Here is a 122,283-nt window from a genome sequence, read left to right on the forward strand (position 1 = left end):
TGGCAATTTTTGCTTAAACTGTAGTCAGTGACATAGTTTGCCTAGGTGGGCAATGATGTTATGGTTATTGTAAGTTAAAGGTCTGCATATCATGATTTTGCCTGATCTACTTAATACCTGGGGTTTTAAACCTGCATTCTTTGCTCTGGCACATTGGCATAGGCTTTTTAGTGCACTGGATTAGGTTGCATGTTGTAGCAAAAGAGAAATTTATTTTATAAATATAAAATATTCTAAACTAACATAATGTAACATCATTAAAAACAGAACATAATTAGTGAAAATGCTACTTCTCCGCATAGCACAGAGGTTATCTGTCATTTGATGGACATTATCTTGAGGTTCATCTCAAATGTGCAGGAGCCAATATGGGGTCATTTTCAGGGAAATTGGGACTGCAGAGGGTTTGTCCTCTTCCAAAATGTAGTCACTGTCTATTCTGTAAGGGTGCTGTGCCCAGCAATCCTGGTTTGACTGGCAAGGTTGGAAGTAGTTCAGTGCACATGAAATCAATAAGTGGAATTGGGGTGAAATGGTCAAGGAACTGCAGTTGATCAAATGGCAATTGATAGAGTTTATTACCTGACTGTACAATTTGTCCATAAACAGATAAATACAAGGCAAAATCTAGCCTTTGTTTAATAGTCCTTTGCCATGATTCCTACAAAGCCTGCTTTTCTTCTTTCATGGCCTCCCTGTCTCTGTGGGTTATCTGAAATTATGGGGTATCTAAGGATTTATTTCCATGTGCCTATGTTTTTGAGGGGCTGCAGATTATCTGAGCTTTGTCCAAACACAGAAAAAATACAGTAATTCTGTTTCACTGAAGTCAAAGGGCATAACTTACCCAGAAGTAGACCACTTTTTCTGTGGCCAATGCCATAGTCTTTCTGTCCATAAAAAATATAAAGGATGCATTTTTCTTTCATTTATAAGTGTAAATTTAAAATATTTTCTTTAGTTTAAAGTGGAAAGAGAACAATTAAAAACCTCTTGCTGATTTTCTGGGGAGTTAAATGGTCAAATTTCATGTCAAATTTTATATAGCAGAACAGTGAAATGCAGCCATCCCACAAATAACAAAATCTTTTTCTCATAGAATTGTCATCCTTTCTATGGGGTTTTTCTTTTGCCTCATGTCCTAAAGAAATGAGACTTCTCTTACTGCCCCTATTTGCATTTGTGCCTGTTTGTCAGGACCCTTTGGTATCTTTGGACTCACTGAGTTTACACCAGTTTGGAGAGAAGGGTGGAGGACACAGATACGCTGAGCTCCCAGCCAGGGAGCCGGTGGGAAGAAGAGATGAGGGGCAGGCAAGGAGCATCCAGCAGCCCCCTCCTTCTGCCCAGCCTTGGCAGTTCCAGCACTTGGCAGCACCTGAGCACTGCCAGCCAGAGCTGCTGCCAGTGTCTTGCCCACCTGACAGGCACAGGGATGGGGCACAGTTGGCAGGAGGATAACCCTTGTGAGAGGTCACTGAAAGTGGCATGGTGAGGAAGAGCAGGTCCTGAGTGGAGGAGGATGTAGGGAGGGAAGGTGCATGGGAATGTGGGTACACAGCCTTAGCTCACACTCCATTAATTTTGCTCTTCAAGAAACAATTTGTGACTCCATTGGTCTCTCAGGGATTCACAAGTGAAGAAAAAAGGAAGGTGTGTGGGTTGTTATGGTTATTAAGTTTTTATTCATTTTATTCCTATGGTGCTAATATATTATTAATACTTCATTCAAAATCTCTCATTACAGGGTAGGGCTGTAGGTGAGGCTATGTGTGAAAATCTCTGGGGCACCCCCACTTGTTCTGCCTGTTCCTCTTTCTACAGCAATTCCTTTCCAGATCTGGGGGTTTGGAGCCACTGTGAATCTCAGCTTAGGGACCTTTTAAAAAACATGAAAACAAGGGCAGCACATGTGAGCAAGTCTTCTTTTTCTGGTGTGATGTGAATAAACACCTTCACCATACAGGGTCTGCAGCATGCTGCTGGTGTAAGAGACTGGGGCTGGGGAGCACAGTGCCAGTGCAGAGAACATGCTAGCTCTCCAAAAGTAGAATCTGGGAACCTTTATTTTTTTTATTTCTGAGAATATTTTTAAAAATGGTTTTCATAAAAGCCTATCCTGTAGTGCTACATTTCAACAAAGTAAATTGATTCTGTGCTTCTTTAAAGGAAAACTGCAGTAACATACCAGGTGTGCAATCTGGACCAGAAATCTTCAGCAAAGGACATTTAATCCTGACCAAGCAGACTAAACATTTGGTCTGAGAGCTGGAGAAAATTCAAGGTAATAATAACGTGCTCTGCATGTTGCAGTACATCTCCTCTAGCAGTTGGAGTCCAAAAAGGTCACATCAACCATGAGTGAAGAAAGAAAGGAAAACACTCAGCAAGGTGAATATTGCTCAGAGCATTAATTTTTCCATACCTTCTCCACAGCAGGGTCACAAGCAATTAAGGGTCCTCAGAGTGGGAACACTCCCACTGACATACTTTACTCTCATCCACAATTTTTTTTCAAATTTCTTACTTTGGAGAGGTGGTGTGTTGTGATCCAACAAAACTAATTTTTATTTTCAAACTACCCTAGAAATGAATTTTTTTCAGTCAAAATGTTGATGTGTTTTTCCCTTCCATGCTCTCATTTCCTATGGGGTGACCTGATCAGCCACCTTCTATCTATAACTGTCCACTTCTGTCAAGTTACAGAAAAGAATACAGTCAAAGCCTCTATGTTAATACTTACTCAATAAAGCTGGGGTTTATGAGAAAGGGACTGAAAAGTGAAAATGAGAACATGTGAGAAATGCCTTCCTGATCCTGAAGAAACAAAGCTGACAACTTTCACATCAAAATATTTATTTTAATATTTATGTGCTCCTAAATGCTCTTCTGATATATTTTCTCTTTGCAATTCAAGATAAATATCCAAAATTTTGGAAAAGAAAAAGAGCTGCTGTGCTAGAAGAAATGACAGTGATAATGTCATACATCAAAGTGTTGAGACATCTCAGTTATACTCATCTGGGAATCAGAGTATTTTCCACTTAGCATGCAGTTAGAAGATCCCATGCCCCATGGTACAGATCTGCCTTGGGGTACACGCTCAGTCCTGGAGCATCCCCATGTTCCCCTGCACTTTGGGTTACAGAGACTCTTTTAAAGGCATGGCACAGCCTTTGCACCTCTTCTGTCTGTTCAGTTTTTATGTCATGCCTGCTGACATGCTGTCTGAGTTCTCCTTTGCCCATCTGAAATACCATTTTATCTATGGGTATTGAATAGCACAATCTTTCATATGCAGTTGACTGCATTTATTTGTGGCATGACTTAAATGGATGCTCCTGCAAGTCTACATAAAAATCACCTGTGTCTGTGAGCTGGAATTTGAAGGAAAGCAATAACATGCACATTTCAGTATTATTTCTCATTCTTTGATGTTCTACTTCAACATCAAATTCAATTTTCAATTTTCCTCTCAATGAAGAGAGAAGATTTCATTTTTATACTACTGTGTTTTTAGACTACTGCATGGATTAAATAAGCATCACTTTTTAAACCACAATTTTTAAATATTCTTTTAAGGAAATTTATATGTGCTTATCTATATGTATACTTGTAGTTTTAACTCCATCAAATACCTGTTTTCTGTCATGTGAATTTTCCAAAACAATCACTCATTTTTAATTTCAGCAGGACAGGACCATCTGCTGTGTCCTGCTGGTGCTCCAGGCTCTCTCCTCAGCCTCTGATAAAGCCCACACTCTTCACAGTGGTGCCTTCCTTTGCAGCACCCTGGCCCTGCTGCACCTGCCTCTCATTCCACCTCATCCTCCTCTGACTCATGAGGAACCCCCCTGACACTTTCAAGACCACCAGCAAGGGTGGTCTGTGCCTGGCAGCCCCTCACTGAGGGCAGCAGGGATGCTGCAGATGAGGCTGCACAGAGCACCCCAGATGGGGAGAGCAGGAGAAAATCCTTCTTCCTCTTCCATGGGGAGATGGAGAGGATCACCAAATAAATTGCATTTAAATCAGTTAAATCAGAAGACACCCTGTCCGCAAAATTAATTGTGGACAGTGCTAGCAGGTAAATAGTTTTCTATTTTAAAGTGTCCTGAGATTTTTAGATGTCTGCAGGAAACAGCTTAGCATGAATGAAAGTTGAAGAACTGAGTTGTAGAATTGGGTTCCTAGCTTTGTGTCTTTTAGAAAAGGTGCTTTACATACCAATATGGCATTTGTAGACATTTAAAACCCTGTAGCAATACTGAACCCTGAAGCCATGTTTGCTGACTGAATGCCATTTGGAAAGGGTGAATGCATCAAAGGCTTCCCAAAGTGGCATCCCTGGATGGCCACAGCAGTCACAGTTCATGAAGAAATGTCTTGTCTGGTTCATGGGAACATCATTACTTTGTTGCTATTTTGGGAAGTTATTGTTGCGTCTTTTTCATGGAATCATAGAATAACTCAAGTTGGAAGGAACCAATAAGGATCACCAAGACCAACTCCCTGTTTCTCATAGGATTACCTAAACCAAACCCATACAACTAAGTGGCATCCAGATCCATCTTCCCTGAGCTCTGTCAGGCTTGGAAGCATGACCACTTCCTCGGGAGAAGCGACTGACCAGCCTCTCAGTTAACACCTTTTTCTAATGACCAACCTGAACTTCCCTTGGTGCAGCTTCCTTCCATTTCTTTGTGTCCTGTCACTGATCACCAGAGAGAGTTCAGCATCTGCCCCTTTGCTGACACTTGGAGGAAGTTGTAGTTCCACTCAGGTCACCCCTCAGCCTTCTCTTCTGCAAGCCAAACAAACCCAGCAAGCACAGCCACTCCTCATTAAGCCTCAGCCTCAAGATCTTTCACCATCCTGGTTGCCCTCCTCTGGACACAGCCTCATAGCTTTACATCCTTTCTTACACTGTGGTGCCCAGAACTGCCCCCAGCACTCGAGGTGAGGCCACCCCAGCCCAGAGCAGAGCAGGACAATCCCCTCCCTTGCCCAGCTGGCCATGCTGTGCCTGATGCCCCCCAGGACAGGGCTGGCCCTCCTGGCTGCCAGGGCACTGCTGACTTATATCCAACTTTCACTGACCTGGATCCTCAGATCTGTTCCCACAGGCTGTTCTCCAGGCTCTCATCCTCTGATTTTTATGTATAAGCAGGATCACCCGTCCCAGGTAAAGAATTTGTCACTCTGGTGAAATTTCATATTCTTGGTGAGTGCCCAGCCCTCTAGTCTTACCCACATCTCTCTGCAGGGCCTCTTTATCCTGGAGGGAGACCACAGCTCCTCCTAGTTTAGTATCATTATCCAACTTACTAAATGTAAATTAATTTCCTGTGTTCAGATAATTTATAAAAGCCTTACAGAGCTCTGGCCCTAAAATGGAGCCCTGTGACCCCCCACAGGTGACTGGCTGTCAGTCTGAGGTAACCCCATTTACTGCAACACTTCAAGCCCAACCTGTCAGTCAGCTGCTCACGCAGTCTATCATGGACTTTTCTAGCTGCATGCAGGATATTTTATCCAGAAGGACACTATGAGAGACAGTAAAACACCTTTTGATTTCTGATAGCATTCTTATAATTTTTATTATTCTTTTTTTCTGGCACTTTCAATGACATCAGGATAAAGCACCAGTGGCCCAGCTGAAAGAGAATGACAGGAAATCCAGCAGCTTTAACGATTCACAACAATTTCTGTCTGCTTGCCAATGAAATAAACCTCCTTAGATTATTGTGGCTGTAGAATTAAAATGCAGATGTGGTGCATAACAGCTCCTGCAAAGAGATGCATTACACAAATCATTAAAATCACTGAAAAGATTAAACGAGGCAAAGAAAACTGGGACTAACACTGACCTCAAACAATTTCTCTTCTTGTTTCTGCCTAATCAGATGATAAATTAATTAAATTGCTAGCTCAGGTGTTGCTCACGCTTTCTGAATTTTTGCCTGCTGCAGGGATGGTGTATGGGTGGAGATGGAGACCTGGCTCTGCTCAGCACAAAGAAGAGGAGTCTCACTGCTGAATTCGAGCACCTAACTCGAGGTGCTGCTGGAGGCTCTGCTGGACTGTGTGGGCAATAGGGAGGAGCAGCAGGCACAAGCTGCAGCAGAGGAAATGGACACGGAGATTTTGCACCTGGCCCATGCAAACCAAGAAGGGAGGCTTGGACACAAAGGATAGTGAAGGTTACAAGAGTTACAAAAAGTAATTATTTGATGTTACAAGACAAGTAACTTGTAACATAAAGTTACAAGAGTAATTCTTTTGTTGATGTGCATGACGTTTCCCATTCAAATTAGGGCACCACAAATGTGGTTTTACGTGAAGTTTTGAAACCTTTCAAGCCTTCAGATACAACGTGATTCAATTAATGCATACCTAACACACACATACTACTGGAAAGCAACTGGAATTGTGTGGTGTCATCATCCATTTGCTTCTTTCATGATCTAGACATCCCTCCAGCTGGTCTTAGAACCACAGAATCATTATGGTTTGACAAGACTTCTAAGATCATCGAGTACAATCACTGACCCAGTACTGCCAGGTGCACCGCTAAGCCATGTCTTTAAGCACCACAGCTACACATTAGGCTGCCCAGAGAAGTTCTGGGTGCCCCATCCCTGGAAGTGTCTCTGGTCAGGCTGGGTAGGCCTCTGAGGAACCCAGTCTGGTGAAAGCTGTCCATGGTAGGGGGTTTGGCACTAGAAGATGTTTAAGATCTCTTCCAACCCACACCATTCCATGATTCCGTGATTTCTTTAATGCATCCAGGGATGGTGATTCCACCTCTTCCCCAGACAGCCTCTTACAATGCCTGAAAACCCTTCCAGTGAAGAAACTTTGCCTAATACCAATTTAAACCTCCTCTGGTGCAACTTGAGGCCGTTTCCTCCTGTCCTATCACTTATTACCTGGGGGAAGAGACTACATCCATCCCACTACAATCTCCTTTCTGTTAAATGTAAAGAGCAATAAATCCCACCCTGAGCCTCCTTTTCTCCAGACTAAATACCCCCAGCTCCCTCAGCCTCTCCTCGTAGGACTTGTGCTCCAAACCCTTCAGCAGCTTCTTTGTCCTTCTCTGGACACACTCCAGCAGCTCTGATGCTACCCCAGGAAATCGGGGGGAGCATCACTCTGGAGCTACCAGCGGGGGCCTCCCGCGGGCCCTTTGCCTTTATTCCTGCGGGGTGCGGAGGGCTCGGTGCCCCGGCCGCGCTCGCCTCGCCCCGCCCGCGGGTCCCCCCGTCCCTCCCTCCCTCCCTCCGCGTCCCGGCGCCGCAGCGGAGGCGGCGCCGCGCTGATGTCAGGGCGCGGCGGGAGCGGCCGGCGGGCAGCGGCGGTGCCGGCAGGGAGGGATGGCGGTGCCGCTGCGGCTCCTGCCCGCGCTCTGCGCCGCCGCCGCCGCCGCCCTGCTGGCGCTGCCGCCGCCCGCCGCCCCGCGCCGGCCGCCGCGCTGCGGGCCGCCCTGCAGCTGCTGGCGGGAGTCGGCGCTGTGCGTGGGCGCGGCGGGGGCGCCGCGCAGCCTGCCCGCCGGCCTGGGCTCCCTGTGAGTGCGGGGCCCGAACGGGCGGCACGGGCGGCCAGGGCTGCGGGGCCGTCCCGCCTGATGGGGGCATCTCTTTTTCCAGGAGCCTGGTCAACGGGACCTTCTCCGAAGTCAAGGACAGGATGTTTTCCCACCTGCCCTCCCTGCAGCTGCTGTAAGTATGGCACTGGGAAGGAGCACGGCCAAGTAGCACTTCACCCCTTCCTCCTAAATAGAGTCCCTTTAAGGATAGAGCCTCTCCGTTTCTCCTGATAGAGTTACCTCTCTCTTGTAGAAAGGGAGAAAACGGGAGAAGACAGCGTGCACAGTCCCCCAGTGTAGCTGCTGTTTCATAACATTTTGCTCAGGGATGCATTTTCTGCTCAGAAACCACTTCAGAAAATGTGTATTTAGTTACTAAAGGAGGGTAAAATGTTTTATGATGCCCTAAGTTCCTCTTTTTTTTTTTTTTTTTTTTAACTTCAGCTTTAGTAAGTTTAAGGCTGAGTTTTGTCCCCCAGAGTTATGTGGTGGTGGCTCTCACTCCTGCTCACTTTGTGCCCAGGAGTCTTGCACTGGCTTTGTGACACAGTGGGCACAAAGGGGTGAGCAGAGGCTGCCAGGACACACCTCAGAGGGAATCCTCTCTGTGTCAAGTGCTGGTGCTGTCTGCAGCACGACTCAGCGTGCCACTTGGAGGGTGGCCCCTCAGATGCCTTCTGACCCAGCGCTCCTCTGCCCAGGAGACAGTGCTCTGGCTCCCAGCACTTAGCAGCCATCCATCCCTCCCTCCTTCCTGACATCTGCTTGTCGTGCCCATGTTGCAGTTAGGCGTGTGCCTCCTGCTCCAGGAGCTTGAGCAAACTTGCTTAATTTAGCTGTCCTGGGAGGCAGCAGGGAAGATACAGAGACTGCAGTACAGCCCCCTGGGGAGCCTGGGTACTCCGTTCTCTGGCAGTCTGCAGCAAGGCTGAGCAGCAGCCTGCGTCCTGTCCAGCCCAGTGCAGCCTGTCCGGAATGCCTGACACCAGGCAGGCCCTCCACACCTCCACCCCATAAGGACTGACTGACCCCACAGGCAAAGATACACTGCAAAGAATACTTCAGCAAAAAGATCCAAAGCCTGCCAGAAACCCAGGCTGAGTGCTCACCACATAACTAGATGTTAAAACTGGTGTTAGCAAGAGACAGTCTCTAAAGGTGTCTGGTAGCTGATGGTGAGGCTCCCCCATCTCCTTTGGCTCAAAGGCCTGTGTTCCTACTGGGAGGAGCAGCACTCCATGCAAAATGCTGGGGGGAAGTGGGCAAAGCAAGGGGTGGATGCCTTCACCTCCTTCAGTGTGAAACTGTTCCCAAAACCAAGTTTCTGTGGGAGCTGGGGGTCAGCACTGAGCCCCCAGCAGAGGGCACGAGGACCTTCCCACCAATAAATGGTGGCAAACAGTGACCTGTGCCAGCTGGGAAGGAAAGGGAGAAATCCATGGGTGAGAAACTGTGGGGGGAAAATTAGAGATGGGAGGAATCTGGCTTTGTTTGGATGGTGGTACTAGGAAGAGGGAGGAAGAGCAGATGAAGATTGTCCCTTTTCCTTAGCTGCAGCAGATTTTCTGGAGATGTTGGGGTGTGTAGGGTGGTGGGGCAGAGGTGGGTTGTTGAGGAAGGCAGAAGTTGCTCATGTCACTTTATGTGGTAAGTCAGATGTAGGAGAAAGAGGTGGTAACCACCACCTTGGGCACTCAAAAATTCTGTTGTTTAGTGTAATTTGTAACTTTTTCCTTAAAACATGAGAAAAAATAACAAATAACAAAGAGCTGCATGCATAATTGAGCACATGGGGACCTCAGGACAATGTTTTCTGCGCAGTAATCGTGGTAAAATAGTAATGCAAGGATTTACTTTTGATGGTGGTCTTCATCTTTGTCAGATTTCTTTGGGATAATTTAAGGAGCATTTGTCTAGTATTAGCATAATATCCAGGGATCACAGGGGAAGTTTGCATTTCATGTTCATTAGTCTTCTAAATTAATTTTAGTAAAATGCCTAAAACCATACAAAAGGAAGATTAATCAGTTGCTCTAATAAAGCAATTAGTGCAGACATATTCATTCATAGGGAAAACTCTGAGATTTTCCAAAAATTATTTCTTCTGAGTAGTGTTAATATTTTAGACCAAACTAGAAGTTTTACTGCTTTCTTGAAAGACAATTGCCCTCTCTGCCTTTGAACATCAATGTTTGGACTGTCCACCGTTGTGCTTTAATACAATGAGGAATGAAGTTTGCTGGCAAAGCCTCCATCACCTCCTTCTCCCTGACTCTCTTGTGCTGGCTCAGGTGACAGCCTCTCTGGTGCAGCTCTGGCATATTTGTCCCTGAAGTTCACACAGGAGTAGGGCAAGGCAGCGCCTGGAGGAGGCAGCGCTGCAGCTGGATTCTCTGACTCGATGGTTTGGACATGTCTGTGGTTCCAGCTGGCAGACTGGCTGCTGTCCTCCCAGGCTGCAGGCTGCACCCTGTCTGCAGGTCAGGCTCAGAGCATCCCCCTGGGAGCATGGAGTGAGTGAGGGCTGGCCCAGTGAGGCTGCATAAAGCTGGTGCTTGGGAGCTGAGGATGCTGCTCAGGTGGACTCTTAGAGGTTGTCAGTGGGGCTGGAGGGGTGATGACCACACTCAGCAAACCTGCCATCTAATGATGCCTTGTTCTGCTCAGCGGACCATTGAGTTGAGGACCAGGTTACATTTAGCCAAGGTCAATGGCACATTTTTCCTGGGGAGTAGTGGACATTAACTACCATCATGTAATGCCTTTAATTTTTTTTCAATAGACCATTCCACAGTATTTTATGTGTACTGCATTGGGGGGGTGATATGAGCTCAGGTCAGTAAGATTAGTTTGGTCATGGGCAATAAACACAACAGGCATAATCCAATGTGTCAAGTTTTAATGTGCTTTCCTAATGCCTGCTCTCCATTTTCAGCTTGCTGAACTCCAACTCCTTCACTGTTATACGAGATGATGCCTTTGCTGGTCTCTTCCATCTAGAATACCTGTAAGTTTGGTATTTTATGCCCTTTATAAATAAAGATGTTTTGATAAGTTGCCAAGACTCCTGCTGCAGAGTCTTGGTCTTTACTGTTATTCCCAAGAGCAGGGGAGCTGAAGGATTTATGTTCCACTCCTGTGCACATATTCTTTATGGTGGCTGACGATTTTTCAGATGTTACAGTGCATTTTTAAAAGATGCCTTGAATACCAGGTATCTCTGTGCAATTACAGCACACCAAAAAGGCATTGCTTAGCAAGAGCTTGCCTGGGCTTTCCAGAACAGTGCCACTCCTGTTAAGGGGATTTGAATCTCAGGCAAGAGGTGGAGCAGCCTGTTCTCACCTATGGGCAGCCTGAGCAGGAATTGCAGAATATTGGTGTACTGCCCTGAACAACCATGATTCTGCTTCTCTTCTCCCATCTTTTGTCTCCTACTTTGCCTTTTTTCTGATACCCTATTTAATGCCCATAGAATTTATCTTTATGTAATTAATTATAAATACATAAATATATAAACATACAATTCATATAATATAAATTATTGTAATTATTTATATTATTATTTTAAATTATTTAACTCTCCTTTTGCTTATATCATTCACTTAGTTGATTTTTACATTCCTTTCTTTTTCTGGTTCTTATTTTTTTTTATTTTCAGTTCACCCTTTTTTTCTTTTTAAAAAAGGTATTAGCCCTGGTACAAGGCTGTCCTCCCTTCACACTCCAAAGGACAGAATTTCTCTGTGTTACTCAGTATGAGCTGGTGTGTTTGAAACTATGAGTACGACCTGAAAAAAATGCTCATTCCACCCACCTTTCCAAGCTGAAATGTAGCTGTGGAAAACATTTGTCCTTTTTACAGAAAGACCAATGCTCATAAAACTGACTCTTGTAAAATCTTGAAGGCAAATAGATATCATGATGGAGTGTATTCAGGGTTAATAGTCTGGTGCATGTGGAGTAGCCAACAATGGAATTTGCAGATAATGGTAAATGGTATATGCTAAAATCCATTATTCAGCTACATCTGGATTTTTCAGAGATAGCAAGTTATCTAGGCATTCCTTTTTCCTTGTGTCTACAGTGAAAAAATTATTTGCAGTAGTTTGTAAAAAGGAGGAAAACCATTTTCTGTTGTACCATTAGCAGCCTGCTTTCCAGTGCTGATGGGTTTGTCCCAGCAGCATAGCACTGCATAGCACACATCGTGGTGGTTGTACTGGTCACTGCAACCAGATCCCTTCTGAATGAAACACCCTGCCCTCCTCAGAGGGCCAAAGGACAAAACTCTGTCCCTGACCACCAGCTGCAAGCCAGGGAGCAGGATGAAGACTGGTAGAGCCTTAGAGTTTCAAATTCTTTTAGCAGCTGAACAAGTGGTCTCAGTTAATGGTTGTGGTTGCCTTTTCTGCCAATTCCATAGAGCTTTTCCTCTTCCCAGCAAATCACCCCTCAACCTTTTGGGAGCTGGCTGTGAGTGGCCTTTCTCTGTGATTTGTTTCTTTGGCCATGCAGCCAGTAAAACCAGTACAGCTTCCATAACTCGTGTCTCTTAGTTACCAGGGACCAGACTTTGTAGAGAAGAAGGAAACCTCACTGACAAATAGGAATGGCAAGTGTCTGTGTGTACAAAGCCAAAGTCTCTGGCCGAAGTGCAGCTGGGGAGCACCCACAGCTGGTACCTATATATAGATAATAGATTTCCAGCTGTGTCCTGCTGCTCTTGCAGCTCTCATAATGGCATTCAGTGCACCCTAAAACTGACTCTGTGTACAGTCTGGGTAAGGCAGGTCTGATAAAGATGGGAGCTTTGCTGGTGAGCAGACTGGAGTTCCCACAGCAGCATCTCTTGGAGACCAGGCTTGGTGATTCAAGAATCTGGCAAATTCCTGACTCCCAGCTTGCAGCAGTGTAGCCTTGTTTATTTGCATCACTGGATCACTGAGCTGGTGCTGTGCAGAGGTGCCAGCTGCCAGTGAGGGTGTCAGGAGGCAGTGTGGCTCTCTGCTCTTGTGGATTGAATTTGTGGCTCCACACAGCCCTGAAGGGCTGACCTGCCTCTGACATCTCCCATGCAGACACAACACTTTCTCATCTGCACCCTTTGCCTGCAGTCAGGGTCCCAGTCACTTCATGAAGGATATTTCCTAGAACTAAACTGCAGAACCAGGAGCACTTGTCATCTCCTGCATTCCCATTATCACTTTCTTGAGAAGAGACCTTGTATCATAGCATTTTCCCTCTAACTTCTCTGCAGGGCAAACAGAGCTTAGGAATAAGGGAGGCACTTTCATCTCATAAGCCTTTCATAAAGTCAGCATACAGTTCTCTTCATCCAGGTATAGCTGTACCATGCAATATCTTGATGGCCACCTGGCTGCAATCACTTTGCAGGGATCATGGTGTATTTGGGGATGTGTCCTCAAGTGCTCAGGGGTCAAGATGCTCAAATATCAGCTCTTTCTTGAAATGCTGACGTGCAGTCAGGAGGAGCAGGGTGCTGCTGGAATCGATATGTGCCTGGCATTATTCCCCCAGTGCACAGGGCCATGACTTGTGTGCAGCTGGCAGCCTGCAGGGGAGATGGCCCAGCTGGACAGAGCTGAACTGTGGCAGCCAGAACGGAGCCAAGGCAGTGGTCTTGCTTGTTTGTGTGGGTGTCAAAGGTGTGCAGTTCAAGCCAGGACTGTGTGGGCACGGAGGTGGCCCTGTGTGTGCATATAGAGCCATGGGAGCAGGACCCATCAGAGCAGCTCTGCAGCCTGGGCAGCCCTGGCACCTCTGTGCTGCCTGCTGCTTTGAAAATGCTGCTGATTTGGGAGAGGGGAAGGTAGGACTTCAGCTTCTAAAGTCTGCCTCAGGAGGCTCTCCTACATAGGACTCTTGCCTCACACAACACATCCTGAGAGGATTACCAAGAGAGGAATTTTTTTTTTGCCTTGTTCACTTTATTCCATTTCTGCTGGGCATTTGGGTCATGTACCATCCCTTGTGATGCCAGGTACTTGCATTGTTCCTTGCAGCCTGCCCAAGGAAAGGAGAAAAGGGAACATGAGCAGCTCCACTGAGACTTCCCACCTTTCAGTCTGAAGGAGCTGCCCAGAAATATGCTGCATCTGGCAACCATAGCTTAAATCACAGTGATGCTAATAATAATGTTACTTAAAGTATTTTAAAATACTTTTTTTTGGGCCTAGATTTATTGAAGGAAACAAAATTGAAACCATTTCAAGAAATGCATTTCGTGGCCTTCGTGACCTGACTCATCTGTAAGTTATTAAACATTTGATAAAGTAATTTCTAATTGAACAAAACTCTCCTGGGAGACCACTGGTTTTCCTGCTACACAGAAAACTTCTCTTCCCTCTGTGTCAGCTTTCTCCTGCTGTCAAAAACATGCTTTCCATAAATTAAGAACCAGCCTTAGAGCAATTCTTGCCTGGGCAGCACTGCCACATATTGGGCTGCCTGTGAGCAGGCACAGCTGGGTCTGGGATGCCCCTGGTACCCGCAGTGCTGGGCTGGTACCACCACACTGCCTTCTCATGATTAACATTCCTGCTTCCTTCCAGTGTGCTCAGTGATTGCTCTGTGGGTTACATTTGCACCTGGGAAAAAAAATAGCTTGAAATATTTTACTTTCATGTGAACTTCAAGCAATCACCATTCTTGAATGAGAATAATTAATGCCTGTTCCTGGTAACTTCTAACAGTGCCAGTGGCTGGACAGTACTGGATAATTAACAACCTGTAAGAATTGCAAGGTAAGAGATAGCAATGGTACAAACTCTCATTTTCTTTTCTAGTTCATTGGCAAATAACCATCTCAAAGCTTTGCCAAGGGATGTCTTCAGCGATTTAGATTCTTTAATTGAACTGTAAGTAATGAGAATCTTTCTACTGCTTCTGTCACTCTTGCTCTCAGTTTTAGGTTCTGGGTGTGTGGTGCTGTATCTGGTATCTACACAGAAAAAGAAGTGTATTTTTTTGTTCTAGCTGTTTTTCATTGTATAGTTGTTTGCTTGATAGACTCTCCTAAAGTAACTGCTATTTCTTAAATCACTGTTGCTTCTTGTGATGCTGTACATAGTTTGTGTTATTGTACTTCTTTCTGATGTCTTGTAAATTGTGTTTTAGAGACAGAGAGACAATGAATTTTAAAATGACAGTTTCTCTGAACATATTTTCCTATTATTGTTACATATTCCCTGAGATTATTTTAGTACAAGGGATTAATTAAAAACAAAAAAGCTTCTTTTCCTTGTTCTGTGCAGTTGTAGCACCTTGCTGACATTCTATCAGCATTTCCCTGTGTAACCAGGATTCCCCTATTTTTGGCCTGGCTCTTTCAAACAGCAAAGTAAAATCTTTTGCCAAAGGATCAAAGAACAAGTACAGTGCTGAAATTGCACATACATGAGCAGGAAGAAGCTAAATTGACTCTACCTCAGCAGCGACTCAAAAAATGCAAGTCTTCCATCTGTATTTTATGTCTGCAAGGCTGCTCTGTCAACCAGCAGCACTGGACAGTTCAGTGAAGGAAGGGGAATTCTGTGTGTCAGTGGTGAATGGTGCAAAGGAGGCCTGCAGCAGACAGCCTGAACGTCAGGATGTATTACATTACAGTCCTCATCCTATGAAAGCTTACCAAAAAACTAACTTTACACATGAATCACACAGTGCTCCATTATTATGATTATAGATGACCATAAAATGCAATGGTTTTTCAAAAACCCCGGTGAAAAAGAGCTCATGATAAAGGAGTCCAGATAAAACTTAAAATTCCCTGTTTTCAGTTCAGAACAATTCATGGATATTCAGATATTTTGAAATTCAGCATGTCAAGGTGATGACAGTTCTGTAGTACTCATATTGCTATCAACCTTTTCAAACATGTTTATTTCTGTGTGTTTTTTTAGAGATTTAAGGGGAAATAAATTTGAGTGTGACTGCAAAGCCAAGTGGTTGTTTTTGTGGTTAAAGATGACAAATTCCACTGTTTCTGATGTCCTGTGTATTGGTCCAGCAGAATATCAGGATAAGAAGTTAAATGATGTGACAAGTTTTGATTATGAATGCACCACTACAGGTATTCAGAATGTATATTTCTAAGCACACTACAAATGGTTAAATATCAGAAGTTTAGATGATACCCTTTCACTTCTATGAGCATGACCTGGGGGGAGGAAAGGGTTACATGCAAAGCACTTCCAAGTACTAGAACAAGTTACAAAATGGGAAAATTACATTTAGATGCCAAAGTACGTACTGAGTTTTTATTTGGATTAAGTGATAATGGGAGAAGAGCTCTGCCTATTCATATTCCAAAAGACTTGATTATGACTCAATTTGTGGCTTAATTTTCATCACAGAATGCTTTCTATTATCTGGAATAAAGCCATATAGTTATGGCAGATGAGCTTCCCAAAATCTCTGTATTTCACAGAAAGCAATGAAAATAAGTTAAAAAATGTGGCTATAGCTGTTATCTTTATTTGATAAATCATTATTTATTAGCATCAAAGATGGTGGCAATAGTGCCAGAAGTTCATCACAGAACTCCATTAAGTTGAAGAGAAAAATCCAATAATATTCTGACTACTGTCTTGCCTAGGATCTTGATTTTTTATTTTTTAAGGTAATGTAAAGCATGCTGAAGGGAGCAAAGAGAAATTTGCATGTGATTATGCTTATATTTTATGCCAAAACTGCTGCAGTTACCTATCTTTAAATGTAGTCACATCATATAACTGGAAATATCAGCCGCGGGTATTGTTTTTCATCTTCTTTGAATAGGATGTCAGCGCTCTGCCTTTTTTCTCAACAGTCATATCAAAGGTGTGCAAGTTCTCATCTATCATCAAGTCAGTCATTATTATTAAAAGACAAGAGAAAAGGTGATTACTAGTAATGTAAAATGAAATTTCAGGAAAAGGTATGAAAGGTGCTTTGATGGCAATATGTGAAGGAAAAGAGAATGAACTCAGAATTCAAAATTATGTCAGAAGAGCAGTAGAGGTAAAGTGCAATAACCTGCTGCATAAAAGGATGTCAAACACAGGAGAGCAATGAAGTTTAGAACAGCACCAAAGTTACATTCCTACGTCTCTGAATCACTGAGACACAACAATGCAAAGTAAAAGGAGCTTTGTTTCATTTCAGTCTGGTTTAAGCCATTGGGTAGCACTAACAGTGCACAAGAGAGAGCCTTACCTGGTCCTCAAACCTATCCTGACCTACCAGCCCTCTGTCACTTTTTTGTACCTAGACACTGCAAAGTTGCTCCAGGAAAAAAATGTTGCTCCATTGTCCCTTTTTCTGCTGTAAGTGAAATTACACCAAGCATAAATCTAACTCCACATGCTGCAGAGTTTTTGGGAACTGAAGGCATTCCATGGGGCAAGGATTGCCCAGCTGAATATTTGCTCAAATGCCCACAGCACAGCATGTAGCTGTCCCACTCTGTTCTATATGACCTTGGTGGTGTGTGATGTCAGGCCACTGCTGTTTTCTCCCTCTCTGCTATTGCCTCCCCCAGATCCAAAGGGAGTGTAAATATGCCCATATTCTTTCCTTGAGGATAGATTAGTCACAGGCTTAGAATACACACTGTAGGTGTATTCTCCTTTCCCAGGCAGTGGTGGGCAGGACTCTGCAAAACTCTTTCATTCATGTTAGTCTTTAGTATAGTATTTCCCTCCTTTGCCAGCTGGGATCAGACTTTCCATCTTTTCTGGTCTCCAGTACTCTGTGTCGAGCATGGCTGGGTGCAGGATGTAGTAATAAAGCAGTTTGCTTTAGTACCATTGCAGTTTGCAATGGTAACAGGAGAGATGGAAAGAGGTGCTGCCAAAGTTAAAATAAAAGGGCAAAGAACAAAATGGTCCTGTTGCTTCTTCACAGAGAAAGTGATCGACAGTATTGGTGACCTGAATTTTAACTCTTTTTGTGATAGCATCTGTCTTTTCCATTTCTCAGTGCTTGCATCATGGAAGCAGGTTAAGCCATTTCGCTTCACTTCTTGTCTTTCTTCCTCAACAGTGTGTGAGGGGGCTGTCCTATGGCTGTGAGCACCACAGGGGAACAGGTAGCTCACTTCCAGGAGACTGGAAAACAGGCCTTGGGCTCCCACAGCCACTGGAAACACAGGAAACTGGCCATGTGCATGCCTGGGACCTGCTTTGCCCCAACCTGCAGGCAGGGATCATCTCACTGAGCTTTGGAAGCTTGTTTCCCCCTTTCTTTACCAAGCTGGGATTGTCTTCTGGAGGTGGTCTTCTCTTTCCCTGCTGTCTGGAAGGGAAGTAGTTTGCATATTAATAGGTACTGGTCCATTCTTGCTCCTGTGCTGGAGATCTCCTGTGGTGGGAGAAGGGAAGGGATGGGTAACACTCCCTGCTGGCACACCCAGGTTCTGGGTAGCCTCACCTGGAGCAGAAGTGCAGGGAAGAAGGGATGTGAGGAGAGTGGGACTGAATGGCAGGATATAGTTTTGGGGCAGCTGCCCAAACAGACCATCACTTTCATTTTTCCTTGGTGTCCTGTAATGTTCCCTGCACTCTCCTCCTCTCCTGTGCTGGCATCAGTGCTCCTGTGTGCTGGCATCAGCCCGAGCAAGGGCTGCCAGAAGGAAAATCATCCCAATAAAAGTGTTGGGCCCCTCACCTGTGACACCATGATGCCAGTTCAACCACAGAGGGAGCAGAGGTGCAATAAGTGACCAGAGGACAGGGAGACACCCCCACTCTCAGCCAGCAGAAAACAACATGAAAACCACGTGTGTTGAGACAGGGAGAGCAGAACTGTGCATTGGGTGGGAGGCAGAGAGGGACAGCTCATGCAGCCAGCAGCACAGGGGGAACACAGGGGCTGTGTCCTCTGCCCTCTCCCATCCAGGGGATCTGGCTTAAAAAAGAAAGATATTGGAAAAGGGCTCCTCTCCCAGTCCTGTATTTACTGTATTAGAATTTTTTTCAACCCTGATGTGGCAGCAACTTTCACTGTGTAACCCTCTTCTACATTACAGCCTGGTATTCCCAGCTTGTGCTAAAACCAGCATTTATCGCTTTTTACTGATTACAAATGATTTCCCTACCCATTTTCACATACAGACTGGTTTGTTTCAATTCACAGATTCCCCCAAAGAGTTTCACAACTGTTCAGATTTCAAGAGCTGTCTTTTCAGGATTAGTTTTCTGTTTTTTTTCATTCTTCAAGATTTAAAAAAATATTTTTATTTTGTGTGACTGTATCTGCTCCTGCTCCATCTTTTTATAGCTGGTCAGTTACTTTTACTTTTTGCATACTTCAGTGTCAGTTTTCCCCAGCCCTTTTAGTTTCCCAGTGAGAATGAAGATAACTTTCTTGTTTGCCTACCAGCATTTATGAACCAAGCCCAAGCTCTATTTATAATAGTCCCTCGAAGAATGAAGACTGTCATTTCTTTCACAGCTGTGGAATCTGCTCTGTTTGTTTAATGGTAGTCATCTATCTTTATTCTCCACAAGTGTAACTCCTCAAGGGCAAGGCTTTCAAGCATGCAGAAACAGAGGGTTCTTCATTCAGAAGCAATTATTTCATAATGCACCAAAATAAGGGACTCGAGTGAGGACTTAATTACCATTTCACCAAAATCCCTGGATGCTCAGGCCCTTCCAACATTGGAGTGCATGATGAAGGCGTGTAGCAAATGGAGCTAAAAACAGAGCAGTGTGTGGTTCTGCACAGAAATGCCATCATAGGGAAGATGCCTTTCCTTTTCTACATATCTATATCCACACATTACTTCACTGCAAGCTTCTGACCACATTTTAGACCTGAGTGCTTTGTCAGCTCTGCTACACCATCTTTTTTTCCCTGATAATAGAGATCTTGCACAGCTGACTGGTCAAATGTCAAATTCCAACCCAAGTCTCCTCACTTTGCCCCACACTGGTTCTGTGGTGACTCCTGACACACCGCAGGGTGAATTTTCAGGTTGAGTCTACAAAGGCACTAAATTTTTGAGAAAAAAAGTCTTTAATTCTGGAGTTACACTCCTAATCTTTACAGGTTGCTCCAATTTCTCAGTCTTATTGTCTAGTATAAGTTTTCCACTGGATAGTAATTTTCAGGTTGGTTGTATTTTATGCCTAAACTACATTATAATGCCCCATAAAACATTATGTTAACTGAGTTTTTGATTACACCATTTTGTCTATGGTCTAGGCAAAATGGGGTTATCCCCAGGCAAACTTCAGATATCATTTCACTTTCTGCCTGGTTTAGCATAACACAAATTGCTGGTGATTAAATTTGCATGACTTAAGAAGTTATTGGACTTCAGCTGGTAGTTGCTGTCTCTCAGCTTGAATGTGATTCTAGCAAGGCCATTTCACTTGACGGGAGAGCAACTTCCAGCTGTGGGGAAAGAGACTTCTCTATTTCACTGATAGTAGCCTGCCTGGCAGGAAAATCTGAATTATTTCACTATTTACATATTTGATTTCCTTGACAAATACATTTTCAGAGGACAGTTCATGATACCTAAAGCAGGAGACACTTTCCCTGTTGGTGTGTGCCTAGCATGAGTACTGCTACTTCCATGATAGTGTTATACAAAATCCAGAGTATTTCACTCATTTTTCAGTGTACATCATTCTAATCAGTGACCACTTTGTGTTTCCAGCAAGGATGCATCCTAACTGTTGTAAATGTATGTTTCTAGATTTTGTTGTCCACCAGATTTTGCCCTACCAGTCTGTTTCAGTGGATACATTCAACTCAAAGAATGATGTGTTTGTAGCTATTGCACAGCCCAGCATGGAGAACTGCATGGTGCTGGAGTGGGATCACATTGAAATGAATTTCAGGAGTTACGACAATATCACAGGTATATGAACACTGGGATTCCACTCACTGATGAACTGGATAAGATTTGTAGATAGGATCAGGTTATTGGGTTTTGTCCTGAATCTCTATTGAATTTGGCTGATTGAAGCGAGTGATGTTTGGACATGAGTGACTCCATGGAGTAATGCATCTTGTTAATATGTGCATATTTAACCTTACTGTGGTACACAAACTAGGCTTTTTTTCTGAAGGCACAAACACTTGCCATGAATGTCACACCACGGCCCAGCTCAGCATTCACTGCCTCAGTCACACAGCAAGTTAAAGCAGAAGCTGAAGGAGCACTTGCTCTTGCCAAAGTGCCTGCAAAACAAAATATAAAAAGAATCTATTTCATGCAGGAGGAAAACAGGTCTGAAGGATGCTAGTAGGGTGAGCTAACCAGGAAGATAGCTGCAAATGACAGAAATACTTAAACTGTGATTGTTACCTAAAGAGATGTGTTGTAAAGCTTCAGCATTTACTCTCAATTTACAAATATGCTCAATTAACATCTTGGCCAGATTACTGATCAAACAAAAAGCCTGTGTGGATGCCAGGTGATGTTCTAATGCTGATTTTCTAACAACTGTTCTGTCCCTTACCAACACTTGTGGTGCTCAGTCACACCATGACAGCAGAGACTGTCTTCAAAGCTGTTAGCTGCTGCCTGATTTGTCAGATGCTCCAAGCCAGAGGTTTTGAATACTCAGGAGCTAAATTATCAAAGGAACACCTTTCCCTCCTGTCCTTGTTGTGTGTGATTGATTACTTTTTACCTTATATTTTGGGAGACATAGAGTATGTTGTGTCCTCCTCTGGTGTGGAATTCTACAAAGGCAGCAAGCACTTACCTCCTAAGATCAGCTCTGTGTGTCACTAACAAAATCTTACAAGAAGCTACCCCTCTGTCAGGAAATTTTGGAAATGAAAAATGTTGCTTTTTAAAGTTTCATTGTGTTTTGGTAGATTAGGGTAAAATACCAGGGATGTAAACTGAGAAGTCAACAGTCCAGAGAGAGCTAGCTGAGCCCTAGGAAAACTCTGGAAATGAAATTGAGAGTTTGACTCATTTGCAAAGATAGCAAACCCTAGATATACACTTCCAGGTGTGTTTCACCTTCCTCTGAATGATTTGGTTAGGAGACATTTCTGCAAGGGACTTGTGTCCTAGCTCCACACCCAGAGTTTGCTCCTGGAAGGTCTGAGCTTGAGCTCTGGACTCTGAAATGTACATGAGCCTGGTTTTTGCCAGGGGACACAGGCACATAAAGAGCCTCCTGCAGAGCCTGAAGAGTGTTTTGTAGAGCTCTGGAGCCAGGTCCACAGAGAATTTCACTACTTGCCATATGCTTGGCATTTGGATATCTAAATTTAGCTCTTTACAACATGGGCTTATGGAGCTGAGCTAGTTGTCAAGGTTGCCTTTACAGTGAGCATGAAGAGAAAAGCATTGCTGTCCTCTGCAGAAGGAGACAGGTGAAAGCTCTTCTAGAGTTTTTGTTTTGAGTGAGTTAGATCAGAAGGGGCCTGGATGATCAGCTCGACCATTCATGCCTGTGCTGCAGATCCCTTGCTGTACTTGAGCTGAAGGTACTCCCAGCTCTCCTGCACTGTGAGGATGGCAGATCATCCCAGGCCAGCTCTGAAAGCCACAGGTAGGGGACCAGCACAGGAGCCTGGGTAAATCTCCTGTAGTGACTGACCAAGGATGCACTGGGGAGCTTGTGCAGCCATAGTTCTACTTGAACTGTGTGCTTCACAGAGGAGTCCCTCTGTGAATTCCTCTCTGCTTCCAACTACAACTATCGTAATTGTCTCGCTGTTACTTTTTGATGTGGTACTTATTTAGTGTAACTCAACATTCTTGAGACAGTCCATAACCTGATCTGATCTATCTGGCAACTGCAATACTGCTAAATATTTCTGGTTTAACAAAATTTCAAGAATACCTAACACAAACAACAGAGTTAGATTTATCTTTTTCATCCTGCTGTCAGGTGATATATCCACAAGATGCATCAGTATTTCTATGTACAGTAGCAAAAAGCTGACTCTAACCCTTCTGGAGCAAGAAAAATATACTATATTTCATTCTTCTAGTTAAGATGGAAACATAGACATTACAAGAATAAAGAGAATTTCAGATATCTGATGAACAGCAAGATAAAAACTCTTGTCATTTTTAAATAATTAAATTTAGCTTAAATAATTGTTTTGGATACTAGGGACCATGTGTTTGAACAAACAGGGAAATAAAAAAATATTTTGCATAAAAAGGAATCAGCATATTATGGTGCATCATACTTGCATACACTACAGGGTGGGACAAGTAATCTCTCCAGTTACTGGGAAGCAAAAAGCTTGAAAAGATGCTCTGATGGAATGTAGCAGAAGACAAAATTATGAGATGGTACAGGTTTAAAAAAAGGGGAGGGGTGCTTTGGTAGTAATGTCTGTGGTGTAAAATGTGGTTTGTGCTGTGCTGATACATGTGTTGTTCTGTTTTCTTTCTTTGGGCAATAGGTCAGTCTATAGTGGGATGTAAAGCCGTTCTTGTTGGTGACCAAGTCTTTGTGGTGGTGGCACAGCTCTTTGGTGGCTCACACATTTACAAGTTTGATGAAAGCTGGACGAAGTTTGTCAAATTCCAGGATATTGAAGTATCTCGCATTTCCAAGCCAAATGATATAGAGCTTTTTGAGATAGACAGTGAAATGTTTTTTGTCATAGCAGATAGCTCTAAAGCAGGTTTGTCAACAGTGTATAAGTGGAATAACAAAGGATTTTATTCGTATCAGTCTCTTCATGAGTGGTTCAGGGACACTGATGCTGAGTTTCTTGATATAGATGGGAAATCATATCTAATCCTCTCCAGCCGTTCCCAGGTGCCCATTATACTCCAGTGGAACAAAGCCTCCAAAAAGTTTGTCCCACACAGTGAAATCCCCAACATGGAAGATGTCTTGGCTGTGAAGAGTTTCAGGATACAAGATGACCTTTACATCACACTCACGAGATTCATTGGTGACTCCAGAGTTATGAAATGGAATAGCAAACAGTTTGTGGAGATACAGGCTCTTCCATCCCGAGGAGCCATGACCCTGCAGCCTTTCTCCTTCAAGGACAATTATTACCTAGCCTTGGGAAGTGACTATACCTTCTCCCAGATTTACCAGTGGGATGGTGAAAAGAAGATATTTAGATTATTTAAAGAAATCTACGTGCAAGCACCACGGTCTTTCACAGCTGTGTCAACAGATCGAAGAGATTTTTTCTTTGCCTCTAGTTTTAAAGGAAACACTCAAATATTTGAACATATCATCATTGACTTGAGTTTATGAAAAGCTGCTAGAGTGAAATTTATGTAGAATGACATTTATACACAAACAAAACAAAAAGAGACCTTTCCAAAAACCGGGTGCACCTATGGAGTATGATGACATTTTCTGAACTTTTTAAACTTGCATATTAATCAGGGACTGCATTTACTTGGTTACTGCATGACATGTCCATTTTATCCTTTTTCAAAGACACTTTACAATCTGCAGTCATTCAAAGAGGAGTGCAGTGCATTAAAATTAATGTTGACATCTAAGAAAATGATCTAAATTTAATCCAGAAAACTCCCTTGAGTTGAACATCTCATAAAGAAAATGAAGAGTGAGCCATACAAAGCATAAATATGATCTTGACTCCTAAAGTAACATTTTAGTACTGTAAGTTTTAATTTTAGAGCCTGTTCTTCATGGTTGCTGATGAATTGTAAAAGCAAAGAGGAACATTCCAGAATACACTGAGTTCTCTCTTCAAAATCTTTCTTTCTGGTTCACAGTAAATCCAAGACATCATTAGAATACATTGCAGACTGAAGGGAGAGTCAAAATCTATTGCCATTTTTCTACCATTATTCACTTTTTTCAGCAATCAATTGTGCCTAACAAGTAGCCCAGCCCACAGTAAATGGGTAGCTAGGAAGAGTGTGTCTCTCCAGGACTATGAGATCTTAACAAGTTAATACAGACAGAAAATACCAGAGGTCTGCATAATGCCATGAAGAAATCAAGTACAAGCAGCACCCACCCCCTGTTTTATAATAGGTATTTCAGGTATCCATTCCATCTTGCCCTAATTCATACTTTTCCTGATGATTCCCAGTAGATTCTGGGTGTTTATCATGTTATTCTGTTGTGAACTCTTATTCCAGAAGGCAAGGCTCAAGCTTTGCCTGAAACACATACTGATGTTGATGCACTCCATATTGTAGCTCCTCTGTACTCAGTGAGGTGATTTATTGTCAAGTGTTTTCCCCCCACAGCACAGCTCATTAGCAATAAATTCAGGTTTGGGGCATCTAAGTTGTTGGGAAGTCCTCCTTCTGGCTAAAGTCTAACTGTGACTTCAGTATCACCAAGTCATCTGAAACCAAGCTGTTGCAGCTGTTTCAGACTAGAGCTGCTCCTGCCTCCAAGAAGGACTTCCACTGGGTGAGTCCAGGCTGTTGCCAGGTTGCCAATCCATTGAAGGTTAAAGAGGAGCATGTGGACAGACTGTGCTTCACTGCTGTTTTGGGTGGTTACAGACCAAGCCATTCAATTATACTAAATAGGGCAATCCTGGCACACAGAGCCTCTCTCAAGATAACAGCAAGGGACTGTTTTCCAGGAAAGGGTCTTTGCCCCCCTTACCCAACAGAATTGGGTATCAGAGCTCTTGCTTGTTAAATTACACAAGATATTTCTTTAAGTTTCCATACCACTTAGTCTACTAGGTTGTTTATCATGTTTTGTTGCTGCCTTGGATAATAGAGAGGTTTTGCATAAAGCAGGAGGAGCAAAGCAAACTGTCCTTTATTCCATCATACTTAGGCCTATCTCTCCATCCTTCTGCTGAGTGAGTTTGACATTTTTCCCCTGGACATGTGAGACATGGCCTATGATCACAAACAGAGATGTTCTCATAGGCTTTCCAATATCCAGGGTGTGAAGTGAGTGTGCTGCAGAAGAGGATTATGTATAAGAACTCCCATGAGGAGCCATAACCTACCGGTGACCTGGAATGTCACAGTCTTCCCCAACTTTTGCCTCTCTGCTATGAAATGAAGTTATTACTGGCCTGTCAGAGACATACCTCATCCTGATTTTCAATTATGTGTTAAGGCCTTTTTTCCTACAGAGTTGCTCAGCCTGGTTTTGTTTTTAGCTACACTGGCCACCTGGCCCATCCCACCCTCTGAGATACTGAGTGCTGCCTGCCAAATCCCAATGTGGTGTCAGTCCCAGTGGTTCAGTAGATGCAAACCAATGCTCTGCAGTAGGGTTTAGCAATACCTCTCCTAGGATTAAGCTAACAAATCTGACAAAACAAAGACACTCATGTCTGTCAGTGAATGCAACTTCTTACTATGTTACCAGTTTACTTTTTGAAGTGGATATGGCTGGCAAGCAACGTTTATTTAGCCTGTGTTGTGGGAAAGCATTTTGTATTGCTTTTCTGTCAAGCATGCAAGTTTCACTAGAGTTAGATATTCTGATGAGGGTGGTATTTCACAGTGCACCAGCACTTTCTTTTAAGGCTCAACTGTGAGTTCTAGTCACTCAAGAAGGGGCATCAGGCAGAGTGAAAAGCTAGTTTAGAGAAATTGGATCCTTGAAGGGAAGCAAGAGGATGCTGGAAAAAGGCTTGTGTATTAAACACCAGGAGACTGTACTGTTTCAAGAGCCAAGGGGATTTTGAGACTTGGCTATCAAGTTGGATTAAATTAAAATGGTATCTGCAGAGACAGGCTCAATAAAGAGGATAAAGTGATCCACAGGAGTCTAGCTCATTCACATGGGACCAGAAGAAGAGAGTGAGGGAAATTAATTCTGCGGGCAAGCAGCTGCTTCTGTTGAGTAGCTGTGTTGGTTGGTCAGAAAGCCCAGCTCAGCATCCCTCCCAGTCTCAGGAAGAGCCTGGAGCCAGACACTGGCCTGCCTGCTCTGCTGAGCTCGTGCACAGACACCAAAGCAGCTAAGAGCGAGGACAGAAACCACCAGTTGAATTAAGAAAAGGTTACGGTACTTTTCATAGGAATAAACAAAGGCAAGACCTCAAGAAAAGCCTTATTCTGCTCTTCCTGCTCCCAAGGAAAAGCTGCAGGATACAGGCATAAAAACAGAAATTGCTAATCATTGAAAATCCTTTCTGCCTTTCCAAATGCAACCACAGGCTTGTCTCCATTGCCTATATTCTGTAATAGAAACTGTTTTGAATAGTAAATAAAATATGCATTTCCATAATTCATTGAAATGTTAGACCATCGGGACAGTGAAAAAGGATAACAGAACATGCCACTGATAATTTTTAATGTATTCTAAAATACATAAATCTATGTAAAGTTCATTAGTTTATATAAGCATTGATTTAATATGCACTAGCTAGAGCAGCATTTTAAGGTTGTATATACATTGAGCTTTTTTTAGTAAAGAGGAGCTGATGCAATCTATGCTACTGATATGTGTATGTACTCTTTCAATATATGAATAAAATGTAGTTAATGTGACTAATAGTGGTGTGTCACACATGTTAAAATATCCAAGTTGTGAGGTTCCACACTGCCAGAGGAATGGACAGGGTGGGCAAACGGGTCCCTGTCTATTTATGATCGGGTTTGGCTTTTGACTAGGTGGAGAAAGCCATGCTCAGGTTAGTTAAATCTTCTGTGCCTGAGATAGTTTGGACTTCGAAGGTTTTGCTGTTCCCTGATTTTCCCCTTCACTCTTTCCTTACACCCCATCTAGTGTTAGCAAGTAAGTAATGCAGCTAGCGCTGCGAGTTTCGTTCATGAGCTGTTCTTTCCTACCACAAAGTAAAGAGATCTTAATTTTCAAGATAATTAAAAAAAAATAGTTAAGATACTTAAGTGGATTTCTTACATGCTGAGTAAATAGGAACCAAGCCCTAAAATTACTTCCAAGACTTTCAGATATTTGCTCTGGGCAAAACAAAATCTTAAGATTTGTTAAATTTTACTGAATCATTGACATTTACTCTGAAATGGAAAAAAAAGTAAATCTGTCAGCAGTGAATACACTTTATTTAAAGCAATCCTTGAGTGTTGCCCATTGATCCTGCTAGTCACTAAGACAGAGGGTAATTCTTTTGTTTCCTCTTTGTTCTTCAGAAACAGCACAACTCTCTGTAACTAATTATAGCCTTGAGCAATCAAAGACATGTCTGACATACCATAATGGGATGCAATTGCTGGGATCATTGCTTTCCTTTTGGGTATTCCACCTTTTTATGAGTCAGCAGCCCTTGTGGTGTGGTTCACTGAAACTCCATCATAGCACAAACATCAGCTGCAAATCAGCACTGTTTCCCTGTCTACCTTCCCCTGCCTTCTTTGCCCTTGCTAGGTGAACATTTTTTTTCCACCCATTACCACATTCTTCAAATCTTCCTTGGAAAGTATCTATTACTCCTTGAAAGTCATAGCAAGATACCAAGAGAAAAGCATTCCTAAAGAGCAATGCAGGATGGTCACTCCTCTGCAAATTTCTAGGGGAAGACAAGGCAGGGTGTTTCTGAAAGGTCAAGCTGAAGGCAGATGTGCAAGAACAGCTGTAAGAGTCCCACTCATCCCTTCAGTCCCACTCTCTCTTGGCCCACAGAGATGAGCTGCTACTACTGCTCCCTCTTGGCAGCACTGCTCACAGCCAGGAATTACTGAGATTTCTTGTTCACTCCCTATTTCAGTAGCAATGGAGCTGAACTGTCAACACTGGTTGGGTTTCTTTTTTTACTTCCTAGCAAGCCAGGCACTTGATAACTCTTGCATTCCCCATATAGTCAGCCTCCTTTATGAGAAACTGCAGGCTGGATGATATAATGGGCTTCAAACCTGACCTTTGGAATCAACAAAACCAGCTGGCCGCATGATGTTAGATCCCCCACAAAAAGAGACTGATACTGTGAAAGAAGTTCAAACAGCAACCACAAACCCCTAATCTATCCCACAGTACCTATTCCCCCATAAGCCATTGCTATTCTTGCCCCAGAATTGTGTGATGAGGAGTCCAACATGCCCATCGTTAGCAGGGACATCTTCAACTACATCAAGTTGCTCAGAGCCCTGTCCAGCCTGACCTTGAATGTTTCCAAGGACGGGGCATCCATCACATCTCTGGGCAGCCTGTTCCAGTGTTACACCACCCTTATCTTAAAAAAATTTCTTCCATCTACTCTGAATTTATGCTCTTTTAGTTTAAGACCATTACCCCGTGTCCTGTTGCCACAGGCCCTACCAAAACCTGTCCCCATCTTTCTTATAGGCCTCCTTTAAGTCCTGAAAGGACACAATGAGGTCTCCCCAGAGCCTTCTCTTCTCCAGGCTGAGCAATACCAACTCTCTCATTGTCTTCATAGGAGACATGCTCCAACCCTCTGACCATTTTGTAGCCCCCCTTTGGATTTGCTCCAATAGTCCCTCCCATACTGGGAAGCACATAGCTGGAAGGGTCTCACTGGAGCAGAGTGGAGATGGAGAATGCCCTCGCTCAGCCTGCTGGCCACATTACTTTGGCAGCCCAGGATGTAGTTTGCTTTCTAGGCTTCAAGAACACACTATTGGTTCTTGTCCAGCTTTTCAACCTCCAGTGACCCCATGTCCTTCTCTGTAGGGCTGGTCTCAATCCCTTCATCCCCCAGCCTGTATTGATTCTGGGGATTGCAATGACCCAGGTACAGCACCTTGCACTTGATCTTGAACCTCATGGGGTTTCCTTTAGCCTGCATCTTGAGCTTGTCCAGGTCCCTCTGCATAACATTCTGTCCTTCAGTTGTGTCAACAGCACCACTCAGCTTGGTGTCCTTGGCAAATCTGCAGAGGGTGCACTCGATTGCTTTGCCTATGTCATTAATGAAGATATTAAACTGTACTTGTCCCACTTGTCCTGAGGGACACCACTTCTCACTGATCTCCATCCAGACATTGACCCCATTGTCCACAACACTCTGGATGTGATCATATAACCAATTTCTCATCCACCAAACAGTCTTCTCATCAAATCCATCTCCCTCCAATTCAGAGAGAAGGTTGTAGTGGGGAACCATGTCAAAGCCTTTACAGAAATCCAGAGAGATGGCATCTATAGTTCTTCCTTTGTCCATTGACACAGTCACTCCATCGGAGAAGGCCACTAGGTTGGTCTTGGAAAGATTGGATGAGAAATTTCTATAGGCATCTCCTTATTCCACTTTTGCCATGTCAGTGAAGTAGACTAGGTAGAATTTGGTGGAAAGCAAGGAAAGCAGGTGCCAGAAGTTTAATATAAGTAATATTGAAGTAGAGATTAGAAAACTAGAGATGGTGAGGCTGTAGACAAATGTTTAGTTACCTTGAGGGAAACAAATCACATTTTCTAAGCACAGAGATAAATCAATGTGAGATCAGGGAATCTGAGAGAATAAAAAATATCTTTCTAAATAAAGGATAGGAGTGATAACATATGAAGTGTGAGTTTACTTAATTGCAGTGTAGAGAAAGTTATAAATGCCTTCCAAGGTCACTCAGAGAATGCAATCCACATCATTTTCCTTTCAAGAGTCACCCTAGTTTATGCTTAATTAAACTATGCAAGCTCTGCACACTCTAGAAAATGCCCTTTTTATTACATTGTAGGCAATTTGCATTTCTGAAGGGCATTTGGGAACCATGACATCACCAGAATGAAGGGCTTCTGGTAGCATTCCTCCCATTTTTATTCATTGGTAATTGTTGACTTCTATTCTAAAGTTCATTTCTATTTCCTGCTTGGACATTAGCACTGGATTGTACAAGAATGCTCATTTTCCAACTTCAGTGGCAGTTTCAGTTCTTCTGACTCAGCAGCCCCTTGGGGCTGACTCATCCTCCAGTTGCAGGTGTGCCCTGAGAGTTAATTCTTTATTTTAGTTCCATGAATGAAAGGCCAAGGGGTCAAGAAAGTACTCACCACCCCTAAAGCTGGCAGGGTCAACGTGGATGGAGCCTGGGCTGGCCCATGGACAGAGAGAGCTGCATGTGGATTAATCGCTCTCTTCTGTTTCTTTCTTTTTGGTCTTGCCAGTATGGAAAAAAGTTTTTCCAGAGTTTTACAGAAAACAATGAGAACAGGATGGTGTAGGTTTACTTGGGATGTTTCTGAGAGCAAGCTAGAAATAGGCAGAGGAAACAGAAGTTAAATCAGCAACCCTGGTTAATAGCATCTGCCTACTATTTGTTTGCAAACTCTGAAGCCCAGGGGTCTCCTTGGATCCCCACATTCTCCTGTTCCTGCTGACGGCATTTTCTGACTCTGCTTTGTGCCATTAGCATCTGGGGAGAAAACTGCAGGCCTTTCATTTCAGAGGAAGGCTTATTACAATTATCTGTGCCTCTGTCACCTCAGGATCTGATTATGGTGCTTGGGTTGCACCTTGCAATCGTTACAATTAAGACTTAATGAAGTGAGTAACTACAGAGTTCTGCAGTTACTCCCCACAAACTTACAGCAGCCACCTCTATCAGACGAATATCTACCACCCAGTTTTTATGATTTGTACTATTTGGAGCTTGTCCTATAAACCCCCACACAGCTGGAACTGTGAAAGCCCAGCCAGCTCTCCTTCTCTGTCACAAAAACAGACTGGATGAGCTTGGAGGATATTGCTGGCTGAATATGGGTGCAGGTAGAATTAAAAAAACCCCAACAAACAATAACATTCACTGCTTTTTGAGCTGGAAAATGATAAAGAAATCCTGGCTGACAACTATGTGAAGAGGGCTGTGCTCACACCCGTGCTGAATTCCAGTCCACATGATGGAGCAGTTACAGAGGTGCAGGCAGCTGTTGTGTCTGAGCCAGCATTGCAGGGGACACATGGCTCTCACATGGCTTGTTTCAATGTGCATTAAGGATGTACCTGACCTAAGCCAAGAGAATAAAGTGAAATACAGAACAAACTGGCACTTTAATACCTTTCTGGCACCCTTGGCTTAAAACAGAATGCACATATGTGCAGGCACACTTGCCAATCCTGTGCTGCCTTGCTAGTAACAAACAGTGATTGGTCCCTTTGCTTTTCTCAGACATGGTTGAAGACAGATTTGGGGGTAAAATGAAAGGTAAATAGACAGTTTATCTTCTTTCAATTTTCTTTCTTTGCCTCTATCTTCATAATTGCTGGGAGATCATTATGTCTGAATCATCAGACTTGAAGAACCATATGCCATTTCCCTTTAAATGACAGCTGAGATATTTATCTTTATTGTTGTTGGGTGTCTGGTAGCAACATCTGCAGGTCAGCTGAGGATAATTTGTCTTTTGATATTTTTGATAGACTATCAATGAGGGCCAGCTGGAGCCAATCATGACCCTTTGGTGTGGTGGGCAGAGGAGAACAAAGAGTTTCTTGTGCCTTGGCACCAGTTACTTGCTGATGTGCTAACAGCTGTAGGGGTAGGGGGGGTGAGAATTACCTTTTGAATTTGGGAGTTTATGAAGAGGCTGAAGCCTCAAGGCTGCCAAGTGGAGCTGTACATGTCTGTCATCTGGCCATAGGCACTGGGCCTTTTCAGGGAGATCCAGTTCAGTGAGCACTGAGAGGGAAGGATCCATTTGCAATATGTGAACTGTAGAGAGAGCTGTGCTAATCAAGAAGAGCTCTCTGCAGTGAGAAATGCTGCACATTTACTGCAGTCATCAGTAGAGGCACACTAGATTCCTTAGGAAAAAATGCAGGAATGTTCACATTTTCAACTGCTATTCAAATCCTTATGGGTGTTGTCTTTAGTGTTTGCTTTACTGAGATGCTTCTCTGTTAGTTTTTAGTTAGTGAGCTGAATATTAATTTTGTCTTCTACCTTTGCTGTCCATGTTGGTCAGACCTGTGATTGGAAGGATCATCAGAGACAAGGCACTGTATAGATTAAATCAATTCCATGTCATTTGCAGCACCAAAGTGTTCCTAAGTATAGACCGAGCTTAGTGACCTTAGTGAATGTCAGCAGTCAGTGAAGTCACACTCAGCACTGACACTGGAGCTATTTAGGAAGTAATGAGTTGGCACAGCACACTAACTTCTGGAATAACGAGGAGCTTGCTGAAGTCTGATGCATGCCCCACATAGTGGTATAATTTAGAGAAGAGGGTGAGTCACTTCTGCTCCCAAGTGCAGCCCAAGGCATGAAGTTTGTCTTCATAAAAACATCTCAGGCTCATCTATGGGTACCCTGCTGTATTTCACCTTCACCTGTCCACACTGACAGCTAGCTCAGGATTTACCCTGTAAGCTGAAGAACACCAACTCTCTGTAGTTATCCATGAACACTGACGCTGAGGTAAACACTGTAGAAATTATCTAGAGTCATAACAACTGTAAAAAAAAATTCACAAGCCCTTTTATCTGAGGTAACTCATGAGTTGTTGACAGTTGTTGACATCCCCATGCATGGGCTAAGGAGAATGCTTATCAGGCCCTCTATTATTTGTAACAGCTTGGGTGATAGGAAAGCTCAACCCTCCACACCCCCAAGGGGAGGCAGGGTCTGGATCCCAGTCCTGGTGCTCTCCAGAGCCCACACTTGGAATAGAGAATAGATAATTTGACACAGGCAGCATCTGAGGGTGCCCAGGTCTTTAGGGAAAAGACAGAATGTTATAAGCAGTGGATTAAAATTCTTCCAAGCAACAGAAAATTGAAAAGGGAGCTCCTTGGGAGCAGCTCCTCCCACCTGGAGGGGGCACCAGCAGGTGGCAACTGTTCCTCTAGCTTATTATGTACAAAGCAAATTTCTGTCAGAAACACCTGATTTACTTGAACAATTCAGCAAGATTAACTGGGAGGAAGATTGTTCCAGTTGATGCAAATCCTGAGGGATGGGATTTGGGCCTTCTCTTCCTTGGTAAAACCTGGCTATTGTCACCAAGAAACCAAGGCACAGTAAAGGCACAGTACAGCCACAAACCGTTTTGTGTGGGAAAGCAGATGCTCAGATGACCACAGTGCTTTTCCACACTCCCTGCTTTTTGCAGCATGATCTTGAGTAGGTACTGAAATGTGCCACCCCAGTGTGACAGGCAACCCTCCAGTTACAGGCTTGACCTCCATGAGCAATCAATCCTGCATAATTCTGTATTTCTGTTCGTGCTCTCAAATCAAAATACAGCTTCAGTCTGAGGTAGCTTCTGAGCAAGACAGACTACTTCTTTCAGCGAGTTTGTTCTCTAGTGTCAACAAATCAAATCTGAACTTGCTCAGTTTAAATATATTTTCAGAAAAATTCACTGTTGGATACATCCTATTACACAAGTGTCTGAAAATCAAAGGAAAAACTATTAGGAAAGGATTCCATCTTCTGGTTTTTTACTGTTCCTTCTCTCTCTGAAATCTTTCACATGCAGATGTTGATGGTTTGTCAAGCACACAAAAAACAGCTCAGTTTCTGCAGATGCAAGGAAATAGAATATCTGAAGAAATTGCAAAGAGTAGAAGCAAATGAAAGATCTTTTTCAATAATGTGCAAGGTTACAGAAAACAAAGATATTCATGAACCCTCTAAAAGTGAATGCAAAGCAGTGAGATTGTATTTACTCTAACAAGAGAGCTTTCTTTTGTCTCTTTGTATTTAACCCCAAATTATTAACATTGTCTCTCATGGTAGCAAATTCAATCATTTGGAAACATATTTGCCTTTTGCAAGTAATATCCATTACAATAAAACATATGACATTTGTTGTCAAGACCTGTATGGGTGTTAGAGATGGAAACTGAAGGTAAAAAAGAGCTGGTTTATTATACCATGAGTTCAGCACACCAAACTACTTAACCTCTTGTCTCTAGTCCTTCACTCTTCAGGTCAACACACATTTGAAATGTGGCCAAGATTACATATTCCTTTTGCATGGACTAGAGACTGCCCAGAAGTGACCTCTGTGCCCAGGTAAAGTCTGGACTCCCTGTTGCTAGGGATTTCTGCCTCATCCTGCTTGGCTGCCTACTGAGCAACACCATGCAGGTATTGATTACTAACAGGTTGCTAAATATCTTTCAAGAAACAAAATGAAAGAACAACTTCAGCTGGTGCACACTGTGGTGGGTTTTCTTCCAGGCCAATGGTGAGGTAGGTGAGACAAACACCAAGAGCAACATGCTTGATCTGTGTGACTGCAACACTGCTGGGGACCAAGAGGAATGGGAGACCAGGGAAATTTGCCCACTGGACAGGGGTTCATGGCTGAGGCAAAGTATTGAACCAACACAGCACTTCTGGACTGTTAGATCCTCAGGTCTCCATGCTGCACATGGTTTTTTGGGGCTGGGCATCTTCATTGCACTGCACACCGATGCAGGTGTGCCACTGTGCTTCAGTGACTGTAAATTTGGTGTCTTTGGCAGAAATTTCAGAAGCAAAGAGGTCCTCCTCTTTGCTTTCTGGCTCTTTGAAATGATATTATTTCAAAGATCTTTCCTTCCCTATTTCTCAATTCCTCTGTTGACACCTGGGATTTATGACAAGCAAGATAGGGTCATGAGCAGCTCAGGTAGTGGAGGGAGCCCTGTTTTGGAGACAGAGGTGGTTTCTGACCAGGCAGATCACACATTGTGCTAAGCCATCTCTGCTCCTCTCTTGATGCAGCCCAGGCCTAGAGATAGGGTGGAGAAACCATGCAGATGTGTACCACTGGGGAGTACAGCAGAGCTGGACTTCAGGGAGGTCTCAGCTGTTCAACTTCCAAATAAATTGCATAATTATGGTAGGTCAAGAAGTGACTTGGGGCTCTTCAGGTGGGAAACAGCCCTGCAAATACCAAAGGACTGCTGCAAATTGACTATTGCTCCTCCTGTGAGGAGGGAAGAGTGGGTGGGAAGGAAGAGTGGCCAAAGAGCTGTTGTCTACATGGAGGGGAAGGAATCTAAACCACCTATCAAAGAGGGGGAATGGATGTTTTGCTCTTTATTTGTTCATGCTTTCCTGCTGTGTTCTGAGCTTCTGACTGCATTCCCTTCTGCCAGGCAAGATATTCCTCTTTGTAAACAGCTTCAGGGAATACAGTCAGATGTTTTGGACAAATGGGTGCATTCAGTCTTCTGGGATTTCAGGATGCAGGTTTAGCCCATTCTATTACTCATTTGGTTGCTCTATGTACCCTGAACCATAACAATCTGACAGCATGGCAATGTAGTCAAATATTCCACAGTAGTGGAATTCACACACAGTGGAATTCATATGGAAACCTTTGCAGAGTTCAGGCACTGCATATTTCCACCTAAGACTTACATCTCACCACATGTATGATTGAGGATAATGAAAATTTAAGACAATGTTTTCTAGCAGTTCCTCTTCTAGTACTGCTGTGCAGTTGTGAAAGGGCTTTTCACTCTGAACCCTGCATAATATATGCCCCCAGAACTGCAGGAAAAATATGCTGTAGAAAACAAAAAATACCTTGGACATTCCCCCCTGTGATTTTCCTCACTATTGGCCTAGTTTATGCTTCCAAAGACCACCCATTTATTTCCTCCTGACTGTTAAAGCTCCTTTTCTCTGTTCCCTCTTCCTACAGATCTTTCATCCTCTTTTTTCAACTGGACAGCTAAGATGAAAGAAAGAAAAAATGAATGGAAAAAGATGAAAGACCTCTACCAAGAACCCCTTGCAAAAGGAAATTTGAGGTATATCTGTGGTATGAGGGTAAGAAGATGTTTTGAGAAGTCTTCCTATTGTCTGCCAGACAGAAAATAGTGAACTTCAAAATTAAAGTGTTAGTCTAAAATTGTTTCTGGGACTACATTCCTCAAGCCTTTATGGGGTGGTAGCATTCAAATAGGGCTGACTTTTCCCAGTCTCTGCCAACCCCATTTGAATGGGAACCTCTCATCCCATTCCCAACAGCAGGCTGAGCATTTTTTCAGCAAAGTAACCCCCACAGGCACTTCTTGCCCCCTCTGTGTTTTGATTAATATGCTGGACTGAGCAACATCATCTTCTCAGAGCAACCTGATGTCCCTGGGAGGGTGCAATGGCTGCTTTCCAAACCCTGCAGCAGGGAGCACTAGGGCATAAGAGCTGACTCACAGAACTGTCCTCATACACAGTGACAAAGGAAGCAGGGACATCAGTCACAAAGAGACCAGGGCTTTGACAGTGGCTGTTGATGATCTACAGCAGCTGCATTTAGTTTGCAGTCAGTTCATGCTGGCTGGGGAGCAGAACTTCAGATGTTTATGTGCCTTTTTGGGATTTTTTCTCTTTTATCATATCCACAGAATTATGCACATTGTTCCAGTTGCTGTGTATATTCCAGCCTGAAAAATTGTTCTCTTTCAAATCCCTGGTGGCCTGCTAAAGCCCCAAAACAAGCTGCAAGGATTAATTCCTCCCCAGATAAGATTTTCCTAAACCCTAACAGATAATTTGTTTGAAGTTTAATTTTAGTCTGTTATTACACACACGGGCCTTATCTTCATTCAGAGTCGTTAGCAAAATTAAACAAGCCTCTGCAAACAGGAAAGGGAAGCATGAAAGAGCCCTAGCACATAAATGACACTCAGAGTTAAAGGCACTAATGGTATGCTTATGCAGTGCTGGCAAGCCTGAGTCCTCAAGGGACTGGTGATTTGTCATGGTCTTCATGACCCATGAAGCAGGGGTACATCCTCCCCTCTGGGACCTCGTGATGCTCAAGCTGCCTCTGCCATGGTCCATGACCATGCCAAGGTCCATGACCTAAGCGCTGCCCCTCCTTCTAGCTAACAGGATGCCTCACTCCATGGTTTCCCAACTCCTGCCCTCCTCCCTGCATTGCAGCAGCTCTGGGTTTGCTCCCATAGATGCTGAAGAAATTACAGCACATGTGCTCAATGGAACAAAGAGAAGAAAAGCAAGGCCACATCACATCTTGTGTAATGCTCACTGAAGTGGTCACTGGATCAGAGGTACCACTGATTGAAGTCTATCCTCGCTGCTTTGCAGGGTGGGTTCATATCCCCACCAGTGGGCTGAACTCTTCCCTTCTATTCCTCATGACACAGGAGCCAGGGGAGAAGATTGTCTCCCTATTGCACCACTCTATTAATAGGATTTGGGCCCTCAGTTTCAGCAGGGTGTCTGAACACGTCAGCACTGCAGTGTACTCCCAATCAGGGTGATGTTTAAGTGAATATCTACACAGCTGCCACATTTGTGCTCTTTCACCTCAGTCAACAATGTCTGAATTAGAGCTCAGTTGAGAATGTTGCACTTCATATGTAGTCTTGTCATTATGGAAAGCAAGACTCTGAAAGCAAGTGCTCTGAAAGTCTCCCTTCTCCAGCTGTAGTTGTATAAAAATTCCAGATCTAGAAAAAAGGACTACTATTACTAGTGACTTCAATCAACCTGGAAAAGGAGCAATGCTTCTGGTCTCTGCCTTTAAATATTTTTTTTTCTTTAGCACTGCTATGACCCCCTCAGTCTCTCTAGAGAGTGAATGAGTATTTCTGGTGCACTGGAGCTGAAAAAGATGCTTGGAGCTCTTCAACTTTGGCATATGATTAGGCCTCAGGACAGGATGCTGAATACCTGAGTTGCATTTTCTACTCTTCCCCAAGTCCATAGGTCCATGATCAAGTCACTTAGGGCTAGACTGAGAGGAATATCAGCAGGATGCCAATATGTCCCTTGAGCATCCAGCCAAGCAGTCTGTGGGCTGCCCTGACCTCTTCCATTGCTCTTAGGTAGAAGCAGACACCTCAGAAGAGATAAGAAATTGGGGCAGCCTTTGTCATATTTCCTAATCATCCAGTATTATCAGTGTATTAATCTAATTTATTATTTTCCTATGGGTATGAAAAATAATTATGATTAATGAAATTGTTAATTTTTAAAGAAAATATTATAATTCAGACTCTCTTTGTAACTCAGTAGTACAAAAATTAAGCAAGCCAGTCTAGACTAAGGTTGTACAGTAATCTCCTGTCCACACACTCTACCTATATGTAATAATATAAATGCATTTATAACAGTTAACCAGCTATTTCAGTGGTTACACGTTTGCCACATATCTTTTAAGGAAAAAGTAAAAGAGAGTGAATATCACTAGTTCCTCATATTTCTCATAAATGTGAAAAATCCAGTGTGTTTCTACCACAGAGATGAAGACTTGTTAATCCTCATAAAGGCAGCCTTGTGGCATGGGAAATCCTGTATCTGAACACCAGTGTGATGCATCAATAACAACCACTGAATTCAGCCATTATTTTTGTTGATGGAGAATTGACAGTGTAATTTAATTTAAGGCAGCCTGCAAAAAGAAGCTCTAATGGCCAGAAAATATCTTCATTCTCCCTGTCTTGTAATATGGGTAGGTCTGTGTAGAGTTAGATGGAACAGAGTACAATTTTTCTTCTGGTTAAGTATTACACAACAAAAGAACAAGTGGCAATAGGCACAAATTGCTGTAATGGACATTCTGGTTAGATAGAATCACAGAACAGGTAAGTTTGGGAGGGACCCCATTGGGTCATCACTTTCTTCTATCATCAGAGAGAAGGAAATAAATTCATTCACTGTGGTGAAACACTGTGTTGCCCAAGGAGGTTGTAGGATCTCTGTCGTCCTTGGGGACACTCACAACTAGACTTCACAAAGTCTTGTTAACCTGACCTAACTTTGACATTCTCCATGCTTTGAGTAAGGTGTTGGACCAAATGAGCTCCTGAGTTTGTTTTTATAGTTCTATGATTTTATGATAGACACAAAAGTGCTTTTGATGCATGAGTTGACAAGGTTTTTTGTATTACCAAGAGGGAGCAACATGTTTTAGCTTATGTACATGAATGCACACACTATGCTGGAGGACTAAAGGCAGGACAGAAAATACCATATAGGCTTCAAATACCTGGAAGCAATTTCACAACTTCAGAGAGCAGCCTCCTGCTCTGGGTCATAAGTGTGGCAGCTCCCTAGAGGTTAGACCACGTTTTTTGTAGGGAATCTGATAGACCGAGTTCTACAGGTAAAAGTGAAATTGGAAGTAATTTAATCAGAATTATATTTTCTCCTTGCACTAATTTTTAGTGCTTTTTCCTTTCTTTTTTTTCTTTTTTTTCCTGGAAAGTATATACTACCTCCAAACAGACTAGGTAGTATTATGTTCCTCTGAGAGCTCACTAAAATTGGGCCAGTTCTTAAGAAATTATTGGCAGCAGGTAACATTTCCAAATTATTTATTTCCATAGCATTTTCCACAAATAATTTTGAGGTTTTTTTCTTTTCCTTAACAAAATGAGCTATTTTGATAGCAAAACTATTAAAAATTAGTACATATTCAAGTTTCTGTGAAAGCATTACAGCAAATATACCACTGCATGTGTGTTCCTCCTCAGCTTGCAGAGTCATGCCAGCCTATTTGCTGTAAACAGTAACAGCATGTTGTAACTTCATACTGGGAAAAACAGAAAAAGCACTTTCAACAGCAGTCTGAGTAAGATTGTAAACAACATAACAAGCTGTGGAAAGACTAAAGTGATGCTCTCTTGCTGAAAAAAGACCTCTAAACACAGATAAGCAAGGTAAGGTACCTGGGTACCAATATGGCTAGAGCAGATAGGGGCTGAATCTGCATTTCCCTGCTATGGAACTACACATACCTGTGAGATGCAAAGCATGCTTTTCATGGATATTCTGATTCAAACTAAACATTGTAACCCATTCTTATTAGAAGCAAGTAAGGTAGTTTAGACTAGTCTCGGGTAATTAAGGTCTCTTGTTCAAGTGTTTCACTTGAACGCTTGAAATCCAAGGTTCAAGTGACCAAGGAAAAGTCTTCCTCTGTTTCAACATCTTGCTTTCATCTGCCTCGAAACACTTGGAAGATGTGAGCTAGTAGAAACTCAGGATTCAGAGACAAAGAGGCAGAAAACCCCTCAATGCTGTGACTCTCGTGAGCAGATGACAGGGCAGCAGGGAAATATGAGATATTTGGATTGCCAATGGTGTAAAGAGAAATTAAGTAAAGAGAAATCAAGACTGATTTCTCTTTACTGCAATCACTTCTTATAGAATTTTAAAAAAAATTCTGTACTAGTTATTTAGAGTCATAGCAAAGCTGTTAGTTTTTGTGGGGAATCTGGTGCTCGTGGTGATAGCACTGGACAGTCAACTGTGTTTTCCTGAAAGCACACTTCGATAAAGCTTTATGCCAACAGAGCTCTGGGATCAATCAAACCTTCACATGCTGTCCAAATAAACCATATTTTCAGACCTTCTGGGCTTGATCCGGAAGATAAACAGTGCTTCAAACACCTCAGATGTTTTGGGAGGTAAATTCAAAACTCTCACTGTAACGTGGGGTCACCTTTAACAACTTTATTTATGGAAGAAAAATTCTCTCTGATCAAGAGAATAGTCCTGAAATCTATAATGGGATCTGATTTGTGTGGTTTGTTTTCTTCTGGGATTTTAAGACTGTTGGTTCTTATTTTTTCATGTGCTATTGATTTGTGTTCCCTGACAGAATAAGCACAAGATTCGTTTACATGAATAACCCCTGAGGCTTGAAATGCCCCAATACTCTAACAGAACACCTCATTTTTATTTATTTATTGTGGCAGTGTATTTTTCCCCACTGGTTACTAACTGCTCTCACCCTAACATTATGCCAGTATAAAACCTGGGAACTGATTTAAATCACTACCTTAAAAAGAAAAGACAAATGGTAGCTGTACTGGCAGGCATGAACCCAACAGGAGATGCAATAGGGGAGTTCACTCCCAAATGGCCTCTTGCTGGTGTGGTACTCATGGTCCAGGCCACACACACCAACACAGCCCTGCTGCCCACAAGATGTCTGTGGGAGAACATCTCAGGTGCAGCCTGCATGGGACAGGGCAGCTCTTTACCTTTATGTAGATAAGCCATAGGGTAAATGCTGTCCTGTGGACTGCTCAACTTCATGAAGTTTTTCCATCTTTTTATCATAATTTTCATAATTTGCTTTCTCCTGTATCTTTTTCTACCATGCTTAGTTTTTGTAAAATCCAGAAAAAGTAAGATATATGTAGAATGGATCCTTGAGCAGGGAATGTTTAACAGAACTGGTAATACTACTGCTGCTCACTTGGAGCCCAAAAATTATGAATCAGACCCTTGAAAATTCACAAAACCCTACCCTTGATTCTGTGTGTAGTTTGCACAGTGTGCAGCTTGCTCTTCCATGCCAGGACTACTCCACATGGGCTGGGAGCTGAGTACCTTTGTGCCCAGCATTCCCCTGAGAATCTGCCTCTCCTCAGCTTTCCTGTACTGCTTTCTCCTGGGAGGTGCTCAGTGCCTGCACTCAGACTTGCTTGCTGGCAGCTAATGCCCTAGTGCTTTGACTCTGCCACAGGAATGTGCTTTCAGGTCAATTGGTGTTGTCCAGATTGTTTCTGCATCCTTTGCAAGTTAAGAGGCTGATTCTTTTACCTGTCAGCCTCTGCTTGGCTGTGTTTTAGTCTCTAAAGGATTAAAACCACCATTATTCTCCCTGTTCCTCTGCATCATGCCTGTCCTTCATGCCTTGTGCTGCTTGGAGAGCAGGCATTCCCCACTGAGCCATTCTGCAGCTGCACATCAGCACCTCTGCCTGACCTGCTCCATGTGCTTGGACTGGCCACACTTTGCATCACGTGCCTGAACACACCTCTTGCTGCTGTGAAAAGAGGGCAGTCCAGCTCCCACAGCCAGAGCATAACACACCACCAATATGTTCATCCTGGTGTATGAAGGCAAGAACCACCCCCTGGCTTTCCCCCAAGTAATAGCTTCCTTTTCTTTTTAGCCTTTTAATTTTCCTTTATTTCCTTGCTGGTGTTTTGGTTATTTTTTTTTTCTGTTTAGGTGGAGCCAGTATTTGTCTTTAAATACTGGTTCCCATTGTATTCTCAGATGGATGTTGAATGCACTTGGCTTAACTCAAGTCTATACCTTTTACATCCCTGGCTTTCTGTGGTGGATATTCATCCTCTTTGGTCAATTCTTGTGCTGGCATTTGTTGACATTTTTTGAAGTCCTGCCTCATACGCCCGACCCACACTCACAGGGAGCAGAGTGAATTCTCTTTGAGAGCCATGGATTGAATTGCTAGACCCAGTTGTTGTGCATCTCTCCTGGGAAGGTGATGGTCCAACAGCACCCTGACAGACCCATGTCTGTCACACACACCCTGGTGAGCATGGGGCTCAGTCTGCTGCCAGTAGACTCCTGTGGTCTGACTACATCCTTGGCTTGTGTTACTGGAGGCTCATGTAGGATGTGCTGTAGTGCCTCACAAGTGCTCTGCAATGGCCTCTGATCCAGCTCCACATGTAGCTCATGCCCAAAAATAACTGTCAGACTTAAACAAGAGACAGTGGTGCTCACTGTCCTTGTTTGAGAGTGAGATTGGAAGCATGGGCTGGCCAGTGGTGAATCTGGGGATTCAGGGAAAGCCTGTTCAGTCTGGAGTTTTATAGTTATGAACTAGTTCCTCAGTCGGGCCCTGCTCAAAGGCAGGCAGACACATAAAGTCAGATACAAAAAGGGCCCATCTAGAGTCAAAGAGCAGAAAGAAAAATAAATACAAAGATGGGGAGAAAATACAATGCAACAAAAACCAGGGAGATTTAGAGTAGATTCATTGTATAGAGGGAGAGGATGGGAAAGGGAAGCTGAAATCTAGAAAATTACTCAGTAGGCTAATAAAAAGCATGTTCTCTGATTTTAATTGTTCTTCAGTTAAACTCTTATGCTTTTATTTAAAGTTAAGATAAGGAAGGTGGACTTGCCAGCACATAACAAGTCATATTTTTTGTCTTTTCTCTTAGATCTTGCAGATCTAGGGATAATATTTTCTGTATTACTTGTGGACTATCTCTATAGCGCTCAATTCTATGTAACCATGCCACAGAATGCAAAAACTTTAAAAACTCCTGTCTCAAAAAGAAGAATTGAAACCTTGGCTTTTCTAAGGTCAACAAAAAGCTCTATTTCACTTCAGTGAGAATTCAGGATTTCATCTCAGTCATGAAGGTTGTTCAATATTGAGAGTTCTGTGAACTTCAGGTTATCAACAAAGCCAAACCTTGGGATTCAGGTGTTTTTTTGCCTCCAATCTAATGTAAATTGGCAGGAGTTTCTCCCACTGCTCATAAAGCAGAGAGGCTGTTCCAGGGTTAGTAAAAAATAAGCTGCAATTCTTCTTACTTTGAAGAAGAATTTCTCAGTATAGTGTAGCAGGGTTAGGTTTCAAAAAGGTGATTAGAAAACAAGCATTTGTACACAGGACTTTCAATGAGGACGTTATCTCCTCTAATCCGAGAATTGTCTTTTTTCCTGGCTTGGGGGAGCAGCGCTTTACAGACAAACACAAAGGCAAAACAGCCATGTGCTCTGAATAACTTACATTCAAATTAGATTGACAACATAATGAGAGCTGAATAATGTTATATTTGGAAGTCATTGATAGAAATCATCCTCAGCTCGTATCTGGAGAGGATAGTAGGATGAGTGGTTATCTATGCCTCTGCTACTCTGCTTCTTTCACAGTCATTTTCTTTTCTCATCTTGCCTGGCACTCTTCAAAAATAGCCTCTTTAAGATATGAAATTTATCTTTATTCTTAAAAAAAACACAAACTTCCTAACTTTCTGGATGGACCCTTATAATGCCCTGATAATGTTTTAGAGTTGGTGTATTCAAATCCTTACTGATTTCCAGGATGGGTCTTAAATCACACATTATATACTCTTATCCACCAATACTCTGCTGAATTTACAGTTCCAGTTAAAGTTAGATCTGTGAAGGAAGATGACATCTCCTGCTCTCTATCTTTTTAAAATACCAAATCGATTTAAGGGTTTAACTTATTGTTATAGTTTATCCTGAACCTTCTGAATCAGTTCATTGAATTTTAGCTGTAGCTATATAAAATTCTATACACTGAAATTGTTTGGCCATACTGAGAATGTCTATGCCATGATCCATCACTGCCACTAACTGCCAGCAATAAAGAAATCCTCTTTTATTCTCCATTCATTTAAGTGAATCTCTAAAACTACTATTGAACACCAGGAGTACATCTTACTAGGTTTTAATTCTTTTCTTCTTCTTTTAAGGAGCACTTAATATTTACCTGAAAGGCATTTCATAGTTTAGTGTCTTCAGTAGCTGTCAAAAAGAGACACTGGGAAGACCCAATGAAATACAGACTTGTAAGACTGACTGTAGTAGTGAGCAAGATAATGGAAACATTTATAAGGCAGATTACAATTCATTTAGGAATGTGATTTAGTAAAGGGAAAGCTGCCTGGTTCTGCTAAAAGAAGATCATGTATGACAAATGTATTAGGGTCATTTCAAAGCACTGCTGAATTGATAAAGATGAAATTGTTGGCATAATTCATCCAGATTTCAGGAAAGTATTTGTTACAGACTGTACAGGAGATCAATTTACAAGGTCAGAAAGCAGAGCATAGGGGACAACTTTTGAAATGGAATACAAATTGGTTGAGGCTCAAGAAACAGATGGTGTCAGTAAAATGAAACAATTCAGGGTGCGATGAGGTCTGGATTTGCCTGAACACGAATGCTGAGTACCACACAATTCATGTCCCAAATCATTTGTTGTGCTACAAACGTGGGCATGGGCAGCTCTTCACTGCCTTGGAATGAAGAGACTTGCAAACCACTCTGGGGTGATTGATTGAAAACAGCCATGAAAATGCAAATCATGGTGGAGAAATCCATGCAGTAAACACACTTCTCAAGTCCTCTATGGACAGCAGAAAAATGCCTAAAATTCACAGGTGATTAACCACTTCTACCTGCTTTTTAACACCATCTGTGCACCTTGTTAAATACCAAATTGAAACAGATACATTTTCCTAGTGTGTCAGAATCTACCCAACCACTAAAGCTGAAAAAAATGACATTGTGCTGTTAGTGAAACCCATGCACAATGCAGAATTGAAAGTACAGAGCTCACTCTCCATAAGCAAAATATCCAAGCAGGTACCTTAACAACAGTCTTTGATTTCTTCTTACTGAGTGGATTTTTTTCTCCTTGTTTTAGGAATAGACTGAGGAACAGCCTAGAATTGAGTACAAATATGATTGAGAACAGCAAGCTCAAAGGTGGATCCTAAAATAGCAATATTCCAATAAAGACTCATTCTCTGTGTACACAGATTGGCTCAAACATGAAATGAGGGACCATATAACTCAATACACTCTGTTAGATGCTATGTTATTGCTTCTTTTAAAGGAGAAAGGCTACACATCTTAAAGTTTTGATGGGAATTAGGCCCCTCATAGCATTTAAATTTCCACCATGGAACTTAGTTTCTAGCTTTGAAGTTGCTTGAACAGTTTGATGCTTTTGGACCACACCTCCAACAATCAAAGTGTTAATTAATTTTATTTATTCCACCCTTTAAATGTATTTCTAAAAACAAAGATACTTCTACTTAATGTGAATATTGATTTAAACCTTGAGGTCTGTGCCAAAACTTCACGCAGGAAACTCTTCATGCAGGAAATATTTTTGGCAAAAGCATGTAGAGTTTGACCTATTCAGCTGAGATCTCAGTGTCTTTTGTCTCATTTTTGGATACCACACCAAATTACTAGTACACACCCACAAAACAACTTCTTGTGCTCTGCTGGCAGGTTTCAGGAATCTCACTTTTAAAAGACAGTAGATGTAAACCAGTTGGCTAAAGAAAGTACCAGAGATATGCATGACATGTACAAATTGATTGAAATCCATTTTTTTCATTTACTTCAGTATGTTTGGCTTAAATTGTGATTCAGAAGATGTTTCATAATTTTTATTTTTCTCTACAAGTTGCCTCTGGAGAACAAGGCAAGGGCCAGGAGGAGACATTTCAGCCTGTGATTTCTGCCCACTGCTGAATACAACTCAGAGCCACTACCTTATCCAGTTTATGGAGTTCCTCTTGGTACCAACTGTTTGATGCCTCCACGATTTGTCAGAGTGAATAAGTAAACATAGCATCCACATAGGACCTCTCACTAGGAGCAGGAGATTATATTCTAAATTGATTCAGTTACCAACAAGCATGAGGAAAAAAAACTATTCTCAGTGAAAGTTAAAATAAACAGTAACAAACCAAGAACAAAAAGGAAAAAAAAAGGTGTGGAGGAATAGAATGTAAGAAAATAAAGATAATGCAGAAGGTAATCTTACACCTGAGGAGTTGCAGCTGTACTAATCACCAAAGATTAGGAACAGGCCTGCCCTTAATAGGCCACAGCTGTGTCCAATAAGAAGAAGAGTGCTACAAAAGAGTGGGTTAGCTAGATGAAAAGAGAGTTGGCGTTTGTTGGCTGTACTGTGAAGAAGGAGTCAATGCTGTGAGGAGATGCCCATGAGAAATCATCAAGAAGGTATGGAACTTTGACAATAAGATGTCAACAAAAAGCTGTGAAATTCCAAGGTAGATCAAGCAGTAATAAACAAATTAAATTTATAGATCTATTTTCACTGGAATAATAACTTAGTAAGGTCATAATCTAATCAGTTAAATGGATAAGTCAAGTGAAATTCTGGAGTAATGTTACAACTTTTATATATCTACATCTTGTCCAGAGCAGCTAAAGGGGAAGTATATACTTGTAAAATGCTCCTAAGCCACCTGGTAGTACTAGGTAGAAGAGCACTTATCTGACATTGAATAATTAGAATTCGTAAAGGAAAAGATGCAGAAAAGAGACTCTTTTTTCCCCATCCAGCAGAGCAGCAGGGGCAAAGAAAAGAAGCAGTCACTCTAGAACAGTATCTACTCCAATGGTTCTTGTGGTAGTTAGAAGGTTCTCTTTCTTTCTATTTGATTCAAAACTGGAGTATATAAACAGACCCCTTAATTACTTGTTAAATCTGTTGTACTTTTAGAACCAAGTATTTATGTGAAGAGAGAGAAGTTATATCCTTTCTACTACAGTGTTTTCTGGGATGAGAAATAAGGCTTCAGCTTCTGGATTCAACTGCTTTTACTAACTGGGTGAGTTTCTAGGGAGGTAAGAGAATGCTCACCAAACTTCACTTAAGAAAGGTTGAGGCTGAAGTCCCAAAAGTCTGTGTGATTTGAACATAAACCAGGTGAACTTAGCTCAGTGCTCTTGTCACTTGAAAGCATCAAGTCAGGGTTTGATGGGAAATTTCCTCAGGAACCCAGAAAAATTTCACACTAAAGCTGAGAAATTTTGGTTTTTTTCAGACAGACATTTTCAGATGAAAAATTATTTTGCTATGATATTCTTAGTAAGTTCTGTTTCAATTCCATTTTTTGCTCTTTGCCAGTGGGCCTTCTTTCTTTATTTTCTCTAAATTGACTAGAAAGAACAGGATCAAGCTGGCTGTACTTTATGTATCCCATCTTGTTCTTTGCTTACTGTCTGCTGAGTATTTACCACATATGTAAAGTGATGGTCTTTGTGCTGAAGAGTCTGGTATGGTCACAGCAATGAACATCACTACAATGGTCTGACAGCTTTCAGGGATTTGTCATACCCCACCAGTTGACAATTTAACCTACACGTCTGAAAAATCACTCATATGTCAGATTTGATGGCAGTACTGGGTCACTCTCTAATTTCGTAGTAGCAGAAAGTAGTGTGAATTTACCACCTGGTTTTATAGTAAAGTGAACTATTTTTTATATTTTTGTAGTGCATTGAGAGGAAAATAAAATGCAGTACATGTTTGCTTAATATACATCAGTTGTGCCTGTCTGAGTCGCTTGACAAAATATCTTCTCTGATCTTTATATGCAATTTTTAGTTACATCGATAGCAAAAAAATTTTAAGGAAAATAATAATAATGCAGGAGGGCAGTGAGAGACTTTCAAGTCTCTCTTGAGAGACTGTCTTGACAGGAGGAATTTGATGCCTCTGGGAAAACAGAATTCATTTACACTAACTCTATTCAACTGTAGGACAAGCCTTAAAACAGGCTCTGAGATGTTGTATTTGTTTTCTTTACCACTATCTTTCAGTTCCTACTGAGTTTTCCTTATTCTTACGGTGTGGCAAGAGCCACAAATTCTGCTGGTGAACATAACATGTTATTAAACCCTGTATTGGTTATTTGCTATTATTAGGACAGACAACAGTGCCAAACTTTTCCAATACAGCCTGGATCAAACCTATTAATTGTATAGATGCTTTTAGAGAACTTAGAGCCTTCTTGTCCAAGTTGGGTTTGATGCAGAGCAGAGCCTCATCCACAGCCTGGTGCTCCTGGGGGACTCCACTGAAGACTTGGTGTCAGGCTAAGTATGTCCACAAAAAGAGTGTTTGAACTGAACAGTTCCATGTAATGAGTGTTTGCTAGCAATTTTTAGGGGCTGGTTACCTGCTTTAACACCTGTGCCCACCATCCAACCCATTTTTTGAGCATTTCCACCCTAGGTAAGCAAGGAAGAACCTAATCAGCTGTTTTCCAACGAAGACTTTGGTATTTGGAGGCCAGAGGTTTCTCTAGACAGAAGTGTGCCTAAGAGTTAGACACTGCAACATCACCGAGCTTTGGAGAAATCAGGCTTTAAAACAAAATTATTCAAAGCACTTGCATATGAACTTACATATAAAATATTACTACTGGAAACATCTCTACAACAGAACACTCTTGACTTTAGATTTTCAATCATTCAGAAAATCTAAAAGTTAGGACAGTTCTTTTGTGTTTGTTCATTTCCAAAATAATTTTGTTTCCAGATTTGCAGTCTCTCCTCTTCCCCACCCTTACAACTTCCTGTCAATTGTTTCCATGAGCATCCTGCCCACTACCTGCACTCCCTGCTCTTACCTGCTGCTTTGCCTTGGTTTTCCCCACTTCTTTGGCCAGACCTCAACACCAAGTTTCATCCTAGAGTTGGTTTGTGCAGATCATTGTCTGTTCCTGTCTCTTCCCCAAAATTCTCTTTTCTCCACTCTCTCTCTAGAAGAGATACTCTACTCTGAATTCCTGTATTCAGTTGCACCAACAGTCATAAGATAGCTTAAAATAATAAAATAAAGACTGCCTCCAATTTTAATGTACAGGAAGCGTTTAATTCACAAAAGAAAGCAATATATTGAAGGTCTGAAACCATTGAAAAGGAAAAGAGAAACACCATCATTTTAGTGATCTTTGTTGTTTGCCGAAGCTGTGTCCTTCACGGACTTGACTGGTCACAAAAGGATTCAAATTCAACACAAATTAATAACTGCTAAACTGCTTCTGATCTGCAGATCATATTGTCCTGCTGACAGATCATGCATGGTGAAATAGAAGAGCTGATGCAGGATAGTGAAACCAGCAATGAACCCAAGAAAACTGAGAGGATGCAGCTGGAATATAAATGGACAAAAAGCAGCCTATAAAAAAAGGAAAGGCAAAAGTAAAGGAAAAAAAACAAATATGGGAACAGACAAAAGCTAAACTATAGTTTATATAAACTATAATGGTAACCCAAACAAACACATATTTCCTCCAAAATGTGTGCATGAAGTTTTGAGCGTGTGGTTATCATGAGATTAGCAAGAACATAAAAAAAATGCCAATATAAATTAGCAAGAGTACTAAAATGAATGTTTTATCTTTGATAGGTTATATTCTCATTTAGAGGTATTTAAACCCTGATTAAATGCAACCCTGAAACATCCATGGACAGTCAGATTGAATCATCCTTCAGGAGACAAGCACTACATGTTTTCATTGCATTTCAATTATGTAGCCTGTCCAGATCAAAAGGATTTACACTGTTTTTTTACTCGTATTTCCTTACAGTTGGACGTAGATATAATGATGGTGTTAGTGCAGCAGACAAACGTTGATAAAAAGAGGCTGCAAAATCTGAAGCAATCCCTTCATTTGCTTACCCATGGATACAAACCCAGGCTATTTTCTTTCTTAATTTATAACAAAGATGCTGATTTCTGAAAGCTGTGTTTTAGAAATGTTGATTAAATCTCCTACAAATGAAAACTGTTGTTTAAATCTCCTACATATGTTTACCTGGGTATTTGTATCAATGAGATGTAGTAGCTTAGATCTGATTTTTGAATGTGTAATTTGTCCAGGCCAAAAAAAGTTTTTCAGAAAGTTTGGAGCTTTCTTAATGAAATGTAGAAGAAAATGCTTTGAGAAGTGGAGGGTAATCTGGTGAAAAGACAGATGAAATCAAGATACTAAGGGAAAGATTGATCACAAAGCAGAATTGCAGAGAAGGAAGATGAAACACTAGAAGCAGATAAGTTTATCTAGAGAGTGTATAGAGGAAGAAAGCAGAGAAGATAACAGATCTAGAGACAAAGACAATGGGATGGTAGCTGAAGAGGAAGGTTGAGAGATGATTTTTTTTGTCTCGGGCATTAGCTGTGTTCTTCTAATACCAGCAAGGCAATGGTGCAAAAGCAGTTACTGCAGCAGGCAGGAAAAAAACCAAGAGACCCTGTTAGTTTTGCAATTAAAGCAGCAGACTGGTACTCATGAAACCTGCAGTTTTGCTTGTGGGTTTTGTTTGAAACTTCAGTTTTCTTGCGCAAGGCAATCACTACTCTCTTCAGTTTCCTATTTATAAAATAGGGTGATAGTATTTCTTTTCTGTCATCTTCTTAACTTGTTTGCCTGAATTGCAACAGGACCCATATCTCAATCTGTTCCTGCCTAGAGGCTGCAGAAATAGCCTGCTTCCAACTGGAACCTACACTGGGGTTTTGCAGTAACCACGGCTAAGTAAGGCAGAGAAGAAAGAAAATGACAAAAGTTTTGATATCAGGAGCTGAAAGGGACTACTAAAAAAATACATATTTGGGTTCTTTCTGATCCTATCAAATGTACTCAAGGCACATTTCAGCTTATTTTTAATTTATTCCCTTGAATCTTGCTTTTACTTCAAAAGAAAGTGGTTATTCTCATACAAGAGCTTGGGCTCTTGTATGAGAATAACCACTCAAAACACCAGCTCTCATCAGCCTTTTGATAAAATCATAAGAGCTGAAAACATTGAGAGTTCCTTTTGTTTTAATAACCTTTCTTGAATATATACTTCTCATTTGAATACTTATCAATAAAAATTAAAACCTTATGTTTGTGAGGAGTGCGAGCATATTTGGGATTAAAATGAGTGACATACCTCAAAAATGAGGGCTTTTGAAGGGTTATCTTTCTTAAAGCAGAGCTCTTTCTGCAAGAGTATTGAGTCCAGCATGTTACACAACTGAGAAAACAAAGGAGAGAAATTCTGTAAATGAGAAGCAGAACTGGGAAAACGATTCTGTTTGGTTCATCTGCACTAGCAGTTGTATAACTTTAACTATTAACAGCACTAAGAAAATGTTTGCGTTTCTAATATAATTAACAATTCTTTTAAGCAGTGGTTTAAATTATAGTTCTTGTTAATTTAATTTTCATTATTTGCCTGTGCAAATAAGGTGCTGTTTTCAGAAACAGTTTGCTGAGAAGCCTGCAAGGAGATCCAGGATTGGAATATATCACACACATGACAACGTAAACTGAAGAAAAATATGGACAAATAGCAAAGACAAATGTACCCTCTACAGCATTAAAGTTACAGGATAAGGAACAGCTAATAGAGGAACAAAATGGTTCATAATTTGAAGAAAATGACTAAGTTAACAATTTGCAGGTGAAATGTATGAACTTTGCAACTATCCAACTAAAGTTCCATACTAAAGCTAGCTGCTCTCCTGGATTTTTTTTCCTTTTTAAAATGGAGATAACCACAGGCATTTATTAAAATTGATAATCTTCCATTCAAAGTGATTTCCTATTGAGTTTCAATATGGCCTATATTTCTTGCTATATAAGCACCTGGAACAGAAATGTTCTCAGAGGCATCAAAGGGAGGGGAAGGGATGTGAAGTTGTCAAAGGGGTCTCTCCAAACCATTTTAGAGAACAGAAGGACATTGTGCTTAGACACCAAACCCCAAACAAATCTTAACAATGGGTAAATTTTCGTAAGGAACAAGGCATCCATATTTTATTATGTTGTCTTGTGCTGTTTGTGGTGTTATTTAAAACAGAGTATTTGTGGGTTAAACTGCTCGAATGCTCCATGCAATTAGGCTTGGATTCTGCCTGGAAAATGTAAGTCCTGGGAGAACTCGCCGTGTTAGGAGCACAATGAACATCGCCCATGGTGTGGCTCACGGTAGCCCCGCTCTGTGGGGATGTTGTACCCGTGGAAGCTGCGGAGGGCACGGCTGGAGCAGAGGCACCGGGAAGGGTGAGCAGCGCTTTGTGTGTTGGGTTCCAGCGCTGATGGAGGAGCGTCTGTGCTAACCGGGAAATAAAGGAGCCAGATCAGCCTGGGTCATGAGGTTATTTACACTCCGTGAACTGAGCAACAACGGCGATCTGTGCCCAAAGTGGGCAGTGTTCCACTATCATGCTTTGAGAAAGTGGTTGCCTTGTCCTCCTGCTGTGGTTTACAATACACACCCAACACAGGTGCGTACATAATTCTGTTACACACATATATAATACTAAAGCCTCCCTGATGCCGCTTCCCTCGTGGACCAGTTCTCACGGAAGTCTGGCTGTCCAGGGCCTGGCGTGGCAGCAGCGCCGAGCTGTCATGCAGGAGGCGCACGTAAGGAGAGGAGGACCCTTCTCTGGGACACGCACCCCAGACGCTCCCGCAGAGCCCTCGGCAGGTGCCGCTCGGGCCCCGCCGCTCTGCCCCGCGGCCCGGCCCCGCCAGCAGCTCGGCCGCGGTCCCGGCGGCGCTGGGGGGGCAGGGCGGGCCGGCAGAGGTGGCCGCAGTCCCCGCCTCTCCCGCGGGTTGCTCGGTGAAGGCCGGGCCGGGAGGAGCCGCTCACCGGCGCGGCCCGCCGGAACCATGGGCTCCCACCGCAGCGAGAGCGACTGGCAGGGGCTGCTGAGCGAGGTGAGGCGGCGGGGGGGCCGCGGACCGGGGCGCCGGGCAGCGAGGAGGAGCGGCGGGCGGGCCCGGCTGCTCCCCGCGCCTCCAGGAAATGCCGGGGACAGGGGCACAGCCGCCGGCAGGGGACCCGGCTGAGCGGGCGGGGGGCGCCGAGCTGTGCCGGGCACGGCTGCGCCCTGTGGCCACGTCTGGAGTCGGCCCTGCCCTGCTCGGGCTGCCGCCGCGGCCCGGCGCTGCTGCGGAGCGCCGCAGGAAGGGCCTGTGAGCCGCTCCGTGTGTTAACTGCGCTGGGGCTGCTGAGAGCGGCTTCAGGGCACCGCTGCTGCTGTGGCTGGTTTGGAACCGCCGAGGATTCCCTGAACTGCGGGCACAGCCGAGGCCTCGGGCCCGGAGGAGCAGCGCAGCCCAGCCCAGCTGCGGCACCGGCCTGGGTGACCGGGCTGTTTCTGTGCCTTGTGTGCTTACTTCACTTCAATCACATATGAAAGGGTTTTGAGATCCATGGTGACGTTTATACTATGGGAGACAAGAATGTAATAGCACCGTGACCATGAGCCTCAACAGGTGGAGGATTTTCCAGTTACACGAATAGAAACTTGATTGTCCACTGCATCCCCATTAAAACATCCACAGCTTTTACAGGTACATATTTTCACCCAGGGTAAGTTAGCAAAGTCAAAGCAACTTGAGGTCAGTATAATTTAAAGGAGTATTATTGAAGACAAATCTGTTTATTAGCCAAACTCATGAAGCAGGCTGACATGTTGATTTCTACATTGCATTACTGTAAAACCAGTAATTTTATGCTTGCAGCTAGCAGATAAAACTTCTGTGCAAATAGCATTGGCCTGGATAAACCTGACTGAGTCTATTGTCCTACAGTATGATCCACACAGGTGAATTCCCTTGTTTTCAGGAGGGCTTTGCCTCCATTATGTTAACTGAGTGTAAGGCCTAAAGCCCTGACCTGTCAAAAAGATAAATATTTGAGTTTAGGGTGTTGAACCTGTCACTGCTCTTAGTACTTTCAGTGGGAGTTTGTATGGGCCCAGATCTGTGTAAGCACAGTACATCCATTGGAGACTGTGAATGCAGGACTTCCAAGAACACAAAATGATCCAGGAGAAAGTGAAAAGTGCACTTTTTGGTAGTATTCTAGTTGTGCAGTGTTGAATCTGACATCTCATTTATCAAATGGAGTTTTATTTGGGATGGGGGTCATTTCAGATGGGAGGCAGATTACAAGGTGTGTTCAGAGGAAATGTTGCTGTTCCCTGCTTTAAAATGTCATTTAGAATTACTTTGGAACTTTTTTTACTTTTTATATAGTTAAACCTAAAAACTCTATCCTAAAATTGAACACCTACTTCAGTTTAGGGGCTTTTTGATTGTAATAAATTTTAATGACTGTGCTAAGCTGCATTCTTGTAGATACTTGAACATACATTAATTTATTTTTTTTTTCAGGAAAAATTAGAGGCATAGTGACTTATATTTCACCTTTCCTTACTTTCTCTCTGTTTCCACAGCAGGCTTACAGCCTGTTGTTCTGGGGTGCTGTCAAGATACAGGTTTTCTTCATTTGCCTTCTTCTTCCTTTGGCTGTTGTAATTTACTCCATGTGTTTTACCCATTAACTCCAAATCCTAATGGGTCTGTGAGAAAGTGGCTCAGACTTCTGAAGTAACTTGTAATAAGTTTTTTGAATTCACCATGTCCCTCAGTGGTATGGATTTTCTCAAGGCTTCCTAGCCTCAGTGTCTGCTGGGTAATTTTTTTTCCCCTGGGCATTTCATAAAAATCTTGAAATGCTTTCAAAATACAAGGTAACACAGTCAAGAGAAGACATGGTAGCTCTAAACAAGCACTCTCCCATTGCAGGTGGTAGACAGTTAAAACATAAGATGGGGTTAAAAATCTTGGTGTAAAAGACCAGAAGCTGGTGGGTTCAGGCCTGTGGTCGCATATGTTTTCATTTGCATAAGCCAAATCTTCTGGCTTTGAAAGGTAGGAATAATTGAAATACTTGTCAAAGCAACTGTAACTTTTAAAACTGTGGTGCTACAGGTGTTAAGAAAAGTGGTAAGGATGCATATTTGGTCCTTATGCACCAACACTTGTACACACAGCATTTATTTTTGTAGGTTGCCTTTTAATTTTTTATTAGAAAAGAAGAAAAATTTCTGTCTGTTACAGTCTTTTTCTATATTTGCTCTTCTTTTTCCTTTTGACTGTGGTTCTATTTCAGTGCCTTTTGCTCTCTACCTTTTCACATATATTTCTCTGTTTTTATTGTGCTCACCACTAACTTCTTGCTTGTTCTTTTGCCCCAATATTTATGTATTTTTCCACTTACTTTACAGCCACATGTATTTTAGGCCTAGTGTGCACCTGGTACTCTGAACAATCTTTGCACCACATGTACCTTGAGCATTCTTTAAACTAACTGAATAGGGTGACGTGGGTAGGAATACTGGGACAAAGCCAAGTTAGCAAACACTGAAGGAACATAAAAGAGTTATTCTTTCCACTGGTAATCTCACAAACTGGATGCAGAAGAACTCACTTCAGGAGCAAGAATCCACATTTTACCTGTTCTCTAGCTTATTTCTGGTATTGGTGATGGATGTATGGAGATAGATATACAAAAATATATACATATATGAAAGATTAATTACTCTGTTGAGTTACCATGTGATTTTTCTGCTTGGACTCTTGGTTTTCATCTAACGTTTATGTCACTCAGTGACCCGCATTTAGAGTATTTAAAAGTTGGTGTAAAGTTGTAGGGTGAAGACCTGATCAATAACTGCTGGTTTGACACAAGAGACTGAGCTGCAGCAAGAACTTTCTTGCTGGTGGCCCAAGTCCTGCACAAACCAGATCTTCATAAATATCCAAATACTATCCCAAGAGTACATTCCATTCCTCATCCCCATCCCTGGAGTTGTTCAAGGCCAGTTTGGATGGGAGTCTGAGCAACCTGGACTAGCTGGAGGTATCCCTGCCCATGACAGCAGACTTGGAACTAGATGATCATCAAGGTGCCTCAGATTTGCCAGCCTCTGGAATTAATCCAGTGTCAAAATGCTTCTCTTTCGTTTGTTACCTCCCACACATTAGAGTGTTTGGTGTATGCTGTTTACAGCTACTCATATGTGACTGTGCCTCCTGCAGCTAGTTTGAAGAGATGTAATTTCTGTTTAATTTTTCATTCACAAGAGGCTATTTCTTGGTTATTGACTGTGTATGGTCTTCAGCAGCACAGAGGGAGGCGATATGCTTGTCTCTTGAGCTCCCTTGCCTAGTAGTTTTAGATTTACCAAACTGTTGAGCAGTAGTTCTAGTTGAAATACCTAGAGTTCAACATGATTTCCAGACATGAGTTCTGAAGAGATACCTAGCCTGCTTGTAACTGGCAGAGCACACCTTTCCCATTGATTCCACAATTTTTTATGTGGGCAAGAGAGAAGAGGAAGGAAAACTGACGAGATTTTCATGTGTGCATTCTCTCTGTAACATTCTGACATGTTTCCTTCTCAAACAAAGCATGAAATGTAATTTGCCAAACCTCTATGAGGGGACCAACAGGCTTTGGAGCCACTAGTTTAACAGCTTTACTTAATGTGCACAAACACAGGGGCTGTAGGGAAGAACAAAGTGGAGCAGATGATACTCTAAGGTCTCTGCTTGGTTGGGTTGGCATTGTAATGCCTTTGACATTTGGAAAATGAAATGAAAATGCTAAAAGAGCTGGCATTGTAATTTACTGTGCTCCAAAATTCTCTGGAGCTGTGGGAGGTGCTGCGAAGACCTGCATGCTGGACTTTTGGGTAACAAAACAGGTGTTTGCTTTTCATGTGTCCATGTTTCAGGTTGGACTAAGAGACCCACAGGGGTGTTGTGAAACAAACAGAGAAATTAATAATGTTGTCTGATGCACAGCATACAAAACTTCTGAGGGCTGGGCCACCTAGCACAGTAGTGTTATCTACTAAATTGTGGTATTCCTAAATGGCTGGTGAAGATGGTGTGGGGTAGCATTGTCATCAAGACAAGACATGGTGTTCTGAGGAGCTGCTTGTATCACTTGTATCATCAGGGAATGAAACCAGCCTGCTTTGTGTTTCAGCAGCCGGGAGGCAGCCAGTCAAACAGGAGCTGGGCAGCAGGAACAGCAGAGTTGATACGGTGGGATAAAACCAAGGTCACTGCATTATTTCAGGTTTTATCAGAGATAAATTACATCAGGAAGTGAATGGCAAGCAAATAGCCAGTAATTTCTCTAGGTCTGAGTGCTTGACTCTTTCAGATAAGTTAACAGTTTAATCTGAAGTCAAAGGGAGCAACATTATAGAAACACAGTCACCAAACATCCCAAACAGTGAGATTGCAGTGCATTTTGGGACCCTTTGGTTTCTACAACAGAATTGTCTCCAAGACTGCAGTCAGGAGAAACTTGATAAAACTTAAGGCAGTTTGGTAGCAGTTGGATCTCTTGTTAAAGATGGTGAGTAGACTTCATGGTTTCTCAGAGAGCATGGTAGATTATAGGTTTCAAGGCCCAGTGTAATGTAGTAGCCCTTCAGTATTTGAGGACACAAGGCCCTCCAAGTCTCAAGAGAAGACAGAATATGATCCACGGTGATTCCAAAGAACAGACTGGAGATAGTATCTCTGCTTCTACTCTCAGAAAATTAGATGTTTTCCATGACATTAATTGTCATTAAATACCAAAATATAGGCCAGTAATTTGTACAATTTTTTAAAACAAACCTGATAGGAATTCAGTGTGTTTGTTGGTTTAAAAAAAGAAAGTCTAAAACCTTGACTGTGTTCCAGCTTCATCAGATTATTAGACCATGTCTACAGCGTCATTAATGAGATCTACCCAGATTTGTGACTAAAAATAGCGATGAACAAATAGTAAGTGTTCGATGTAGAGGGTCACCTTGGAGCAGTTACACTCTCCTGTAATGTCAATCTCTTTTTACTCAATTTCACTAAAGTAGTCATCTGGCTGTAAAGCAGTTCAGGCAGTAATGTAGGATGTCATATATATTCCTTTAATTATTATGTTCTTCCTTGTAGCAATTATAATTTACTTTATTGCAGATAACAGCACATTGGTAGATAAAAGCCACTAGACAGATATAAAAAGTTGTACATTGTAACTTTTAGATTGAATGTATAGCAGCTGGTTCTCATTTAACTTTGTTTTTTGAATTCATAGATTATTTTGTACCAATAATTAAAAAGAAACAAAAGACAGTAAGAATATTTCATAGTAACTATAGCGCATAACAGAATTCACTTGTTTGTCTCACTGATAAACAACACCTGAGATGTGGGCTTCCCTTCAGTTGCAGGGGAAGAAGTCTGTGCATGAGTGAATGCCAGAAGCATCTACTGAATATTTTTTTTTTCAGACTGTTTGAGAAAATTTACCTTATTGCTTTCATTGCTCCAAAACAACTTGTCACACTCCTGTGTTCTTTTTGACAGCATACCAATTTTGTTGCACTTATTTGTCTATATAAGGGAAATCGCTGATGGGACTCAGTTATTTCCCTGACTAGAACCCATTTCTGGTACACAGCTGTTAGGTCATTTTATGGCCATTATTGCTACACTGTTTTTTAACATTCAGAAATAAACATATTGAATAACCTCTTTGAGGTCCGTCTTTGTGAAATTTGGTTTTCCTTCAGTAATGGTAATGGCAGCTGCAAACATAGCCCTGTTGAATAATCAGATTCTACAGAAATGCTCTGGCTTTGTTTCTTGTACCATAAGCCCATGGAAATAAATTATTATGTTATAACTGATTTTATTCTATTTATTTGGGAAAGTCAATATGTGTAAAAGGCAAAAATTACTTCAAAAAGTCTTTTATGTGGTCATTTTTGTAGTAAAATCCAAACAGTACATTGAGGAGAGATGCCAATATCATCAGTATATAGTTCTTCTAGTTAAAACAGATTTTAAACAAGGAGGCCATCTTTATTCTTTTTCATTCAGACTTGAACATTACTGTCCCCACAATCTGTTTATGGTCCATTATCCTCAGGCTAATAGGTAGTGGAGAATTCCCCAGCTCCTGCCAGTGCTGCTGCAAAGGTGAAGCCTTTTCATATGCTCTGAGTGTGTCCTTGGTAGAGGGCTGTGACTCATGGCAGAAGCAAGATTTGTTTGCTGCTAGGTCTGTATTTCCTGCTGGGTAAGCACTGGGTTTTACAGTGTAATCCACCTGCTCTGGTTCACTCCTGGCTCTCAGACACAGTTTCATCCAGCAGCACTTGAGGCAAAGCTTGCAGGCACCTGCAGGACTGGGGGTGTGTAAGGCATGTTTGGCTTCTTTCCGGTCACACTGTGTGCATGGTGTAGGGTGCTCCATTCCACACAGGTGTTGGCTGGATGGGCCAGCTTCATTCTTCATGGGATTCTTCCTGGCAAAGGAACAGGACAGGCTTGGTTTGGGGATTTGGCTGTCGGGTTGGGTTTTTTTAAGTGATTGTGATGTTTGCTTTTACTCATCTTTTACTCATTTTTATTTGTAACTACTCTATCAGATTGTTAATATTTAAAAACAATTTAGCAAAGGCTTGCTTTAGAATTACTTAGGGGATGAAACAGGGGAAAAAAAGAAGAGAGATTGACAAATATTTCTCTGTAAGGCAAGGAATTATTTTATCAAGTTTGAAGCAGTTTACTATAATCACTTACTGACAATATTAAAGTTTAGCTTCTCATACCTTTCAGTCCTTTATCAGGGGATTTGACATTTGTGTAAGGTATCAGTAAGGACATAAGTACATAGGTACACTTGCCTTTGTTGATGCCAAGGCATCATAATCCAGCAAATTTATGGCAGGTTTTCAACTTCAGTATTGCCAGAAATAAAATTAATCCAAGGTGGAAGTGTCCTTTTTGAGAGTTCAAATCCTTCTTGGAACTGCTTTTCTCATTTCCTTCCCACTTTTTTGCAACTAAGCATTTACCATTTTTGGAAAAGGTTGTCTGAACTAGTATACCAAACTCACTTTTTCCTTTCTCGTTGACGTGAAATTGAGGTTAACAAAGTTAATTCCAAGCAAGGAATACATACAATACATACAAAGAATGATTTTTGTCCCAAAGAACAGCACTGACTTGAACAGTATGGAAGTGCTGATGTTGTTGCTTTATGCAAGAGCCCATACTGATAAAGTATTCTTGTTGGAGGATATAATGAAACTGTAAATTGTTTTCATGACTGCTATGGTATTTGGTCTCTTGCAGATCACATTCAGAAAGTAGAGCCAGGTCGTGTGTCAGTATCATCAGAAATGGAAGTACATACTTTAGCATGGGCAGTGACAAGTGATGGGTAATAAGAATCTGCTGATCAAACATCATGCTAAGTGAAAAAAGTTACCTGAAAGTTCTGACAGGTAACATTGAGGATAACATCCATGTTACTCTTCTTTTCAATGTGGAAAGGCAATGAGGCAGATCAGACTAAAGCAGAACAGCTAAGATTTGTATGTTCTGCTTTGCTTAGTGCATGACCCCTTCACATGAGTGATGGCTGCAGGGGAAGGCTCATCTCTGCCTTCCCTCCCCTTTTAGGTATTTTTGCATTCCTGCATTATTTCTCTTATTTTTTTGCCTCAAATGAGCATATGACTGTAGTATCACAGCATAATTAAGTTTCTTTTATTTGTGGTGTTAGGGAATCTCACTGTAATTGTTTCATAGTCAAGGCAAATTTTGGTTATCATTCCTGCTCCCCTTCTGCTATAACATAGCTCCATTTCAGTGTCCAGCTGGGAGGCTGAGTACACTGCTGGTAGTGGGGAGAAGGACAGCAGTGGAAAGAAAAGCAGGAATGAGTGGTTGCTGCCTGGGAGCTGGATATTGTGAACACATGTAGAAAAGGGATTTTTGCAAATGCTTCTTCCTTCTAGCAGCCTTGTCAGGGCTGCTGGGCAAATGGCAAGGTTCCTCATGCTATTGCATATACTGAAAAAGAATGAGAAACTCAAATTGGTAAATATTTCTAAGTCACAGTGGTAAGGTGAACATGTAGCCTTACAGATGGATTTCAAGCTTTCTATACAAGATATCTTCCCCATGATTGTCATTAATAAGTGAACACAACTTGTGGCAGGCTTTGATCTTGTGCAATCTTCCAGCTTTTCACAGAAGAACTTGAGCTTCTTGTATTCAGTACTGGCTTGGTTAGAAATGGCTTGTTACATGTATGGGTTTTTTCTCTTCTGCAGTATCTGGTGTGCAAAAGGAAACTCGAAAGTAAAAAGGAGGCATTGCTCATCCTTTCCAAAGAGCTGGACACCTGTCAGCAAGAAAGAGACCAGTACAAACTTATGGCCAACCAGCTGCGGGAGCGACACCAGTCTCTGAAAAAGAAGTATCGGGAGCTGATTGTAGGTTGTTCTTTATGAGGACTGTATAACTGGGGGACAAAGGTGAACCTCAAAAAAAATTGGAAAGAAGTCCATAATGGCTGCTGTAAAAATGTTTAGGTACTTGTTTGCAGTAGTCCTGCAGTTGCACAGCCCTGATCGTATTATTACTCATTTGTTCTGCAGTGATGAGGCAGTGCTTGTTATATAGGACACAGAAACACAGTGCATGCTCTGAGGAAATTCGTTTCAGTGATAATTCCATTTAAAAATTGACTGTGGTATTATTATTCCACGGCAACTTAATGTGCCAGTATGAAAATTAATGCAACACAAATTTGTAATGAACTGCTGTTCTAGAAATGTAAACAAATCTTCAACTTTAGAAATATTTTTATGTTGAAGTTAGTATTGCTGGTATTAATCAGCAGTATTTTAAAAAAATGATAACATTTTAGTTAAAATACATGTTCTACAATTAGATTTGCAGAATTAATAGAGTTTCTGATTTCAGAAATAACCTGGCAATAAAATATATCTGTTTATTTGTAGGATGGGGATCCATCGCTTCCACCTGAAAAGAGGAAACAGGTAGGAATTTTTTTTCAACTGATGTTATTTATCTGCTACAAAAATATATTTGCAAAAGAATAAAGATATTAATTCAGAGATCTGGTTAAAAAGCAAGCATTTCTGAATATTGAAAAGCTCAGTCTTTAAATTGTGAAATTCTGCTTTTGTCTACACATTTCACTGTGAAATACCTGAACTATAGAATATATGGCTATTGCTTTCATGTTCACCTGAGACTGAAATTGGTCAGTGTACAGAGACTTGAGGTTGTTCTCCTTTTTGTTTATTCCTCCATATTGAGTCCTAAAATGGATTTGTGACAGGACTTCTCATACTTAAAAGTAAGCTGGAAATGCATTGTCTGCTTTCCATAATTGTTAATTTATTGTTGTGGGGGCTGTTTTCCATTAAGTATTCTCCCAGGCCACTTGGCTCTATGAGTTGAAGTGGTAAAACAATGGTAATTGCATTTTATGATTCCCCTGAAAACTTTTTGCCTGCTCGCATGCATTTTTTTTCCTGGATATCTACATAGTGTGTCCCTGTTGCAGAATGTTGGTTGTCATATCTTAAAATTATCTTAATTTTTAGAGAAAAATGGCACCCAAAACTCAATGTCTGGAGCAGGGAGATGAGGACAACCTAAAAGAACAAAATTGTTGCTGTAATTGCTAGTTTTGGAAGTCTTTTAACTATGTTTAAAACATGGTTATTACATCCTGTTAATAACCAGAAGTTTTACTCATAACCCTTTCCCTGAGAGTTTGCATATAGTTCTTGCTATTTGCTTAAAATTTTACGGCTTAGGGTTTTGGTTGCTTTAAACTAAACTTCCAGAGGCAATATAATTACTCCTTCAGGCACTTAAACAAATAGCTGCCAAGAAGTCAGTGGCTCAGTGTAGAATCATTTAACTTCCTCATTATTTAGCATAATTTATTTGCAATTCTGTTATTTCAACAGAATTCTAATAAAACTTTATGACCAGATACAAGTTTGTGTATTCTGAGTGTTGCTGAGAAATATCCAGTTAAAAGAAAAAAACCAAAGCAGTGTATGGATCATTACAGAAAGATAAGTAGGAAGGGAGATTTGCTGTCCCATAGCTCTTCTAATTCATCTTTCATCTTTCAAAACAAATAAAACTGACACTTGTTTCTAAAATACTAGCCAAATTCAGTGTAAATTCAGAAGCTGTGATTGTATTAAGTTTTGGCAATTTGTCTTACCAGGGTAAATGCCTTTAAAACCTTTAATAATCTACCTAGGAGTCTTTTTTTTCGTGGGGAAGTTAGGTATTCATGCTAGGTAGCAGTGAAAGAAAGAAAATGGGGTCATTGATAGATTCCCCCCAGAACAATATCTATGTTAGGTTGTGCAGTAGTAGACTGTTAGTGTATTTCTTGAGTTTTTATTTTCCTGAGAAATGTGTCTGTAGCATACAAGGTGGATAACCTAGAGTAGTTAGTGTAACCTTTCTGAAGAAGAGTATAGTTTTGCTTTGAGAAATGCATCAGAGAATAATAAAAGAAAGTTATGAATATTTTTCCATTATCACCATACATACATTTCTTAGCATTTTCTCATCTAAGAGGGAAGTTCTTTCTTGCTTTTGTGCTTCTTCCATTCCCTTTTTTCCTGGAACCCTAGATGCCCGCTGGAAGAAGTTTGTGACTCAGTCACTTTATGAAAGGAGACACTGATCCTCCAATGAATTCTACACAACACAAAAGTGCATACTGTTTTCATGGTCAGAAATAAGATGAAAACACTATATGCTTAACAGTTTGCTATCTGTTGCATTGGTTTGCCACAACTGAGAAATTACTGCTTAGTATTGAAATTCCAGTCTAGAGCCTTAAATGTAATAGGTGGGTTGGAATTGCTACTGTCTTCTCCTTCTTGTCTTCATTTTTCCCCTTTATTATCAATTATGTTTGGTGACTGTTTAAAATGTTTTGTTTTCCACCATGCCTTCTCATCCTGTTTTCCAGCACAGAATTTTCATGGTTTTTGTGGTAATATCATGTAACCAGGCATTTTCTGTCAGCAAGCAGCTAACTCAAAATCTGGTTTTGTAAAATTGTTATTTAAAGGTATCTTAACATGCAGAGCTCTGTAGTGTTTTCCTGCTCAAAGCTGTGTTTGCATCTCAGATCTATTCCAAACAAAACAATTCTATGATACTATGATGATTCTATCCAAAGATGGCTCTGTGTGTATCACATTATGCCAACCAGCAGAAGCAGAAAATGAGAAACAGTGCTAGGGAAATCTCTATTTCTACTGTAGATGTTTCACCATTAGTGTTGTTCACAGCTTGTGAGCTGTCAGTATTTTCCTGGCCCCTCATGCCTATGTGGTTGAAGGTAGTTTTATAATGTCTTATGGTGTCAGGTGTAGAGTAATTTTTGGATAAGTAACAGAGGGGTGAAATGTTTCAGGACAATAGTAATTAGGAAGAGTGTGTTTTATGTTAAAATTAGTTTAGACATGTTTGTAATGGTTTCATGCCCACCAGCAGCCAAGGCCCACGCAGCCCCTCACTCACTGCCTCACCAGGGTGATCAAAAAGAGAATCAGAAGGGTAAAAGGTACAGAACTTGTGGGTCAAGATAAAGATAGTTTTATAGGAAAAGCTAAAAGCTGCTAACACAAGCAAAGCAAAACAAAACAAGGAATTCTTTCATGACTTCCATGGGCAGGCCTGGTATTCACCCATCCCTGGGAGAGCACGGCCCTTTCAAGCATAATGGTGACTTGGGAAGACAAATGCCATCACTCCAAACACCCCCCCCCCCCCCCCCAAAATCCCCTTTCCTCTTTCTTCCCCCCACTTTATATACTGAGCATGATGTTACATGGTCTGGTCATGGTCCCTTTGGTCAGCTTGGGTCACCTGTCCTGGCTGTGTCTCCTCCCAACCTCCCATGTACCCCCAAATTCCTTGCCAGCACAGCAGTACAAAAAGCAGAAAAGGCCTTGGCTCTGTGTAAATCCTGCTCAGCAAGAACAAAAGCATCTCCATCTTATCAGCCCTATGTTGAGCTCAAATCTAAAGCATAGCCCCATATCAGCCACTGTGAAGAAAATTAACTCTACTCCAGCTGAAGCCAGCACAATGGTAAACATTCCCCATTTTGAAAGACATGTTAAAATATTTCTCTGTATACATAGTGTCTGCTGGGCATCCTATATAAATAGAAATTCTCTTCATTCTGCAGTTCTGCAGTGGTATGTATTTATATGCATTAACTGTGATACAGGACATTTTAATGGAAGTTTACTAGGTATCTGTTGGCCAGTGTTGCTGCACTCTTTTTACAACTTAAAGAAAAAAACGTAGATTGGATTTATAGCTTAATATATACTGCTTGTTATTTTCAACTACATTGCTTAAATTTTCAGAATAGCTTCAGCTTGGGAGAAGCTTTGCCATTAAAATAACAAATCAGTGAATCCTTCAGCCTTCTATATGAAATGGAAGTTCTTTTAATACAAATGATATCCTTTGAATAAACAAAGATAAAGTAAAAGGCATGGTTAGGAAAACAACTGTGTGGGGCCACAGTCCTAAATATGCTTTCCTTAATTTGGTCTCAGTGAGATCACTCCATTGGATATAGTGGGTTTGCACTGGAGCTGTGTGTCAAGAGTAAAGTTGCAATGCGTATGTCACTGGGGAGGTCTTAGATTTGTATTTTAAGTGTATAAGGAATCAAATTCAATGGAACTGAATACCACAAGAGCACAGAAGAGTTAAGGTGGGAAGACAGCTCTTGGGGGTCTACTAATCCAATCTTCTTGCTCAAACACAACCACCTAGAGCAGGTTGTCCGTTTTCAGTGTGGTTTTGATTCTCTGTGACTCCACAGACTCTCTGGGCAACCTGTTCCAATGTTTGAGCCCTCTCACAGAAAAAAGGGTGAGGGCGCAAGACCCTTCCTCACCTTCTTGCTGTCCTTTCTAAGGAGCCTGTATCCCTTCATCACAGCACTCCAGTTGTGTGAGCTATCCCACCGATTCTCCATGATCCCAGAGTTTGTAAGCCTGTAACTGCACACAGTCTTCAAACTCCTCTTCTTTATTCCCCCAGCTGCATGTGTTAGAGACCTTGGAGGGGCATCAGAGTATGCTGGCTCTGTGGTACAGGCTTAGAGCTTTCCTACAAGGCTGTTCTATGGTAGTCTCCTTCTGTACATGCCTATGGTCAAAGGAATTACTCTTCAGCTCAGTTGCTTTGTGAATTGCTAAGTCCTTTCTCTTCCCATTATCCCAGTCTCTTGGCTTGCCCACCCTATCCTAAGTTTCCTTATTCCCTCCCACATAATTTCAAGAGTAAAGCTCTCCTTTTGAAGCTCTCCAGCCTACTGGCAAAGGTACTTTTGCCTCATGTGGATCAGGTGGATCCTGTGTCTCCCAAGCAGCTGCTGTGCCTTAGAGAGGATCCCATGGTCACAGAACCATATTTGAGGCTCCTAATACTGAGTCCCATAATGTAATGATGATGTATTCCTTGTACAGAACACAGCTTGATGGTTTATCTTCCTACCAGCCAAAAAGGCCCATCAGAGAACCTGAAGGTCATGGCCCTTAATGCTATTCCAGTTATCCATGGATATCCCAAGGTGATTCATTCAAATCAGCATTCTGACTGCTTCAAGTGCTGTTGGTATCACAGCAGCATGGTACCCACTCACTGAGATGTTGGCCAGACAGCTTGTCTCCTGCTAATGAATGTCTGTGGGCATGACTTTTTTGGGCAGGCATAGCATCAGAAAGACCAGAGGTTCTAGACAGGATTATCTGTGACATACCACAAATGGACCCATTTTAATCCATTTCATTTCCAGCTTCTAGCTCTATGTACTTGGCTATCACAATTCACTTCTGAAACAAACTTAAGGGATTACCTTATGACTGTTCCTGACATGATCATGAATAATGACTAATGTAGCTATTTCTTGTAAATTAATGAATTCACTAAGTTTTGCTAGCCTTGTGTTAAGGTGCAAACGCTGCATTCAGAGTTCTATGAGATAAAATCTGTGGATAAAATACACTACAGGGTAAGGAATAATTTTGCATTTATCTCACAGTGGTGCTGTGAAGATTAATGTGATTTCTTCCTCTCTACAAGGTGTTTGAAGATGAAAAACATTATGCATGTGCCGAATGCGGACCGGTGCACCTTGCTTTGGTTTGTAGGTGCATGTGTTTGACTCCCATAGCATGAGGTAGCAGTTGGAAAATAATGACATTGTTTGTCTTTGCAACACATAGAAAACAATATTCCCATGGATTTCAAAATGTGCCAGCTCCAAGAGCATAGCCAGTTGAGAGATTTTTGTTTCTGGACTCTGAGATCTTTATTCCATTGGTCAGAGCAGGTGGCAGTATGTAAAACCTAGAACTTGTTAGCTACACTAGGAGTCATGCTTTGTGGAGTGACACTGTTGTTTCTTCAACAAATAGGTTTTGCACTAACACAGAATCATAGAATCATTTAGATTGCAAAAGATCTCTAAGATCATTGAGTCCAACCATTAACCCAATGCACTGCCAAGGCCACCAGTGAAGTCTAGGAGAGAAGAAATGCTCATTCTAATAGATGTGGTAGTCCCTCAGGCCTGATGTGTACAACAACTTCTTCTCTGGTTGCTGTGTCTTACCTTAATGGAATAGAGAGACACTTCTGCACACCTCTGCACCTGAGTACTCTCAACAAATACTCTGTCAATTAATTACAGCACCCAAATGTTTAAGGGATTTTGATTATTTTTGTGCATTATCTCAAAGCTTAAGATATCTTCAGAAGTTCAAAATATTTAGGAGAGGATTTTCTTCTCTTGTTCTGCTTGACAAAGCTTTGATTTTTGATGTTGTTTTTCAGTGTGAAAATATGACCCATATTAAGTGTATTCTGGTTTGTATACCCAGGATCTGTAATTTTAAAAGTCTTCTCTAGTTTTTCATCTTTAACAGAAAAATACGATAATTTTGGGATTTTATTGCAAGGATGCCAGTGCTAAAGGCAGTCATCAGTTCCCATATCTTGGAGTGAACAGTGGTAGTTGTTAAGTAAAACAGGTTTTTCTGTATTAATTCAGCTATTGCAATCAGATTAATTCATTTGAGGAGAAACTGTGCTTAAATTTGTGATCAGTCACACCCATCAAGTGTGCTGAATGTTTCATCAAACCTTTTTCTGTCAGACCTATAATTCAGTGTTCTTGTTTGTTTGAGGGTGTGGCTGGAACAAACATAAAAGACTGTAAATTGCAGTATAGGAATGCTTGTATTTAAATACTTCTAAACTGTAAAGGTATGTTGGAAGTTTCCCCCTCTTCCCCCTTCCCATATTACTTTTTCAGGGAGTACCCTAAAGGCAAAAAGTCATTTTTTTAATTCCCTTTTTTAAGTGTTGGATAAGATTTATGTGCAAAAGAATTGAGAGCTGTATTAAAGACTGTTACTATCCATCATTTCTAAAGCGCAGTGAAGAAAACTAACTCTGTGTGTACGTGTAGCTAGATTTGCCAAATGATTAAAGGAGCCAAACTCCAGTGCAGTGCATAATGTCAGGGATGACTATTTGGAGTTACTGTTTTTTTTTTCATCAGGCCATTGGTCACTAGTGAGCAGAGATCAGTTGCTGCCTGACAGGTATTTACTGGCTCATGTTAATAAGTGTTTGTAGATATTTTTGTCAGTATTTTTTGATGCTCATCTGTAGCTAAAGTTCTTTTCCACCTTGTGTCCCCAAAAAATGTTCTGGCAAATTTTAACAAAGCCTAAGTGGAAAATGAGGAGGTCTGTAATCCCATCCCACTGAAGCTTTGACTTTCTGGTCGTTTTGATCTATCATGCTTTTTTTTTCCTTTATGTAATAAAGGTACACACTTCTCACTTGGCACTCAGAGCCATCTTATTCTCCTTTTTTTCTTAGCTTCTGATGGGATTGTTGACTGTGGTTGCATATGCATTGGTCAGAGGGGTAAGGAATATGGGGACAGTGTATTATGTCTAGTACTGCAGTGGGGTTTAGACAGTGCTCACATCATGCTCCACTGAGAAGGTGGTTGGGCACTTGAACAGGCTTCCCTGGGAACTGGCCACAGCACCAGCCTGTCAGAGTTCAGGCAGCATCTGGCTAACATTCAAAGGATGTGCCTTCCTTCTGGGGCAGTCCTGTGAGGTACAGGCAGTTGGACTTGGTGATCTTTATGAATATGAATCCCTTCCAGCTATTCTTTGAGTCTATGATACATGCAAGCTTGCCATAACAGATGCATATGAAACAAATAGCTTGTTGTGCTGCAGAGGCTCCAGAGAACCTGCCAGAAATGGAATGTGGCTGGAGCCCTGGAAGCTTGTCTGATACTGGCCAGCTACAGAGAGGGGGCTGAAGCAATACTTGTTATTTTCTATTAGAAACAGCTGCATTGAGAATAGGGTAGGAGAAACAGTTTCCACTCCTGCAGAGGGAAGACAAGATGAGGCAGCAGAAAGGTACCTCTGCATCTTTCCCTTCTTTATTCATGCCTCAGAAACCTCTCTTCATCAGTACTTTAGAGTTAGTTTTGTGTAGTGTGAGTGAAAGAAGTAAAGTCTTTCACAGTTTCAGGAGTCTTTTAAAGGTTTCACCTGAAATCAAAAGAAACTCTTGAAGAAATTGACTTTAGAGAACCTGAATTTGGCTAATTTACAGGGAGTTGTTCTCTGTTACATGAGTAAATGATAAGAACTTTATTGTCTGTTGAAGTAACGAACCTGGGATTTCTGAGCGAATTCTGTGTGTGTTCTATGAATATTGAAAAGAAGTTGCCAAATGGAAAAATGAATTGCCATTGCCTTTGCATAAATTGCTCCACTTTCCTCAAAAAATACGTGCTTGCAGGTACACTAAGGCAGTCCTCCATTGTTAGTTTTATCATCTCTCAAGCACATGGTATGTTTTTCTATTTAAGCCAAAGAAATGGTACCAAGTCCAGGTATCCATCAATATATCCTCTTGGTTGTCCTTAAGCCTAATAGAGCACTTTGAAAAGTCAAATATTTCTCCATCTATCCATATTTAACCAAGAGCTTTAATGAGGTCTTGCCAAAACCTTTGAAATTCGTAACAGTCTAAATTATGCATTATATGGAACCTCTAAGCCAGGGAAATGAGTAATTGCTGGAGACTACTTCTGTGACATAGCTTGGTTGTTTCAGTTTAATAGAAGTACAATACAAGGCTTGCAGGAAGGAGCAAATCTATAGTTAGCTCATTGTAATGCTCTTGGCATGGTCAAAAAAAGCTGGTTTATTTTGGTGTCTAAAAGTCTTTGTTTCAAGTTTCTTCCAAAACCTCTGTCGTGAGTATAAAGGTTTTTGTCACGTTAAGTCATTTATATGACTGACAAATAAAATTCAGCATAGAATTGCAACCCCAGAGAAATGGTTTTAAAGGAAATAAATCTGAGCAGGAAGATTTAGTATAGGCATGGTAATGCCTTTCCTGCCGTTACTGTGAGCCAGGTTTTAACTACAGACTGCTGAAATCCTGGTGTTACGGTTGTAAACACTGATTAGTGAGATTGAGTTCTTTCCAGGTGTTGAAATTACATGTGCTATTGCGGTGTTAAGAGTTGTGCCAATTCATCATAAAAAGGAGCTTTATAAATAGAGGCGTTTAGAGAGGTTTGTGCAATTCATATTCCTTTTAACTAACACAGGCTTTATTGAAAGTCAACTTTGTTTAAAAAAAATAAAAAATTGCATCTAAGCAGTAGCCATAGATACTTCAGTTTAAATACAATTTCCTGCAAACATGGGTTCTTTGTTTTCTTTCTTTTACACGGCCATTAAGAAGTACTTTTCAAAACCATTGATTGAATGTGTTCTGAAGCTCCTTGATTCATTCATCCTGTGAATGACTATTACACTATTTGTTTAAGAGGTAGGAAAAAGATCAGTCCACCAAAGCTGATTCGTGAGGAATCTTTTGTATTGCTTGAATGGTTGTTGTCTTGAAAATAAAATTAGAAGCAGCTTAATTTTAGTCCTGTATTGGCAGTAAATTGGCTATTTATAGGGGTTCTTTTGCTATTACACTCTTTCCCCAAATTATTTATTGCAGTCCCGAGGTTTGTTAGTAGTTTAAAAATGCTTTCATCTCTTCCAAAATGGTGTGAAATTTTACTTTCTTCTGAACTTTCTTCTGAACTTTTGGTCTCAAAGCATCAGAAGTACAGAAGCTGTAGCAGTGACTTAGGCTTCTTGTTCATCAGGTAGGATGTTGTCAGTTTCTTGAGTTATTTTTTCTGTTTAAAAGTTTGAAGCTATTACTAATTTAGACCACTTGGAATTTGGAGTTATCTTCTTCAATAGTAATGTACAAAAGTTCTACTTGATGGTAGCTTAATAGTCTAATCCTGCAAATGGTCGTATGCATGCACAGCTATGTTCATGTTACTATTCACATTCCTACGTTCCTCTTAATATTTCTCTTAAATGTAAAGCAGGACATGTAGAAATAGCAGTTGTTAGTGAACAAGGAGCAAGGTTGCAGTAATGGCTATCAGATACTTTGTTGATTTGACAGTGTATGAGTTGTAAAGATAAAATTCATTAAAACATCCTATGAGACTCAAGTGGTAGTAGAATCACTGGGTAAAAGAGTCAGATTGAAAAAGAGAGATGTCAGAATAGAGAAATGGGGGAGTTGAAAGAAAAGCACAGCAGGTAGGGAATCTAAAACTAAACCTAAAATACCAAAAGAGAACTAGGAACAGTTGCTTGATGAATTACAGTCAGTTAATGCATTGTCCTCAAATGCAGGGAGTGTGTAAGGGTGGCTCAGAGATACTGACTGATACATGAGGCTTTACTAAGTTGTACTTAGAAGATCCAAAAATTCTGTTTAAATTTCTTTTCATATTCTTGAGCTATATGGCAATGGATGACAAACCTAGCTGTCCATAGTCAATGTCTTGAAATGTTGCACCTTAGCCACTATGATTCTAACTCTCTTAGAAAAGCTGTCATTGGTAGGCTTTTCCTGTGTTGAGTCAATGTTTGTGTATTTATCAGACGTTTTTAGGGTAAAAATGGAATAAATTTACCTGTACTATTTGCTCATTTTAAGGTAGCATATATAGGAAAAGAGCAGATTGCATTTATTTTTTGATTAGTGATCAAACTAATGTTAATTAAATTGTAAGATCATAAACCAGACAGCTTGCCCTGCTAACTTAGTAGGTTAATGTGAATGACTGCTTTTAACTTGGATTATTGGGTGGGGAGCAGTGGTAGGGTTTTAAACTCCAGCTTTCACTTCTCTTTTTCCAGAATCTAGGTGATACCTAACAACAAAAATCAATCAGGTCATATTTGAAGTTTTGCAGTAGTAGTTATCCATGGTATAGCTCCATACAGGGTCAGGGACTTTGGCTGACAGCCTCTTTCCTGGCTGGAAATCTGCTCTAGATGCTATTAAGGACTTTCATTGTATCATAATTCTTTCTCAGCTGTGCCTTTTGTCTAATTATATGCAAGTTTAAAACTATTATTTTGGCAGCTTTGTATAAATATTGTCAAAGTATTCTGAATTTAATTCTTCCCACCAGCCACGATACTGGAACCAGCATAGAGGTTTTCACTTTGTCTCATTTGGGGTTTGTGTGCTGTTCTGGGAGTCTGTATGCACTCATGTTGTATGTGTTTTCTGCTATATAGAAAGATAAAGGAACCCAGGTGACTTTTCTTGTTATCTCTCTAATGAAGCATGAAGTCTGGGTACCACCAACAATAAAAGTAAAGATTGTTGGCGGATAAGGAGTAATTCAAGGGTTTATTTTCAAGCCCTACTTACACTTCTCTCCACAGACACTGACTTCTGACTGATGTTTATTCCTTTTCTAGGCAAATCTTGCTCAGCTACTGAGTGAGGCTCAAGATCGAAATAAACATCTTGGAGAAGAGATTGGAGAGCTTCAGCAGAGACTGGGGGAAGTACAAGGGGACAATAAGGTACTACAAACTGCCAGTAAATGGCATGGAATGTGTTAACTGGGCTAGAGTTTTGCATTTACTTCTTAGGAAAACAAATAAAATAATGGGTTGCAGAACTTCTCATGGAATGTGTAAATTGGGCTAGAGTTTTGCATTTACTTCTTAGGAAAACAAATAAAATAATGGGTTACAGAACTTCTAGAATACTTTTATAATACAAGAGTGCTTAGATCAGTGTAACTACAGAAGCTGTAAAGGATACCAGTAAGTGCATCTTATTATGTATTTTTGTATGCTGCTTTTGCTCTGTTGTCCTTAACACAATGTATTTTGTATTCAGCCTTGCTTTAATGCTTTCTATGTCTCTTTCTTTTTTGAAAAAAAAAAAACAAACAAAAACTGTGTTTTATTATTGGCCTTTCCTCTTACAAATAAGTACAGATAAGCATGTGTTCTACATGTGATGATTTCCAGGTTTTTGTACTGAACTGCAAAATTTTAGTAGATGCCGGAGAAGCATAATTTTTCCCTTAAAAAAATCTGGAGTAGTTGATCAGAAACACGTATAGTGAGCTTTCTACTAAGCCCTCATCCCATTACCCTTACATAACCAATTTATTTTGTTGCTAAATTTAGCAAGTTATATGGAACATTGCTCAAAATCTGCCATTTGGTATTAATCAAACTCCTGTTGTCTCCATTAATTGAAATATTTAAAGTCAAGCCAAATGCATGTAACATTCACAGCTGGAGCTTTATGCAAAAGTACATTCAGGGATCAAACTAGTGAGAGGTTGAATTGGAGAGTCGAGGTGGTTAACAAAGTAAAAAATTGAAACAAATAATCATAACTTCCCTCCCTCAACTACAGTTTTAAAATTATGGCATTTTAAAATTTGAATAAAAATGACATGGCTTTTAATTATTCAGGTGGGATTTGTCTTTTTCCATTCAAGTTTATTTTATTTATTTTCTTTTAAACTTAAGTATATTTTCATAATGCAAGTTTTTTTACTGTTTGTCACAAAGACCTCCCTTCAAGGTGTTCATAGAGCTGGGAAAGGTTCAAGTGAAACCTGAATTTGTAGTATGCATAGCATTCAGCATAACTTGCTCAACTCTTCAAAGACCAGATTTCTGACTGTTTATTTTCATTTGCATGTTACTGTTTGAACTGTATTACAGTGTAGAAGTTAGTGCCTTTCAGTTCTCCAGTACCAATATTATGCCACACAGCCTTTCCCAAGCTTCTCCTGAACAGATAGCAAGGGCTTGTAAGTACAAACAGAAAACAAAGGTAGGAAAACTGCAACACGTTTAAATATCAAGGTTATGTACCTATTGCAGTTCCTTATGACAAGATATGATCTTGGTAACACAGAGCCTCCTTCTTTGTGCCTGAACTGGCACTGTTTAGATTCACCTTTGTGGGTTAACATGGTATTAGCTAGTTATCTTCGTGACATCTGTATTCTCAGCTTGAATTTAAATTCATGATCCTCAAAATGAATGGAAAAGTACAAAAGGGGTTATTCTGCCCAGTGTGCCTTTCTCTGAAAGGTACAAAATAGTGCATCACTAAATACAGAGTGGGAGGAAAGAGCTGCATCAGACACAGATTAATTTAGACTAGGATTTTCATTTTTGGAACACATTCTTCACTCTCCGAGTAAATGAGAAATAGAGCTTATTTTAGTGTCAGGTTGCTGGTTTTCAAAGTGCCTAAAAAAGCATTGCCATCTCTCTGAGGGATTTAACACTCTCCTCCTGTGTCAGATTTCTCTCCCTACAAGCTTCAGTGATAAAATTCTAGGCTTGTTCACAAAGCCATTCTCTTCTGCTCATCAGTTCTTCTGTACTGGCAGCTGGGCTACCTCAGGCACTGGAGTCCAGATAATGCATGGTATATACAAAACCAAAAAAAACCATAATAATTTGCTTGTTCTTACATTTTTCCCCCTGCATTCTTCTCACTGCTTTTTCCAAAGTGAGGGAGGGCATCCTGCCCAGCTGGTCTACGTCAGCCTTACTTCTGGCAAGAGATGAACAAACAGCTGCTTTTGCAGCAAGTGAAGCTGCTTATGGATGAACAATTCTGCCTGTGTCTGAGCAGGGGTGACTCATGCAGGCTTTGTCACTGAGTGGCAAGAGCTTTGCAGGACCAAAAGAGAAAAAAAAACCTCTTTAAATATCACACATTAGTTCTATTGATAAAGAAATGTTTTGATGGCTTGGCTTTTTTTTCACCACTTTAATGTTTGCTACAAGTAGGATACAGTCACTTGGATTAGCAAGAAAACCTTGAACCGGAGATATTTTACTTGTTGAAATCATGTTAAACACGTAATCAGGCAATAACAAATTACTTGCATTTGGTTTAACTGGAATAATTTTTTCCTCTCATTTCAAGTAGAATTTTGTTGGCACAAATAATAAAACTTATCCAGACAGTCTCTGGAAGGATTTGTTGCTGCAGTTTGAAAAATACAGCAATAGTTAGACTGCAGCATTCCAGTGAGAGTTATCTAAGGCTATTTATTTTTATGATTGATCACAATCTTGCAAGTTCTGACACATGAAAACTCTTCTATCTTTATGATAGTTATTTGTAAATATTTTTCCTTCCTAATGTTTTGGCAGCAATGCTTGGAAACAATTACTAAAACGTAGAAGGAGATAGTTTAAAAATCTTACTCTCTCATGTGAAAGGTAAAAATGGAAAGCTAAGAGAAACTGGAGACTTCTGCAAGACAAGATGACTCAGTTGCCTTTACCTGAACGCCTACCCACACAAAGAATTGCTTTTGTGAGCTGCCAGGAGCAGTGCTGAGCGAGAGGAAGGTGCATGGGAACAATGGCTGCGGTGTCAGTTCCTTATTGCCAGGCAGACAATCCTTCATGCAGCAACTGGGAGAAGTGTTAAATGGGGTGTGTGTGTTTGGGCACAACTGGGACTTCAGGTAGCATGTTTGCAAGTTCTGGTCCACATTTTAAGATTTTGCAAGATAAGGTGGTGAAGACAATTGCTGTGACTGTGGCTAAACACGATGGTTGCTGCCTTCCATGAAGAATTGGTTGTGCTTGTTTCCCTTTTCTTTCTGCATGTTCTAGTGATAATCAGGAGTGTCCAGCTTTGGTGCAGGCATTGTCTATGGACTCCTACCCTGCACAGCACCTATCCCAGTGATGCTATTTTTAGGCATTGTGGGGCTGATACAGTGTTGCTACTTTGTAAATAATTATCGTAGCTGAAAGTGATGTAAAAAGAAGCTGTGATATTAAAATAAAAAGACAGTGCTTGCAGCAGTGGATTGTTTTGGTTAACAATTTATAGGTTCTTGACAAACAGGAGTTTTTTCTGGGAAGGTGCCATTAATTTAAATCTGTTCAGCTGTGAATGCTTTTTGCTGAATCCTGAGGGTTAGTGTTAACCTAAATGAAGTTGAGTGGTCTTTTCCTCAGTGATTTCTGAATGACAGAAACAAAAATACTAGCAGCTAGAGGGCAGGTGTATAAAGTTTATAACAAAGCATTAATATATAAAATAAACCCTTAAACCTCTGGCATAACAGTGTCTCTTTGGGTCACAGCATTTTCAGGGAAGAATTTTATAGCAGGTGGTGCTGCCTCATGAGACATTCGCAATGCAGAATTAAACGACTTGGCCTGTTCTGCCCTGTCAACTCTCTGATTGGCCAACTGTCTGGAAGAAGCACTCTGTTGTTCTATGGATTTATATTTTACTGTATTTTGTGTATGTTAATAATGCTGCTTTTAGAATTTTGGATCAGTTTGGAATTTTGAAGCATTCTTTTTATAAGACTTCATGGTTTTGGGTTTTTTTGCCTCAAAATTGCTAGTAAATAAAGAGTTCTCCTTTTATTGACAGAGTGTTTGACCTTGCAGGTTCTAATTGCTTGCAGTTTTATTTTATGCCTTACCCCCTCCTGGGCTGGAGGAGAGTTGGTCATAGTGCATGAGTGACAGCTTTGGTCCAGTTCCCAGCCTGGTGCCAAGTGTTAGGCAGAAGTTTTGCTCTGCTGCGGGCTTTGGACACATTAATAAAGTGTGATTCCTCTTTTCATTTCCAGTTTTTTTTTGAACAAGATTGAAACCTCAAAATGTTATTACATTTGTTTTTTGTGGTCTTTATCACCAGAGAGAAATTCTAGAAATTAAATTAATTTATCTGAATTAAATGACATAACATGACCACACCTTTTGTGCATCATCACTTTAGCTTTTAAAAAAATCCAATAGCTATGAAGCCATTCTAGGGTTTGCTGGTTGCCTTTTTGACTTGTTTTGATAAAGAAATTAATAGGAGTTATATCTCTTAGTATCCACTCAGCCTTACTATCTATGCAGTAGTTTGCACTTCACCTGTGGGGATAGTGAAATATAGTTTGCCAAAACCAGTTACTTTGCAGCCACAGCTTCCCCTGAACAAGTGAGCTTCTTATCAGCACGCATTGTACTAGCTTCAGTGACTTGCAGTGAACTGGAGCTGAAATAAGCAGGGAGGATGATTTTGGTAGTCTGTCTTGCATCAGCAGGATTTTAATTGGCACATTGTAGCTATGGTGACTGGCATCCCATAAATACCAAAGATAGATTTTAATGTACAATCTTCTACTTCAGAAGATTGATATTTTTTTTTCCTAACTCTGCAATATAATGGTGTGCATTAATTCCTTGGTGCAGTGAAAGATACAGGGAAAGTCAGACTGGTTATTGTGGTGGGTTTCCCTGGTCTCTGTGGAGCTCCTAAAGATGAGGCCTAGTTGTACTGAGTATAAACAACTGTAAATGCTGAATGCCTTATAGATTGGTATTTAATACCCCATGGTCCTTGAAAGGTCGTTGCTTTTTGCTTTGGATATTGAATGTAAATGTGTATTAATTCAAGTCAGACTCTTTTCAGCAGTCACAAACTCAGAAGTTCATTAGCTGCTTGAGCATTTTGGCCAAGTCTCTTTGTTGTTGACCCATTCTTTTGCTTTTGACATGAATTAGCTTTTGTGAGTAGACTAAAAATAATGCATAAGCAAATGTATTAGCAGCTGTTAATACAAATTCTGCAGTGATGTAGCACAGGAGGGGTTTTAAGTAGCGTCAGTAAAATGAAGCTGGACAAGCCACTTTGTTCCTTTTTATTAACTAGAAAGACTTCTCTGCTGCAGAGAATTTTTATATGTACATATTTACTAAGAGGCTTTCTCAAAATTCTCTCGTTTTAGTCTGAGTGGAATCAGTTCCTGTCACTCCTAAAAAGCATTGACCCCATGTCTGTGTTTTCTTGTTGTTCCATAATTTGTATCCTCTGATGACTGTTGCTGCAGGGTCCGATTGAATTCCTGTGGATGCTTTGACTGTTCAACTGGATTTTTTCATTAAAAACTGGATTTGACCCTCAGCTCAGAAGCCTCCCTCTGATTTAAATAATAGCAGCTGTTTGGCCTGGAAGAGCTGAAATCTAAAGCTGACAGCTTTACTCTTTCTAATACAGATATATTCTGCTGCTACAGCCTATGTTTTCTTGCTTACCAGATTCTGTCTTTGTCCTGGCAGCTCCTTCGAATGACCATAGCAAAGCAAAGACTGGGAGATGATGAAGTTGGGGCTCGCCACTTTGCAGCACATGAACGGGAGGACCTCGTTCAGCAGCTGGAGAAGGCTCGAGAACAGGTAATAATTAAATGGGCATACAGTGTCATGTTCTACTTAGCTATTGGAGGAGTAACTAAATCATTTCTGTTCTGTATGAAGGGCTGGTGCTGATTGATGTTGGAAGTAGTGGTTAGAGTGAATTCCTAATCTCTGGAATCTTTTCTCCAGACTATTGATTCTCCTTTTTTTTTTTTTTTAATGTCCAGCAACAATTTGTGACAATTGGATATTGTCAATGAATGTCAATAAAAGGTACCCTTTAGTGAAGGCTCTTACAAGTATTCAGCACAGTGTACAGTGGCTGATGTACCTCCTAAAGATACCCTCTGAATCAAATGTTCTGTAAAAGTGTTGTTAGTGAACTCTTCCTCCTGCCTCCAAGCTATTTCTTCTCTTCTGAAGAAATCTCACATCAGACCTATTTCCCTTCCTCAAGTCTGTATGAATGCTCTTTACCATGCAGCATCAGACTTTTTCCCTAACACAGATACATAAATTTCTGGATAGTTTTGCAGCTGTGCATTATCAGTTTTTTCCCACATTTATTCCTACCAGTCTCAGCTCCAACTTGAATTAGCCATTCTGTGATCCAGGAATTTCTAGTTTTTCAGTCTTCCCTCCATTGCAGCATGACTGTACCTTACTGGAAAGGCTGTTGATTTTCTTCCAGTGTGACCCTCTCTGCTAACTCTGTTATCAAGCTTGTGTTCTTTCTGTTCATCACCCAGCCTCTTTTAAATGGTGGTCTGTTGTCCTTCCTGGCTTATACATGTTTTCTAGGGTGTGGGTGGGAAACTTGTGTCCCTGCAGACTTTTCTCACACTCAGTTTTGTCTCCTTGGAAGTTTGAAGCTCTTTGTCCTTGAGTATCTTTCACACTGGACTTCTTCACTCTTTTGCTTAGTAGCACAGCTCATCCTGTTGCTTCCATGATTGCTTATTTTTGTAATTTTTCAGTTCTTACTTTATGGAACCTTATTGCTCAAGTCCCATGATTAGTGCAAATTCCCATTTGCAGGCTTTTTGACAAGGCTTGTTGACTTAATTCCTGGAGTCCTAGAAATTATATGATAAGACCACCTTAATATGTTTGTAGAGCAGAATTACAGTAGAGATTGAGATTTATTTTGGTGTTACATTTTAATTGTTTTCTAGAAATTTTTTCAAACTAATCTAAGTGGTAAGAGTTACTTTACTCAAAGTTAATATAATTGAGTAAAAATGCCTGGGGTTATGAGCTTTGAAAAGACTTTCGACTGTCCAAAATCAATACTGTTCAAACATGTGCTTGTTGCTGTTTTCAAGCTGGGTCCTATGTTAGCTGTTGTTTAAACTCATACTGATACAGCTCTCCTTTCTTCTCAGATTGAGACCCTGAGATATGATCTTCAGGCTGCACTGGATGAGCTGCAGGATGTGAAAGAGGAACGCTCTGTTTACCAAGACAAGTCTGACAGACTGAACCAAGAGTTGAATCATGTCTTGGGAGGGCATGAAAACCGGATCATTGACATAGATGCCCTCTGCATGGAGAACAGGTGAGTGCATTACTGTTTCCCTAGAAAAACAGTGTGCTGTTGTAATAGGAGTATCAGGAAGTCAGTCATAACAAAACTTTAAAGAAAATATATCCAAGTATGAAAGTTAAGAGATTTTGGAAATTTGTTTTGCTCGTTTTGTTTATACTGTAGCTAAGCATTAAATAATATTGAGAAATCTAGGCTACAGAAAATTACCAATGTTGTATTTGGCTACAGAGATGCTAGTGATGTTCCCAAATAAAGCTAAACAAGGAAAAAGAAGAGAAGACCTTTTTATTCCCATCACTGTATGGCACCAAAACCAAGAATATTAAAATTTGTGTATTCAGAACTCCCAGTGAGCTGTAGTGGACTAATCTTGAATTGCAAACAGGGACTTTGAGTACCCTCAATTACAGCTGCAGACATAATTTTGTCCACAGGGAGAGGTTGTCAGCATGAATGATTTGCCAACAAAAGTTGCTGGTGAAATCACCCATGTAGATATTCTTGCTGGTTTCATGGAAAAAGAATGTGTTTTATGGTCCCTGTTAGGGATGACAGGGAGGAGTCACTGACAGAGCAATAGCAGGTATCTCCCTTAATGTCAACAATTACCTTAAAGTGAAATAGAACATGTAAGACAGCTTCCATTTACAAAACCTATGCTTCAGGCAAGAAAGTGTACTACCAAAGGCATTATTTCTTCCCTGCAACTTCAGGGGTTTTTTTTCTGTTTTGTGTGGCCTACAGAGTTCTGTATCAATTTAAGCCCCCAGCTCCCCTGACAGTGATGTGAGTTTTTTCCTGTGAAATAATTAAATTGTCATAAACCCTAATACAGCTGCAGTTGTACTACATGAAAGAAGATATCTTATAAAACCTTTATTCATAAAAAAGATATTTTCCTACTTGGAAATAATTGTCTCATCCAAGTGCATAAACTCTAATAGGAAGAACTGTTCCATTTAACTATGTACCATTTTTCAGCTATACTGTTAAATTTTCTACTTTGTGATTGCTAATGAGAAGTGCCAAGTAAGTGATGGATATTGCAGTGCAAAAGTTCTGCATAGCTGAGTCTTGTGTTGACATATATACAAATCTTCATGTGTCCATCTCACAGACCTTCAAGTACAGAGGGCACACATAAATGCTTCCTGACTATTTCCTCTAGACATAAATATATTCTTTTATCTTTCTTCCCCAGAAACCTGACGACCAATACAAAATAGTTGTGCAGCATGCTTGACAAATCTAACAGGAGGGCAGCCTCCTGCTCTGATGCAATTTGTTTCCCTACTTTAAGTTTTATGGGGTCAAGAACAGTAAGATTTTGTTATTTCATCCCTCAGAGAACTGCAGAGGGAAAAGAACTCTCACTAGTTCAAAGAGAGGACATGACAAATAGTAAAGAAGACTGCTTGAGGCAGTATTTGAAGGTTCCATGAAGTAAAGGATTACATTTCTTTTTCAGGTATCTTCAAGAGAGATTAAAACAACTTCAAGAGGAAGTCAACCTTCTGAAGTCTAGTATTACTAAATATAAGGTAAGATCTTCTCAGTGTATCATCTAAACTGTGCTTCTTTGTTCATGGAAGTTACTCTTCATTTTCATGTTAAATGTGTTTGAAGAACAAATTTGTTCTTGAAAGAAAAGTCCACCATTGACATTCTGACAGTATTACATGGTCATTCTTCCTTGTAGGCTTCTTAGCTGAGGGTAGTTCAAAGGGATACCTGTTGAGAGTATTTTGAAAAATTAATGAAATACCTGTTTAAACTTCTGTGGGGGAACCATCAGTCTTCTGGGGGGCAGATGATCAGCCTTCCAGCCAGCCGCTAGGTGAAAAGTAGTAGATCATGCGGTGGTGAATAACTGCAGCTGTGTTGCTGTCACAAAAAGATCATGTCTGCCTGTTCTCTGGTAGTTGTGCTATTTCTTCATGTAACTTAATGGTAACTAAGCTTTCATTGTTTTTTCTTCTCCTGAGTTAAAGTATATGCTGTTTTACATAAAACCTTCAGGACTGATTTTTGCCCTTCCCAGAAGCTGTGCACTCTTCTTTCATTCTGCGAGTCATTTTGTGAAGTGGGAGGGGAGGGCTGCTTGTTAGGCCATGAGAAGGGTAATCTTAGGATTGTCAACAGAACTTCTTCATTTAGGTCACTATAAAGTAGTCACAGGCCTGACTGTTTTTTGTGCATAAGCAAAGCTCCTCAAAGTACCAACTTCATTTCAGCGTATGTTCCTGCTTGCAGCTTGGGTCTCTTGGAATGTGAGTTTATTGGTGAGAACTGAGCATCTTGGTGATCCAGTAGGTTTCCCAGAACTGTAATTAAAAGATCTGGACTTCTGTAGCAGGACCATTCTGCTTCTAATTCCTCAAAGTCAGTATTTGGTACTAAAAGGCCTTATAGAAACTCCGATAGAGGAATTGGCACTTTCCCTTTGAAACCTATCCAAAGAAATGCTGGGAAAAGTTTGCTTTTGTTTCCAGTTGATGTTGTCTACAGCATACTGCAGTATCTTCACTGGCAGTCAGCAGATTATTAAAAAATAGGCAAGTCTTAACTATACATTGGGGGGAGTGGGTGGGAGAGACTGCAGTAAAGTGATTATGATGAGACAGATGAGTCTTTGTAACATTCCAATTCCATTCTTTAGGCTAGAGAATAATAATCTTAGAGAGTTACACCCCCATAGTTTATTATAGGTGTAAGGTCTAGGCCTTGCAGAGCTGCTCTGAGACCAAAACCCAAAGTTCCAGATCCTTTCCTCCTAATGACAGGATTTGTTGGCTACTGTTTTTCTAAATAAGATATTTGTTGTTTCCCTAGAATGCACTAGAGAGACGAAAAAATTCAAAGGCTCATGGTAGATCCAGTAGCAGTGCTCTGACTGGAGTCCTTTCTGCAAAGCAAGGTATTGCATAAATGCAGCATGGTGTTGCATATCTCACTGAATTCCTTTCATCTAACCTTTTAATTTTCTAACCCCTTCCTTACCAACCAAACCAAAAGCTCTCTTCCTATTCCCTGTTTATTACTGTGTGCTAATTCTGTCCTCTTTTTAGTTGACTTTACAATATAAAATTTGCCTCTGGATTACTGCTTCTTCTTTTGTTAATTCTTTTGCCATTCATTCTCTCCCCCATTAGTTTTATCAAATATTTCTTTACTCTCTAGACCCTGACAAATCACTTCTTTATTCATCTCTTTGCTCTGCTAACAATGGCAGTCACAATTCGCGTTCCAATGAAAAGTAGATTGGGTGGTGGAGGAGGGGCACTAAGTCAGGTTTTCTGCTGCTGTTCTTGGAAGCTTTTACATTCAGATGTTTTACAAGAAATCTTTGTGTCCCATGTTTCTTCATGGGTAGCAAAATAATCTCTTTGCTGTGTTTCAAAGAAAATATCAAGATTAGGAAAGAAAGGGAATGAGAAAATTCTTTGAAGCAAACAGTGTGTCTTGCCACCCTATTGTTTAAATGTAGGTATATAGGTATATTCAACACACACATGAGATCAGTAGTAAGTGTCATGGTAAGTTGAAACTCATTTTTCTGGTTTTGACTTTTCTTTTCTCCTCTTCTCCATGTACTTGCATACATATATATATATATATGTATAATTGTTCTAAAAATTAGTATAAAATATTCTTTGGAGGTTTCAGTTTTAATGACCAGTTTTTACCAATTAGTAGGCCTGTAGAATAATTATTTTGTATCTTTCTGAACATAAAGAATTTTCCAAAAGCAGAATCAAGTTAATGTAAGATGTGTCTGCCTATACTTGTTCTGGCTATTGCTGTGAATAACAATCAACTTGGAGAGCCACCATACTTATGCCAGCTAGAAATTACAGTTCTGATCTTTTGGCTTTGTTTTTTAATTGAAAGAAAAATATATGTATTCACTTAAGTAATCGGAATAGTTCCTTGATGCTAAGTAAATGTTTGTGTTGCATTTCTGTGCATGAGAAGCCAAAACTCATTTGTGTTTTTAACATTATAGTCCAAGAGTTGTTGTCGGAGGATCATGGATGTAGCCTACCAGCCACACCACAATCCATTTCAGATCTCAAATCACTGGCCACTGCATTACTGGAAACCATCCATGAAAAAAACATGGTCATACAACACCAAAGACAAACTAACAAGTAGGTGGCATGACTTCTAAGTAAAATATCAAGCTATGGGAAAGTTAGTTTGGGGAAATATTAAGGGAAATGGGAAGGAAGATTCATTTTCACAGAAAATTCATCGTCATGGTTGAGTGGTGGATTCTTTAATTTTTAAGACCAGATTTGTGATTTGAGAAAAATTACATTTTCATCTTAAATTTTAGGGTTGACAGAGACCTGTCTGCCTCTGCTAGGCAAGGATAGGTTTGCTGCTTTGAGTTATTACAAACTGTAATAACTCAAAGCAGACTTCTGGCAGGAAGTCTGTAGGAACAGCTAAAGAAAAGCTTCTGGGAGGAAGGACACCCTTGAGCTGGAGAGAAGATATGTGGTAATTGGTTGTCAGTGTAGGAATTTTCTAATAAGCTCTGATGGGTTTATAAGTGTTGTTCCTACAAAAGAGTCTGAAAGGGTTAATGCAACATTTGACAAATGCTCAGTGGCCTGTGTCATACAGATGATACCTGTTGCTCCTATAGTTACTTTGCTAAAAGTTGAAGGAGATAAACACAGTTTGATTGCTACTATACGGGTTTTTTTTTTAAATCTGAACTGAACTTTAAAGGAGAATTTGCTTACTCTTAGCTGTTCTGCTCATCAATAGAATTCTTTGTGGCTTGTACAGTTCCTATCATGGCAGACTATAAAAAATTTTGACACATTTTGTGACATTCTGATATTATTGTCCTTAGGCCGCGTATAAAAATCAGAGCTAGGAAGTGTTCCTTGATTCTGTGCTCAATTTCACCCCCTCTTTTTTTGTTGGTGAGTTTTTTGTTTTGTTTTGTTATTTTTTTTAACCCTGAGTCACTGCTGGTAATCAGAGGTTTTATCAGGCTTCTCAACAGCACATCAGGACCAGATGCCAGCAACAGCCAGACATCTTTCCTGAAAAGAAGTAGTATTAAAGTAAACTGTATTACACTAGAATGGATGATTCACTTTGAAAATTGATAACTTAGATACTAGGCAGACTCCATTGCATAATTCTGAGTGATGTGGCAACAGAAGTGGAGGAGCAGTTAATAGCCACTTTTAATATTTTTGACACATCAAATGGATAAGCAGCTAAAAGGAGACTAAAGTGGTGAAAATGTAGCCCAGATCTAACTGATGGCAGCTCAGTCAATTCCTGTCCTGTGATACAAGAGGAGTTGCTGCACAGAGCAGTGCTAAGGAAGGGCTGACAGTGCTAACTAAGGTGCTAACTAAGAAAGTGCTAACAGCTGCTTACTCCCTTCTTACTGCTAATGTAACATCAGAAGGAAGACATCCAGAGAACAACTTTTGTTGTTCCAGGTGTAACCAACCCTTGCCTTTTACATCCTGATACTGTATCTTTACCTAGTGGTTTATTTTACATAATTTTTCTTTTTTTGCAAAGTTGTTCGTTTTGTATTCACCTTTGGTGATATGCAGTGTCTTGCATCTCTCAGGTATTATTGCAATGATTGTTTTCTGATACTATTCTTTCTGCTTTCACCTCCTGAGTATGGGTTGTCCTGAGATAACCCACACAAGGAGATATGATCCCTATGTCTGTGTGCCCCACTGGTCACGTAAAGCCATCAGGGTATAGATTGGATAAATGCCAACTACTATTCTATGTCCAACAGAAGATCAGGTCTTAGAGGGAAGTGACAGTCCATATCAGTCCAGGGTCAGGAATGTTCTCAGAACTGTAGTGTTATATTCAGTTCAGGATGTTTCAGGAGAAAAATATAGATAAATCCTGATCAAGTTGAGTGAAGAGCCTCAAAAACATTCCTTTGTGGTATTCTCAATCTTTTTGTCACTTTTGACTTTAGGTGGATTAAAGAAGCTATTAAGGAGCTAGGAGGAGTGGGAACCACTACAAGTGGAAACACCTAAGACATAAGAATTTAATGTGAAAAAGGGAAATGCAGGTAGGACATCAAGGAAGAACATCCTTTGTTTGAGATGCAAATAAATAAGGGCACTTTTTTGCCATATAAAAAGTTAAAAGTCTGCTGACTTGTGAAAATGGGAAAGAAACTGCCCACCTGTTGGAGAAGGTTAGATGTGAGTGTATGATCAGTGCACAAGTTAAACAGACAGGGTCATAAACTGGTACTAGTAGAAGATGCATTCTTTTGTTGAAGACATTTCTCCATTCAAAATAGGAAGTTGAGAAGGATGTGAGGCTAGAGAGAATTGTAGTGATAAAAAGTTTTACATAAATCAAAAGGCAGCAGTCTTTCCCTGTGCAAAGAGCATATTTGGAGGACACATTTACCCTTTCAGATTGTTGTTTGAAGAAAGTGAGATTTATTGGGTAAAGAACATGAGATTTTGGGGTGGTTGTTTCTTTTCATGGAGAAAATTGTGCATTTGATATTTGATGGGTGAATGACCTAGTAGTGATTCTCTCACTATCAGTAAATTGAGATTTTTCAGACCATATGACCTTACTTTCCCCCATATAGTTACCCTACTCTAAGGTCTAGACCTCTTTGGTAGCTTGCAGATTGAGAGTTGGCTATATAAGTTTACAATAGCAGAATGGTGGATTTGCTTTCTGAATAACTGAAGCCATAATAAGACAGTGGATTTTTTAGGGTAGATTGGAATTTGGATGTTCTGTTGAAGTTTACTTTCTGTTCTTCCACTGTTGTTAAAAAAATCCATTGCCACTTATTCTTAGAGAAGACACACTACTGTTATTGCCTCTCTTCTAAAGATGTGGCATGATAGAAGGAACTGTGGGAGTATGTGCCTAGGGACAAGCAGGCTAAATCTAGCCTTTATTTTTTATCCCCAGTTTTCAGAAAAAAAGAAGTTGTTGTGGAAAAAAACCAGATTGTTTTTCCTAGGTGGTTGGTAGCTACTAATGCTAAGTTCAAGTAACGTCCTGTGTTTTTCTTCACAAGCCCATTAGCTTAATTTGAAAAGGCAGTTGTAAATTAATTCTCTATGCAGTAGTGTGTTGCAAGATTAAACAGTTCCATAAATGCAAAACCAAATTGTCCTAACTCTGCTTAGCAAATGGATAAACATCCTTTTTTATTCTACCAGCAATAAACCATTTATTAGCTGTTCTTTTTAGTGCAATTTGTTCCTGAAATTGCCAGCACTTGTGCAAGCTGGATCAGCGTAAAAGCTGCTGTGGTGGTTAGATATATTGCACTAATTTTAACATTTCTAACTTGGGCAAGTTCAGTCATGTCCAAAATTACAAAAAGGATTGTGTCAGTCTGTAACTTGAGCACATTTCCATGTGAGGTGCAGAGCCAGATATGGGACTGTGACAGTCCTATTTACAGGCATTTAGCGATGGTGTCTGTATGAGGCTGTATGTCTTCTGCAGCAAGAGCTAAATTAAAGTCAGGTGAAGGGAGCTCAGGTGGGACCATTGCTACTGTTGCACAAACAACAGATTTCTGTAAAACCTTATCCTGGAGGGAGTTTATGCTAACTCCCTTGTTGCATTAGGCACAGGACCAGAGAACAACAGAAATAGCTATCACCTGTGTCTGTGACATAATCCTTCTCTTTTAGTTGAAGGATCTGGTTCACTGTGTCTAGAGATTAAAAAAGAGATCAGGGAATTGGGTGCTACCAGCCCATGCAGTCCCTTTAAAAATACCCACCCAGGTAGGCCTACCCAGGCCACCACAGCTCTGTCTTCCCACAGCATGTATGGAGGTAGCAAATTATCTGGAGGTCTCAGGGGAAAGGAAGAAATGTGATGAACCACATTGTGTTCAGAATAGCTTACACATTTATCTTTCAAAAATTTATTGCTATAAGAATTTGCAGCTTTTTTTATGTTTTTTTTCTCCCATACCTGTATTAGGATAATGGGGTTTTTTAAGCAAGCTAGAATGATACTCATCACTGAATGTATTTTGCTCTCTCCCTGAATGAAAGGAGTGGGGTTAAATATTGTCCTCTACTGTTGCCAAGCATTGTTCTGAGAGACAAAATGATCCTTCTATATGAGAACCTGCAACAAAAGTTAAAAAAATAACTCAGTGCCTCTTCAGAGGATTTGGTAGGTATTATCAGGATATATTCTCTCCAAAACCATTAGAACTAGTGTGGTACAGCTGATAAATAAATAAATTATAAATAAATTATAACTAATTATGATTATTTATGTAATTATAAAAATAGCTATAATTAATTATAATTACATTTATAGTTATAAAATTAATGTTATAGTAAATAATATATTAATTTTAATGTATAATATAGAATATATAATTTATAATTTATAATATATAATATATATTATTATACAATATTAGATTATAACTATATAATATGATATAGGAAATATTTTTAAATATTATATAATGTATTTTATATTACATAATATATAATGTATTAATTATAATATATAATATTTTCTAATTATAAAATAATTATAAATAATTATAAATAAATTATAAAATTTAAGATAATCAAGCAAAAAGTGACTTTGCTGTTGTTACCTGAATAACAAGAGCAGTAGCAATAACTTCTTAGAGAGGGCTGAGATACAGGTGGTATGGCTAGCTGGCAGGGAGGGCAGCATCCTTCCCATTTTCTGCCCTGGAACTAGTGGTGAACTATTTCTGAAAATAATAAGGATTAGATGTGTTAAACTTCTGACTCCTTTGTGGTGACAATCATTAGCCAAATCAACATTGTTTTGTCAGCTCCCTGCCAGAAATAACATGATGTGGAAGAAGTCTTACTTCAAGTCTCTCTGTTCCCCTGTCAGCCTGGGGAATTCCATGTTCTTTAGCTGACCCTTGGTGAGGCCTTAGGCAGGAAGGTGGGAAAGGGCTCCCAGTGTGCAAGGCAGAATTTCCTGAAAGCTGCTCCCTGCCTTTTGCTGTCAGCTGGTGTGTTGTGCTGCAGAGCCCAACTGCTGGATGCCAGGGTTATGAAAATAGTGTTATTAAGGCTGAGTTTCTCATACCAGATGGAAGCATTCTGAAAGTGAAATCTAGACCTGAATAATTTTGCTTTTAATTGGAGAAGACAGTAGTAAATCCATCATAACCTTTTTTAACCTACTGAAATACTGAGTTTCAATGGGGTAGTAAACATAACTGCTTTGTATTTTTTCCTCTGCTTTTGAATGTGATGGGCTGTTCTTTTTAGTTTACACACACCCCTGTACCTCTCAGTGCTTTCTTTGATGTTTATTATAAGCTTTCTTTTTCTGTTTTACATTCTGTCTCTCATCTTGGTACTTTTGTAATCTTTAAAATGCTTATAGGTTTTTATTGTGTCATTGCAAAGCCCTCACAGTAGAGATTTCAAAAATGCTTAGGCCTTGTAAATCAATTTTTTTATCCCTTTGATATTTGCTGGGTGTGCCATTCTTCACGTCCTTCCCAGAACCTGCCATCTTGTCAGTAATGACATTCCCAGTGCGCTCAAATGTCTGCACATAAAGCCCTTGCTGAGGAGCTCTCAGGGCAGTGTTACACAGCTCTGGGATGCACAGTGAGACACTATTGCCTTGCTGGGGTGGGATATGCTGCTTCTCAGCATTCAGTTCAAATTTAACTGATTTATCCTGTTGCTGTAATTTGATGAGTAAAACTTGCTGTCCATAATCTCTGCTGTCATGTTTAGAATTGCTGCCTTGTCTATGTTTCTCAGTCTAGTGAGTATTGTTTGGGATTTGTTTAAAGATTTTGACTCTAGCAGACTTGCTGTGCCTGTGAAAGACTTGCAAAAATTCATTGGAGAAACAAGCCTTCTTTTCAAGATAGAAATCTCTCATTTGATCTGGGGAGAGAATTAAGACTAAAAGTTAAATCCTGCAGGAGAGCTAACTGCAAATAGTATTTGTGTATGAAGTCAGATACAAAAGAAGACATGACCCGAGAAATACAGTGAATACTGAGTGGGTGATAAAGGCACTAAAGAGCTTGAAGCTTTTTAGTAAAGTAGAAAGCAGTTCAATGCTAAAAAATAAAAATAAATAATGTGTAATAGAAAAAATTTTCCTTACCATTTTAAGCAATCTTAGTGATAGAAAATATCCCCTGAATAAAGGACTATCAAAAATATATGTCTTGGAACTTCAGAGTCAGTCTGGATGCTCTGTCTTGAGTTTTCCATATTTTGTCTGTGTAGCTTTTACCTTCTGGTTTTAGCTATAAAGAAAATAAAGTGATATTTACAGGCAAGAAGATAGAAATATTGTGAGTTGCTTTTCTTTTTCTTTACTGCAAAGATTGAATGTCCAGTACATCCTAGGCCTTTTGCTTTTTTAAAAGCATGGTATAGATTAGACAAATATATTTGATATTCTTTTAACTCTGGGAGAGGTTGTCCATTGCTGTTAGTGAAAAGAGATGACTGTATGCAGGTTTACTACATACTGTATACAGGTTTACTAGTTAAGTACCAGTTTAAAAATTCAACTGTAGTCATGTAAGTAATTGGGCTTTGGTTACCTTGGTATAACAACTATTCTTTTTCCAAAGAATTCTAGGTAATCGAGTGGCAGAACTAGAAAAGAAATTAAGAACTTTGGAAATTGCTGGCTTGTGGAGTCTTCCAGGTTAGTAAAATTTCAAGCAAATAGCTTGCATTATTTAGTTTTCAAGGGTATGTTTGCATTTAAGAGAAGTTTGGCTGTGATTTTTTTTTACGACAGTTACCTGGTAAATGTTCTATTCAGCACATTTGCAAAATTAGAAATGTCTAATAAATGTTAAGTGGAAAGCAAAAATCACTAGACTTTGCAAACTCTTAAGTCAAATATGTATTGAAAATAACATGGAAAGTACTAAAAAACCAGTTTAAATATTGAAGTAATCAAATTATTTCCATAGACAGCAGTCAAAAAAAAAAAAGTGAACTATTTTATTTAAACATTGCATAAAATGATGCACAGGTCATTGGTCATTATGTTTTTCGGCCAATTTTATTCATTAATTTTGTACTTCTTTTAACTATGGATTTTGTTATTTACTGTTGTTAAATGCTTTTCTGTAGAATAATAAACTCCTAGAAATTGGAAATGTAAATGGTTCTAAATTTTCTAGTCCATCTCTCCAGAACAGGCTTATTCCCTATAGTCCCTTAAGTATTGTATTTGGTTTTAAATTACTCAAGTAATGGGAGATTAATCTGCTTCCTAATAGACATCGTTGTTAGGAAAATGTGCAATATTTAATTTACATTTACTTTCTTGCTTCTTTTCTTCCCATTGCACCTAATTGTGTCTTCTGTAACCACTGTAAATTATGCTACTTTGTAGGTGGTGTTTGCATCATTAGGCTTTGTTGTTTACAGATTCCTATCAGTGCTAGTAAGAGTGGGAAAGAGTGGTTTAGGCTTCTGTTTATTTGGCTCTGGTTTTTCCACCTAACCTGTACATCTAGAAGGAAACATTTGACAGAGCTGAGGAGCCCTTGTAACAAACCTATGCTATTCAGCTGTTTGGGCTGATGTGGTGTGTTTCTGCTTCAGCTTGCCTGTTTGGGCTTTCTCAGTCCTGCTTGACTGTTTCCAGAACTGGAGGTCCAAATGTGTTTTCATGGATTTCTCCACAGTTAGTCACTAACATGTGTAGTGTGCTTAGTGCAGTTGTGCCTCCCCGCATTCTCCAAGAGATGAAGGTGAAATGTTTGTCTAAGACCCTGCTAATGCAGTTTAGTACATTACTACAAACATGTCTTTCAAACTCACTGCTTCAAGGTACTGTAGGGCTTTGTTTGTTTAGTTTTGTTTTTCCAGACTAGTGTGCCATAAAATTTTTACACTAATAAATGCAGCATTTCTCATGTTTACAAAATGTATTTTAAAAAATGGAAGTGGGAACTTCTTGCACCGTATTGATCTATGTAGGTAAAGCATCAAATTAATGTTTATACAATAACAACTGTCTCTTTCCTTCCTTTCTTTTGCTGCCTGAAGGCCTGAGCTACAATGTCTCAGTGGGATTTGGGAGTAGGTTCTGCTTAACGTATTTTTTTAGTAACTGATCCTAGCAGTACGTTAAATATTGTCATTGCATGTAAATAAATGGAAATGTTATCTGAACATTTTTATATCCAGTAGATTTAGATGTTCAGTCAATTGAGTTAGATGACCACAGGAGAAATGGAGATTGCTCTACATGAAAGTTCATTTGCGTTACGGAAAATAGTTAGAGGGGATGATCTTAAATATTTTTAAAGGAATTTTACACTGGATTGTGAGTTCTGTTGAGCCCTGACGTTTTCTTGATTTTTTGCTTGCCATTTAAATCAGGAGTGCACTTTTGTTTCCAAGTGCACTCTAATCCTGGGGTGGTCAAAAAGAGCATTGCAACACCTGGTGGGTCACCAGTTTTCTTTTCAGAGTGTGTAAAGCTTCCGCTCCATAAAACAGCAGTGTGTAACAATTAGTGTGGGAATACCACAATGGATTCTGCAGCTGAATATTGGCTTGGGTGAGGAGCAGAACATGGAGAGTATCTCATCTAGTCAGTCTTAAATCCAGAGTGAAAAAATATTATTTGGTTGTGAGTGGAATTTTTTGTCACTGGAAAAAAAAAAGCAAATAAAAACTGATGTTCATTCTAGCGCTGAAATAAATGCACATTACAAATTGCAAGATTTTAATCTGAAGTTAATGTTCCTACTTAGTCACATTGTTTATATAACATTTATAACACACACTGTCACCATGATAATAATATCTTCCAAATGCTGTCTATATACTTGATCCTATTGAAGAAAGATATTGAATGCCTCTGTTTTTTTGTTAGGTGACATATATATTTGTCATCTGCTTTTTGAGAAAGCCATGAATGAACTATGGGGAAGCTAATCAATAGGAAGTGCATATTTAGTTTTGAGAAGGTAAAATTTCATTCCCTCTGGAAGTTCTGCCTACCAGACCTTATATTGCCCTGCTTAGAAAATGGGCTTTAGTTAAGTGAATCTCTTGTGAGGTTTGTTTTCATTGCTGAAAAGAAAGCAAGTTTGCCTTTGATTTTCTTTTTATAATTCTGTTTCCCTTAAGAAGGAAGCAGAGAATGTGATGTTCACAGAAGCATTTAATTGTTTGCTTTGTCTTGGCTACATTGTGGTCGAAATGTGCACACAAATAAGTTAAATGTATTCAATGATAGTACATAATAAACTCCATTTAATTCTTTTCGCAGTCTGATGTCACTAGACATTCAGATGGGTAATTCTGTATTTTTTTTTTAATCTATCATTTCCTGAAAATTCCAGATTTCCACTGAAAAAAAAATCTAAGAAAGATCCAACCATGACTCAGCCTTCTTCTGTGTGGGATGATAAGAGAGTTTCAATGCTGCCTCTTGCCCTGCAGTAATCAGCACAGAGCAGAGGCAGGGTAGAATTAAAGGGCTCTGCAGCTGCTCTGGCTGTAACCAGTTACTGTGGCATAGGGTGCAGCAGAGGTTATAAGAAAATACCCAACCCTGGAGAAGAAAATGAAAAATTTACTATTACTGAAAACTTATATGTATTTTGAGATCTGTATACTTTTCACTATCGTCCTTGAAAAATTCATTAGAGGAACATGAAGCTATAGAAGTTATGAAATTGAGCTTACACAGCAGCTAGTTGAAATTCTTTGTGTGTAATCCAGCTTCAGATCATGATTCACAGAATGTAGTATAGCAGTACCCCTATGTGGCTCCTTCATGAATGGATGTGAATCGCTGTTAATAAATAAATATTCATCAGACTCTTTGGGTCACATCTATTGTTAAGATGTGTGGATACTGAGCTTAGCTTTATTTTCTGTAACCAGGCTGGTTTTCAAAGAAAAATGGTAAAGTAAATGTGTTTACTCTGTAAATGCTGGCTGGAAAGTCAAGAAGTACCTTTTGTGAAGCTTGTCTTGCAATCTTCAGGGACTTCAGCTCAGGCTTTACTTTTTTTATTAAATAAATTTAAAAGTTTCTGCTTTCGTATTAAAACTGCCACCCATTTTTTTATTCATCATCTTTTTACTTCTTCCATTGGATTCTTTTGTATTTTTTTGGGTATGTGGCTGCTTCTGACTGCGTGAATATCTGTTGAGTATATTTATACCACAAGTTCCCTGTATAATTTGGTTCTTCCAACACAAAATTCCTTCACTTTTACGGCAAGCACATTCATCTAGCAGCTTTTGCATTTTGAAATGTTGGTTGGATTTGTTTTGCATTTTTTATGTTTTTAATTAATTATGCCTTACAGTGGGAGGGTTGTCCTCTTTGATGTTAGTTAATTCTGTTTTTTATTACTGAGTGTGGTGAAGGCAGAATTCTGATGCATACTTGACAGGGGATCAAATTTCCACAAGATCCATGCTTCAAAAGCATTAATTGCATTCATACTGCTGCAGTGTATTGCCTGACATGGCAAGGATATAAAAAGATCATTACTACCTTCAGGATCAAGGTATTTGCAGCCAGTGCTCTTAAAAGGAATGAGGGATTGGAGTGGTCCAGTTAGACTCCATGGGAACAGCTTGACTTTCATTATTCCTTAGTATGCACCAGAACTTTCCCAGAGCTGGATTTATTCCAGGTATCTCCTGACCTGGTGTTCTCTTGAAAGTCTTTGTCTTGGATGGGTGATTAGATTTAGGATGTTGCCTTAAGGTGAAACGTACTAACAGATTTAGAGGGGCGAAGTGGCTGTTACATAAATGTCGTTCTCATGGAGATAAATAGAGCAGTGTCTTGCTGCCTCCCCAGCCATTACTTATCAGTTGGCACTTGTTCTGGAGGCCACACAAACACCACGCTTAGCTGATCTTGCACATTTCCTGCCGTTTCCCCTCTAGGTTTAAGGTAGTGTCAGTCACTAAAAACATGAGCATCCTGAATAGTGGAGGACTTCCTAAAGGATCTGCAGGTGTTGCTTTCTGCATTGCTAAAATATGTAAACACTAAGCATCTACAGCAGAGTCCTCAGATGAAGAGTTTCTTGCATTATTTTGTCTGCAAAAGAACTGGAAAATTGTCTTTTTCCATTTGGTTTAAAACTAAAATGCTCAGAAATGTTTTGGGAATTTTCAGATTAAAATCCCTCCTGTTTCCCAGCAATGTGTACTTGTTTGCTCCCTCAGTTCTTAATTATGCGAAGTTTTTAGGGTTTTTTTAAGGAAGCATTGCAGGATAATATGTAAATCTGAAGCATAAAGCTACATAATGATGAACCTGGTTGTATCACATGAAACAGAATAATAGAGAGTAAAGAGTCAGTGCTGAACATTTGCTGGTAATAGCATGCAAGTGATCCATTACTTTGGTATGATCTGATTATTACTTTTTAACTGAATTCTAATTGCTGATTCAATTTGCTGCATACAGCACCTGGTCTTTCAAAATCTGGCCTTTACTCAGTACTGCAGATAAAAACATGCAGCTTTTCTGCCTTTGCCTTGCATAGTGTGGCTCCAGTACAGAGTATTTTCTTTTTCCATGCTGTGAAAGGATCATTTGAGATGCTTTTCCTGTTCTGTACTTTTCAGTATCATTGTTAAAAATTTGTGGGGAACATCACTGATGCACAGTGGTTGTAATGGGTGAGCCAGCAGCTCTAACAGTGTGGTTGTTGCAGGTGGGAAGGACACGATAACATTCAGTGACCCAGCCCTGCCTGTGATACAGCGCTCCAGGTCACCCTTGTCAGTGTTTGCTGATAAGCCTCAGAGAACTGAAGTACAAGGTGAGCACCTGGGACGTAAGAACATGATGAGAGCTGAGCACTCATTTCTTTCCAAATAAAATGTAATGAATTTTCATGCTGGGATAGCAGGAGGCAAAGTTTCAGTGATCATAGAGATTGAATACATCATCCACAAGTAAAACAGATAGATGGTCCCAGTACAAATAGCAAAGAAATGACTGAAAAGTTACTACTGAATGGATTGCTAAGGCTAGGGATCAGGTCTTACACCGCAGAGAATTTTCCTGCCAGATAACATGACACTGTGTGAAGTTATTCATGCCATCTGTGTTGCAGTTAACTGATTCCTGCACTTTTCCCCTCAGTTAAAATGCGCAGTAGGAAGCAGTCTGTGGAACTGGTTTGGCACTTTCCTGCATTATAGGTGATGTCTAGATGAATGGCTTCCTGATTGCACATGGTAAATTGAAATACCCAACTCATTTTCCCAGAGAAATTGACTGCTTTTTTCATAGTCTTACATGTTTTGTTAAAAATCCTTCTCCAGCAGCAAGCTTTAACATCCCTCCAAAGTCAAGCTTAGCTGTATTTGACAGTTGCTGATAACCTTGATTTGTTTTTCCTTAGATTTTCATAATGGATGGGAGATGGATTATTATATTTGCTTATTGGCATTTGGATCAAGTCTTTAATGGGCATAACACTATGATAGGCCCAGATCTTTCTCAGCTAACCATGAAGCATCATAAACTATTTATTTGTTAGTCCTGAAACTAAATAGATTCTGGCTTAATTTTGACTTTATAGTCCATGTCATTATCTGATAAAATGTGACAGCAAGGCTGATCTTTTTTTATAATCTTGATCAGCTGATATTTTTGCTAAAAATAAGAAGTGAAACTGTAATGAATAGTTCTCTGGTGAGTAATAATAACTCATAAATATTCATTCTTTTACCTACTTAAAAGTTGATTTTTAATTAAATCTGCAGTTATTGAAAGTATTTACTTGGTGGCATTATGCTCTTTTCTTTCCATATTTGTCCTAGGTGAGGCTGGTATTACAGTTGTGATTACAGGCTGGTCAGATGGGGAGTCTGATCTGTCTGTCACATCTCATCAGACCCTCTTGCTGTTGCTTTGTGGCACTGCCAAACCTTAACTGTGGGCTGAAGCTTTCCATGTTGTGTTTTCTACGTCAGCTTTTTTTTTTTTTTAAGATAGCAAATAACTTTTTTTTTTGTGTTAAATACTGATGACCATGTGGGGTTTTTGGTGGGCTCTGTTTGTCTTTTGTATGTTTGAATTTGGGTTGGTTTTTTCCCAATATGCAAGTGTTTCCTGTATCTACAATTATAGGAATTGGAAATCTAGGGAAAAGGTTTCCAGCCTGAGGAAGCAGTCTGGAGTTTCTACCTCTTTCTACATGATTCACTTACAAATCTTATCTGCTAAAAACAAACAAGTTATTCTGTTGAGCTTACTTTGTGCCATCAGTGCTGGTAAAACTCTGTATGCACCGTTCCTTTGAGATAAAGTAAACTTAGAGGGGAAAAAAACCTGGAGCAGAGTGGGAAGAAAGGCCAAGATCAGGACTCGAGTAGATGGGGTTTGACAAAGTCCATGGAAGTCTGAGTGAGGAGGGACTTGCATGTGGCTGAGCAGAGGTCAGAGCACAGGAGTGAGAAATCAGAATATTGGCAGTGAAAGCAGGATGTGATTAAAAAATATTCAAAGGTGGATGAGAAATGGGCACAGTGAGTATAGGGACTGGATAAAGAAGGGGATATGGAGCAGGAACAGAAAGATAAGCAGGGGAAGAGAAGAGCAGAAGTAAACAGCCTTGGATAGGAAAGGACAGACCAGGATTAGACCTGTGGCAGTCATAGGGAGAATCAGCTCCCAGTAGATCATCTCCTTCTTTTCTCCTCTCAATCCCATGACCATCCTATAGAAATTCTGTCATTAAACTGAAGCAGGTTAAGAAATTACTGTTCTGCCTACACTAACAGCTTGGGTTTCCCCTTACCTGTGTCCCCATATATCTGATAACCTGCAGTGAGAACTGAGACAAAAGTTACCTCTGTAATAATTAAATTGGGTCAACTTTTTGGTGGCATAAATAAGCACATATCTACAACCAGCTGTGCAGGGGACACCATAGTTTCTAGTAGTAGGTGACACAACACCTGCTGCTCCAGATGTTCCAGATGCTTTTTCTGAAGGATGTTTGGGGCTGCCATTTTCCCTTCAAAGCCTGAAAAGGAAGCAGTGTGTTTTCAGCTGTAGGGCATATCCCTGTGCTTGGAGTAACACAACTCCTCTGCAGTCAGTATCTGTATGGGAATGGTACCCAGATATGTTTTGTACCACTCTGCACAGAGAATGACTGCTCTTGAGGTTTAGGAACTTGGTGCATATTGCAATTTTTCATCTATACCATGTACCTCCAAAATCTGGGGTACCTTGACAACTGGAAGAAAACAGGAGTGTGTTCTTCCACCATCATTCATCCAACAAGTATGCTCTTGGTTAAAGTATTACTGAAATAAAAACAAAACCACTCTTATTTTCCTGTTAATTGAATGATCGGTTGAGTGAAAACAGTTGATAACCACAATAACAATGAAATTCTTACTTATTGTTATGTATTAGATCTCATGTCACATTGGCCAGTTGTGGCCTTTTAAAGAGTAGCATTTGATACCTGTTTAACTCAAGAAATCGTCTTAGCTTTTGAACAAACACTTACTCTTCATCAGAACTTTTTATAATGCATCAAGTGTTGCTCTGGCTAGATCTGTAGATAATCAGAGGGCTTTTGCAGGCTTTTTTTATCCAGTCTATCTGCTTACCCTGGTCTCATCAAAGCCTCCTTTAATCTGCACTTGTTATCATTGTTTCAGTTAAGCTGGATGGTGGATGTCTGTAGGATCTACTGTGCAGTTCCTGTGAGAACATGCATAATGACAGAGTACAATCATATGAATTAAAGCCTGTCTTGTGCCATGAAATCTCCCTTTATCCACAGCACAGGATGGATAGTGTCATGGGATGGATTGTACCTGAGCATCTCAGCTGCTAATGAACAGCTGCTCAGGGATTTTCCCCTCCATTGTTGAATGCCTTGTCCCTGCTGTACTGCCTGGGTGCTGTTTCAGGCATTCCCCGAAGAAAGCAGTGCTGTTCTTCTATGAACTTTTCTCTGGTGATTTAGTGCTTTGAGACAATTTATCTTCAGAAGAGTGCAGCAAGGTGATAGGTTGGTGGTTTTCTACTGTAAGAGGGAGGAAACTGAGGCATGCAAAGAGGAAGGTAGAGTCCCTGCTAATTTGGAGTGCTAGTTGGAGGTACATACATTTTGGCTCATTTGGAGCACTTTGATGTACAGCACAAGCTCCTAGTTTTCCAGCTGACTTCTCAGATAATGAGGCTTAGATCCAGTGAGTGATCACCTTTTGAAAGTTAATTTATCCCTACCTTTTCCACAGACTTAAATTTCAGCTCTTCAGAGTTGCATTCCTAGCTTTGTTGATGGCAGAAAGAGTGTCTGTTCCCCTGGTGCCAGCCCTGGTCTCATTCACTCAGTGGCTCCCAAATTCTAAGTGAGGCAGGTATGATAGAGAGAGTAGGCTGGTCCTCTGCAGCCAGGCAGTCCCATTCTTGTGTGAAGCAGGATTCCTGTGAGAGAAATGGAGTAAATTCTTAAATACTAAAATGAAATGTGTCTGTACAACAAGAGTAATTTTAAGCTCTCAGGGCAGACTTATTTTTGGCATTTCCTAATTTTTCTTACTTTACTTTGCAAGCTTTTTTTAAATGAGGCTTCCTGCCTTTAATGGACACATTAAAGGACATTTTTCACAAGGGTGTTTGTTTGCACCTTGATTTTTTCTCTATTTTGATTCTTTTCTCAGTGTTTGCATTTTAGTATAATGCTATACTTAAAATTCTTGTGCTGCTGCTTCGTTTTACACTGTTACCCTAATCAAAATAATCTTTTATGTTTGGAGAAGTGTTGGAGGAACAATAACAAAACTCATTATTGGATGAAAACCTGTGAAAAGCTCCAGATAAATGGAGCTTGTGTTAACCCCTGAAACTGGTAGTGATGGGGGGATTGATGGTAAGCTATGCCAAAAATTTCCATAGCTAAGTGCCTTGCTTGGAGTTGATATTCCCCTAGAAAAGTTTTCCTGACCTTGCTGTTCTACAGTATGAGTATGGTACTGTCTGGCTTTTAGAATTGTTGGTATTAGGAAAAGAGGAGTTCCAAAACAGGGCCAGGTCCAGCAAGAAACTTAGGGTTGATTGTTTATTGTCTAAGAAATAGGCCTGGGAGGGATGGGGAAGCACTCTTAAAAATTCCTTACTGAGATAAACATCTCTGTGATCCAGCGCTGGTAGTAATATTCTTCAGATCAGATATATAACAAATATGCCTCCAAATTATTTGAGTGTCCTGCTCTTCCATTTCTCTTTCAGCAGAACAGAAGGGAGAACGTGATGAAACTTATGCTGTTGCAACTGAATCTGTGGCTCCAGAGGGAACAAACTTAAATAACAGAATCCAAAATAAACATTTTTACCCTTCATTACCCCAGCTACCTTCTGAGGAAGAAGACATAAACAAGCTTGGAAGTCAGATAATTAAACTGACAGTTGCAGAACTGGAAGGGAAAAGAGGAGGCGCTCCTGTGGGGGAGCAGAACGTGGGAGTTGAAGCAGAGCCTAATGATTCATCAGAGGCAGAGTTCCCACTTTCCAGCCCTGATCCATCTGACCCCACAGATCCCTCAAACTCTGAGAATGAACGAACTGGTGAAACTGAGGCCCTGAAAGACAATGACAAAACCTTAGAGAGAGATTGTGAAATTCCAAATAAAAGAGAGGATCAAAACAGCAGCACCATGGATGTGGTGCATACTGAGGATGCTGGAAGGCATGGAGGGCTCAGTGTTCAAACTGCAGACACAAATAACAGCTTTGAGGAGCTCTCTGAATCTGAAAACAAGAAACCATCTGATGCTGCTGAAAACCGTGAATATTTGGATAACAGTTTGGCTTGAGGTATGAAATCCAGGCCCTCGAGCATCTCACTGTAAGCCTTGTGCAGTGTCTGTGCTGCTGCAGATATGATCAGTAAAATATTGTGCTGTAGGGTTGGTTATTTTATACTGAACTGTTAATAATTCTTTTTAAAAATGTTTTTCTGTTAGTTCTAGCTGTAGTGTAGCAAAACCATAAATTACCTACGGGAAAGAATTAATGATGAGGTTTAGTCATGTTGGCTTTCTGTAATGATTTGAAGTTTCTATATAGATTGATGTCATTTACATTAGTGTAGGAAAGAGGCCAGTGATAATGATTTATCTTGTTATCACTAGGCTCCTGAAACATGTATGGTCCTAGTGCTGGACTGTATTTTAATGTTGAGAAATGTCTCTCAAGGATGAAAATTTTGGAGTGATAAATAGAGAAGCATCTTAAGGCTGTGAGCTTTTGCTTCTTTCTCAGACTGCGTTCTCCTTCTCTTTACATACAGTGACTGTCAGTACAGCCATAGCATAAGATCACTGTTCCCTTACAGGAAGTTTCTGAAAACCATCCCTGCATGTATATAGTTCTCTCATTACAAACTGTTATACCTTTGTATTTTGTCAACTGTACAAAATTTTTCCTTTCCTCTCCCAGCTCATCTCATGAAAATGAAGCAAGTTATTTCACCAGATACTGAGAGCCCAATTTAATGAAGCTCTGAAGGAAACATCATCAGAGAAGCCAGAAGTCTTACTGTAAGAAACAGCAATGCTGTTCTAAAGCAGAGAAAACAGCAAGAGGAGAACCAGTGATGTCCTGTCCAGCTTACTTGGCTGTCAGTTTCTGGAATTGCATTCCTCTACTCACAGGAGCTGGAATGGGCCCTTGGGCTTGGTTAATGGGTGATAGGTTTCAGCCTAGTCCATCTGTGCTCTCCTTTCTAAAGGAATTTTATGTCTTTTTTATTTTCTTATTACTTGCAATTAAGGGTAACTCTTCCTTTCCTCCTCATTTCACCAGTCTATGTTACGATAGAAGGATTATTTGTATTGTTGCCACTTTTTTAAACTTCTTCTCTTGAAGAGGTTTAGTCATAGATAAACATTCCTATAATAACTGGGGGAAAGGGAGCTGCTGTGTCATTCCCTAGCTTGGTCCTGATGCTGGAGCTGTGCCACTCTGCTTCTAGGAAGGCAGCAACGAGGGAATGCTTAACATTGAAGTTAGCAGCTGTTGGGGAAGGGGAGGCAGGTCTTTCCTCTCCTGTTTGTAGCATAAGGAATAGTCTCTGCAGCTGTGGAACTTCTGAGGGCCAGCAGCCGTCAAGGCAATTTTTCTGCTGGCTTGGGACCTAATTGTCTGTAAATGTTCATTTCTCACTCCTAGAGCTTGAAACCAATCAGAGAGAATTAAAGCAAATTTAATAAAATACTACTAATAAAAAGGGAAATCCCTCCCAGACTGAGTACTTCTTTGACAAATAACTGCCAGCTGCAAGTTTTTACAGCCCACTTGTCAGCTACTGCATAAAGAGAGTTTATATTAGCAGTACTGACAAACTCTTCTGTATGTGTAAGATGAGGTAGCAGGTGCTGCCATAATCAAGGTGTCAGAGCCCATGAACAGTTTGTATTCAGCAGGAGAAAGGCTGTATGTAAATTATTACATATAAATATAAGGAGTCATAGTCAGAAGGTGAAAAATGTGGCTTGTCTCCATTCTCATGTGTTTTCCCTAGCAGGTGCATCTGTGTAACCCTTTCAGTGTCTGTCTGCAGGATACAAAGCCATACTTAGAGTGCTCTTCAAATATGTGTACTTTGTCTTTAAGGGTAATTGGACATTGCAGCATTCCACTGATGTTAAGCAGCAGTCTTTAGGAACAAAAGTTTTATAAATAGTTAAGCGCATTACAGACATGAAGCAGTAAAAAGTTTTTATTTTGTTATCTTGTGCCCCATTAAAATTCCTCATTACCTGAAAAAACCCCAAGAGTTTAAATATTTGAAAGAGTGTTAAGATGTTCCCAGTAATTCTAACTGACTGCATTACTGACTCATTTTCATGACAGTCAGAAGAAAAATAGCTGTAGAGACTAAAATCTCCAGGAGAATGTGCAGGATTTTTTGTAATGCCTGAATGTCACATGAAGTAGCATTTTGTTTGAGATGTATTTTTTCCATCCTTCACAGACTGATCCTGCACATAGCTAAATATCAGTGCAGTCAGAACTGAGGCAAGCAAATAAGAAGGTCAAGATTTCATGTGTTGAGCTCAGAAACACTGAGGGTATTTTACTATTTCCCTGCCCTGTGTCTTTCCTGACCCAGAGATGTGAGAATGAGTATTTTGCTCACAGTCCCTTAACAGCCAGTTAATGCTATTAGTTAATGAAGAGCTTGGTGTAAGGTTGGAGCAGTGCTGGATCTACAGCTTGTTCGTGCCTCATGTGCTGATTCTTTTCAGGATGTCTTTTCTGTGAGACCATACTGGTGTACAACCCAACAATTAGGGAATCTTGGTAAATGTCCTCACACCATTCCCCCTCTTAGATGTAATTTTTAAATCTTTGCAATCACTAAATTCCAGTAAGATACATAGATCCCTGAAAACCTCATTTCCAGTGGGATGCCACTGCTGCAATACTGGCCCTTTCCTTTCTCTTCTAGCAAATGTGTATTCCAGCTACATTTTTAGCTTTCTCCCAGGAACACAAGACTTCAAAGCAAGGAGACTTGTAAAAGTAAGACATTGTTGCTGCACTAGGTGATAAGTAATTAAATATTCCTGTCAGTATCTTCCTTGGATATTGCTTTAATTGATATCGTTGTGCTAATATAGCAATGATTTTTTTTTCCCCAGTAAATTTGTGGTTTTTTGTGGACTCAACTCTTACCTTAGATTTGGAGGGGTTGGTTTTGTTTTTTAAGACCTGTGTTCCCTTTTTCTCCTACTTTAGAAGTGCAGAAATCACAACCAGACATGTAAGCCTTTTTGGTGTTGGGCTTTGGGGAAGAAAACTGGGAAGGGAATTGTGTAGCACGAGTATGGGGAAGCTGCATTTCACAAACTCATTTTAAGGAGATTGTTGTACCTAAAGGTCAAGTCATGCATTATGTGTGAGAAAGATTTCATTTGAAAGTATGATAATGTGGTTATTGGAAAAATAAAGTTAACTGAATTTGTAAAATAAGTGTGTGAAAATGACAGATTAAGAAGCATCTTTTAGAATGCTGCTTCTTTTCTAAGTGAGACTATTTTTAAGCATATGGGAATTTGTATAATAAAGACAGTGGAATTTCTTTAATCCCTATGAGCTCAGGAATGTATTTCAAAATCTTAACTGAGATTAAGTTGAAAATCTGCTGCATTTCTAAAAGATAGCATTTTGTTTAAGCTATCTAAAAGATAGCTTCTGTTTTGTAGTTTGCTTTCTAAATTATGCAGTTTAATTTATTTGCAAACTAGTCTTTTGTTGCTGCTTGGATTAACAGCACAATGTGGTTAAACTATATTAATAAATTTTGTCATCTTTAATAAAACTATTTACTGATACACTTGTTCTACCTGCTTTTCTCTTCTGTTTCCTTTTCTCTTCTTAGTATTAGATGAATGATAGCCATGGGGTGGTGTTTTAATATTCTGAGTTGTATTAAATTTAAGAAGTAAAGCCTTTTTAAGTGAAAGTTTTAAATCTGAAAATTATCTTACTTAAATCTTTTCACCGTCACTTCTCCCAGCCCAAACTGACTTTGTTCCTACAGTTTTGTATGAAGTAAAATACTCAGTATTTTTTTGCTTTGAAAATAATATTTCTCCCTGATCTGCTAACTTTATCATCATTACCTAAGCAGCTTTATAACTTTTGTATATAACTTTGGTACTAACAGGAACAGACTGGAGACTTACAGAAGCAGAATAACAGATGGATCTCAAGTTCAACACAGAAATTTCTGTACTTCCCCTTATTTCTAGGGGAAGTCCACTACCAAGGTCTTGCAACACAACACCCAACACTGTTAACAGCATGGAGACCTTTCTGCTTTCAAGTTGGCACCTAACTACAGAAGAGTGTCTAATGAGAGGCAAATTTGTACTTTTTTCCTTTAGTATCTAACAATCCCTTAAAAGGCCCTTGCAGGGCACAGATTCTTTAGCCCACGCACCCTATCCATCTGCACTCTTGCTTACATACATTCAACTTCCAAACTGCATCAAAGGGAATCTTTTCTCCTTCAAGAAAACATTCACAGTGTTGAGCTGATGCTGGTTTTATTGATGGCTTACATAAAGGAAGCTCTACAACAGTGATATACATTTCATAGAGGAGCAAGCAAATAGGAATCCTTTAGCCATATATCTTTGTGGGCAACAGCACAGCCCGAGTTACTTTGTGCTGCCCAGGCTGTAGCTGGCACTTTGGACTTCACCTAAGCCTGGTTGTATGTTCTTCTGTTGAGCCCTCTCTTCTTCTTGTCCATAACCTCAGGCAGCTTCTCTTCCCACAAGTTCTTGTTGCTTATCCCAATCACACAGCAAGCCAGACGTTTCCCAGCATTTCCATTTTCCAAACTGGCCTTATTATTGCCCTTGCCCATGTCATCTTCCTGCTCGTGGATCACCACAGATCTGCCCATGATGGAATACGGACCAAAGACTGTGGCAAGGAGGTTTGTTTTGTATTTTCTGATTTTGCCTTCTTTAGGAAGAAAGTTGCCAAAATCTCCTGGGTGCCGAGGGTGATTCACTCTGAAAGGGTTATAGTGTCCCCCTGTAGAATCACAGCCATTGCTGAGGTCTCCAAGCTCGTGGATGTGTATAGCTCTGCTGGATTGGTTGTTATCCAATGGAAACCCATCCAAGTAAAATAAGGCTTCCAGTCTTCCATATGAGTAACTCTGCCTGAATAAGACTTGTCCAGTCACTTGTGGCTTGTCAGCATCTATTCTGGAGCTGGGCTTCATTTCACAAGTGGCGTAAATCATCCCATCAGTGTCATTACCACGTGTTACTGGGTAGAGCAAATTCTGCCAGAGGTCGTTCACTTGTTTCTGTATTTCATGCAGTGACTCCTGGCGTGGGTCAGTTTCCTTGTCTGTCATGACACCAGAGGCAGACAGGGTGAGCCCAGTGACCAGAGAAAGAATCAGAAACATCTTGGCAATTTCGAGCCTGCAAAAGATATAGGAAGATACAAAGAATTCAGACACAGCCGGTGGTGGGGAGCTGAGTGAAACAGCTGGAGCAGGGTCCCAGGGGACTGCTGCTTGCTAAACCTGTCCAATGTGATCAACTGAAACTCAATCACAACGCATACGTGTGTTTAAACACATACAACTGGCACCCATGCCTAAAAGAAATTCTAGTGATTACATATTTGAAATTAGATCTTGATCTCAAAAACTACATCTGTTTCCCTGCAGGAAGCAAGCAAGCCAAAATGTTTTAAAATCTATTTCTGAGTTTGTATTTTTTGTATTGTAGAAAAGTAGGTTTTTCTACTTCAACAAATTCCAGCAAGGCAGTTTGCCAGGAGTTTTTCTTGGTCCATCTACTTAACCATTAGTAAGGCATTACAAACAAAAAGCAAAAATCCAACAAGTTGATTACCTTGCAGAACCCCTCAGTAGTAGCTCGTCACCTCTGCTCCCCTATACCAAGATGTGACCGGACATAAGGCCAGAGCTGCGTGGAGGTGATGCTGACAGAAACTGCGTGTTTGTGTGGAAATTAGGTAACGCTGGCTCAGGGGAGGCGGGAGAGATGTGGGAGGGGAGGGAGGCGGGGACGGGGGAAAGAAGGAAGGGAGGGGAGAAAGTTCTAGGCATTTTTGCTTTGGGCAGGGTGAATGTTTTATCCTTTCCTGGTGAGTTTGTTAGTCTGACTCGGTCCTCACAGGCATTTAAAAAAAAAAGAAAAAGCCATGAAACTTTGAAATTAATCTGCCTTTTGGTGACTTCATGCACTCATCTAAAACAAGTGAATTTGAGCAGGCAGGGAGGGGAGAGGGAGAAGCTTTATTAAGGCACAATTGGGCGGTTTGCTCACTTGTGTGCTGGTTGTCTGGAGGTAGTTTGCATTTTTATTTCTTCAATAATCAAAAGGAAAACTGGTGCTTGAGCAACATAAACTGTTCTATATGGATGTATACAAAAGTTTTTGTGGATTTAGAAACAGTTTAAAGTGTAATTGTTGGGGTACATGTCAATGAATGCCTCTGAAGTTTTGGGGTTAGTTAGCATCTGCTCTTCTATGTCTGCTCCACTGAAGCCCTTCTGCTTTTTATCCCCTTTTTTTTTTAAGGAGCAGTGATTTCTTTCCCAAGAGAGAAGTAAGCGGTACTGAGGCAGTGCAACATCAGACTGAGGCGCAGAGAAATTGCTCAGAAGCACGGAGAGTTCACGTATGTTTCATCATCCCATGAACTAAGAAATGCTCTCCTCTCAGGGGCATTGCCCTGCCCACAGCACTTCCTACTGATGCAGCTGAAATGTGGATTTGGCTGTCACAAGATCAATTTAACAGGGTGAGATTTCTGTGGAGAGAAAAGAGTAGCTCTTACTAGTCTGGAACAATTCTCAATGCAAGAAAATTGCAGAGAAAATCCCTTTTCCCAGTTCACGTCTTCTGCCAGCTGGGTAAGGAATGGGACTGTCAGCTTCTGCAATGGTAAAATTGTGTGTGTTAATCTTACCAACATCATACACTACATCAGATCCAAGATACTCAGTCATGTGAGAGAAACAATTTTTTTTCTTTATCTATGAGGGAGAGTAGAGCTAAAGGAATGCCAACTGCTCGGATCATTAGCCAGGGAAATACAGAATTAACTAACTTCAATTTTGAATATTGGGATATTGAATGTGTTACTTTAGCTCTGGGCTTCAGTGAAACAGGACAACTGGTATTTCTTCAGGGTATTTACAAGTTTTTCAGATCTCTGTGCTCCCGGGCACTGTGCAGTGTTCAGAGGGAGCCGAACCCTCAGAGAAGCCAAGTGCCAGGATTGTCCATCACCCCAAGTCTAACACCACCTCCTTTGCAGCTCTTCCCACCTTCCTTCACTGGCAGTCTCTGAGCTGGGAAAGGCCATACTTGCAGTGTAGAAACAAAGAAATTGCTTAGGTTTAAAGCATTTGAAAGTTTTATAATCAAGTTTTATAAATGGACACAAAAATGTTCAGCTAAGACGAGCCAAATGCAAAGGTTTGAGTTTGTAAAATACAGGAAGCAAACATCCAGTCTAGGTACTATTAGAAAAATTACTTCTTAGCAGCATAAACCATTTTTAAGGGGTCACAACAAATGGAAGGAGGAAAGGAGCATCATTCATTGTTTACTCTTCGAGTCACAAAGTGGTGAATTGCAATTGAGGTTAATACTTTCACAAGGGAGTTCCTGAGGCAGCAGTCAGTACTCAAAAAAGAGAATTGTAAAGCTTTTATTGAATTTTAAGGCATTTTGAGATACATACTAGGGACAGAATTTTAGCTGGCTTAAATCCAGCAATGTTTCTGACTGCACTGGCATTTGTGCTGTCTATGCCAGCTGGGATTCTGTCCCTGGAAAAACCTACTTGCTGCTCTCTTTTGATGTACTGCACATGAGAAATGCAGAAGGTGTAAAGGAGATGATCAAAGGGACAGAAAGGACTGCAGCAAAGCGAAATGATGTATTTGTAGTGCTCTGCACTTCAGAGAATGAAAAGGAAATAGTAGCTGTGGGCCGCTGTCAGAAAGATGTGTTCTGAAAAGGAGAAGGGATGATAACTACAAGGAATGCAATAGCCAGGGTGATTTGGCATTCATTTTGAGCCTGAAAGATGGTCACTAAGTACTAACCAGGTGTATCATTAAAGTCTGTCGTTACCCACTGCCTGTGTTTTAATTTTCTGGTTACAAAGAGGTGTGAATAATGGGCTTGACAGCCTTTAAAGCAGACAGCAGTTACTGGGAAGAAAGCCCACAGTGACCTGACCATGCACTTGTGTTACAATCACTGCTCAAAAAAAAATAGACCTCTGCTTTTGTTCCAGTTCTAGGAGATCTTTTGTATCCTGAGTTTCAAGCAATGTCCTAAAGATGCCTGGGCTATACAAGACAGACAAGTTGAAACAACTTCTGCAAGGCTCTCTGGACTGCATAGGAAGAATTTTGTTCTACAGTGAGCTTTGTAGCAGACTCTGCTCACAAGCTCTCAGTCCATGCTGTGACCTTCAGGGTTGGTTGGTTGGTTGGTTGGCTTGTTTTGCAATGACACCATTCCTATTGCATTACTCTGCTGTTTGACATCCTGTTGTTTGATTTGTCCAGCACAGAGTTAAACATGATGAGGAAAACACTGCATAGGGGAGAATCCTTTTATAGCACGCTGTAGCCTCCTTTCTTGTGTCTCCAGCAGTCGGATCTGCTCTCACTGGTTTTTTGATAGAATGGTTTTCCATAAAAACAACACCCAGACAAGGAAACTTTTATGCCTTTGGGAGTAAGTGATGGAGCTGACTGCTTTTCTCCACATATGGCAGCATCTGGAGCAGCTGAAAGAAAGGGGTCATTTGCAGTCTGAGGGAAACAGTCGAGATCCTTGGGCACCTGATGTGCCCCTTTGGTTTTGGGCACTTTCTGCCATTTCTGAGTCACAGGAGCCAGCTGTGCTGGTGGCTCATCAGGCAGCAGCAGGAGCAGGCAGCATTTGTGTGGAGTTGGAGACTGCAAGGCAGCCAAACTTCCACGTCCTGAGTTTGGTGAGGTGTGGTGTGTGCCATGTGCCCCTGCCCCGTGTGACATCCAGAGGGTCCTGGTACCTGCACTGGGGTCTGCAGCCAAAGCCTGCGGGGCTGCTCTCATCTGTGGTGCTGCAGACAGGGCAGGTAAGGACACAGAGAGCAGCAGTGCAGGCAGCAAGGCAGGACACAGAGAGCAGCAGTGCAGGGTAAGGACACAGAGAGCAGCAGTGCAGGCAGCAAGGCAGGACACAGAGAGCAGCAGTGCAGGCAGGGTGGGGTAAGGACACAGAGAGCAGCAGTGCAGGCAGGGCAGGGTAAGGACACAGAGAGCAGCAGTGCAGGCAGCAAGGCAGGACACAGAGAGCAGCAGTGCAGGCAGGGTGGGGTAAGGACACAGAGAGCAGCAGTGCAGGCAGGGCAGGGTAAGGACACAGAGAGCAGCAGTGCAGCCAGCAAAGCAGGACACAGAGAGCAGCAGTGCAGGCAGGGTGGGGTAAGGACACAGAGAGCAGCAGTGCAGGGTAAGGACACAGAGAGCAGCAGTGCAGCCAGCAAGGCAGGACACAGAGAGCAGCAGTGCAGGCAGGGCAGGGTAAGGACACAGAGAGCAGCAGTGCTGGCAGGGCAGGGTAAGGACACAGAGAGCAGCAGTGCAGCCGGGGTGGCCATGAAGGCGCTGTGGCCTTGGCCATTCACGGCCTGTGACCTCTCTCTCTCTCTCTCTCTCTCTCTCTCTCTCTCTGGCAGGCCTCTGGTGCCATCCCGCAGGAATTATGATGGAGCAACTGGTTTGCAGTTCCTATGAAGAAAAATAAGAAAATGAAATCAAATGAAACATTTTTCTGTAGCAAATGGAAGATCCGTTGCTGGTCATGAGTTATTCTTCCTGTTTAATCCTGTTCCTTGACTTGGTATTTCTATTTAAAGAAATAAAAATATTTACTGCCTGAGATAAGCATCCATTTATAATATTCTTACAAAAGAGCTATAAGCATTTCCAACTATTCAGGGCATTACCCATAACAAAACTCAAATAAATAAACAAAAGGGAAACAGCACTGTTCTCTCTGGGGAATAATTTCTCTTGCAAATAGAAGCTCATGCAACTGTCAAACTACTCTGCGTCAGCCAATTTGAAAAATTTTTGAAATTCTTCCTCTTTAATAGCTTGTGAAGAAATCATTTCATGAGATGATGTGTAAGTAAGCTTTCAGAACAAGCTGCATTCAGAAACTCATTCTAAATCTGTCAGCCTAATTTAACTGAATTTCATCTTCACATGCAAATATAAAATATAAATATGTAATGTAAAAAGTAGGGATGGAGCCCAGCTATCAGATAATTCAGGTTATTATTTGTGTTTGCATTTATTCCCTGTTCTTTTATAAAATGTTTATCCTTTCCTCTTTGTAGCATTAATCTGATGAGGGATTTGCTCTTTGAGATGAGACAAGAAATAAACACAAGACTTTTTTCAAGCTCAGTGCCCAGTGGCCACAAATGGAAATATCTTGGGGTTTTTCAATTTCAAAGTGCACATTGCATACACGGTGCATATTTGCACAACTTCAGCTCTCTGTGTAGCTTCAAGTTGCAGCTCAGGAGCCATAGGAATACTGGACCATTAGGTCCCATTTATGAGCAGTGGTTACCTGCAAATAACTAAATATAAAGAAAGTTCTCTTTTTGTGACACTTAATAGCAGCTGTCTCAGTAATCTAATGATCATCACAGATTAACTGAGAATAATTTTCAGATATTTCTACCCTTAGTGTACTAAAAAGACACAGCCATTGATAACAGGCCATACCCTGCCTTCTCTTTGTGTGTGTCAGCACCCTTCGTTTGTATCTGGGCTATGGTCTGAAAGGGATTTAGAGACACCAGACCAACCTTACCAATCAAGGCTTAGTAAATCAAGACTTAGGCTTCTGTATCCTGTTTTTAAAAGACATCATTGCTGAAGAATCTGCCATCAACTGCAGCTTGACTGTCCTTTCTCTTACAAGTTTTCCAGCTCTGTAGCCTCATTCTCACTGCAGATTGGAACCCCTGTTTTGATTGTACTACAGACACGGGGACAGATTCTCTTCTTTGCAACAGCCACAGTCAGACTTGAGAGTTTAGCTCTGAACCAATGGCTCTTCCATCTTTCAGCTAAACATTTCCCATTCTTTTAACCTTTCCTCCTAAATTGTGTAGGCTCCTGTGTTAAGTAGATCACCTTTTCCTATGGACTGTGCACCTCTTCCTGGCAGAGAAGTCACAAACACCCCAGTGTGCCAGACAAACAGCCAGAACTACCACCATGCTTGTCATGCAGACTATATTATTCCCTACATCATAATGTGATCTTTGACTGACCCTTTCCTGCAGATCTGCTGCTTATGCAATTATTTCCATTTTATATTTCAGTAGCTGCTATTTCTGCCATGTATGGGATTTTACGATTGTCTTAATAGAGTTACCTCCTATATGTTTACTTTCCCCACCTCTTATTTCTCCAGCTTGTCAGGAACATTTTGAATTCTAATCCTTCCTCACAGTGTATTTACAGCTCCTCCAGATTAGTGTCAGCTGTGAGTTTAATCAGTTTACTTTTTGTCCCATCATTCACATCACTAACAGGAGGGCTGATAAAGCTGAATAGACAAACTCCTGCACCCAAGGCAGGTTGCTCTCCCTGTTGGGAACTGACTGGTTTCTAAACTGGTACCAATTTCCCACCATCCCCATACCTGCTTTATAAGAGTGTGATCAAGACTGGTATTTTCCCCAGCTCGTGTGTAAGAGTGTCATGTGAGATAGTAGTTAAGATATTTAGCAAAGTTCGTTCAGATAATCACCTACTTCTTCTCTATATACAAGACAGATTATTGTGCTGTAGAAAAGAAATAAAAAGTTCCTGATGTCTTTTATCCCTTTCCCTTTCTGACATTCTATCCATTCCCTTTCAGGTGAATGCAAGAAGTTTGCCTCTTTTCGAGGTTTTTCCGTGTCTGTGACTCCTGGATTAAGCCACACTTATCATTACAGAATTTTCAGTCCTCATAGGAACCAAAATAATTTACTGACCCTATCTCAAAGAGTCTTCATTAATGTTATTACCCTGGGAGAAGCAAAATGTCTTTGAAGAGCTGCCTGGCACTAAGTGGTGTCTGAAACCTTAAGCATACAAAAACCTTAAGCATACAAAAACTAACAAAAATGCCATTACTTAAGTGCACATCCCCACATTGCTTTCTCCCTTCTGACTAAATAGTGAATAGAAGCAAGGATTAGGTTAATTCATTCCAATAGTTAGACCAAATAAATTTCCAGAACTTCCCATTTCTGACCCTCTTATTTCTTGCAAGCAGCACTGGTTTGTGAAAGTCTCCCAGTTCACCCATGTTCCCCACCACTACATTACAATTGCCAGTACTGAAGGCACACCTTACCAAAACCAGGAAAATTAAGCCCATTCTTAAGTTTGCATTTAAATGTAGAATCATTGGTGCTTGTCAAGTCACTAAATAAAGTGAAATACCTTAATGTTTATTTACAAATTCTTGGTGCTCCCCTATCAGAGACCCCATTAGTGCTTAAATCCTCGGTGGCACCTGCAGGCTCTGGGGGCTCTGCTCTGCACTGGGGCTCAGCAGGAGCTGAGGGCAGTTGTGTTCCAGGAGGACAAAAGCCCCCCAGCTTTCACAGCAGGAGCAGCTCCTGCTCTGGTGAGAGCCCAGCAAAGGGCACCGTGTGTGCAGGCAGGGGCTGTTCACTGCAGCCCTGCGGGGAGACAGCCCTGGACTCCTTCCTGCTGGAGTCAGCACTCAGAATCCAGGAGGATCCTCATCCCTGAACACAGCAAGGGGCAGCAGAGCCCTTGAACTCCTGGAAGCTTTCTCAGAGCAGCTATTTCACCTCAGATGATGTGGGATGCTACTATAGAATAAAATAATTTAAAAAGGGTATGGCTTATCTGTGTTGGGTACCCACCTCCAGTGAAAATTGTGTGCAGTTCAGGACCTGAGCCTCTGAGTACTTTTCAAAGCAGTTTGTTGTAAATCTTTTTGAATTTGTATCTTTCAGAACTGCAGAAATTATAAAATTTATAAAATGCAACCTTTTACAGGGTAAAAATAGTTTTTATGGTAAAGTGGCTCCCCACCTTTTTAGCCATATTTATCCCAGTGGTTGACTTTTGTAAGAGTAACTGAAACCCTGAGAGACTGATGAAGTTTAACAATGTGTGTTCATTATATCCAATTTTGTTCTCTCGGTGAAAACACAGACTCCTAAATCCTATTTAGACTCTGAAATTTCAGAGGTTCCAGCCCTCATCTGACCTTAACACCTCTTAGTTTTGTACAGGTTTTGTAAGCCTGTGCACATGTTTAAATTCTCCCATGGCAAATGGTTTTGGAGATCAGATGTTCAGGATTAAGAGCACAACCAGTTTTTGCCTTGTTTAAAATAATTTTGACATTTTAGTGGAAGTCATTAAGATTGTTTTCTTGTACTCTCAAATGGGCCACAGTGTGAGTGAGCCATTTTTAGGAAAATTACATAAAAAGATTTGAATTGCTAAATTACTCACCTTGAGAATGTTAGCACAAATATTTTGAAAACTCTGAAGGTTTTATCTGGAGTAAATATTTGTACCTGAATTCCTCCCCTGGGAAGATTAATTCACAAATAAATAAATTATTAAAGTCAGGGGCCCTTCTGAGTAAAAGCATGTAGGAATAGTCTCTTCTAGCTGAAGCTGCTCTTAGTATTGTTTATATTTACATCCTTATTTTTTTCTTTCTTTCTTTCTCTTAACTGTGGAGTGGAATAAAAACCTCCCCAAATGGTGCCAGGTGTAAGGATCTCCACACAGGTGCAGCATGGTTCTGTGGGTTCTGATTTCCAGCCAGGAGAATCTCACTAGTTCCAGCCCAGCAGCACAAAAGGTTTGAGCATCTCTGAAACGGGGTGTTTGGCTCTAGAAAAACAGAGGCTAGACAGGAGGCAAACACATGAAGGCATTCTGTTTTTATCAGCTCCAATGTCTGCATCAACAGGCAAGGCTGAGAATGCCACCTGCTTACAGAAAGGCTTTCAACTCATAGGGCATGGAGTTCCTAATAGTATTCCATTAGATATAATGAGGTATGCTGGTGCAGATTTCCCCCCTGAAGTTTGCACGCATTTGTACAAAATAAGGCTCCTGCTGGGGTGTTTTATGAATGTGGAGTCTTTCAGTTCCAGTTAAATAGGATAACCAGCTGTTTTCCAGGGCACATGAAGAAATCCTTGGATTGGTTGTTGTTGCTACTCTCAGCATTAGCATGCCTGCAAAAAATGAACAAAAACACAGAAATATTTTACTGTAACCTTCTTGAAAGGAAGGCAAGCCTTTGAATGCATCAGAAATTGTTCTCATAGATGCAGGGGGGAAAAGAAGGATAAAAATCCATTTTCTTTGTCTCTTCATTTTGTTACAAAACTTCTTTGCATCTTCAGCCTCCAGGTCTCCCTCCCATGAGTTGTCATCTGTGTTGTCATTTGCAAGACTTGATTCCCCAAACCTGCAGATGTTATTAAATTTGAGGATTATAAGGTTATGTAGGACGTGGTAGAAGCCAGATACGGATTGGATGTCTTTATTAGAGGATTACCAAATTTTGTTAACAGGAGTACGCCTGAGTAATTCTACTGGAATCTCTGCTGTGCTTGTTATGAAACATCTGATCCTGAAGCAGATACAGAGTGCACTGTGGCAAGGCCCAGGTTTCTTACCATGCCAAGGATAGGTCATGTTCATGATGTGTAAAGCTGGATCAGTGCAAAGGATATATAATGATTTCACTGGAAAAAGTGTAATGGTCATGGCAGAGGTATCTCACCATAAAATCCCCAATATCCCAATGACTTGTTCACTTCAGAATCCTTTTCCACTGCTGGTACATTTTGTAGGCAACAAAATAAAATCAGTATACAAAGTGTGTACTTCAATGTTAGTTTCAAATACAGTGAAAATATTTAATGCTTTTGGTAGGTTTTTATAACCTGAACATTCCTAGTATATGACACCAAGACCTCAAGCAAACTTGTTGCTCCTAAGACATGAGATTATGATGACATTAATTCTATAAATGTCACTATACTGGTGTATTTGTGATTGTATTTGTATTTGGCTAACTCAAGCTAGTGAGCTTAAAGCAAGAAATCAGATGAGACTGTTGATGAAGAATAAATAAATAATCTGACCCTGGAGACCTGACCATTTTCTCACAGTGATGAACTTGCCCAACTAAGGTCACCCAAAGGCTACTGAGGAAACTTCTCTTCTTCCAAGAGGAAGGTGAGCCAGGAAATTTCCAGAAGCTATGAACAGTTTGCATAACAACTTGTGCCCTGCTGTGGGGTGTACTCGTAGGAAGCTCCCTCCCATGTGGCCATTTGCTCCCTTCCAACAGGAGGGGAGAGATAATTGGAAGGGCAAAAGCAGGGAAACCCATGGGATGAGATAAAGCCAGTTTAAGTGGAGGTAGGAAATAGGGGCAAAGACAACCTGTGATGGAGAAGCAGTCACTGCTCACCAGCAGCCACTGCTCGCCCAGCAATGCCTGGAACAGCATCTTTGGAAGTGCTTTGGTCCCTCCCTTTATTGCTGAGCATGATGCCACAGGGTGTGGAATATCCCTTGAGGTGAGCTGTGGCAGCTGTGTCCCCCCCAGCTCCTTGGGCACCCCCAGCCTCCTTTTGCTGGTAGGGTGGGATGAGGCAGAGAAGATCTTAACCCTGTTGTAAGCACTGCTGAGCAGTGGCTAAAACATCTCTGTGTTATCAGCAGTGTTTTGGCCATAAATCCAAGCAAAAGCACCATTCAAGCTACTTTAAGGAAAATTGGCTCCATCCAGCCCTGGCAAGGCTGCATGCTGGCAAAGCCCTGTCCATGGAAGGAAAAGAGAAAACAGTATTTGAGTCACAGCTAATGTGGTTTGCAATTCCAAGAGAAAAGTGAAGAGAATTGAGGAAGGAATTTGTGTTGTACTTTCAGGTACACCTTTCCTTCTGCTACAGGGCTGAATTGCTGGGATAATAAAGTCCACTTGATTTATATGAACAGACTCCTAATCACTTAATAAACCACTTGAAAAGTTATTTGGTAGAGTGGAAAATTATTAACTGGCTGAAGATCCAGCAAGCAGCAGCTGTTTCATAGTAAAAACTTGACTGTGAGGACTGGCCCAAGAATGCCCATGGTCAGTGCCAGAAAAATTATTTTTTCTAATTTTAAAGTTATTCCCCACTTGGATCTACAAGGAAAGGAAAATTCAAGTCCATGTATATAATTTGAAATTGTAATTAGTAGCATAAATGAACATTTGCTGTTTATACTGTATTTATGTATTTCCTAGCTGTGAATTAGTCTAAATCCTGTTCCACTCTGAATCCCATCATCCATTTGAGCTTCTCATAGACTCATAGAATAACCTGTGTTGGAAGGGAGTCACAAGGATTGCCAAAGTCCAGCTCCTAGCCCTGCTGCACAGGACACTCCAAGAATCCCACCATGTGCCTGAGAGCATTGCCCAAATGCCTCTGGAACCCTGTCAGCCTTGGTGCTGTGGCCACTGCCCTGGGGAGGCTGTTCCAGTGCCCAGCCATGCTCAGGGTGAAGAATCTTTTCCTGATATCAACCTAAACCTCCGGTGAGACAGCTGTGAAGTCTCCCCTGAGTGTGGCTATTCAGTTTATTAAAATCCACTTGTCTGTTTCTGCAGGAAGGATGAGTATCTTTTGCCTTGGCTATGGATATTTACTCATGTTTTTGACTGGATCCAAGATGTCACAGTAGGATTTTTAGGGTTTTTTTTTATTTAATGGGTAATTGTTAACATCAAGATTGCTCTCACAATATCCAGCTGGGTGAGGATTTTAAAATCAGCTTTGGGAGAGTTCAACTAGAATTCTACTATGAAATTTAGATTTTAAGAAACTTCACATTAAAAGGTGAATCTCTCTACAAGGTAGACTAGAGCATGCATACTGTATGTAATCACAGAGTTACACAGTTCCTCATTACAGCCCCACAGTCTCATTTTTCAGCCAGCAGAAGAGAATCTCTGTGTTCTGAACACTTCTGGTGTGGTGTGACTACCTAGTTTGGTAATTGCTGTATGTAGCTTCATCAAAGAATATTGTCACATCACAAAAGGAAGTATGGTCCTAAAATGAAAAGACAGTTTCAGATTCTGGAAGCATTTTAGTCTCTTTCTCTTGACATGGAATAAGGAGTCTAGCCTCCTCCTACCTCCAATTTGCCCTTCTCCAAAATGTTGATAATGATGACTCACTTCCTCATGGGGGTACTTTGAAGCTTAGATGAAGTCTGAGTTGTTTCTGACACTGAGAAAATTGATGTCAGAAACTGCAATATTGGATTACTAATCTTTCAAGGCTAAAATAAATAATTGTCCCCAAATGAAAAGCTATTTTCTCTGCAAATTTTTTTGCCCTCTCTATAATATTCTTTGAGTTAATAGAGTCCACACTTAATACAGACAACAGAGGAGACAGTGGACACTGCTTTCTTAAGTAAACAGCAGGCAGAGCCCAAATTATTAGTAAATACCAAGTCTTCATTTAGGTTGAATAACGCTGCAATCCAACAAATAAATGAGCCATCAAGTTTGAATTTATGTAGCATAAGAAACACATTAAAGCCATCTGACCATGACAAAGGCCTTTTCTGCTGTGAATAATGAGGCCAACACATTAGAATATCCTTTAGATGAAACATTAAACCCAAGGTCCTTTCTGTTTGTCTTTGGTGGCTCTTCAGGTGGAAGTTAAAGACTCCATGGCATTTCACTAAAACCATAGAAAACCTCTGGCCCCCAGAGGTATTGCTTTCCTAGTAAAGAAATAAATTAAATTTAAAAATTAGAATAGCCAAGGCTGTGTATGAGTTGAATATCATCAAGGAAAATACCAGCTTTCCTCTTTATGAGGACAGTAAAGGAATTTCTCTTGTTTCATGGAGAGGAAGGTGATTGTGCCTGGTATAAATACATGTCTTCAAAAGTCCTTTGGGTTTTTGGGAGTGTAAAACACAGAAAAATGGTTTGTACTCATCATTTACAAAAAGTGCGGTAAAGGAGAACAAATCCAAGTCATAGATGATATCTTTGCATGTGTCTATGCTTACATAACTAGACATGCACTTTTACATGTGTAATTTCCAAGAAGTGGCTAGGAGACAAACAGAAAATATGCCAGGAATAATTCTTTACTCCAGCCTGTACACATGTGATTCACTTTATGAAGTCCATCACGATTTTCAGCTTCTTTTGTGTAATTGCAATGATTTTGTATCACTTGAGATGGTTTAGCTGTGTCTTTAGTCTGGGTCTCAGTGAATGTTTATCTACTTACTGAAAACCAGGCCCTTGTTCCCTGAGCCTGCATCTTAGTTGTGTAGTTTCACACCAGTTTCTAAGCATTAGACATTAGAGGCATAAGAGGCCATGTAAAAGGTAAATTTCAGACTCCTCCCATAGATGCAGATGTACTATTTTATTGTTATCAAGCTGACTGGAGTCACCTATTTGAATGTAAAAGAATTATAGAGAGAACAATCCTCTTGAAAGAAACACAAGAATTAGGTTAAAGCTTAACCCCCTTAGCAGCAGAGATAATGAAGCCTTTCATGAAGAACTGACTGATGAATCTGGGCATCATTCAATATTCTGAATAATGAGCCACATCTTCTGTCTTGCTGAGAAACATATGGGATGTGAGGAAACCAGCTATAAACCCAGCCATGTCTGTCCCATCCAGCATCCTTCCTGCTGGAGGCAGGGAAGTGCTGCCTTATGAGCAAAGGTGGTTTAAGAGAAACCTTGGTATTCAGAAAAACCTTGGTATTCAGTGAAAGCAAGCTCAGTCTTTGTGAGTCTTACCTGGCTTGAAGCCCCTGTTCTATCAACAGGAATGCCACAGAGAGCTGTGGTGCTTGTCCAACAGGGATTAATGCTGGCTGGTTTAGGGAATCCATTGTGTTTTTACTGTGTGGCTACTTGAAACTTCTGACACAATGGAAATGTCCCACAGGTTGTGCTTTACAGCAGAAGAGAGAGCAATGTAAATATCTAACACTGACACTTCTTCACATTGATTTCACTGACTTTCATTTCATTCATCCCCACATCAGGGATAGGAAGTCTAATAGTGAGGACTGAAAGCACATGCTGCCTTTTCTGACTAGTCTGACATGAGGGGATACATGCACCCTGTGAATATAGCAAATGGATTTTTAAGCCATGCCATTTCTTTCATGACAATAATTAAAGACGTCATTTTAATCTAAAGGGCCAGATCCAGCCTGTGCTTTGTGATGGCCACTTTGCACGAGGTAGCTACAAATCTTGTAAGTAGCTTGTGTGGTGTTCAAAGCAACAAATGGAGTTTTCTTTTTTTGAGGATTTCTTCTAGACCTAGATGAACACCGAAAAAAATTTTCAAATTTAGCTCACTAACTTCTAATAAAAATTATTTTAGCGAGCTGAACATTTTGTATAGCCTTCCATTTTATCTGCTTTGGTATGATTATGAACCCTTCCAGTCATTACCTATAGAGCTTTACTCAATGCCTGAAAATATTTAATATTTTCAACATGTGGTATCCAACCTAAAAGGTTTATTTTAAAAGTTGCTGATTCCTAACCTTCATTTTCTTTGTCTCTTTAACTCTTGTCCAAAAAACAGGAGGCAGGGTGCTTCCAACATAGAGTCTGTGATATATGAATGGATTGTTTGGACTCCATTCAGAGGAAAGTGATGATAGACATCTGCCCAAGAAGCAATTAACTGCAATGTATTTAGAGAGACAAAATAATTCAGTGGGGATTTACCACCTCCAGAAAGAGTTTGTCTTAGAAACAGTGTTGTTTGTTGTGGATTTTTTCAGATCTTTTACTCCCAATTTTCAAGAACTAAAAAAAGAAAAGTCGCAAATTATTTTACCATATAACACAGACAACAATATGTAGAAATAATTAATAGGGACATTTGAAGGGAAAACAGGGTCGCGCCATTAGCCCCTAATAAAATGCATCAGAGTTGATGAATTATTTTAATGGGACAGAATGACAAAAAAGGGACTGTTTCACCTAAGCAGGGACAGCTGGTCCCTCTGACAAGGATACATTGCTGTCTTGTGGAGTCTGCCAGCCAGCAAGGCTGAAATAATAGCACTGAGAGAGGTGTGAATGCTCCTCGTTCACCTAAGTGGAGAGGTAATACCGAGTCTAATTAGGAACACTCGGTATTAACTGCTTCGTGTCTGAAGGCAGACAGCAGATCAGCTGCTCTCCATCACGGCCAGGGAAGGTCTGCTTGGATTTTACAGATGGCTGCTCATCCCAGTGCCACCATGCCAGATGTGCCAAACGACATCCAGCTGACAACTGGCCCTAACAGAGGGGTTTGATCCTTATTTCTGTTCCTAGGTGAGAGGAATGGCGGATTTGTCTTTACAAACAAGCTGTGGGTCTGCTGGTAGATAAAACTAGCTCTGGAAGATAAAAGAAACAATGGGAAGGATTCCACTGATTGATGAAGGGAAAAAGATATTTGCTTTTACAAATAAACTTTAGGATTGCTGATAAATGAAATTAGACATTGAGAGATGAAAGAAACAATGGGGAAGGAAAACCCCTAAATTGCGTAAGAATTAAAAATTAAAAGGGAGGGTTATACATTAAAGGGAAATCTTTGGGAAATCTTCGGTATCAGGCATATCAGGGAGTCTGTACCTCCCAAGTACCTCAGCCAATGGGGAAAGAGAGAAGGGAAATGTGGCCGGGAAATTAGGATTAAAAGGAGGCTGTGTCCTCCAAAAATTCGAGAGATCCCAGGGGAATGCCCCATGACCTCTCCCTTTATTCAAATAAAGCCAGAAAGGACTCATCTGTCTCCTTTTTGGACATAAACCTCTGGTGTTGCTGGATGAATTTTCCTAAGACAGGCAGCGGGAGCTTGGGACAAAGTTTCCACCTGGGGACCAAAGTGGGTGTTTCTCAAAAGCAGAATTGTTCCCTTACCGCAGCTGGCAGCGCCAGGCAGCAGCTCTGGGGGCGCTTTAGGGGCTGTACCTGCACAGACGATTTCTGTGCCTGCAGAAATCC

At 40.6% G+C, this 122,283-nt stretch overlaps 3 protein-coding genes and 1 long non-coding RNA gene across 6 annotated transcripts; 3 read left to right on the top strand and 1 right to left on the bottom strand.

The window, feature by feature from the left end:
• The first annotated feature begins 7,379 nt into the window (after positions 1-7,379).
• LGI2 (leucine rich repeat LGI family member 2) lies at positions 7,380-27,008 on the top strand. The gene is made up of 8 exons (XM_066548537.1): positions 7,380-7,570; positions 7,653-7,724; positions 10,527-10,598; positions 13,792-13,863; positions 14,401-14,472; positions 15,514-15,683; positions 20,301-20,465; positions 22,991-27,008. The coding sequence occupies exons 1-8, from the start codon at positions 7,380-7,382 to the stop codon at positions 23,806-23,808; spliced, it is 1,632 nt and encodes a 543-aa protein (XP_066404634.1). The 3' UTR covers positions 23,809-27,008.
• Positions 27,009-53,279: 26,271 nt separating this feature from the next.
• On the top strand, positions 53,280-104,946 carry CCDC149 (coiled-coil domain containing 149). Of its 3 annotated transcripts, none has more exons than XM_066548538.1 (14): positions 53,280-53,386; positions 61,651-61,812; positions 62,344-62,382; positions 73,273-73,380; positions 78,934-79,050; positions 80,397-80,569; positions 82,029-82,101; positions 83,393-83,477; positions 84,567-84,711; positions 91,191-91,267; positions 92,629-92,661; positions 96,285-96,392; positions 100,838-101,422; positions 102,047-104,946. In XM_066548538.1, the coding sequence occupies exons 1-13, from the start codon at positions 53,339-53,341 to the stop codon at positions 101,419-101,421; spliced, it is 1,752 nt and encodes a 583-aa protein (XP_066404635.1). In that variant the 5' UTR covers positions 53,280-53,338; the 3' UTR covers position 101,422; positions 102,047-104,946. The 3 variants fall into 3 exon arrangements, with proteins under 3 accessions (XP_066404635.1, XP_066404637.1, XP_066404638.1); XM_066548540.1 differs by having other exon boundaries at positions 100,841-101,422; XM_066548541.1 differs by lacking the exon at positions 92,629-92,661.
• A 700-nt stretch (positions 104,947-105,646) lies between these two features.
• Positions 105,647-107,126, bottom strand: SOD3 (superoxide dismutase 3). Its single transcript, XM_066549179.1, has 2 exons — positions 107,002-107,126; positions 105,647-106,563 (listed from the first exon to the last, which is right to left on the bottom strand). The coding sequence occupies exon 2, from the start codon at positions 106,545-106,547 to the stop codon at positions 105,822-105,824; it is 726 nt and encodes a 241-aa protein (XP_066405276.1). The 5' UTR covers positions 106,548-106,563; positions 107,002-107,126; the 3' UTR covers positions 105,647-105,821.
• On the top strand, positions 106,816-110,995 carry LOC136556132 (uncharacterized). Its single transcript, XR_010783580.1, has 3 exons — positions 106,816-107,125; positions 107,695-107,917; positions 110,864-110,995. It is a non-coding gene; the product is annotated as an uncharacterized lncRNA (long non-coding RNA).
• Positions 110,996-122,283: the final 11,288 nt, after the last annotated feature.

Source organism: Molothrus aeneus, chromosome 4, assembly GCF_037042795.1.
Source record: "Molothrus aeneus isolate 106 chromosome 4, BPBGC_Maene_1.0, whole genome shotgun sequence".
NCBI lineage: Eukaryota > Metazoa > Chordata > Aves > Passeriformes > Icteridae > Molothrus > Molothrus aeneus.

Coding starts and splice junctions, on each gene's coding strand:
- LGI2 (XM_066548537.1), top strand. CDS start 7,380: ATGGCGGTGCCGCTGCGGCTCCTGCCCGCGCTCTGCGCCGCCGCCGCC. Junction 13,864..14,400: donor CTTCGTGACCTGACTCATCT/GTAAGTTATTAA, acceptor TTTCTTTTCTAG/TTCATTGGCAAATAACCATC. Junction 20,466..22,990: donor GAGTTACGACAATATCACAG/GTATATGAACAC, acceptor TTTGGGCAATAG/GTCAGTCTATAGTGGGATGT.
- CCDC149 (XM_066548538.1), top strand. CDS start 53,339: ATGGGCTCCCACCGCAGCGAGAGCGACTGGCAGGGGCTGCTGAGCGAG. Junction 73,381..78,933: donor AAGTACAAGGGGACAATAAG/GTACTACAAACT, acceptor TTGTCCTGGCAG/CTCCTTCGAATGACCATAGC. Junction 91,268..92,628: donor TGGCTTGTGGAGTCTTCCAG/GTTAGTAAAATT, acceptor TGCTGCCTGAAG/GCCTGAGCTACAATGTCTCA.
- SOD3 (XM_066549179.1), bottom strand. CDS start 106,547: ATGTTTCTGATTCTTTCTCTGGTCACTGGGCTCACCCTGTCTGCCTCT.